The sequence below is a fragment of the Rhinatrema bivittatum genome, chromosome 6 (assembly GCF_901001135.1).
Source record: "Rhinatrema bivittatum chromosome 6, aRhiBiv1.1, whole genome shotgun sequence".
In the NCBI taxonomy this organism is placed as follows: Eukaryota; Metazoa; Chordata; class Amphibia; order Gymnophiona; family Rhinatrematidae; genus Rhinatrema; species Rhinatrema bivittatum.
This window is the reverse complement of record NC_042620.1, coordinates 267255873-267400051: the sequence shown is the minus strand read 5'-3', so window position 1 is coordinate 267400051 and position 144179 is coordinate 267255873. Positions and strand designations below refer to the sequence as shown.

Sequence of the window (144179 nt, the reverse complement as noted above, 5' to 3'; positions counted from 1 at the left end):
AGTCCTAACCTATAACAGATTGCTGACCCTAGCAGAGTCGCTAACAGATTGCTAGCTCCTCCCCTCTGGGGGAGCAAAGCTCAACAGGATTGCTAACTCCTCCCCTTGGGAGGAGCAAACCCTAACAGACCGCCAACTCCTAGCAGTAAAGATAACAATCTTCACCACTGGAAGCCTGCGGTTCCCCCGGGAGGAGCCTGTAGGGACTCGGACCGCTGGGACTTAGGTGGACCCTTGAAGATAGAAGATCCGTTGAAGTTCAGTCTGAAGTCAAACACCAGAGAATCGCCGCTTGCCAGTCCAAAGTCAAACACCAGAGGTTTATTCAGGAACGGAGACAGGAATCAAGATACCTGAGGCCCCAGAAGACTTCACCGAAGTGAGCAGACTTGTTGCCAAGTCAATGAGTGGGAAAAGGAAGTCTCCTTATGTACTTCCCTGAGCCTGGCCCATCTGGAGCAGGTGAAACCAATTTAGAGGATGAGGCTCTTTTAAATGGCTTCAGGAGGCGCGGCCTCGCGCCTAAGAGCACGGCGGCCTGAGGACGTTCCCGGAAGTGCTGCAGTGCGGCCTGACGCTGTGAAGGGAAGGCTGGGGGGCGTCCCCTCCGCTGGAAGGCATCGCAGGGACTCGGCACACGGAGCGTGGTTCAGAGTCAGCGGCCGGTGCCACAAAGAAGGAGAAGGCCAGGGGCTTGCGCTGGGAATGTCTCCCGGCCACGTGCTGACACCAACAGCAGTCCGGGAGCCGTGCAAGGGAAGGTAGGAGGGGCCAGCTGTGGCCGCCGGCGGCTGGAAGTTATAACAGTACCCCCCCTTTTAGGGCACCTCCCAGGAGGTTTGGGTTTGGACGGATGGTCAGTATGGAACTGAGCAAGAATATTCTGATCCAGAATATTGGCAAGAGGTTCCCACATATTTTCTTTGGGGCCGAACCCTTCCCAGGCCAGCAAATATTCCCATCTTTTCCTATGTTTCCGGACATCCAGTACTTCTCGGACCTGGTAGGTGGCGTCTTCCCCAGAGGAGAGAGGTTGAGGTGTTGGTGTCATATTGGAAGGCCAGGTCAACACCAGAGGTTTCAAAAGGGAGACATGAAAGGTATTGTGGATGTTGAGTGAAGGAGGTAGCTGAAGTTGATAAGCTACCGCGCCAATGTGGTGGAGTATGGGAAATGGCCCGATGAATCGCGGAGCAAGTTGCATCGAAGGTAGCTTCAAACGTATATATCACATGCTCAACTATACTTTCTGACCAGGTTGAAGGGGAGGACAAGGTCTCTGCCGGCGATCGGAATATTTTTTGGCCATTTGGTTGGCTTTAAACAAGGCATGCCTAGTGGAGATCCAAAGTTGATGTAGTTTATCAGCGGAGAGCTGGGCCATGGGAGATGGAATGGTCAGTGGAATAGGCAGTGGCGGGCGAGGTTGCTTTCCAGAGACTAGCTGAAATGGAGATGAGCTGGTAGCAGCGGAGGGTGTGAGTTGAGGGCAAACTCAGCCCACGAAAGCAAGTTCATCCAGTTGTCTTGTTTACTGTTGATATAGATACGTAGGAATTATTTGAGGGTTCTATTAGTTCTTTCCGCCAGACCATTAGTTTGTGGGTGATATCCGGAAGTGTACTCCAGCGTGACGTCAAATTTCTGGCAGAGCGATCTCCAAAACCTAGCAGTGAATTGAGGTCCTCGGTCAGACAGGATACTTATGAGTAGACCGTGCAGTTTGAAGACATGATGGACAAATAACTGAGCCAGTTGAGATGCAGAAGTTAACCCTGGGAGGGGCACGAAATGAGCCATTTTACTGAATCGATCAACGATCACCCAGATGACAGTGTTGCCGCTAGATGGAGGCAGATCCACAACGAAATCCATAGAGATGTGTGTCTACGGTTCCATGAGCACAGGCAAGGTTTGGAGCAGGCCCCGAGGTAGTCCTGTAGAATTCTTGTGATGAGCGCATATGTGGCACGATTCCACACAGGATCGAACATCCTTGGTCATTCCTGGCCACCAGTAGTACCAATGGAGAGCGAGCAGCGTCCGGTGTTGTCCTGGGTGTCCCGAGCTGCGGGAATCATGAGCACAAGTCAATACCTGCCTCCGGAGGCGAGGCGGCACGAAGGACTTTTCCAGAGGAATGGGTGTATTAGCAGTTAGAAGTACTCACGAAGGTTCGATGATGAACTTGGGAGGTTCAGTGGTATCTGTAGTGTCAAAAGCTCTGACGATATCGCAGGATGAAGTTGAACCTAGTGAAGAATAGTGCCCACTGGGCCTGTCGAGGGTTGAGATGTTGTGCCCGGTGCAAGTGCTCCAAATTCTTATGGTCAGTATAGACTGTGATCTGATGTTGGGCATCTTCTAACCAGGGTCGCCATTCCTCGAAGACAATCTTGATGGCGAGAAGCTCTTTATCTCCAATGGCATAGTTACGTTCTGCCGGGGTGAATTGATGAGAGAGAAAAGAGCAAGGGTGGAGTGTATGATTGGCTGATATCTGTCTGAGAACGGCTCCTACACCCTCGGAGGAGGCATCCACCTCAATGATAAACGGGCATTGAGGGTCTGGGTGATGAAGGCACGGCTGGCTCAGGAATTCTTCTTTGAAATGTAGAAAGGCGGATGTAGCTTCTGGGGCCCAATGCTTGGTGTCAGCGCCCTTCCAGGTTAAGGCCGTTAGAGGCGCCACAATGGAGGCGTAATTGGAGATGAAGGAGCGATAGTAGTTGGCAAAGCCTAGAACTCGCTGGAGCAGCTTCAGTGCAGATGGTTGGGGCCATTCTTGAATGGCTCTCAGTTTCTGAGGGTCCATGATGAACCCCCGGCTGGAGACAATATACCCTAAAAATGGGACAGCTTCCCGCTCAAAAAGGCATTTGTGAAGTTTGGCATAGAGCTTGTTTTCTCTCAGCCATTGCAGCATCTGGGAGACATGTTGTCGGTGAGCCGAGAGGGATTTTGAGAATATTTATTTATTTTATTTATTTAAAAGCTTTTATATACCGAAGATCATGTACTAGTACATATCGCTTCGGTTTACAGATAACCAGAATTGGAAATACCATGGGCATGGTGTACATGGAACAATAAACAATAAACAAATTATAATAATAATAGTAATAATAATAATAATAAACAATAAACCGTGAGCAAGCAAAAAACAGGGTATACATTGAATATGTAGTACATTGAAGTATTATGCATGGAGAACATTAAATATGTGTGGTACAATTAAGGTAGTATAGGACTTTATTATTAGCATGGGACTTTAGGTGAAGGCTTCCGTGAATAGCCAGGTCTTCAGTTTTTTCTTGAAAGTCCGCAGGCATGGTTCTAGGCGAAGGTCCGATGGTAGATTGTTCCAGTGAATAGGGCCCTCTATTGAGAAGGTGCGTTTCTTCATTGAGGCCTTGGTCGGGGGTACATAAAGGGTACCTTGATACATTGTTCTAATGGGTCTGGACGCTGAGTGATATCGGAGAGGGCAATTTAATTCGAGTGCGGTTTGTGAGTGGATGTTTTTGTGTATTATAGTTAACACTTTGTATAGAATTCTAAACTTAATGGGGAGCCAGTGTAGGCTCTTAAGTATAGGAGTGATGTGTTCACCTCTGCTGGTCTTGGTTAGGATCCTGGCTGCTGAGTTCTGTAGCATTTGTAATGGCTTTGTGGTGACAGCTGGAAGACCGATTAGCATGGAGTTGCAGTAGTCAATTTTTGAAAATAGGATAGCTTGGAGAACTGTACGGAAGTCATGGAGATGGAGAAGAGGTTTCAAGTTTTTTAATATATGTAGTTTGTGAAAACATTCTTTTGTTGTGTTATTGATGAATTTTTTTAAGTTCAGCCGGTTGTCTATGGTTACTCCAAGATCTCTTACATGTGTGGTCAAAGTCATTTGAGTTGATGGGGAGTTTTCATCCTGAGTGATGAGCAAAAGTTCAGTTTTTGAAGTGTTGAGAACTAAATTAAGACTGGTGAGGAGTGTGTTTATGGATTGTAGGCAGTTGTTCCAAAAATTCAATGTTTTTGCTATTGATTCTGAGACTGGTATCAGGATCTGGACGTCGTCGGCGTAAATAAAATGCATAACCTTTAGGTTAGTGAGAAGTTGACAGAGGGGTAGAAGATAGATGTTAAATAGAGTGGGGGATAAAGAGGAACCCTGAGGGACTCCAAGAGTGGCTTTGACTGGGTGCGACTCTTTATTATTTATTCTAACCTTGAATATTCTATTGTCGAGGAATGACTTGAACCAGTCCAGGGCCGTTCCTGATATACCGATATCTGATAGACGATTGATAAGTATGGAGTGCTTCACCGTGTCAAAGGCCGCAGATATGTCAAGTAGAGCCAGCAAGTAGGGGGTCTTTTTATCAAGGCCTGTGTAGATTCTGTCCGTCAGTGATATCAGAAGGGATTCCGTGTTGAGGGATTTACGGAAGCCAAATTGTGCTGGGGCTAGAATCTTATTTTCTTCTAGGTATTCCGAAAGTTGTCTGTTCACTACTTTCTCCATGAGTTTGGCCACAAATGGTAAGTTAGCAATGGGGCGAAAATTTGCTGGGTCTATTGGGTTCAGGTTGGGTTTCTTGAGAAGTGGTTTGAGGGTGGATAGTTTCAGTGAGTCTGGTACAGATCCTTGATTTAGCGAACAGTTGATAATCTCCGCTAGAGGTTTGGAGATAATTTCGGGAATGGTGAGCAATAGTTTAGAGGGAATAGAGTCAGTGGGATGAGAGGAGGGTTTCATCTTTTTGAGCATGGCCAAAAGTTCCTGGGGGTCCAGCGGGGGCCCTGGAGCGATCTCCTGCCGCGAATCGTTTCTGTACGGAAAATGGCGCCGGCAGGAGATCGACTGCAGGAGGTCGTTCAGCGGGGTTGGAACCACCAGGGGAGGCCTGAGGATGGAGCTGGCGGCCCACCGCCGCCAGGGACGAGGAACCAGGAGCTGGAGTTACTGCAGAGAGGTGAGAAGGCCATGCTGCGGGTCTGCCGCGGATGGCACATGTAACAGTACCCCCCTTTTACGCCCTCCCTTGGTCAGGTTTGCCTTCATGGGCACAAAGAAAGTGCAGGAGGAGGGCTTTGTCCAGGATGTTTCTAGCTGGTTCCCACGAGTTTTCTTTAGGACCGTAACCCTCCCAAGAAAGGAGGTATTCCCATCGGCGGCCCCTACGGCAAACGTCGTGGACTTCATGTACCTTATAGGTCGTATCAGTCTCAGCCACCAATGGAGGTGGTTCAGGAGCCTTTCAGGAAGGCCAGGACAAGACCACTGGTTTAGAAGAGATATGTGAAATGTATTGTGTATTCCCAGCGTAGGTGGCAGCTGAAGCTGGTATGTAACTGGTCCAGTGCGTCGGGTGACCGAAAAAGGTCCAATGTACCTTAAAGTGAACCTTTGAGAAGGTATCTTGGCCGGGAAGGAATTCAGGGGCCGAGCGTCGGTGACTGTCAGCAGATCTCTTGGCCCGGGAAGTGGCTTGACGTAAGCGAAGGTTCGTCTGTTCCCATAAAGCCTTGAGGGCATCAGCTGTAGACTGCGCAGCAGGGGAAGGTACTGATAATGGATTGGGCAATGGTGGTCGTGGCTGCTTCCCATAGACGATAGAAAACGGTGACGTGCCTACAGCAGTGGCGTTGTGGGAGTTGTGAGAAAACTCCGCCCAAGGAAGAAGTTCAGACCAATTGTCTTGATGGTCATTTATGTTGGCGCGGAGAAAAGCCTTTAAAGAGCGGTTCATACGCTCAGCTTGTCCATTGGCTTGAGGGTGGTAGGCAGTTGTTAGACTGAAGTTAATGCCGAATTTTCGGCAAAGGGCGTGCCAGTATCTAGCAACAAATTGTGGACCCCTATCAGAGACAATGTCTTTGGGTAGGCCATGTAATCTGAAGTTGTGATGAAAGAATAGGCGTGCCAACTCAGGAGCAGATGGTAGGCCCGGTAGAGGGACAAAATGGGCCATCTTTGAAAATCGATCAATGGTTACCCATATATGGCCCTTAGATGGAGGCAAGTCCATGATGAAATCCGTAGACAGGTGGGTCCATGGTTCCTTGAGAGCTGGAAGTGGTTGAAGCAAACCCCAGGGTCGACCGACTGGGGTTTTTTGTTGTGTACAAGTGTATTGGATTTGACGTATGCTTTAGCATCAGAGACCATAGTGGGCCACCAGAAGAACTCCTGGAGCAGCGCCAAGGTTCGTGCTCGCCCTGGGTGACCAGCAAACTTCAAGTCATGTGCCCACTGGAGGACTCTTTCTCAGAGTTGTCAGGGCACCTCAGTCTTCCCAGTAGGGTGAGTAGTGGATAAGCAAATACAAGCTAGATCTATTATATGGCTGGGTTCTTCCGGAGTGTCTTCAAGCTTGAAAGAGCGTGATAGGGCATCTGCCCGGTGGTTTTTCTCAGCTGGATGGTAACGTTCAAAGTTGAACCTGGAAAAGAATAATGCCCATCAGGCCTGACGGGCATTGAGATGTTGGGCATGGCTCAAATGTTCCAGGTTCTTGTGGTCAGTGAATACAATGAATTTGTGTTGAGTGCCCTCTAACGACGGGCGCCATTCTTCAATGGCCAGTTTGATGGCAAGTAACTCGTGATCTCCGATACTATAATTTTGTTCTGCAGACAAGAACTTGCGAAAGTAGAACAAACATGGGACTGTGGATCCCGAAGTGGCCAGCTTGGGGGGCCTCCTGACCCCCACAAGACTTGCCAAAAGTCCAGCGGGGGTCCGGAACGACCTCCTGCGTCGAATCGTATTGGTCTATGGCCGCCGCCATTTTGCGGCGGCCATTTTGCAAAATGGCGCCGGCTGAAGACACCACGATTTAGTGTGCCGGATTTCCTGCTCTCCCCCTTCCCCCGATTTAGCTACGGACCCGGGGGTAATTTAAGCTACGGACCGCCGCTACGGACCCCCAGGTAATTTAAGGCATTTGGGGTGGGGGATTTAATTTAAAGGGTCGGGGTGGGTTTTAGGGGGTTTTAGTGTGCCGGGGGTGGGTTTTAGGGGGTTTTAGTGTGCCGCTGGACCCCCAGGTAATTTAAGGCATTTGGGGGGGGGGGTTCGGGAGGGTGGGGGATTTAATTTAAAGGGTCGGGGGTGGGTTTTAGGGGGTTTTAGTGTGCCGGTTTTCCTGCCCTCCCCCTTCCCCCTTCCCCCGATTTACGATTTTTTGACGATAAATCGGGGGAATTGGTATTGTATCGTGGCCCTAACGATTTTTGACGATTTAAAATATATCGGACGATATTTTAAATCGTCAAAAAACGATTCACATCCCTATTAAAAAATACCATCCTAGAAGCACAGACCAGATGTATTCCATGCATTAAGAAAGGTGGAAGGAAGGCAAAACGATTACTGGCATGGTTAAAAGGTGAGGTGAAAGAGGCTATTTTAGCCAAAAGATCTTCATTCAAAAATTGGAAGAAGGATCCTTCAGAAAAAAATAGGATAAAGCATAAGCTTTGGCAAGTTAAATGTAAGACATTGATAAGAAAGGCTAGGAGAAAAGTTGAAAAGAAGTTGGCCATAGAGGCAAAAACTCACAATAAAAACTTTTAGAAATATATCTGAAGCAGAAAGCCTGCAAAGGAGTTGGTTGGACTGTTGGTTGATCAAGGGGTTAAAGGGGCACTTAGAGAAGATAAGGCCACTGAAGAGGATGTTGTAGAGATACCCTTTCCAGAGAAGGTTTTAATGGGTGATGATTCTGATCAACTAAATCAAATCATGGTGAAACTGGAAGATGTGGTAGGCCTGATTGACAAACTGAAGAGTAGTAAATCACCTGGACCAGATAGTATACACCCCTGTGTTCTGAAAGAACTAAAAAATGAAATTTCAGAACTATTAGTAAAAATTTGTAACCTATCATTAAAATCATCCAATGTACCTGAAGATTAGAAGATGGCCAATGTAACCTCTATATTTAAAAAGGGATCCAGGGGTGATCCAGGAAACTATAGACTGGTGAGCCTGACTTCAGTGCTGGGAAAAATTGTGGAAACTGTTATAAAGAATAAAATCACAAAACATTTAGATAGACCTGGTTTGATGGGACACAACCAACATGGATTTACCCAAGGGAAACCTTGCCTCACAAATCTCCTACATTTTTTGAAGGGATGAATAAACATGTGGACAAAGGTGAACCAGTAGACGTGGTGTATTTGGATTTCCAGAAGGCATTCGACATGAGAGGCTTCTAAGAAAACAAAAAAGTCATGCGATAGGAGTCGATGTCCTTTTGTGGATTGCAAGTTGGTTAAAAGACAGGAAACAGAGTGTAGGATTAAATGGTCTGTTTTCAAAGTAGAAAAAGATAAACAGTGGAGTGCCTTAAGGACCGGTGTTTTTTAATATATTTATAAATGATCTGGAAAGGGGTACGACGAGTGAGGTGATCAAATTTGCGGATGACACAAATTTAATCAGGGTAGTTAAATCTCAAGTGGATTGTGATGACTTGCAGGAGGACTTGTGAGACTGGAAGATTGGGCCTTCCAAATAGCAGATGAAATTTAATGTGGACAAGTGCAAAATGATGCATAAGGGGAAAAATAACCCTTGCTGTAGTTACACAATGTTAGGTTCTATCTGAGGAGTTACCACCCAGGAAAGAGACCTAGATGTCATAATGGATAATACATTGAAATCGTTGGCCCACTGTGCTGTGGCAATCAAAAAAACAAACAGAGTGATAGGGATTATTAGGACGGGAATGGAAAATAAAACGGAGGATGACATAATACCTCTGTATTTCTCAATGGTGAGACCAATTCTGGTCACCGCATCTCCAAAAGGATATCGCTGCAGAGAAGAAAGTGCTGAGAAGGGCGACCAAAATGATAAGGGGCATGGAACGGCTTCCCTATGAGGAAAGGCTAAAGAAGTTAGGGCTGTTCAGTTTGGAGAAGAGACGACTGTGGAGAGATATGATAGAAATCTACAAAATCATGAAAGGACTGAACAAGTTAATGTAAATTCATTATTTACTCTCTCAGGGGGCACCTCTTGAAGTTAGCAAGTAGCTCATTTAAAACAAATCAAAGAAAATTCTTTTTCTCTCAGCACATAATTAAACTCTGGAAATCATTGCCAGAGGATGTGATTTCAGCAGTTAGTGTAACTGGGTTTAAAAAAGGTTTGGATGAATTCTTAGAGGGTAAATCCATAAACTGATATTATGGTAATTAATAAGCAATAGTAGCTTGTGAGCTATCTAATGTTTGGATACTTACCAGGTACTTGTGACCTGGATTGACCACTGTTGGAAACAGGATACTGGGCTTGATGGACCCTTGGGTCTGACCCAGGATGGCATTTCTTATGTTCTTATGTCCAAACTTAGACCCGCAAAGGACATGCCACCTCTAATAAGGGTCAACACAGGAAAATCAAACTAAGAATCCATGCTGTAAGATGGTGGCAGTGGTTTATACGCTGTCAGAGCATGCCATCTGAATATCACCCATGGGAGAGCCAAAACCCCAAATACTGCAAACTAATCACTCTGCACCCCTCCCAAAAAATTGGTATAGACTTTCTGGTAGAGAATCCTTTAGGTTCTCTGTTTAAGGTTTTTATATGCTATTTTTCTCCCCCTGCATATAAGGCCAATAGAAAAATATCATGATATATTTTGCTACAATTTTTTTGCAAAAACATTTTGAAGAATACATTTTGCATGTAATTTTACTATGTATTAGTTATTAATGAGCTACTTTGAATTATTTTGCATCACAGCAGGTCATTAACTACTGATTTAAATGCAATTTTGCATAATACAATTATGCACCAAAATGTATTACTGGCAAAGGAGATAGACTTTGCAAATGGCCTGTTGTGGGCTAAAATGGCCAATAATGTAAAAATATATATAATAAAAAAAAAGGGACAAAATATCCAATCACTATAATTATCTTAGAAACAAGAATAACTTTTATTTGAATGATATGATCAAAATTTGCCTCTGAAATACCACTGTCAGTGATCATATTTTTCTACATTAAAAAAACATTTTTTTTCATCACATTAAAACAATTTTTTGGGGGGTTGGTTGAAAGTTTCATATATTTCTGTAGGTGTCCCTGCACCTTTATCTGGATTTTAATCATTAACTTCCAACCACCTCCATTAAAGTGATTTTATCCTGTGCCTTTAACCAAGTGAAAAAGTCCCAAAAATAATTTTGTGTTCTAAAATCTTTAAATGTATATCAAACCTTTTTACTTTCACTTTTTTACTATCAATTCTTTGTAATCTTAATATCGGTGAGAAACCTGCTATTCAAACTGGCTAAAATGCCTTCAGTAAATCGCCATTAAGCACAATGCAGTTTTTCTTTTTTCATATAAAAAATAATGATTATTACTTTCCTTCTGTTGAAGATCGTTCATTCTGGATGTTCCGATATGTACATGGTTCAAACAGATAGTCCTTCTTCAGGGGATGTAAACACTAGTAGACAAACTCCAGAAGGCAAAGTATATCACCAATATTTTAACGCATTTGCTGCATAGTTCTGCCAGTTTCCTGTCCCAAGGTGAGAGACCTGGGAGTCAGACTAAGGCACATCCCCATTATTTCCTGCAGAAGATCTGGGCTAGATTCTGCAGCAAGAGCTAGAAAGTTCTGAGGCGCACTGGCAAACAGTTCCATCTTTTACCTTACATTATAAAAATGAAGCAGCTTTCCAACATTGCTTGTTTCTGTATTATTTATTTTGTTTTTATTGGGTGAGAAAAAGGGATACGGAGAGGAAAATGAGAGAATGAGGAGAACAGGGACGGAGTGAGGAGAGGTAGGAGCACCAAGAATTGGGGGAAAAGAAGATGAGAGGACTAGGGATGTGGGGTGGAGAGTGAGGGCTGGGGAGATCAAGAAGGGAGAATCATGAATTTGGGATGGGGAAAGAGGAGGCAGCAGGAGGGAGGTTCTGGGATTGAGAAAAGGCAAGAAGGAGTAGGAGGGGATCAAAGGAAGGAGGTTCCTGAACTGAGGGATAAACCCCAAGATAAAGGGAGGGAGGATCTAAATTGTAGTGGGGGAAAGGAGGTGTCCTTACCCTGCTCCAGTTCAGTTCCTCCTTGCGTCCTCACCTCTCTATAACCTCCTACCCAATCTGATACACACACACCTGGGCCAATCCCTTCTCTGTCAGACACTCAAACACCGCCCTTCATTCCTCCCACCCTGTTCCCCTCTCTCTTATTCACAGCAGAAGCCTTCCAGCCCATTCCCTCTCATCCCACAGCCCTTCTTCTCACCCCCCGGGATCCTTTTCTTAGTCCCTTCTAATCTCAATAAATAGATCCCCCTTTGCTACGCCAGTCCCACCCTACCCTCTCAGCCATTCCTCCCCTACCACAATAATCCCTCTCATTCTCTTCTTTTCATCTCACCCCTAATCTCATGATCCTCTTCTCATGTCCAGTTCAAGCCTTCTTTACTGCTGCTGATCCAGGCCAGCAGGAGGAGGAAGGCAACAGTGACAGGATAGGAAGGGAGGGGCTGGATTAGGGAGAAAACCAGATTTTCTTTGCTTTGCTCTGTCCTCTCCAACCTCACATGTCCCCTCCTGTTCCCTTCACACTGCCGGAAAGGGGAGGAGGAGAGCAGAGGCTGCAGCAGGAGACATTGGGCTTTTTCTGCTGCATGAGGATCAGCACAAAAATCTCTTGATGATCCCTAGATTTTTGCTTCCGAGTCTTTGGACAGGAATATCCAGCTAACATAACCGAAATGCTCCTAAGTTATTTTCCTAAATTTTAGCCAGACAATAAAGTATCCGGTTAAAGCTTAGACACATAAGTTCCCAAATATTCATTTAGCCAGATTAGTTTTGAGTTATCCGGCTAAACACCTCTGAATATGGACCTCTGAATGCCTTCAGATATGTTAGTGATAGAAGGAAGTGCAAAAGTGGCATTGTGAGTCTCAAAGGTGAAGGGAATGTAGAGGTGAATGTAGAAGGTGAAGGGGATGTAGAGGTTGATTAGGAAAAAGCAAAACTGTTTAACAAATATTTCTGTTCGGTGTTTACCCTGGAAGGGCCTGGAGCAGGCCCACATAATACAAAGGCAAGATTTGAAGTGAGGAAAACCTCAATCAATTCTCAGAACAGTGTGTTTGTGAGGAGCTAACTAAACTTGAAAGTAGATAAGGTGATGGGGCGCGCGGCTTTGTCCAGAAAAAAACGCCAGAAAATACAACTTTTTGGCAAGTCTTCGTGGAATATATAGACAAAAGTGAGTACTACATAGAGCTACCCTCCCCTCTATCCCTCCAGTTCATGAAGTTATAAATTTTCTTGAGTATTGGGTAGGAAGGTATATAAGGGGAATTAATTGTTATTGGACTAATGCCTCACACCAAACGTAAGGCCAAGATCAGGGAGAAGCAGACATCATCCCCTGTATCTCTGGTCTCACAATCCCGGATACCTTCCTTTTTTACCCCTTCAGCAGGAATGGAACCGGAGAGACAGGTCGCTGGAAGTGACATAGAGCAAGTGTCACCTTCCCTGGCCAAAACATCCTTAAGTCCCGGAGCCCCCACTATTCCTCCTCCTCCAGCACAAATTCCTTTTCAAGCTGTGAGAGTTCTAGATTCTATTCAGCTAAATGGAGAAGGAACCCCTGCCACAACGAGGGAAATTGAATCAAGGGAACCCGAGATTCATTTGCAGTTGGATAAACCAGCAACAATCACCATGGATACACTTTGGGACGCTATCAAAGCGTTAGAACTTGCAGTTATTAATCTCTCTAGGATAACATCTGATTCAAATCAGAGATTTAAAAATATTGAAATACCTATGTCCAACTCTGAAGCTAAGAATCAACAACTAGAAAAACGTCTCGATAAATTGGAAACTTGGCAACAGAAGTTTGCCAGAGCTGAAATAATTTATGATAAAAAATTGGAAGCTTTGGAAAACTCTTTTAAATATTTGAATTTACGTATAATAAATTTTCCCAAGTTGGAAATAATATCTCCACATGAAATGCTAAAAGAATATTTGGTAGAGATTTTAAAGATACCTGTATCTATTCTTCCTACTTTCTCGAAGGTTTATTATGTAAATTCAAAGAATGCTTCTGTACAGAATACTGGAGAAAGACAGGCATCTTTGAATTTAACAGATGTATTGGAATCTAATATAGATACAGTAATATCTAGTAGAGCTGTGCTACATGTAGCATTTGCTTTTTCTATAGATAGAGACCTAATATTTAAAGCATATATGAGAAATAGGATGGCCTTTTTTCATGGTGGGAAGATATGGATATATCCCGATTTATCGAAGCAATCTCAAGAAAGGAGAAAACATTTTTTAGCATTAAGATCAGAATTAGAGAAAAAAGGAGGTAGAATGTTGCTGAAATATCCCTGTAAATGTGAAGTCCAATTTCAGCAACAGAAGTATATCTTCTTTGAGGTTTCACAGTTAAAGGTTTTTCTTGATTCACACCCTCAAGAGGCTGTGTCAGGGGTTGTAGAGGCCAGTTAGAGAGATTCCTGCTATAATACTCAGTATCAGTTGTTCACCTGGAAGAAGAGTTTCTTTCTTTCTTTCTTTCTTTCTTTCATTCAGGTATTGTCTTCTAAGATGACTCTATTAGTATTAACTTCATGATTTATTACCTTCTTCTCTTCTTTAGTGAGTACAGTATAGGAGTATTGTTTGAAGATAGAACTTAATTGTTTAAAATAGTATGTATCCTTGACTCTGTATTCACGTTTGATGGGTTATGTTTGTAAATCGAAATGCATAAATAAAAAAAAAAATAAAAAAAAAGAAGGAAGTGCAAAAGTGGCATTGTGAGTCTCAAAGGTGAAGGGAATGTAGAGGTGAATGTAGAAGGTGAAGGGGATGTAGAGGTTGATGAGGAAAAAGCAAAACTGTTTAACAAATATTTCTGTTCGGTGTTCACCCTGGAAGAGCCTGGAGCAGGCCCACATAATAGAAAGGCAAGATTGGAAGTGAGGTAAACCTCAATCAATTCTCAGAACAGTGTGTTTGTGAGGAGCTAACTAAACTTGAAAGTAGATAAGGTGATGGGGCCAGATGGGATACATCTGAGGTAATAAAGGAACAGAGATGTCCTAGCAGCTCCTCTGGTTGACCATTTCTATGCTTCCTTAGAATCTGGAATAGTTTCGCAGGACTGGAAAGGTTGGATGTAGTTCCTATTCATAAAAGTGGAAGTAAGGAGGAGACTGGGAAATACAGTCAATAGTCTGAGTTCTGTGGTGAACAAACTAATGGAATCGCTGCTAAAACAGAGGATAGTGCAATTTTTGGAATCCAATGGATTACAAGATCCAAGGCAGCATGGTTTTCCCAGAGGTAAATCATATCAGATGAATCTCATCAATTTCTTTGATGGAGTGACCAGAGAGTTGAAACAAAGAAGAGTGCTAGACATAGTGCTAGACACAGTTGGATTTCAGCAAGGCCTTTGATACGGTTCCATACAGAAGCCATAAATAAATTGTGCATCCTTGGTATGAATCCCAGAGTGACTGACTGAGTTAGAAACTGGCTGAGTAGGAGGCAACAAATGGTAGTGGTAAATGGAGTTTTCTCTGAGGAGGGGGTTGTTACTAGTGGTTTTCTTTAGGAATTGGTCCTTGGACTGGTTCTTTTTGACATTTTGTGAGTGACATAACAGAAGGGTTGTTGGGAAAGGTCTGTCCTTTTGCCAATGATACCAAAATCTGTAACAGGGTGGACAGCCAGGAAAAGAAAACATGAAGAGTTTTCTACTGAAGTTCAAGGAATGACCTAAGATTTAATGCTCAACATGTACTTTAAAGTGGATTATTTAGGTATTTCCCTCTCCCCAGGGGGCTACATTCATCAAACTATGGCATGTGATAGTGTTTAGGGTAATGGCCTATTTATTACAATGTGTGTTATCGTAGTACTTCAGAGGGGTATTACTGCATTAACTTTTCACACTTTGCAGTAATACCATAATTATTGCTTTTCTTTACTGCAACAATGGGGGGCAGGGGAAAGAGGGAGAGAGAGACAGAGAGAAAGAGAGACTATCTATAAGAGTCTTGTAGTAGTTAGTTATATCTCTATAGGAGGCCCACCTAGTAACTTGAGGTGAGGTTTAGGTATTTGTGTAGGGGTTAGGGGCCACTTTGACATGCAGAGCATAATAAGAAGTTGCCATACTGGGTCAGACCAAGGGTCCATCAAGCCCAGCATCCTGTTTCCAACAGTGGTCAATCCAGGCCACAAGTACCTGGCAAGTACCCAAACACTAAGTAGATCCCGTGCTACTGATGCCAGTAATAGCCCCAGAGGACTTTCAATCTAACAGGCCGATACAGTAGAGCGCACCGTTTAACACCCATTTGGATGTGCGTTTCTGACGCACGCCTATTACCCCTTATACTGTAAGAGGTACTAGTACTAGCACGTGTAAAACGCAAATGCATGTTGATGAGCCTATTAGTTATTCGCCCAGAATACTGAAAGTAAAATGTGCGGCCAAGCCGCACATTTTACTCTCAGAAATTAACACCTGCCCAAGGGCAGGAATTAACTTTGAAAGCACCAGGAAAAGTGTACAGAAAAGCAGAAAAAACTGCTTTTCTGTACACCTTCCAACTTAATATCCTTCCCTTCCTGTCAATGCCATGTATTCTTGAAATCTGTCACTGTTTTGACTCCTGTAACTGCTGGAAGTCTGTAACAGGTTTCCTCCACCCTCTTGGTCAAAAAGTTTTTTTCACACGCTTTTCCAGTTTCCCTGCCTTTTGCTTTAGATGACGACCTTCTTGTCCTTGGCCTTTTCATTCTTTAGAAAATGCTTCTTCTGGTGCTTTATTTATATACTGCCTGAATTTACAAAAATCGCTTGTCCACCAAGGGCTCTAGTCTATGTGAAAGATGGGGCGCACAGCATTCAATATCAAGAATTTCCATACACCAAACCTAGCAGACTGACATCAACAACCAAGATAAAATCTATTACACTGAAAACCAGACAATGTATGAAAGCTTGATAGCTTTGAATGGTTCTTACTCCCAGTAACCTGACTCAAAAGCTGATTTGAATTCCTGATGAAATTTTAAGCAGGCGAGTTTGATAACACCTACAGAATCTCTTTGGGGGAGAGACCATGAACCCTCAGGATAAGGCCCTGCCACGCTATTCACTTACATCTGTTATCCACCTCCTCACCAGCACTGAAGTTCCTGATTTTAAATTCCATGCTACATGCAAAAAGAATCTATCTATCTATCTCTCTATCTATCTATCTCTGCCTAGCCAGCCCAGGCTGTCATCGTAGCCCCTTCTCACAGCAAGTCTCATTTTACAGTGCACTATTTTTCATAAGAATCAAATTTTATTTTGTAACATTCTTATAAAGATTCACATCACAAGACTATTTCCTTATATCTTAACCAAAGTACCTGGCTCACTTGCAGGGAGGTGCCTATTTAAGAAATACAAACAGTTCAGCAGTCCTGGGATTACAAAGGGGAATAGGAGGGCACACTTATCGAGGAGGCAGCAAATCCTCCAGGCATTTAAAAACACATCTAATAAAAAATAAAACGAATTTGTTTTAACAAAATAATAGACAGTAAAGCTTACACGTGCAATATGCCATTTTTAATAGTCATAGGATGGTATCTCCTTATTTAAATTTGCTCAGTTTTAACATGAGTCGACTCATAATATCAAACCAGAATAGGTCAAGGAGTCAGAGTTTTCTTTTGCATTGCTAAGAGGCCACACACACTTTCAGGGTCAGAGTTACCTCCTCACTGCCCCTCTGGGTGGAGCTCCCCTCCCGAGGTCGAAGTGGGTGGTAGGGGTCCTTCCACTGAGGTGGTGGCATCTTCCTCTACCCCATTAAAGTGGAGGTAGATGTACGAACAGAACAGTACACTCTTATGAAAATTTGATGTCCTTCGGAGTGAGGAAATTCACACAACGATGAGATTTGTACAATGTTCTCTCAACCTAGATTGATGTTACCCAGGGAGAGAGTCCATCAAGCTAGGTTAAGAGAACATTGTACAAATCTCATCGTTGTGTGAGTTTCCTCACTCGCCCTGAATGACTGCTTCTGAATTACCTTGCACTTTCCTAGAATATTCCATACTTTATCTAAGTAAGGATCTTTCTTTAAGCTGCTGGAATTAAGTGTTTATTTTGATAACCCACCACACCACCAATATATCATGGTCTGCTGTACTGGGGATGGTGAATAGGTACACTAGCTTGGCAGGGAAATATCTTGGAGAGGTTGGGTGGTCTGGAGTTGCCTACTCCTTCCTGAAGCAGCCACTGTTGCCTGTGGGTTGAACCCTTGTGTGCAGGTGGCTGGCGGGACTTCCCAGAAAGAAACAGGTACTTGGAAGGACCAAAGACCAGGACCGGAGCAGGAAGCAGGAGTGTAGCCGAGGACCAATACTATAGAAGAGACCAGGACCCAGGTCCCAGGAGCATGGCCAGGCAGCAGTTTAACGCAGAGCAAACTCTGTATGGACTTTTGGATCATCAAAGGTATGTCAAGCTAGAGCTCCTTATTATACAGCCCTCTATTTGGGATACATCTGGTACTGGTCCAATAGGGATCCTCTGGAGGTGAGGCGCCTTAACTTTACTTTGCTTAGTATTATCTGCAGAGGTCTTGGTGCTTCAGAGTCCCTGTAGCTTTACTGCAAGGTCCTCTGGACTTAAACACCTGGGCCACATGTTCAATCTCTGCTGCACCTCACATACTGTTAGTCTTCTGGGGTGGAAAACCAGGGGCCTTGACTTATGTATTTAAATAATTATTTTTAACACAAGCTTGACACAAAATGAAAAATAGCTCATAAAACCCGTCAATTGCAAAATATGAAAAAATATTCACTAAAACTTTATCACTGTGTATGCATTCTTCATGTAGCAACAGTGGAATACTAAGTGGTGGGTGAGGGGATGGTTTGTCCCAGGTGAAAGACAGGAGAGAGGTGCCATTGTGTGGTTTCCAGTGGACCTGATCCCTCCAGAGGCAGAAGATGGGAGAGGCTCATGTGGCCGCCGGTGGATCCTAGCATACTGGCAGCCGAAGAAAAGAGAGGTCTGTGCAGCCACTGCTGTACCCTATCTCACCGGCCCACGCCCAGAACAGAAAAAAAGGAAGCCCGTCTATGGCTTCTCCTGGTGTGCCAGATCCACGGTATTCAAAACGCACAGGACTGGCGCTTCCTCTGTGCTGATCTCCTGAATTATGAATTTTATATAATGATGGGCTGGCGTACCAGAAGAAGCTGCAGAATGGGCTCTTACAGCTGTGGAAGGACTCCTGCCCTCCTGCCCCAATGAACGATGCATGCAGCAGCAGTGGAGGAATTAACAAGACCCTAGGAATCCTCTCTCCACAAGAAAAGAGAGGGCAGCCTGAATGGGCAGGTGATCAGGGATTTATTTAAACACTTATTTTTGACACAAAATGAAAAATACTTCATAAAACGCATCACACACAACACATCAAAAAATGGAAAAAAGACCTCTCTACAGAATCTAATATTCTTCATGTAGCAAGGTTACATGACAGCTTTCTTGTTGAAAATAAATCAAAATATGAAATATAGAAAGAGAAATATGAGTCTTAGAAGCCTAAACAAAAATACCCAAATTGTATGCCTTAGTACTGCAGATTACAAAACCCTCATCTTTCTACGCAGTCTGGTTATTGATTTAATGGAAGGAAGTGGCACTTTTTCCAAACCCCACATAAATATATTATAGGGAGTGCTACTGGCACTGCGTATGATAAGAGATCTCCAAAAGAAATCTTTCGATGTACTAATAGTGCATTCTGAGGCATAAAATACATTTTCTTGCAGTCCTGTACCCCATGGACCACCACTCTTTCCTCCAGGTCCTGGCCGAGATGCGGCAGACTGCCGCCAACAATTCGAGGCCGTGCCAACCATCACTTCTCAACACGCCGAAACACCAATGACAAATTCTGTGAGGCTTGCCCTCCCTATACGCATGCGTCCCTGCCGCACATTTAAAGGGACCGTGGTGGGAAAGACCCCGTGGCCCCTATAGAAGGGCAGTGCTCTAGATCCTACTCGCCTCAGCAACAGGTCCTACTACTCTGGGTAGTGCGCGTTGCTTCCTGCGTCTGTTCCAGAGTCTTTGTCTTCTTTATTCAGTTCCAGCATCCTTGTCTTCAGTTCTTCAGCCTCTCCTCCATTGCCTGCCTGTTTTTCTCCTTGTACTCCTGCCCTGCCTCTGCGTCCTGCCTTTCCTTCGGATGGATACCTCTTTTGACCTCAGCCTGAACTCAGACACATTTGGCCACTGACCGCCACTGAATACACCTGACCTTTGTCTACGTCGACCCAGCTTTCCTTCAACGAACCTCTCCACCGTCGGCAGAGGCCCCCTCCAAAGACCTGCTGGCCCCGGCACCCAAAGGCTCAGTCCGAGGGGAACGAGGGTTGGTAAAGTTGAAGCTCCAGCTGGGCCTCTGCTTCGTCCGGATCCGCCTGACGAAGGTGAGGACCTGCAGAGCTCCTCCCTGTAGGTTGCATCAACCCTGCCTCAGCCCAAGGTTCCACGAATGCAACACCCAACAATGAAATATGATATTGTGCATATTGTATATTCTTTATTCTTCTTGATATTTTTATTATTAGTTTCAAATTTTCATTACAAGAAAACAAAGGACAGCACATTATATTTTGCCAAATAATCAGTATTTAGGAAACAAATATTAACATTGTGTATGTGCAGTTGTAAACTGCCAAGATTTATGGAATGTGCAGATAAGAAAAGATTTTAAATAAATTAACATTAGAGAAAAAAAGGCTGATACAGTCTATAATCCATTAGATGAAAAGGAGAGCCAATCATTAAGGAAAGGAAATACAATGGAGTAAACAAGATTACAGCCCGATCCAGTAAAGTCCGTGGGAGAGCGGACTAACGCCCGCTCTCCCGGCGCGCGCACCGGCCCCTCGCCAGTGCGCGCAATCCAGTATTTAAATTAGGCGACGCGGTGCAAACGAGGAAAAGGAGGCGCTAGGGACACTAGCGCGTCCCTAGCGCCTCCTTTTGGCCTGGAGCGGCGGCTGTCAGCGGGTTTGACAGCCGACGCTCAATTTTGCCGGCGTCGATTCTCGAGCCCGCTGACAGCCACGGGCTCGGAAACCGGACGCCGGCAAAATTGAGCGTCCGGTTTTCGGCCCGACAGCCGCGGGCCGAATTCAAAATTTTTTTTTTTTTTTTTTTACTTTTTTATACTTTTGGGGACCTCCGACTTAATATCGCTATGATATTAAGTCGGAGGGTGCACAGAAAAGCAGTTTTTACTGCTTTTCTGTGCACTTCCCTGGCGCCGGAAGAAATTAGCGCCGACCTTTGGGCGGCGCTAATTTCTTAGAGTAAAATGTGCGGCTTGGCTGCACATTTTACTTACTGGATCGCTCGGGAATACCTAATAGGGCCATCAACATGCATTTGCATGTTGAGGGCGCTATTAGGTGCCGCGGGTGGGCCGCGTGTTTTCCTCCCCTTACTGAATAAGGGGTAAGGGAAAACACGCGTCCAGAGCAGGGTGACAGTGCGCTCCAACGGAGCACACTTTACTGGATCGACCTGTTAGTAAGTTAGTTCCACTTATAGTGCAGCAGTACACACCAATTGCCCCAGCTTCTTGAGTTTTTAATGTACAAATGTAAAACTGAAGGTTTTATGATTCTGTGCTTCTTGCACATCTGAAGCCTGGAAATTCTTCTGAGATTTATTTTCTCAAAGGTCCCAGGAATCTCAATAAATACATCTGCCTGTTCTAAGCCTTTGCTAACATGAAGAAGGTTCTTTTCCCTAAAATTAGAGCGTATTCCTTTCTGTCTGTATTTTCAACACAAATTCATAAAAAGCACCACACAGCAGCTACAGAGCGGTGAGACTTCCTGCTGTGTGCTGTTGTATGAGATGAATGTAGAGAACTAACAGGGTAACGCAAACTGCTTCACACCTCTGAAATGAGCCAGTGCATCCCAAACAGAAGGAGCATTCAGATTACAAAGTTAAGGTAATCCTGACAGCAATCTTGAAGTGAATTGAGAAGAGAATTTATGAAGCTGCTGAATCCGTGCTCTTCATTGGCAGGAAAGGTAAGAAGGAACTGGATTAATATCCTCCTGAAGGTGAATCTAGTACTGAAATTGGGTTGTGAAGAATGTTGTAACGTTTATTGACTGTGACACACATTTGCATTTCCTGTAACACCTCAGCGGAAACAAAATCTGATTTTAGTTTTAATCTGAGATTAATAAAACTAAGGAAGGCATGAAAAATTAATGTTTTAAGAACAAAAATACATATTTTAAAAAATTCAGATATCTGGGTAGCTAGTTTTATAACATACGCGTGCATTGGCGTCTGCATGCTATAAAACTGGCGCGTCCATGTGCCCACGCGCAAGTATGAAAATTCACCTTGAACTGAGGTGTTTAGTTTGTATCCATAGTATAGTAATTTGGGAGTCATTGGGTTAAAGTATCTTTAGTATCACAATGAATGTATTCCGAAAAGATATTATAAGGCACACTACATGAGCAATATTGATTATTAAAAGTGAAAAAATTAATTCTTTTAGAATAAAAAACTTCAGATGCCTAATCTTAACAATAAATGCCCGTGATTAGGTAAAACAAGGCACCATCATTAGTTGAAAAACCTCTTAATCTCAGTGGCATCTTCCTAATTTTTTATTTTTTTATTTTTAAATAAATTTTCTTGCTTTAAGAAATTAAAACTTTTCCTTTTTTTTTTAGAATTTTTAACTTTTTTTCTGTAAAATGTCACATAAGTGTTACACGCAGACAAATCTGAAAAGTCTCAAAACTGCTGGAAGCACAAAGTACTTTGCTTGCCATTACTCTTCCGAAGTGAAACTCTCACCAGACCTTCCTTCCTTTCTCCCAGCTCATTGAGCTTCCAAATTCAAAACTTCCAAACTCCTTCAAAGCTCCGACGCTGTCAGCGTTTCACCTGTTACGGGCTGTGTCAGGGAGACAAACGCTGGTGACACTTCATCACAGGTTGTGCACACTATCTCAAACCAAAAACTTCCAGATCTGGGATGTCTATAAACTTTTGAAAAAATGACTGAAACTGGTGAATTTGTAGTCCATACATTCCTAACTCTGAAAACCAGACTGTGATACGGTGCTGGAGGACTGGATTTGCACGCCCCTGCTCTTATGAAATGCTTTGCATTGTAAGCATCTGCTCACATCTTATTCTCTCTGTGAAGCAGAATTATAAAAAAACCCCATAGCTTTCCTTGTGAAGGTTAGCAGGGAAGTAATTCCAGAATTAATTAATGAGACTTATGTAAAGGCCTTTCATCTGTAACTCTAATGTGTGATCCTATTTCAGGAACTAAGCTTCTCCTATGTAATGACACAGGCAGAGCCGATTTTATGTCTCCACAGACACTGCGACTTCTTCATTTCATTCTGGGTCTATCTACTAGAAATATCGTATAAAAATTTAGGAGGTAATTTTCAAAAGTATTACATTCATAAATGTAACATACTATCATAGCAATTTTCAATAGCCATTTACACATGTAAAAGGCACTTTCACGTGAATATCCTATGGTCAATTCAATGGCATACATTGTACATAAATTGGTTCGTCTATAAGGTGCCACCCGACTCCTGTCAGATATTGTAGAAATTTTCAAAAGCCCACTTACACAGGTAAAGTTCATGTATACGGGTAAAACCCCCTTTTAGCATGTATATACTTTTTTAATTTACCCCATGGGGCAATTTTCAAAGAGTTACACTGGGTTGCATGTGTAAAATTAGCAAATATGCAAGTAAGTGGCATATATGCACGTCTGTTACTTTATAAACCATGAGAATACGCGTGTACTTCAGTGTCACGTGTAAATGTGAACAGGGAATAAAAAGGGGCAGTTTAGGATTGTTCCAGAGCTAGGATCCGAAGTACACACACAAGTTTTATACTTCATACATTTTTTAACTTGTCCATACACTTTATATCTGTTATTTGACTTGCAGAATTGAAATTTCACTTGTCTTTTGTTTGCAGTTTTTGGATGGAAGCTCTGGGTCATCCTAATGTATCAGGAGTTAAAAAGTGTGCATTCTGAGTTAAAATGTGCACTCAGCACAGACTGAATTCACATTTTACCTAGGGGAGAGAGAGCTGCCACTGACAATGAATAGGATCAAGGCGAAGGGATATGATGGGTGTGCTGCAGGAGACACTGAGCGGCGTGCGTGCTCTGCTCAGAGAGGGGCGGATTTTAAAAAGCATTTACATGCGTAAATCTGGGTTTTACGCATGTAAATGCACTTTACTCGAGTAAGTGGGCTTTTGAAAATTGCTACAATATATGCCATTGAATCGTCCATAGGATTTATTCGCATAAGTGCACTTTACGTGAGTAAATGGCTTTTGAAAATTGCTACAATAGTAGTTACATTTATGCGCGTAACTCCTTTGAAAATTACCCCCATAGGGCGGAAGTGGAGTAAATGTAGAAGTGCCTGGAAAGGAGCAGCCATCTTATCTAGAAGCAAGGGAAGCTTGCAAGTCATAAGATTAAGACATTCCCATGGATTCATGACATGTCTTACAATAGGAAGCAGAAACAACAGCAAAATAGAGTCAACATGCTGTAGCTAAAAGTGACTCTCCACAAGAGTATTCCATAGGTTTGCCAACTTTCTGTCCAGAAACCCATTTGGTGTAGATGAGAAGTAGCAGATATGTCCATCGGAAGTGTCAGCAACCCCTGACTCTAGATCTCATTAAAGGAGACAGAGCATATCCTGGATGTACAGATTCGACTAATTTATGCATGACATATTACTCATTATCTCTGGCCATGCTATTGTGCAATCACGGCTCATTGCAGTCGTTTTCTCTCCTTCAGATAGGATCAGCGCCGGAAACTTAATTCCATCTCTGACCAGGATTAATGAGCTCCCTACATATTTAAATGGATCACTTGATGCATTCTACCTCAGAGTGTGGGATCTGCCCCAGATCCCTTTTTGGACACTCATTAATGACCTTTTCAGGCTTTTTAAAGCTTTCAAGGAGCCTCTTTTCAACTCCAGGAGTGCATATAAGTTTTACTTAAATATCTTAAATAGTTTTACTTCCCCATCACTTTACATGATAAGTATTATTTAGCACATGATGGACATAGAAGTTATGGATACTTCTGATTTTTTTCTTTCCTCCTTCACTTGAAATATGTTGGATGGGGGATATATTTTGGGGATTACTTCAAGTATTATTATTATTGTACTCATTATTCAGATTGGACATTTCAATAAAGATATTTAAAAAAAATAGCTTTACTGCAATAGGGGGTAATTTTAAAAGGTATTTCTGTGGTAAAACAGTGTTTTATGCGCTGAAATAGCTTTTTGAAAAGTTGCGTGCCTGATATGCAGATAAACGTACAAACCTTTGTCATGGTCACACATACGTTTACCTGGACTGAGTGGAGGCACTCCAGGTGGTAAAGATGGGGAGGGGGCATTGATCTTACGTGCATGCTTTTGGATTTTAAAAAGTATGCACATACATTTTCAAGGAAAATATGCACAGACATTTTAGCAGGTGTAACTTGTGCAGGTAGGTTTGGAGGGATAATATGCAAAGCAGACATAAGTGCATATGTTTGCTTTGAAAATTGGTCTAAGTGTTGTATGCATTTGCCTACATTTTTTAAATGATGTTACAAAAGTTATCCCCTAAATGGATGAAAGAACACTATTGTGTTTATATAAAGCATATCAATTCTAGTAATATGGTTACATAGTAGATGATATGAGATCAAAAAACCCAAAAAGTGTAAGAATGAAACAAATCAGCACAAACAAACATTAATTTCAGTCATCAGTCATTCTAGGAATAAAGTGCACAGATTTAAGATCCACCAATGTGCAGTCCAATATTCTCCCTTTTTTAAAATAAAAATTTGCAGTGTATAAATAACTCAAAAACCACTTATCTGTAGAGTTATTTTAAGAAGCCAAAGGGATGCTGTATGTAATGTCAAGGCGCTCATTATTAATCTTCCTGCATCCCTAAATGATGTGTTTCTTATTGTGCAACATGATGGTCATTCTCTTTATTTAAAAAATATTTCTCCACACATCTTAATTTGATTAAGTGACATAGTAGATGATGGCAGAAAAGACGAGTTGGCCCATCCAGTCTTCCTAGTTATTACTGTCCATCATACTAAGGATATAACTTAGCTGCCAGTCCCTCCTTATCCATGACAGTTCTGAGCAGTAAAGTTTAGCTGTTAAAGTTATCAAAATGAAATGTGTGTATTAAGATAGTTTTGCTTTTATTTTAATTTTTTTCTGTTTTATCTTTTCTTCCAGTAGCCAATCAAAATGGGAAAAATGAATGAGGCAAATCTCACAGAAGTGACAGAATTCATCATTCTGGGATTCTCTGACCTTCCTGAGATGCAGCTCCTCCTTTTTCATGTGTTTTTGATTATTTTTCTGATGTCCATAATGGGGAACCTTCTTATTATTTCTGCAGTATGCTCTGAACCTCGTTTGCAAACTCCCATGTTCTTCTTTCTCATCAACTTGTCCTTCCTAGAAATCTGTTATGTGACTGTCACAGTGCCTAAATTGTTAGCAATGCTCATAACACAATATAAGATCATCTCTTTCACACAGTGTATGACCCAGATGTATTTCTTCCTGTCCTGCACAGGTACAGAGTTCTACCTTCTCACCTCCATGGCCTATGATCGTTATGTTGCCATCTGCAATCCCTTGCGTTACACTATCATCATGAACAGGAAAATCTGCATAGTTCTAGCCATTGTTTCATGGATGATTGGCTTTCTAAATCCAGTTCCCCACACTCTTATTCTTTTACAATCGTCTTTCTGTAGCTCCAATGAAATTAACCATTTCTTCTGTGACATCACAGCACTGATAGCCCTGTCATGTTCAGGGACGTCTGTCTTTGAAATTATAAGCTATATTGAAGGTCCAATATTGGCCTTTACTCCTTTCATGTTATTAGTTACATCGTATATGTACATTATTTCTGCCATCCTGAAAATCCGCTCCACTAAGGGTAGACAAAAGGCCTTTTCCACCTGCTCCTCCCACCTCACAGTCGTCCTTTTATTTTATGGAACCTCTTTTTGTGTGTACATGAGACCCAAGTCTACCTCCTCCATGGATGTTAATAAACTGCTTACTGTAGTGTATATAACTGCAATTCCACTGCTCAATCCTTTGATTTATAGCCTCAGAAACAAGGAGCTGAAAGGAGCCCTCTGGAAAGCAAGCAGAATAGTGGAGAATTATTTTTCTTCCAGATTTAATAAAATGTTGCATGCAATATTTGGGATAAGATCTTAGCAATGAGTAGAAAATTTGTGTAGAGATCTATGGGACATCAGAATCTGGATGATAACAATCAGAGTATATCCAAAGAAATAAAAGTACAGTATACTTGCACATATGGTAATCTTGTAATAAGAACAAGGGCTTGGGAACCTGGACTTGCGTTGGCTCTGTCATATATACGATGGTATTCTCCTCCTGCATGGCATCAAAATTTACATAAATTCATGCCCAGGAGTAAATTTCCTCAGGCTGGAGCCAAGAACAATCTATTCAGTCCATATTCTTTTCTGTTATAATATTCCAGAAATTACTTGATCCCTGGCTTTATCTGCATTTCCTGTCCACTATGATTAGAGAATGCTTTGTTGAATGCTATTACTTTTCCCCTCCACTGCCATCACTGGGAGGAAATGCAATGCATCCAGCATTGTTTTTCTTTTTGAGGAACTATTTCCTTTATATTACTAAAAGATTTTCCACTATTGTGCGCATTATATCATGAGGAATTTGAAAGAGTCTATCACATTCTCCCTTCCCCCCTCTCCTTTAGGTCATATATAATTACATCATTGGGACTAATTTCATGCTGCTTATGGTAGCCCTTCACTGAATCTCCTCTATCTTTTCTCTTTTGGAGATGAATTTCCCAGAATAGACCACAATGCTCCAAATGAAATGTCACTAATGAATTGTTTAGAGTCCTTATCACCTTTTTTTCTATATTGATACTTCATATGCATCTTAGTATTGTATTTCACTACTGCCTTGTTGTGCTGTTTTACAACTTTGAGATCATCAGACAGCAGCGCTCTGAGATCTCTCTCCTGCTTGGTACAGATCAGTGTCTCATCCCTATCACATACTGCTACTCAAAATATATGATCCTATCCTTTTTTCTGCAATAAATGTAATCTGCCAGACTCTCAACTATCGCTCAAGCTTCTATAGATCACTCCTCATTTTTCTATTCCATCTGGAGTGTCCACCCTGTTTTAGTGCATAGTATCATCTGCAAAAAACTTCCAAATCTTTTCAGAAAAACACTCTGTGTGCTCACTTATGAAAATATTGAACATAACTAAATCCAGGACCGATCCCTGAGGCACTTCTCTGACAAACTCTCATTCTCTGCCTTCTTGGTCTGCTGCTGGTTCCTTTGTCATAGTGTGACTAAAAAAAGAAAAAAACATAAGATAAGAAGTAAACTCAATATATTCACCTAATGGTAAGCTTGAAATACCTTTTATTGGCCCAAATCCCAAATCCCCACCCAGAAGCTAATGTAGCACTTGTTGTGGAGTAACCTAGTGCTCCAGATGGTTTTGTTTATTCAGTGGCTTTTTTTTTTTTAAGTTAAATGTATGCAATATTCTTATTCTAAATTAGCATTTGGGTATTGATATTCTATATCTTAGTCTATTATTTATATAACCCTTGCAAGCTCATTTAGGATGCCTCAAGGCATATGCTCCAGCTCTGTAGGTGCCTGATCATTCCCAGTATTGTCTCCTGCACTCACGTAGATTGTAGCGTGCATGTAGAGGTCCATGCTGCAGAGCTGTGGAGATGGCAGTAAGGACGTCCTCTGCTCCCGCCTCCCCCTGCAGTCTGGCTGTGGAATGTCTGATCAATGGGCTGCAGAGTCACCAACAAGACATCACTGAAGTATTACACTGAAGTATTACACTGAAGTATTACAGTATTTTCTGTTAGTGCGCACTAACAATGGGTAGTGCGCACTAACTCCCGTTAGTGCACACAAAGACGATTAACGATTTTTTTAATGATAAATCGGGGGAATTTCTATTGTTTCGCACTCTTTAATGATTAATGACGCTATTAAAAATATCGGACGATAATTTAAATCGTTAAAAAACGATTCACATCCCTATGAGAGAGTGGCTGTGGGATAGGGAAGGGAAAAGACAGGCTGTGAGGTGAGAGGGAATGGCCTGGGATGGTAGCAAGGAAGGCTGAGAGAGGGGACATGGGCTGTGATAAGGGGAATGGGTGAGTGGTTAGGTGAAGGAATCAAGAGGAAGAAGCTGGTAAAGGAGGTGTGTGAACAGAGAGAATAGGATTTAATAGAGGAGATTAATCAAGAAAAGGGTTGTGAAAAGAGAGGGAATCGTGGTGAAGAGAAGAGGCAAAAAAAGGTGAGAGTTGTGAACTTGGGTGATGTGAACCCTGGGCAGAGGCGAGAGCTGACTCCACCCACAGGGAGGAGCCCTGTGGGCCTCACCATTGGCAGGCTTGGTCTGGTTACACAGATATATTTATGGAGATAAAGGTGAAGCCCACAGAGTGGGGGAGAGTAGATAGACAGTTCTGAGCAGTATATGATACCCCAAGGAGGTTGCTGCTGCTAATGGTATCCTGGAGGTGACCGCAGAGCGGATATGCCAGATGGTCCCACAGGCAAGGTAGAGTCTCAGGTTGCAGGTCCGGTAGTGGTCTGCAGCGCGGGGTACGCCAAGAACCTGCACTGGTAGAATGCTGAGGCTAAGCATCCCGAGGACGCTGTAGCGGATGAGGCAGATACTGCAATGCAGAGAGCTGTATACAGCTTGGCTGTAGAGACGCGGTAGTGGCCCGAGGAACGGGGGTACACCGCAGCAGAGACCAGCCAGCAAAGAAGTAGTACTCACGGATGGAATCCCAGAAGCTCCGAGATGGTGGGTAGAAGGAGACGCGAGCAGAAAGGCCCTCCGAGAAGCGGATAGCCAGGAGTGCAGATGAGCCCCCAAGAAGCGGATACTCAGCGTCTACACCCACATAGGAACAGGAAGTCCAAGCAGAGCGGAATTAGGCAAGTAGGAAACTCCTTGCTAACTCGTCTTAGCCAAGGGCCCATTGGTTTAAGTACGGAAGGAGTCTGACATCATCAGGAGGGGACGCCCCCGAGATTCCCACCATGATGTATGCTTAGGAGGCCCTTGCACGTGCGCGACTTAGGTAATCCTTGATTCAAGATGGTGGTCGGCAGTGCCCACGCTGCTCAGGAGATGCTGCGAAAGTTGGCGTTGACTGGATGATACTGCTACTTGTCCCAATGTAGGAGAAACAGGGAGAAAAGAGGTAAGCATCAAAGGTCGCAGCCGTCTGCGACCAGGCGCAACAGTACCCCCCCCCTTCTTAGGGACCCTCCCCGGGGGTTTCGGTTTTCTAGTGTGAGCCAAGTGAAATTTCTTAATGAGATCCTTGTCAAGGATGTTACTTACTGGCTCCCAGCTGTTTTCCTCCGGTCCAAATCCCTCCCAGGACAGGAGGTATTCCCAGTGTTTACCATGTTTCTGTACATCAAGGATGTCCTCCACTTGGTAGGTTATATCTTCCTCTGTGGAGAGGGGATGTGGATCAGGTGTTATTTTTAGAGAATTCTGATAAGATGAGTGGCTTCAACAGAGATATGTGGAATGCATTGTGGATCCGGAGTGAAGAAGGCAATTGTGGATCCGGAGTGAAGAAGGCAATTTCCTGAGGGTCTGAGGGACCACTGTTCTCCCAGTGGGAACCATGTGAGTAGCCGAGATCATCACCTTAGCTGGGTCAATTATATGACGCGGTTCATCTGGGGTATCTTCCGTGGCAAAGGAACGTGAAAGTGTGTCCGCTCGGGTATTCTTGTCTGCAGGCTGGTATTTTAACAAAAAATCAAAATGATTAAAGAATAGGGACCATCGGGTCTGTCGGTGGTTTAGGCGCTGTGCATGGCTTAAGTATTCCAAGTTTTTGTGGTCCGTGAAGACTGTTATCTGAATTTGTGCCCCCTCGAGCCAAGGGCACCACTTTTCAAAAGCTAGCTTGATGGCAAGTAGCTCCTTGTCCCCATACCATAATTCCTCTCGGCCAGGGTGAAGCGCCGGGAATAAAATGAGCATGGGTGCAGCGTATGGTGTCTCTGTTTTGGCTCAAAACATCCCCCATTCCAATGTCGGAGGCATCCACCTCAACTATGAATGGTTGCCGGGGATCTGGGTGGCGAAGGCACGGTTCCTGGAGGAACGTTTTTTTTTAACTCTTGGAAGGCTTCAACTGCTTCTGAAGACTACTGAGAGTGTCAGAAAATATCTTAATATTTTGTGCTTTATTGATAATTACTTATATTTAGTGAAGTCAGTAATCAATTAGCCATAAAAAAAAAACATGTTAGCATTTAATACCCATAAGCCTTTACTTTTAAAAGCCATGACATCGGTCATGGCTGTGCTGAAAAAGCTCCAGCACATAGCTTTCACCTTTCCCCTACTTAAAACCTCAAGATTTCACCTTTGTCCCACTTTCAGACTTTGAGAGTACAGTTGTTTACCACTTTCTCTTATCTCAAGTAAGAAAGCACCTGCATTTTATGACATTGAGCATCCTAACGCAGGTGTCATGATTGACCACCCTAAAAACAGATGGCCAGCCAATTAAGTGTGACAGAAGGGAGTGAAAAAGATTTTCTCTTAGAACTACAAAAGAAATCCAATTAAAAATCAAAAATGGGCGAAGCTATAAACAGAATAAAAAATAGATGTGTTGATGGAAGTGTAACAGCGACCCTGGATCAAAGGGTCTTAAGTGTATAAAACAGTGGCAGTTTGAGGGAGAGGGAGAGGTGCTACTTAGACTTTCTTCGCACGTGATTGAGAGAGACACAGAGCGGGGTGCTTCAGAAAATTGGTAAATATAATTTTTTTATTCAAGTATATGAGAACCTTTAAATTGCTATTGTTTCTACATTGGCAGATGTATTAGAAATGTATTAATTTCTAAAAAGATGACATTAATAGACATTTATCTGATATTAATAATTTCAATCACTTTTTTAATGGTTCTTGCATTGATTGTAGGATATACTCTGGTAAAGTTAAGATTTGAACATAAAAGTGATTCTTAGTCATTTAGAGATATTTATTCATGCCTTTCTGTATCTGTGAAATAAAGAAAATATTTTTACAATAAACTGACTGGTTTATTTATGCATGATGTGCTGCAAGAATTAAAGGTTAATAAAAAATTTCTGTGGTAGATTCGAACACACCTCTGAAAGTAAACTTTTTGTCTCAAGGCAGAAAGGGTAGGGAAATAGAAGTGGAAGTGGGATATTTTATCAAGGCAGGATTCCCTGGTTTTAAATTCTGCTAAGGGTAAAAGCCTCAATACTTCCATTCAAAATTTACCACATGGCGCCCAACGTGGTTTAAATCTCCTGTAGAATTAAATATTATTTTCCAGTCATGTAATTTTGCCTTTTGCAGCAGTTTTTATAATTGGTTGCAATGGCTGACCCTTATAGAATTAGAGCTTCTCAAGAAGCAACGTTCCGTAAGTGGGTTGAAGCCAATCATATCAGGGAAGATCAGTCCTTTGTCCTGCATTTACAAGTGGCCAGTGACTCGTCACCGTGCTTTCATGTTGACATTTGTCGTTTAAAAGCTCTTACTGCACAGGGCAGACACCAGGGGCTAAATAGAAGAGCAGAAGAGGATTTTGTTCCTTTTGCTCTCCCTGATTGTCAGATGTCTTTTTCACTTGGTAAATGCTTATTTGTAGAGAATCCGGTAATTCCGGTTTCTGAAAAAAGAGGGGGCTTGGCGTTCACTGAACCGCGTCCGCCTCTTGATGCTATTTTGTCCTTTGATGCCCCGCCTGTGGATCAAATTCCGGCAGGGAAAAAGAATGCGTTTTACAATGCCCTATTGCACTGCTTTCAAACGCTCAGAGATCATTACGGACAAACCTCGTTTTCTTTGGGGACGCCTGGAGAATTCGGGACCCGTAGTGAGATTGATCGAAAAGCAGATAGAGTAAGGCGGGCTTTGGGGACGCTTCCAGCTGATGTTAATCTGATACCTGAACATCTGGCCACTAGACTAGTCGCGCTTGAAGCTGTCACTGGTGCCTGTAATTCTCGTACCAGACATTATATTATTTCTACTCTGATGCCACAGAATTTGGTTCCTCCCCCCTCATTCTGCGATAGCTGGGGCAGTTATTACGGGTGGACTTATCGTTCGATATTTGGGAAACCGTTAATCACAAATCTCGGTGATGTGCTGCGTCATATTTTGCAAAAGTTTGGTATTTCAGCTGCATATTCTCTTGGCATGCTGGTTACTATGAGTAATTTTGATCAAGTATGGGAGATTTTAAAAGACGTCATGCCTGATACCTCTATTCGTATTGATCTTAGTAATCGTTTAAGTGCATTGGCCCCGGCAGATCGACATGAGCAGTTCCCATTCATTATCCAGCAAGTCTTCGAGGCGGCTGGTCGTCCATTAATCCCTTCTAAGCCACTTAAACAGGCTCAGCCAGGGTCTGACAGACCCAGGGAAAGGGGCAGAGAGATCCAGCGCACTCAGCCTGAGAAAACTTCAAGACGGGTGAGTTTTCATTTCAGGGATCCTTCTTCCCAGGATAGAAATCAGAGGGACAATAGGGGGTTTGGGAATTCTAGGCAGGATTATACACCCCCCCCTCCACGAAATCCCTCTAATACTGGGTGGGTTCCCCGCTATCCTGTGAGGGATAATCGTGGGACCCCTCCTGCCCGCTTTCCAGCTCCTGAGAAACCTCCAGCGGTGTCCGGAGCTGTAACTAAGGCGGACCGCCCTCCCCCTTCTTCTCACAAAAAGCCTGTGAAGCGAGCCACTTTCCATGGCAATGCTGGCTCCGCGTCTAAACCCCCTGTGGATCCAGAATAAGGAGCAGGGTGATCTATTTGTGGGCATGATGGACTCAGGTACTACAATTAATATCCTGACTAGAGAATGGGATACAATTCAATATTTAAATGAAAATGTCACAATTACTATGTTTGCAGGGAAGCATTCTCAAGCTCCCTTAGCGACTGTAGAAATCTTTTCCCCTTACTTCAAAGGGTCCCGTACCATAAAAGTGGCATGTTTATTTGATGAGGAGGATCCTTTTGCAATTTATTTCACACAGGCTGCTGTGCCTGTTTTGCCTTCTATGATGTTGGAGGACCCCCTTTATGGCTTTGAGGCTGTAAAAGCTTCATTTTCTCCTCAGCTCAAATCCATCATTGGAGAGGCTGAGCTGCAGAATTTGTTTACTGAATGGCTTAAGTTAGGAGTCGTTCAGCTCTATCATACCCACACTGGTTTAGTGCAGACCCCTAAGCCGATAGAGATAGTTTTAAATAAGCCTTTCAGTCCTCAAAAACAGTATCCTGTCCATAAGAAATTCTACAATGATTTAAATATTATTATTTCTCAGAAACTTACTCAGGGTGTTTTAATTGAGGAATATTCTGAATTTAATTCACCCCTCCTTCCTGTGCCCAAACCAAATGGGAGTACTCGTATGGTCATTGACTATAGAGTACTTAACGCCTCTTCTGAGACAGTTGCGGCTCAGACGTTGAATCCTGAATCTACAATTGATAATTTGCCACGTCCTAGGTGGAAAGCCACCTTGGATCTAGCTAATGGTTTTTGGAGTATTCCGATTAGCACTTCCCCTGTCACTGCATTCACATTCAGGGGTAAGCAGTATCAGTATACCAGGCTCCCTCAGGGTTTTAAAAATTCCCCTGTTTTATTTTCTGCTGCCGTTGAGGAACTCCTTCAACGACATAACATTGATAATGCTGTTCCTTATGTTGATGATATATATCTGGCTTCTGATAAGCTGGATGTGCTTTGGGATTCTGTAGTTCAACTAATACAGGTACTGGGTGAGGAAGGCTTTGTAGTTAATTTTGCCAAAGCCAGAATTGGTTTTGAGGAAGTTAAGTTTCTGGGATTTTTAATCGGGGTGGCAGGTGCTAGCCTTGCCCCCACCCTCCAAGAAAAGATTATATCCTTCCCGGTGCCTAAGACATCTCGCCAATTGCAAGTAATCATGGGGACACTTAATTTTGCACGTAAAACTGTGCCTAGTTTTGCCTCATTAGCAGCCCCCTTGTATGATTTGCTTAAAGGAGATGCCGTTGTGGCACGTGATTGGACTGCTGTTCATTCTGAATGTTTGAGAGCGCTGCAAGAGGCTGTCAAAGTTTCAGCCCCTTTGGCGCACCGTAAATCATCTAAAGATTTAGATGTCACGTTGCAGGTTTCTGACTCTCATTTCTTGGCTACAATCAGTAACCATGCTGAATCTCAGCCCATATGTTATATTACACATACTTTCTCTCAGCCTGAGAGGAAATTTAATGTTGTGGAGCGTACACTGACGGCTGTCAGATATTGCCTGTCTAAAGTCTCTGCTCTTGCTCAGGGTAAGATTATTCATTGTTATACTGGGATTCCCCAGTTACAGGCTGTCACTCGCCATTCCCTCCCAGAGAGTAGGGCTCTCTCCACACGCTGGGTGCAATGGCGTGCTGATCAATATAGAGACGATGTGCAATTCCATTATCAGAATGGTTTGGCTGATTCTGACATTATTTTAACTTGTGAGGATCTTTGCTTAACTACTGAGACGGATAGGCTCCTTCCTCCTATTTATCAGAAGGTTCAATTGGTAATTTTTACTGATGGTTCTGCCACACCCTCGGGTGACTATCTTACTGCATTTTTTGCTGGTGCAGCTAATGTTATTTTAACTCCTAATAAAAGGGGTCAGTGGAAAGTCTTTGCCACACATACTTGGCGATTAGGTGATATGAGTTCACAGCAGGCGGAGCTGATTGCCTTTCAAAAGGCTTTGACACATATTGAGCAAACGCCCAATTTGGATCCTGATAGATCCGTTATGGTTTGTTCTGATTCTACATATGTGGTGTCTGGGTTTAATTCACATATGAAAGTGTGGGAAAACAGTGACTTTTTAGATGTTACAGGCAAGCCTATTGCACACAGAGCTCACTGGAGATTAATTTTTTCTATTTCACAGAAACTTACTGTGCAGGTGCTTGTCTTGCATGTGCCTGCTCACCAGACCGTGGGCTGGTACTCTCGTTACAATTCTTTGGCAGATGAAGCAGCTAAATTGGCTGCCTCTCAGCAAGAGATAACTGTAAGGGCACGTCTTGCTAGGCATGGCTCCTTACATTTGAATGCGGCTACTTTGTGCCAGCATTCAGATGGGGTTTTGACTAGAAGTCAGGCAAAGAAAATGGTCAGTGACTGTTTGGATTGTCAGCGCACAAATCCCAAACGGACTGGACACCCTTATGTTGAAGGGACACTTCCACGGGGAATTAGACCAGGGCAGGTGGTCTATATGGATCATGTTGGTCCCCTTACTTCTTCCCGTGGTTACAGACATATTTTGGTTGTACTTGATTCCTTTACTGGCTTTGTGTTTCTATTTGCACAGAAACGCATTACTGCTATTGTAACTGTTAACCGTCTGGCTATTGTATTTGGTATTTTGCCTTTTCAGTTTCTTTGCACAGACGGCGGTCCAGCCTTTAAAAATGCTGAGGTTGAGACCTTTTGTGCTGATCATAGCGTTACTCATCGATTCTCCTACCCACATCGTCCAGAATCTAATGGAATGGTTGAAAGGATTAATGGTGAGGTTAAGCGTAGTCTGCAAATTTTTGCATTGCAATCTAACCCCAGTAATTGGTACTTTCATCTTCCGGAGATCCAAATCCGGATTAATAGTACCATCACTGCCAATCATGAAGCTCCCGCTATGTCTCTCTTTGGGTTCTCTATGCTTGAAAATATGGCCTCCTCAGAAGCTATGGTTACTTCTGACAAGGCCTCTCGGAGTCCAAATCCTTTTCAGATTGGTTCCGTAGTTTTGAGCAAAACGCATGTTCGTGGCTCTTTAGAACCATACTGGTCTAATCCCTTTATTGTTACAGAATTTCTAGGTGACTCGGGACTGTTGCTTTCTGACTCTGAGGATCCAAAGAATAGGAAAGTTGTGTCCATTAGAGATGTCAAGTTGGTATCCGAGACATTGGGGTTTTCCGGTACCAGAGCCTCGGTTCAACCCCCAGCCTCTGCTGCATCCGCAGTTTCCGCTGATGCCAATGGGTCAGGAGGATCTACCGCTGCCCAGCGCTCCCACTGCTCCAGCAATTGATGTCATTCTCAGCGGTGACATGGCTGTGCCTACCCCGGAGCAGGAAGATCAGGTCGTTCTCAGTGTAGCTTGTCCCGCATCTGAGCGTCCTCCATGTTTCACTCGCTTTCAGCAGAAGCTTTTGCTTGCATGCTGTATGGTTTGTTCCCCAATCAGTACCTTTTTGCATGCTGTGTTTCTTTTTTACAGACCTTATTGTAAGTATGTTATTGCTTGCTGGGTGCTTTTAATTATTGCATCTCCTATCTCACTATTTTATCTCTTATCTAATACCCAGCTGCATTCCACCTTTTCTCCCGCAGCTTCACAGGAGCTCCGTTATTCACACTCACATGTCAGTAAGCGCTCACCTTCTGAGCCTTTGTCTCTTCTGGCAGTGCCTTTGCCTTCTGGTGTTATTCTTGTTCCATACCATGGCTGGCTGGTGCAAGATCCTGTTTTATTGCATATTGATGTTCCTTTCAGGTTTTACACTCACCAGGTTTGGCAAGGCATCTCTCCGGAGTCCCTGCCTGCGGGTCTAGAGTCCAGACTTGTTGCTCTGTTTCTGCAGCTGGAGCGTTCCTCCCTGCAGCTTTCTTCCATCACTTCGGAATCTCCTCTTGATGGCTTCCGTGCAGAGTTCTGTTCGATTAGATATCAGAACTTGTTCCTGGGTTTCAGAGCAGTGAGTGTCAATCTTACTGGGATCCTTGAAACTCCATCCTGGAAACTGCAGCACTGCTCTCAACCACATATTGGTGCTTCTGAACAGTTCCAGCGGCTGTTTGCCCTTCGTCCTTGTTTTCATAATGGATCTTGTGCCTGCATCAATCCCCTTTCGAAGGTGCCTCTGGAGGACTCCTTGTCTGGCTCTAATTATGAATTTTCAGGTTTGATTAAAGGTCTCATTTTCTCCTGGATGGACATCTTTCCTGAGGTAACACTTTCTTACGCTAATTATTCCACATGGGGGGGAGAGGATACAGGATTCCCCCTTCCAATGATTAAGGACTCTCTGTCTTATGTTTGTAGACTACCTTATGAAATTCTGTTTTTAAATAGTACACATTATCATGTCTTTTGTGATGAATTGCCTGTCTCTTTTACACATTGGCGTGGAATTTCTTTTTATAATTTATCTTTGTGGAATAATGCGTGTGGGAATAATCCATTCTTTTGTACCCGTTCCTCGTCCACCCAGAAGAATTGCTTTTGTTGCCCTAGTTGGCAATATCAGGTTAATCTTTGTAATAAAAGGTTTTCTAATAGGGTATGGGGACCCTTCTTTACTCAGGAGGCTAATTTTTTTCAAAATGCACCTTTGCTAGGCCGGTCTTTGACCGCTGCCTGTATCAGGGGTTTAGCTGAGGGGTTAAATGACACTGAGGTTACTTCTGTGTTAGATTTAATTGTACAGACAAAATGGCTGAATGACTCATTTCCCTTGCCCGCTTGGGTGATGAGAACAGCCAACAGAAAGCGCAGGAATGCTTTGAAACAGGAGGTTCAAAATACATTCCTTAATCTTAATGATAGAATTAAAACTGCTATAAAAGGTATTCAATCCAATGAATATCAGCTAAGAGCAGGTATTTTTCAATTAAGGGATTACTTAGCTCAAACCTTACAGTTAGGGATTGATGCCATATCCACAACTGATGAGAAAATACAGGTTCTAGCAAGAATAGAACAGCTTACTCACTTTATTGATGGTCTTACTTCCCCAAAACCCAAATGGGGAGACCTTCAATTGGGAAAAATATTAGAGGAAATAAACCTCACAGCTGAGCAAATTCAGTATGCCCATGTTGAGGCTTCACAAGTTATTTTGCAGGTCAGCAAACATGAAATGGGAAAAGAACCATGGGCAACCTTAGGTTCAACCCTAGTACAAGGGGTCAGACGTATCTTTCTCCCAATCACTACTCAGGTCTATAAACGTTGCTGGGAAATCCAGAACTTTGGTCAGTTCTTGGAAAGCTCAAATGGAAGCAACACCTGGATTAAAACAATTAAAATCTTTGAACCAACCCACTTGTGTATTAATAATGCTGGTTATCACTGGATCATAGCACAAGGTTGTCACAAAGTTCCTGTAACTGTGTGTAATTCCCTGGTGCAGGTCTCTAATACTTGCCTCACACTAGAGGGAGAAGCTGATTGTCCTCTAGAACCGAATCCCGGTCCTCTAGTAGAAGTTTTTTTGAAATTACCCAATGGATCTTATATCCTTCGGTCAAACAAAGCACAGTGTGGGTTTCAACCGGGAATATTGTATTTAGTTACTGCACTATCTGTCATTAAGTGTGGACCGTGGGAGTTTTATCCTACACTTAGTGCCCGGTTAACTGAAACAATAAAGTACATGGAATTTAAACCAGTACAATTCACGGAGTTAAAAATGTTATTGACTCATGTTTTAAATGTAAATGTATTATTGAGAAATTTGTCTTCACTTTGGTTAATGTCAGAGGATGAGTTTTTACAGCATCTGAGAATGATAGAACTAACAGCTAGTGAATGGGAGCTGATCCTAGACGAGCTACTGAAGCCAGAGGTATTTTCAAATGCCCTGGGTCGTGCTTTTTCTGGATTAGTGGGTGGAATAGCTAAAACAGCTGTTGGTGTAGTTAAAACCATAATGGAAGGGGCAGGTGGACTCCTTCATGACTTAGGGATCAATTTATTCCCATTAATCCTGGGAATCATAGTAATAATTGGTGTTCTTTTCTTCTGTCTTAAGAGAAATTAGAACGAAGAGCAGCGAACCAGAAATGGCAGGTGTAAACTCAAAGATACATATTCCAGCTAATCCTAGGAAGAATGCGATGATTGTCTGCCTGGGACCTGATCTCATAAATGAGTATGCTGATTATGGAAGCTGGATGTATTCAGAAAACAATCCTGATACATGTGCACCTTATTATCTGCATAAAAACTGTGATATTTTATTTAAGTTCCCACAATATTCCTATTGCTGGACTTGGCCAAGAAGACTGGCATCTGTTCGTGAAGCACTACGAAGAACCTTGAGTGCTCACATTTGTCAGTGTGCTCCCTGGGAACTTGTGCCCTGCTACTTCAATATCTACTCTTTGGCAGAATATCAATTAGGATATGGACATGGCCTATCAAATGCCAATCCTGTTGCTTCAGATGGAAATTCAAGAGCCTCCAGCCCGGGGTTAAGCTCGAATTGGTTTCCAGTATCTAGTCCACCGTCTTTTGTGACGGATGAAGAATTAGATCCAATACACCTTGCTCCGGCTAATTCTCTAACAGACGAAGGACAAGACTTTATGCTTTGGCTGAATGCAGCTCTCTCCTCTGAGGATGATCAATCAGTCATTCTCCAACATCAGCAACCAAATCCTACTCAAGATTCTGCTCCGACTAGACCAGCAGTGGAAGGCGAGCAAACAGATTCCAATATCTATAATTAGTCAGACTGACTTCACAGATATCTGAAACGTCTGATCTGGCTGATCTACTGAGAACTGTGAATAACTGTCTATTATTGACTGGACTGGTATGTGTCTTATTCAAAATGCACCTTGCCATTTCAGGATCGTTGCTCGTCAATTGGTAAGTATAATAGGCATTTAATGCCCACAGATCCCTACACATGATGGAATCAGTGATGACACTTCACAGATTTCTGACCCATAAAGATTATTTTAATTATGAACCCTCATCTTATTTGACTGGATGAGTAGCTTCAAATTTAAAATTTACATTCCCTGGGTATGAATGTTCTCTATTTCCCATAAGGAAATATTGAGAAACTCTTTATATCTGGTTATTATTAGAAACTAACTCAGATTTGTCAACTCATATCTCTTTATATTCAATTTGGTAATGTAACCAATTTTTATTACACTTGTATTATTACATTTGATTTTCACTTGTATCTATGCAATGTTGAGCACTGACACAACTTATTATATGTAGTTTATTGTGTGATTATTTTCCCCCAGGCTTATTAGTGCCTTACTGATTTATATGTATCTAGCTATGTCTAGTATTTGTTTTACTGACTCCATGGGGGGGGTGTCAGAAAATATCTTAATATTTTGTGCTTTATTGATAATTACTTATATTTAGTGAAGTCAGTAATCAATTAGCCATAAAAAAAAAACATGTTAGCATTTAATACCCATAAGCCTTTACTTTTAAAAGCCATGACATCGGTCATGGCTGTGCTGAAAAAGCTCCAGCACATAGCTTTCACCTTTCCCCTACTTAAAACCTCAAGATTTCACCTTTGTCCCACTTTCAGACTTTGAGAGTACAGTTGTTTACCACTTTCTCTTATCTCAAGTAAGAAAGCACCTGCATTTTATGACATTGAGCATCCTAACGCAGGTGTCATGATTGACCACCCTAAAAACAGATGGCCAGCCAATTAAGTGTGACAGAAGGGAGTGAAAAAGATTTTCTCTTAGAACTACAAAAGAAATCCAATTAAAAATAAAAAATGGGCGAAGCTATAAACAGAATAAAAAATAGATGTGTTGATGGAAGTGTAACAGCGACCCTGGATCAAAGGGTCTTAAGTGTATAAAACAGTGGCAGTTTGAGGGAGAGGGAGAGGTGCTACTTAGACTTTCTTCGCACGTGATTGAGAGAGACACAGAGCGGGGTGCTTCAGAAAATTGGTAAATATAATTTTTTTATTCAAGTATATGAGAACCTTTAAATTGCTATTGTTTCTACATTGGCAGATGTATTAGAAATGTATTAATTTCTAAAAAGATGACATTAATAGACATTTATCTGATATTAATAATTTCAATCACTTTTTTAATGGTTCTTGCATTGATTGTAGGATATACTCTGGTAAAGTTAAGATTTGAACATAAAAGTGATTCTTAGTCATTTAGAGATATTTATTCATGCCTTTCTGTATCTGTGAAATAAAGAAAATATTTTTACAATAAACTGACTGGTTTATTTATGCATGATGTGCTGCAAGAATTAAAGGTTAATAAAAAATTTCTGTGGTAGATTCGAACACACCTCTGAAAGTAAACTTTTTGTCTCAAGGCAGAAAGGGTAGGGAAATAGAAGTGGAAGTGGGATATTTTATCAAGGCAGGATTCCCTGGTTTTAAATTCTGCTAAGGGTAAAAGCCTCAATACTTCCATTCAAAATTTACCACAAGAGGGGTTGGCTCCCTTTCGCATCATGGCTGTCAGTGGTGTGGTCAAGGTGGAGTAGTGACAGATGAATGAGCAATAATAATTGGTAAATCCGAGAAAACGTCGTAAGGCTTTGAGACCAGTAGGTTGGGGCCAGTCCTGTACGCTCTTAGTCTTCTGTGGGTCCATTTTGAACCCCTGGCTGGACACCAAGTAGCCCAGGAAAGGCATAGATTCCTGATGGAAGGAGCACTTTTTTTTTTGTTTTTAATTTTATTTTTATCGTATTTAACAATAAACAGCAAGATACATCTCACTTAATGAAAACGGAAAAGCAGTACAATACATTGGAAAAAATCACATATACATTCTAACATACTTCCAGAACCATGCAATTCCCCTTAGAGAAACCAATAACAAGTGGTGAAAACAAGGGAAGACTTTTGAGGAAAAAACAGTATTGCATGTAAAAGGCAATTAATGTATCTAGTAAGGCAGTCATTATACATTTAATGATCCTCTACACTAGGGTTATTAACAGAGGTAATAACAACCCTCCTAGCATTAAGGAAAGATTTTAACTGCTCAGGATAAAAAAAGATAAAGCATTCTGTTGGAGATTTAACAACACACTTGCAGGGATATTTTAAAACAAAAGAGACTCCCAAAGCTACTACCTGAACTCTTAGTGCTAGAAAATCTCATCTCCTGTCCTGTGTGACAGGATCAAAATTGGGATATTAACGAATCTGATTGCCCTGAAAGGGCATTTCCATATTCCTAAAATAGCTTTTCATTATTTCACTAACATCCCTCTCCGTAATAAATGAAACCATTAATGTAGCACATTCATAGAATTCAGAAGTAGAGTCCTCCAAGAATTTGGTCAAATTCCCTTTATCTACACTATTTTGAAGGATATCTCTATTCTTTGCCATAACAGGTAAATAAAAAAAGCTTATTTACAGAAGGGATTTCTCCCTCCTTATATTTCAAGATTTCCAAGAAATATTTTTTCAACATATGGGAGTTTGCCCACAATCTTGGGGAAATTTAAAAAAACGTAAGTTCAGATGACTTGAATGGTTCTCCAAATGTTCCAGCCTGCGAGAAACAGTATTGAAATCTTTTACCATCTTAGCGTTACAGTCCTGAGACTTCAACAAATCAATTTCCACTTTCTCCAAACGCGGTTTTATCTCTCTTATCTGGGCATCATGGGAGTCCATTTTTTGATCAAAAGAGTCCAATTTATCTTTAAATTCTCCCATTGAGATCCCTAATGCTGCCACTAGGTCCCAGATTGCGTCCAGCATGACTGTAGCTGGCTTTAAGGGCATCTGGAAATGGGGGCGCTGGAAAGACTCACCCATTTTTGCCACAGGTGAAATTCCAGCCAGCGGATCTTTCCTCGCACTGGTCGATGCTCCTTCCAAAAACTCCATCTCCCTCTCCCATGTCGGAGTTGACAAGGGAGGTGCTGAGGTCAAACCTTCCGCTCCAGATGTCTCCAGGAATTCAGGAGGCTGTACTGGTGCAGCGGCTTTGACTAATCTCTGACCCCCTCCCGTTGATGTTGCCAGAGCCACGTCATAGCTCTGCGACCCAACTGTCTGAGTGTAGTCGGGGAAAGCTGCATTCGCGAGCAAACGAGGATCCGAGGATTTCCCCCAGCGAGACCGAATCTCCCTCACTGGTACTCGCAACGGGGTCTTCTCCTCCTGATTCCACCATGTTTGGAGGTACGAAAGAAGTTATTAATCGTTGGATTACAGGAGGCTCCGAGTCTGAGGGGAAAACTCAAAGTTTCCCTTGCCTTTTTGCTGGCGTCTGACAATATTTCTTAAATGGTAGGAGCTCAGTGTTTCCGTAACCTGCTCAGGCTGCCATCTTGTCCACGAGCACTTTTCTAACTTGGTGTATAACTGGTTTTCACGTATACTATGTTGGCGTTCAAGGGGAGTGCTGGTCAGTTAGTGGACCCTTGGACCGGGCTGCCAGGATAGACAGACTGGCAGGCCGGGTGGCGGAGACTGAGGCCAGGTAGGACTTCACCCGGGACCCAGAATCCCCCCGGGAGGAGCCCGTAGGGACCCAGGCCCTTGGGACTTAGGCTGCGAGGAGGAAGTTCTGATAGTGAGCAGGGACAAGGCCAAAGGTCCGTGGACAAGGTCAGGGCAGGAGTCCAAGGAGAGAGTCCAGAAGCAAGGCGAGGTCTAGGCCGGCAGCTGGCAGACAAGCCGGGAACAGAGGCAACCCGTAATCGGGGCTGGCGGCCGAGAGGCGGGCAGAGTACTGAAGCAACCCCAGATCAAGGCAGGCTGCAGGTAAGCAGGCAGAGTACTGAAGAAGACCCGGATCAAGGCAGGCTGCAGGTAAGCAGGCAGAGTACTGAAGCAACCCGGATCAAGGCAGGCAGCAGGCAGGCAGGTAGAGTGCTGAAGCAAACCGGAATCGAGGCAGGCGGCAGGCAGGTAGAGTGCTGAAGCAAACCAGGATCGAGGCAGGCAGGCAGGCAGAGTGCTGAAGCAAACCGGGATCGAGGCAGGCGGCAGGCAGGCAGGCAGAGTGCTGAAGCAAACCGGAATCGGAAACCAGGAAGACAAACGAGAACGTCACTGAAGCAGGTACAGGAACGGAAGGCAACTAGTATTCGGAGAACCTCGTTGCAAGGCGTTTAGTCGGAGACTGGACGCCGGTTAAATGCGGTCCAGGGCGTGACGTCAGAGAAAGGGGCCGACCTGAACTTCCGGGTGCTGGACACACATAAGGGCCCTCCTCGCGCGCGCGAGAGGCAACCAGGGGATGGAGCTTCTGGCGGCCTGGATGGCGTTCTCCACGTGGCGAGGCAGTGGCCTGGTGGCCTACGGGACCGGAGCCCCGGCGCGGTCCTCCGTGGACAAAGGTAAGCGGACCCGACCCCGAACATGGGGGAGGTGGTCGGGACCGCAATATACTACCACGCTTCGGTACAGCATGTCTCAAAGTATGTTATTCATCATATTTTGGAATACAGCAGGGGCGTTACAAAGGCCAAAGTGCATGACCAAATACTCAAAATGGCCATTGCGGGTGTTAAAAGAGGCCCCAGTCAGTAAACAATTAAATGCATCAGTCAGGGTTCTTACTAATTGTGTGGCATATTTACGGTAGTATGCACCAGTGTAGCCATCCAGTCCTGGGGCCTTGCCTGGTTTCAGTTTTTTAATGGCTAATAATACCTCATCAGGCTCTATGGGCTTATCTAGAAATTCTTTCTGATCAGGCAGTAAAGTTGGCAATTGTACTGTCTGCAGGTATCCGTCAATAGCCTCCCCTGATCATAGAAGTATCCAGTGCATACAACTGGGAGTAAAATTCAGTGAAAGAATCACAAATGCCCTCTGATGTGGTAACTATCTGTCCCTGAGTATTATGAATTTTGGCTACCACCGTTTGAGCTTGAACAGCACGCAACTGTCTGGCCAAATACTTGCCCGCCTTATTGCCCCCCTCGAAAAATTGCTGCCTCAGTAACATATCCTCCAATGAGCAGAGTTATCCTTAACCTTCAAAATTTTCAGGTAGGTCACTTCCAAATTGGTGGTGCTATGAGATTGTGTTAAGAGAGCCAATTCCGCTAGCCACGAGATACGCTGACCCTCCCTCTCTTTATTACAGTGTGCTGCCCGAGCAATGCACGTACCCTGGATCACCGCTTTAGAGCATTCCCAAATTTTCAATGGGGACATGCCTTCCGTCTGGTTCTCCTTAAAATAAGCCTTCAGTTGTGATTCTACCTGACTAGCAAAAATAGGATCTTTAAGTAAATTATCGTTAAGTCGCCACGGGCGATACCCCTTACCTGAGTCCCTAAGGAGACACTCCACCCAAATCAAAGCGTGGTCAGACCACGTTATGTTGTCAATGTCCACTTTCTGGACCTTGTTCTGTAAAGAAGTGGATATAAAAAAGCAATCAATCCGTGTAAGTGCCATGCGGCCTAGAATAGAATGTGTAGGAGCGAGAGTGTGGGTGTCGGTCCCTCCAAATGTAGACAAGGCACCAGTCTGTCATAAAGATGCGCCACTGTCAACGTGCCATTGACTTGGAGATTTTGCCGGAGCTAGAGTCTACAGAACGATCCATCACAAAATTGAAGTCTCCGCCTAAAATAAGATCCCCCTCGAGATGTTGTTGTAACAAACTATTTAGTGTGTTAATAAATATGGTTTGATGTGAATTTGGAAAATATACATTAAGTAGTGTTATAATATATTTGCTTACTCTAATTTTCACCAGAACATATCTGCCTTGCGGGTCAAGTACATGAGAGAGTTCTTCATGCACAAAGGCAGATGCGAATACCCACTCCAGCATACCTATTAGTCTTTGTACTGGCAGACCAGTGAGTAGTGGGCTAATTAGGGAATGTCAGGAGATGTTCGTGGTGTCTACACACATGCCTTTCCTGGACAAATGTGATTCTGGCCTTCTGCCTTTGGAGTTCTCACTTGAGAATCAACCGCTTTCTAGGGATGTTTAGCTCTTTGACGTTTAACAAAATTAATTTAGTCACCATCATTCTTCATCTAATCTCCATAAGTTACTGCATCATTCCAGTGTCTTCTAGTCCTAACAAAGATCTTCCTGCGCGCCCTACTTATTGTGCTCCTATATCTGCTCCCTCTGACTCTAATGTCCCTCTGTCATCCCTAAAGATAAAAATAAAAAAAAAGGAAAAGTAGCCCATGATTTCCGGTATGTCCCCTGCTAGTCCTAGGTATCCCTGTGACCTCCAATGGGATACATCACACCTGAGGGACTGTATCAGCCCATGTAAGATGGACATCCTGCACCCCCCCCCCCCCCCCCCCGATTCCTTGCATTCGAAACAGAATAACTACAGTGTGAACTAGAAACCCACCAACATACTAACATTTGGTGTCTCACAAACCACAATAATCCTGAGAAAAAGACAGCATTCCTTAGATATTATATCAGTTTCTTACCAGGTACATAAGAACATAAGAACATAAGAAAATGCCATACTGGGTCAGACCAAGGGTCCATCAAGCCCAGCATCCTGTTTCCAACAGTGGCCAATCCAGGTCATAGGAACCTGGCAAGTACCAAAAACTAAGTCTATTCCATGTAACCATTGCTAATGGCAGTGGCTATTCTCTATTGAGTCTGGATAGTCATGTTGTCTTGTGTAACAGAATTCAGACCTCTTGTATAAAGTAAGAAATCCCGCTTTGGACGAGCTGCGCCTCAGCCTTTGTCTGGCGTCGGGGAGCGGCGGGTATATGGTTGCCTACGGAGTCTCTTACCGCCCTTTTCTGCTCTTTGCCAGCGAGGTGCCGTGTCAATCTGCTGATGAGTCGGTGCCATTTTGGAAGCCTGAAATGAGACTGGTAGCCGCCTTGGTGAAGGCCTCAGCGGCCTCCTCGAGATTGGTGATCCGATCAGTAACGCCTTGTACTTGGAAGGTTAATCCGAATGGATAGGTCCATCTGTATTTAATGTCCTTCTCACGCAAAGTAGCAGTCACTGCCCTTAGATCGAACTGCTTGTGGAGTGTAACCGGGGAGAGGTCTTGATATATAGCCAGTTTGTGATTACACCATATTACATCGTTCATCTGTCTGGCAATAGAATAAATGCATTCTTTGAGAGGAAAACTGGTAAAGCATAATACAATATCCCGTGAGTGTTGATCCCTTCTGGGGCCGATGGCTCAATGCGCTCGTTCAAATCTGACCTCCAGGACAGTGGAAGCAGGCTCAGAGGGTTGTTTGCTGTCCTGCGATAGTAGGAAATTACATATCTGAGTAGCTACCTCGTTTACCTTCGCAAACTCGGGTGTCTCAGGAACCCCCCATATACGGAGGTTGTTCCTTCTGCTCCTGTTTTCAAGGTCTTTTACTTTAGACAGCAGAGCTTGAGTTTCGGAAGAGGTAGTCTCTTGCTGGGTGTTCAAAGCATTATGCGCGTCCCCGTGCCCATCGATTCGAGTCTCGTTATCATCAACTCTGGTCCCGAGCACAGCGAGATCGTCTTTAAGGTCGGCGACCGTCGCCATAATCTCCATCTTATGCTGTTTCAGATCAGCCCGCAACTCGATGAACCACTGCTGAGCTTCTTCTCTAGTAAGTAAAGATGTGATAGCCAGTTGGTTTGAGGCTTCCAGTGGGCCCACAGAGTCCGCTGAAGCCACAGCCTCTTCCACGTCTGAGCCCAGGGAGTCGGCGTCATTTTGACCTGTCTCTGGCTGGGCTTTCCCATACGAAAATTGTCGGAGATCCGCGGTTTTTCTCTTCGAGGCCATCGAGCATGTGAGGGAGACAGATCCTCTTAATGTATTGGTTTGTGAGATCAATTTTCAAGTTTATATCATCAATTCGGTGGGTTGTAGAGCTCGAGGGGGCCAGAGCTCAGTCGCTACACATCCGTTCGCATCGGCTGCTGACAGCTACATCGGCTGCTACAGAATGAAAACCACTGACCTTTTTAGTAGCCACCCTCTGGACCAACTCCAACTGGTTTATATCTTTTTGAAGGTGCGGTCTCCAGAACTGTACACAGTATTCCAAGTGAGGTCTCACCAGGGACCTATAGAGAGACACTATTACCTCTCTTTTTCTGCTGGCCATGCCTCTCCCTATGCAGCCAAGCATCTTTCTGGCTTTTACAGTCAATGTATCCACTTGTTTGGCCACCTTAAGATCATCAGATACGGATCTCACTCTTCTTTCGTGGTTAGAAAAATTTCACCTCCAATACCGTATCTCTTCCTCTGGCTTTTGCAGCCTAAATGCATAAATCTGTTTTTCTTAGCATTAAATCTTATCTTCCAGAACATAGGCCAATCCTCGAGATTCAGTAAATCCCCTTTCATGTTTTCCACATTCTCCTGGGTGTCTATTCTGTTGCAGATTTTGGTATCATCAGCAAAAAGACAAACCTTTCCCGACAATTCTTTTGTAATATTGCTCCTGAAAATATTGAAAAGAAGCAGTCCAAGGACCAATCCCTGAGGCACACCACTAGTACTGCCCCCTCTCCTTGGAGTGAACTCCATTTACCACTAACCAATTGTCATATCCGACTAAACCAGTTTCTAACCCTGTCAGCCAATCTTGGGCCCATACCATGGACACACTCAAAGGCCTTAGTGAATTTCAAGTGCACTATATCTAGTGCTCTCCTTTGATCTAACTCTCTGGTCACCCAATTACAGAAATAAAAGTTGAGGAATCAACCATGGCGGGATCCCACAGCCAGGCTCTCACCTTCCTCCCAGTGTACTCCGGACCCCTTGCCGCATTTTCCCGCTCTATTCTGGGCCATGGCTAGGCCTCTGTGCAGCGGTGTCTCCACGAGGGAGACGCCGCGGAGCTCCGCTCCAAATCCTGCCTCCTAGGCACATGTGCGCAGGAGATCCAAATTTAATGGTCCTGCGGTGGGAAACTGGAGTCCGGCCCCCCGAGTGACGTCAGATGCCGGCAGATATAAGTAGTCAGCACCAGCTCCCAGTTCTTTGCCTTGCAACGAGGTTCACTCTTCTGAGTCTCTAGTTGCTGCGTTCCTGATCCTGCTGTTCTTGATCCTGCTCCAGTTCCTGCTTTCGAGTCCTTGCTCCTGTTCCAGATTCCTTTCGGTTGGTCTTCCTGGTTCCTGACTTCGGCTTGCTCCTGGTACTCTGTGTCTGCTGCCTGTCCTGATCTTTGGTTCGTCTTTGGTGGGAACCTGTGGGGCACCTCCCCAAAGGCAGTGCCAATTCCCTCTCGGTCCAAGGGTCCACCTCCATTACAGGTTGCCAAGGCCATGGACCTAGTGGAGGCTTCTGCCTGCAGGCTATTCCAGACTTGGCCCAGAAAATTCTAGAGCAGCAATAGAGTCTTGAAACTCTAGTGCCTCTATGGAGCGTCTTAGCGCTCGCTTCGACTCCGTCGTCCCAGTGGGCAGGATGAGTGCATCCACACTAGCGTAGTCCAATCCTGTGCCCCTGATGCACTCTGTCATACCGCTTCCAACTCGACCCCACTATTCTGGGTATCTGTAGCTCTGTGGGGAGTTTCTCAATCAGTACAACATGCACTTTAGTTTCCAAGCTGCACTATTCCCAGATGATGTCATCAAGACAACTTACATTCTGTCTCTACTGGTCGGCAAGGCTCTCGCTTGGGCCTCACCTTTCTGGGAACAGTCTGACCCCATCCTCTGGGACCTTCCCCGATTTCTGACGCTCTTCAAGACCATCTTTGATGATCCTGGTTGGCAGGCTGCCTGAGGCTTAGAGCTCCTTCTCATCCACCAGAGCAACTATAGAATTTCAGACCTTGGCCATGGAGTTCCAGTGGGCAGAGGACTGTCTGCGCCCCATTTTCCTCACTGGTTTATCCTCCAGGATTAAGGATGAATTAGCAGCACGGGAACTCCCCACATCACTAGATGCCCTCATAGAATTAGCCGGGAGGATTGACCCGCAGCCACAAGAATGGTCTCGGGAGCTCCAATGTTCCAAGAAACATTCAACCGTTGCTTTCCGTCCGAGGTGACCCTTTCCTTCCACAGAATGACCCTCAACTTCCACTCAGGGGATATTTAAGGCAAGCCCCTGCATGCAGGCAGCGTCTTGGCAATATGTTTTCTCGCTCCAGTGAAGTGCATTGCCTCTGAGTTCCTGAGTTGGACCTGCCACTTCATTTCTCCTGTCTTCAGCTTTGACCTTGGATCACTTACCAACTACGAGATATGCTGCCCACCAAGATCCTTGCTTGGATAACAACTATGAGATATGCCACCTGCCACGACCGTTGCCTGGATAGTGTCAGTGTGTCCGCCACCATCTCGATCTTTGTGTGGATCACTGCGGGTTTCCTTCCCAACTTCAGACTTGGCCTGTGCTGCTGCTTCATGCACCTCTTCTGGATGTCCATCTTCTCAGAGGCCCCATGTAAGTCCAGTTGGCCCTGGCACCCGAGGGCTCAATCTAAGGGGAATGTGGGCTGGTAGTGGTGAAGCCCCAGCAGGGCCTCTGCTCCTCGTCCTCCTCGCCTACCGATGGTGGGGGCCTGTGGGGCACCTCTCAACAGGAAGCACCAACTCCCCTTTGGTCAAGAATCCACCTCCAAAATACAAAGAGAAACCCCCATCCTAGCCCACCCCTCCCTTGCTCAAAAAATCATGTCAGGACAATGAAAATACAAGGCATAGGTTCCCTACATAGGAACATATGGGGGACATACAGAACAAATCAGCAGAATGTGAGTGTACATTAAGGCTATGGATATTAATCCCCTCACTTCTCACCCTTGGGAACAAGCTTTGTAAATAAGGATTCCACACTGGAATGAACTGCAATTTGCTCTTAAGAGAACATGCCGTATTATGGTTTTCCATCTGCATTAGACCTTGTATTTTGTTCCTCCAGTATCGAAAGAAGGATGGAGACTGTTCATACCACACAACAAGAATGGAGTTTTTCCTTATCAAGCAGGCTTTTCTAATCAATAGGCAATTTCCCCTTCCCCAAATTTGAAAGATGGCAGAGGCATCAAAAATAATTCCCTCAGGTACGAAACACACCCTCTGACCCAAGAAGAAGAAAGATAGTTGCAAATCTTCTCCCAAAAAGATTGTATTACAGGGCAAAACAAAAAACAGAGGCCCAACGTACCCCGACTCTGATTCTAGGACTCCAATTTTATGCAACCAGAAAGGAGGCAGATATGCCCTATGTATCTGCCTCTAACATTTGCTTCCTCCGTCTCTCTAACATTTGCTTCCTCCGTCAGTCCAGGGATGCACTTGAAGGAAAGGGAGAGGCTTAAATTGTCCAAATTTGCTGGAAATTCCATTCTCCATTTGATCAGCAACAAATCTCCTGAGAACAGAGGTCTGATCCACAAAGCCATCCTGCAAATTAAGACCCTTCAAAGAAGAAATGTAGTGGTGCAGCTCAAGAAACTTTCCCCTGTGAGTCCACCACTTGCGAAATAAAATGTATTCTCTGCTTGTTCCAGTACATAAAGGCACTTGACTGTAGGCCCTGTACAAAGTCTAGATTACCCCTAATAGATGAATACACAGCATCTCTCAGGTCATGGTCCAATCTAGCACAAAGATAGGGCCACGCCTTTCTCAAAGAGACAATCAACAAGTTTTTGCATATATCCCATGATAATTGAGTATGTTTTGCATGCAATATGTAAGCAATTTGTAAAGGTGCTACCAATTCTCGCTCTAGAGCTAAAGCAATAAAATAAGTAGTATTAAATAACCAGTCTTTGACATTCTGTAGTAAGCCTGCCATATTAAAACGGAACTACTCCTCATATCCCAACATCTCCCCATCAAACCCGCCATTGCTAACGACATGGCCTATAACCCCATTCCATCACTGCACTACGCCAGAAACCTTGGGGTTCAGATCGACCAGCAACTGAACCTTAAGAATCGCATCAACACAATCCTCAAGGAGGGTTTTTACAAACTCAATGTTATGAAAAAACTAAAACCCTTACTGCACCCCAGTGACTTCTGCACCATCATCCAAGCCACATTCTCTTCCAAACTGGACTACTGTAATTCCCTCTTCCTTGGCCTACCCTACTTTTCCATAAAACCCCTCCAAATGCTGCAAAATGCAGTAGCCAGAACCATCTCCAATGCACATAAATATGACCATATCAGCCCTATCCTCATAGACCTTCACTGGCTCCCAGTACGATCCTGTATACTCTTCAAAACCCTAACCATTACACACAAAGCAATTTTCACACACAACTCAGACTGGCTTGACGAACCTCTCCGTCTCTCATGCCCTAATCGGCCTACCAGAACCACTAACAAAGGGACCCTCCATGTGCCCTCCCTAAAGAAGGCACACCAATCATCCACGAGAGAGCGGGCCTTCTCCATTGCTGGGCTTATGCTCTGGAACGCACTCCTGACCAACCTCAGGCTAAAGTCATGCCCCTTGAAATTCAGATCCCAACTAAAGACTTGGTTATTCAAACAAGCCTACCCTCAGAACCATTAAGAGCTCCTCTGCCTAATTGCACCCCTATGCCTCCAGACATTACCCAATCCTTGTACATAGTTATGTTATAATTGCGATGCATTTGTTTCCAAGTTGCTTTGTGCTTGTTTTTGCTCTTTCCATGCTACTACTTTCGGTTCTTTGTTACCCCTCCCCTTTCCCCTGTTCATTGTATTTTCCATTCTTTTGTTCTGTAAACCGATATGATGTTTTGACTAATACCGGTATAAAAAATTCTTAAATAAAATAAATAAATAAATTATACTCCTCTATGTCAGGGATGCCCAAACCTTCTTGTTGCCATGCACCTAATATTCTAACTACTGATGTGCTTGCTCTTTTGCCCCACCACACAAAAGGAGATAACCAATTTGATATCAAGTTCGTTCAATAACAACGGCACCATTTGCAAAACATTTAAACAAGTTTACCCTTGCATTTACTGAAAGAGGCAGATCTTTTCTTGCCATGACTTTTTTTTCAATGTTCTCAGTAAAGGTATAACATTTAGATCATAGAGCATATTAAGATCCATTGTTAACTGAACCCCCAGATAATGAAAAGCATCGCTGGCCCACTTACAGGAATATTTTAAAAGCATTGCTCACACAAAAATGGCCCCATACACACATATGTAGGCTGCGTGTGAGCAATGCAAATTATAAGAAGCCACTACAAGTCCTGATGAGGCGCAAGTCTGGGCCAGAGGGATCCTGAAGACCGGGGGGGGGGGATGATAGGGAGAACGTAAGAGAGTGAGAGAATCTCACACTCTATATATCTCCCACTGTAAGATGGGCACTTTCAACTCAGGGTGGATTTTTTGGGGTGGGCAGTTTTACATTGGTCTGCCTAGGGTGCTAGGGTCTATAGACCCTTGTAACACCGCTCCCTACAAAGCCCACTCTGAGTTGAAAGTGACCCTCTTACAGTGGGAGAAATATAGAGTGTCAGATTGTCTCTCTAACAGAGTCTCTTTCTCTTCTCCCCCCATGATCACTTTGAGTACGCGTGGTAGGGATATTTTAAATGATTTGCGTGTACTTGCATGCACGATATAAAATTAAGCATATTTTTGCTTGTGCATTTTATGGGTGCATGTGTACTCCTTTTAAAATTTACCTGTTAAGAGGGAACTCAGCACCCCACAGTGTCTTAGACTGGACAGGAAATGCCATGGCCTCTGACATTTAAATTTAGTTTCAAACCTAAAAAGGAACCAAAAATAGAGAATTCATCCAAAAGGAAAGCCAGCAACACACAGGATTGCTAAGGTGCACTATCAAATCATCTGCAAAAGCTGCTCTCAAACTCAGTAATGCCCAACTAAGTGCCTGAAGTAGAGATATTTTGCTGAATAGATCACAATAATGGCTCTTGAGATAAAATAAATAAAAGAGGTCAGAGGGCAACCTTGACGTGTGCTATGCTGTAGGGCAAACTCTCTGCTAGGTGAATCATTAATCAAACTCTGTGCCACAGGGTTAGATTATAACAAACAAATCACTTTCAACCAATTATCACGAAAGCCAAATTGACCGAGGACATACAAGAGATAATCCTATGCTACATGGTCAAAAGCTTCTTCGGCATTGAAACTAACCAGTAGTGAAGGGATTACCTGCACCATGCTCCATGCTATAGAGGCCAGTACCTTCCTCATATTTAATACTGAATGCTGCTCCCACACAAATCTCACCTGATGGTCTGCCACTAAATCCAGAACCATTATTGGCAGCCAGTCTGCAAACATTTTTACCAACAGTTTCAAATCAAAATTAAACAAAGAAATGGGTCTATATTATTCTGGTAACAAAGGATCTTTATCCTTCTTGGGTATAAGGGTGATCAGGGCCTTGTTAGTGGAGAAGGGAAAATGTTGTGTCGCAGTAAGTTGTGTATACAAGAGAAGCAAAAGCGGAGACACCTTCTCAATTAAAATCCTGTAAAATTCAGCTCCGTACCATCCAGCCCCGGGGCCATGTTATAAGGAATGTCCATAATGCCATATTGCACTTTCCCTAAGCGAAGGGGGTCATTCAATCTACACAGTTGTGCATTAGTGAGCTGAGGGAGTTGAAGCTTCTGTAAAAAAAATATCTCTTGTGCCTATATCCCCTGGTTAACTGGAGTAAAGTTGTAGAAAATATTCTAAAAAAAAAATATTACACAAGGCCTCCTGAGAATTAACTATGTTGCGCCTTTTATCCCTCACTGCAGTAATATATTTAGCCCCTAGCTTGCGCTTGACCAGAGCAGCTAATAGTTTCCTGGCTTTGTTCTCATGTTGAAAAAGCAGATATTTATAATAAAGCATAGATTTTACCACTTGTTGATGTATCAGCGAGTTCAAAGTGGCCAGGGATGACACACAGGCAAGCCTGGACCACTCCGACCGTTGCTTGGCCAGCTGCATTCTATCCTTATGCACCTGCTTTTCCAGAGACCACTTAGAATCTACGGGCCGGATTTTTAAACCTATGTGCGCGGGGTACATTTGTACGCACTATCCGGCGTGCACAAATGTATGCCCGATTTTATAACATGCACACACAGCCGCGTGCGTGTTATAAAATCCGCGGTCGGTGTGCGCATGGGGGTGCACACTAGTGCACCTTGCGCACGCCGAGCCCTAGGGGAGCCCCGATGGCTTTCCTCATTCCTTCCGAGGCCGCTCCGAAAATGGAGCGGCCTCGGAGGGAACTTTCCTTCAGCCCCCCCCACCTTCCCCTCCATTCCCCTATTTAACCCGCCCCTCAGCCTTACCTAAATCCCCCCCACCTTTATTTTATAAGTTGCACCTGCCTCTGGGCAGGTGTAGGTTGTGCGCACCGGCCCACGGCCGGTCAAGCACTGTGCCTGGAGGCTCCGGCCATGCCATGTCCCGCCCGCACTCTGCCCCTTTTTTCAAGCCCCAGGACTTACATGTTTCCTGGGGCTTTATGTGTGCCGCTGGGCTTTTTGAAAATAGGCCCGGCACACGTAACTCCCCCTACGTGCATAAATCCACCTGGATTTACACGCCTAGGCTTTTTTTTTTTAATTTATATTTAATTGAATTTTAAACATTATTATAAGAAATATAACAATGTGATTACGGATATCCAGACAAAAAAGAAAATTAAGTAAACTGCATACGGGAGTAGATTTTCAAAGGGGTACGCGCGTAATATACGCGCGTACCCCCCGAAAACCTACCCCAAACCCCCCCTGCGTGCGCCGAGCCTATTTTGCATAGGCTCGGCGGCGCACGCAAGCCCCGGGACGCGCGTAAGTCCCGGGGCTTGCATGGAGGGGCGTGTCGGGGGGCGTGCCAGGAGTGACGCAGCGTTTCAGGGGCGTGTCGCGAGTGACGCGGCGTTTTGGGGGCGGTACTGTGGGCGTGGTTTTGGCCCGGGGGCGTTCCGGGGGCCTCCGGAGCAGCCCCCGGACCGGAACATGGAGCACGGCAGCCGGCCTGGCCTGCCTCCATTCCCTCCGAGGCCGCTCCGATTTCGGAGCGGCCTCGGAGGGAACGAAGGCAGGCTGCGCGGCTCGGCGCACGCAGGCTGCCGATTTTGGGCAGCCTTGCGTGCGCCGACCCCGGATATTAATGGATACGCGCGGCTACGCACGTATCTATTAAAATCCCACGTACTCTTGTTCGCGCCTGGTGCGCGAACAAGAGTACGCGTGTGCGCAGATTTATAAAATCTGCCCCATAGGTTTTATGAAAAATTTCCACTTTCTGGTCAAATCCACATTGAACAAACAATATAGGAAATTGAGGGAGACCAAGAAAAAAAAACAGAGCAGATTTATAAAAGAAATTCACTATTTATCATAAACCATGCCGATAACTGTAGGTTCCACCTGATCTTTACTTTTACCAGCTTCCTTATGGAGTATCTTAGGGATGTGAATCAGCATCTAAATAGGTACGGAGTTGGTCAGGATCATTAAACACATATTTTGAATCTCCACAAAGTAAATACACCTACAAAGGAATCGCAATATAAATTTTATACCTCTATCCGTTACCTCCCCCCGATTGCAATAAACTTTATTCTTTTTAATTGTGTTGTTCTCGCAATGTCCGGGAAAATTTGAATTGGCTGTCCATAGAATTTTAATTTCTGAAATCTAAAATAATGTCTCAAAACATTATCTCTTTCAGTTGAAAATGAAAACTGCACCAGCAAAGTTGATCTTGAACTTATATCCATTTCAAAAGATTTCTCAAGAAAATCAGTTAAAGTTAAATTTATATCCTCTTGTTTTTCCTGTTGTGTATTAGTTTCAGCCGTAAAAGATCGCTGTGGCAAATAATACATTCTCAATATCGCTGGTATTGCCTCTGGAGAATATTTCAAAATATTTAGAAGATAACTTTTAAATAGGTCCATTGGCGTCAGCAATTTAGTCTTGGGGAAATTTAAGATTCTTAAATTTGCTCTCTTCGTTTGGTTCTCAAGAATCTCCATTTTATTTTCAAATATTTTTTCAGACAATCAAATTTACTTGAATTTTTTCAATTTATTTTACTCTCCCTTCCATTGTATTCATTTGTTTTTCCATATTTATCATTTTCTCTTCTGCAACTTGTGTTTTAATAATCGCTTCTTGAACCGTAACTGTCAATGTGTTGATAGACTTCTGCATAGATATCAATATATTTCTTATTTCTTCCAAAGAAGGTACAAGAGCGGGGGTGGAACAGACTAAGGATAGATTGTTATTCACTGTTCCTACCTCCATAAGGCCTTTACCACACCTTCCACGCTGTTCCTGGCAGTGTTGTGCCTTGTCCTCCTGGTTCCTGAAACCCGGTTTCCCTGGGTTCTTTGAAGAGTCAGAGATTTCCTCCTCTCTTCTCTAGACTTCAGGAGTTGCTGGGAGAGTGCTTGTAGAAATTTGTTTTTAATGAAACAGAGTTTCCAGACCATCCCATCGATGGATCTGGAATTGTTGGAGCACCCGGGCTCAATGATGTTTCGGGAGTCAAGGGGCTCGGCAGCTGCTCCTTACTGGCCCTAGCGACTACAGCTTCCCAGTGATTCATCGGCGTCTTTGCAAATGTTGCTTCAATCCTCAGTTGTCGGCTGTCCATTTCTGGAGTAGATGTGAGATCTTTTACACGAGCTTTCCTCTTTGTATGAGGCATATTCTTAGTCATGAAGGAAATAATGAACAAGGTAAAGCTCTAGGAAATCGCCAATGGCCGGGAGCTGCAGCATTCACGTCCTTACAGGTCGGCAGTCAACTTGGCCTAGGTTTTTAAAATCTGCCCCTAAGGCTCTGTGCCTGTGTGCCACATAAATAACAATCTCCCCTCGGAGCACAATCTTGCCCATTTGTCAGAAAAGAGCTGGGTCTACAACATGTGCCTTATTATGTCCCTGAAACTCCTGCCATTTTTGAAGTAGAAAAGCGTGAAATTTTTGATCCTTGACAACATATGTTGAGAAACGCTATTGGTTTAATGGAACACAGTCAACCTGGATTTACCCAAGTGAAGTCTTGTCTAACAAATCCACTTCATTTTTTTGAAGGGGTTAATAAACATGTGGATAAAGATGAACCAGTGTTGTGCTGTAGTTAGCAAACTGATGTATCCTCTCTATCTGGTGGGATGAGTAATCAGATAGAAGTAGCAATCTGTTATGCTTGAGGTTAGCAATCTGTTATGTTCTGCAAACGGAGTTAGTAGTCTGTTGTATTCCGTAGGCGGAGATAGTAGTGGGTGGATCCTTGGGCCGGTGGCAGATGACCATGCCCCCAGGGGAAGATCCTGAGAGGGACCACTGGCTAGGCTTAGAGTATCGAGACAGAAACACACTAGTTCTTTTATTAAACAAGTTTTGAAACCACCAGAGGTGGCAGTAGTGAGCTGAAGTGCCCGGCAGGGCTGAAGTCCCTCAGATACTGGAACAGCGATCCCTGGATGGCTGAGCTGTTGAGAAACTGTAGACAGTGAGTAGGCAGGGTATGCAGAGTTCATGAACAGAACTTAGATGATAACACTCACATATTGGTCTCAGGGAGCTCAGGAGTTGGAAAGGATAGGCCCTTGAGGAGTGAGTACCTGGTTCCAGGGTCCATCAGACCTGGAGGGAATCGCCACAGAGGTAAAGAGGGCGGAGTAAAGATGTTGGGCAGCGATGGTCGCAACAACCAGTAGATGTAGTGTATTTTGATTTTCAGAAGGCATTTGACAAAGTCCCTCATGAGAAGCTTTTAAGAAAACTAAAAAGTAATGGGGTAGGAGGCGATGTCCTTTCATGGATTACAAACTGGTTAAAAGACAGGAAACAGAGAGTAGGATTAAATGGTCAATTTTCTCAGTGGAAAAGGGTAAAAAGTGGAGTGCCTCAGAGATCTGTACTTGGACCGGTGCTTTTCAATATATTTATAAATGATCTGGAAAGGAATACGACGAGTGAGATTATCAAATTTGCGGATGATACAAAATTATTCAGAGTAGTTAAATCACAAGCGGATTGAGATACATTACAGGAGAACCTTGCAAGACTGGAAGATTGGGCATCCAAATGGCAGATGAAATTTAATGTGGACAAGTGCAAGGTGCTGCATATAGGGATACTGGGAATCCTGGTCGCGGGTTGCCACAGCTGGGCCCCCTTACCTGCCTCGGCAGGCACCCTCTCTGGGCTCCCTTTCCTACGGCATGGGGCCGTCTTGTCCCAAATCATGCCGCGGTGTCCTCTCCATGCGGCTTCAAACGCGCTGACTTCCCCTCAGCACGCGCGGAACTTGCCGCTACTTATAGGGGCCGCGGCGGGAAACTTTGGCCCAGCCCCCGAAGATGACATCATCACATCGGGCTATTCTGCTTTTCTGCTGCCCATCCTGACCTTTGGCTTGCCTCCTTGTCTCTGTGTGTCTGCCGCCTGCCCTGATCTCCGGTCTGGTTCATTGTGCTGCCTGTTCGCTGCCTGCCCCAACTTCTGGACTATCCACGGTCACTCTTGATCTCCGCCAGCCTCAACCCGGACTCCCTGACACTGCTGCTTCTCCCTGGACTCCTCTTCGCCAGGAGACCTGCACCTAAGTCCTGCCGGCCCCGGCACCCAAGGGCTCAACCTGAGGAGAATGAGGGCTGGTATAGGTGAAGCTCCAGCCGTATCTCCTCCTCCAGTATCGCCTCCCGATGATGACCCTTGCAGATATCTGATCATGCCTTAATCTGGAGGGTAGATGACATCACCACATAAGAACATAAGAAATTGCCATGCTGGGCTTGATTATGAGACCTAAATTGTTACAAATGAGAGCTACATTTATATAGAAACATAGATATGACGGCAGAAAAAGACCAATGGACCCATCCAGTCTGCCCAGCAAGCTTCCACACTTGTTTTCCCATACTTATCTGTATCAACCACGACCAAGTTCAGGGCCCTTGTTAGTAATTGTTTGATTCAAATTTCCTGCCATCCCCTGTCATTGATGTAGAGAGTAATGTTGGCATTGCATCAAAGGTGAGCATAAGGCTTAATGATTAAGGATAGTATGTTAATATTTCCCTGCAAATGTTATATAAACTATCGCAATGTTAATTATATTTTCCATGATCCATCACAACTTACTAAGTTTATCAATGATAGAGCTCCTTCTATTACTAAAGAAGCTAAATAGTTAGTTGTATCACCTCAATAAAACTGAACTGTTCTCTAAATAATGATACTATTTATTTATTTATTTATTTATTTATTTATTTATTTAACATTTTTATATACCAAGGTTCTGGTAACAATGTTACTAATCACTTCGGTTTACATATAACATTAGGATGACTAAACATATGAGTCTTACATAGAACAAGCGAGTGAACTTGGACAAAATTGAATTAAAAATAAGGCATAAAAAGACAACAAATAAATAACAATCTTATGGACAGGCAATAAGAAAGAGTAAATTGAGTATCTAGTATTTGAAACTTGTCTAGATGGATATGCAGTTGGTTCTAGTATTATTGAATAAAGTAGTATGAAATTAACTTGTCCAGGAAGGGGGATATTGTGAAGATCAGCTCAGGCGTATGCTTGAGAGAAAAGCCAAGTTTTAAGTCTTTTTTTGAAAGTGATGGGGCATTGTTGAAGCCTAAGATCTGATGGTAGAGAGTTCCAGTGGAAAGGACCTGCTGTGGACAGGGCTCTTTTGTTTGACAAAACTTTGAGTGGAGGGGTTTTTAGAGAGCCTTTTTGCGCTGATCTCAATGGGCGGGAGGATAAATGTAGCTGGAATGGGATCCTGAGGTCGAGGTGTGAGACTTTGTAAATGGATTTATGGATGGATGAGAGGGTTTTGTAGAGGATCCTATATTTTATAGGGAGCCAGTGAAGATTCTTCAAGATTGGAGTGATGTGGTCCCTTTTTTTTGCTTTGGTTAAAATCCTAGCAGTGGCATTTTGGAGCATTTGCAGAGGTTTTAGGGAGATAGCTGGGAGCCCAAGTAACAGAGAGTTGCAGTAATCAATTTTGGAAAATATGATTGCTTGCAAGACCGATCTGAAATCCTGGGGGTGTAGTAAAGGTCTGAGTCTTTTTAGAACCTGGAGTTTGAAGAAGCATTCTTTTACGGTGTTACTGATAAAACTTTTGAAATTCAGATGGTTATCCATAGTGACTCCTAGGTTTCTGACCTGGGGAGATAGAGTAAGTGATGCCAAAGGAAGAGTGTTAGCGAGTTGGTAGTTGCCTTTTTGGGTGATTAGGAGGAATTCAGTTTTATTGGAATTGAGAATTAGGCAGAGATCAGCGAGGAGATTTGATATGGAGAGGAAGCATGAATTCCAAAAGTGAAGAGTTTCTTGCAAGGATTTGGTGATAGGGATGAGAATTTAGACATCGTCGGCGTAAAGGTAATGGATTAGGTTTAGCTTGGAAAGTAGGTTGCAGAGAGGGAGTAAGTATATGTTAAATAAGGTTGGAGACAATGAGGATCCTTGAGGGACGCCAAGGTTAGAACTGATTGGTTGAGATTCATAGTTGTTGATCTTAACTTTATAGAACCTGTCTTGTAAGAAGGATTTAAACCAATTGAATGCGGTGTTTTTGATACCAATCTCTGCTAGTCGGTCTAAGAGGATCTTGTGGTTTACAGTGTCAAATGCCGCTGATAGATCAAGGAGGATCAGAAGGCACGGTTGTTTTTTCTCTAGGTTGAAAAGAATGTTGTCGGATAGAGAGCAGAGAAGGGATTCAGTGCTTCGGGATTTGTGGAAGCCAAATTGTGCTGTGGCGAGAATGTTGTTGTCGTCTAAGAATTAGCAAAGTTGATGGTTGACTAATCTTTCCAAGATTTTAGCTATAAAAGAGAGATTAGCTATTGGCCGAAAGTTGGCTGGATTTTCTGGAGAGAGATTTGGCTTTTTTAGAAGGGGTTTTAGGATAGCGAGTTTGAGTGGAGATGGCACTAAGCCCTGTGTAAGGGAGGCATTGATGATTTGAGCAATAGGCTTTACAATAGCTTTGGCACAAGCTATGAGCAGATTAGCAGGAATCGAATCAAGTGGGTGGGATGCAGGTTTAAGTTTTTTTTAGAATATTTTCAATCTCTAGAGAGGATGCTGGATCGAAGGCTTCCAGGCTTGAAGTCTGAAGATCCCAGCATAGTATTGATTACTTATAAGATGTTTAATTTCCTTAAAATTGCCTTCATAAGACTTGGATATCCTCATCTGAGGACTGAGTTTTCAATGACATGTTAATAATATAGATTTATACTTTGGATGTAAACTTGTATACTATTGAAATTTCTTTCATTTTTGTTGATATTTTCTGTTTGTCAAGGAATATTCTTGATTGCATAAATGAAAATTTGCAATAAATAAAAATAAAAAAAAAGAAGGAAGTGCAAAAGTGGCATTGTGAGACTCAAAGGTAAAGGGAAGGAATATGCAGAGGCTGATGAGGAAAAAGCAAAATTCTTTAACAAATATTTCTGTTCGGTGTTCACCCTGGAAGGGCCTGGAGTAGGCCCACATATTACAAAGGCAAGATTGGAAGTGAGGTAAACCTCAATCAACTTTTAGAACAGAGAACAATGTGTTCATGAGGAGCTAACTAAACTTGAAAGTAGATAAGGTGATGGGGCCAGATGGGATACATCCGAGGGTACTAAGAGATGACCCAGCAGCTCCTCTGGCTGACCATTTCTATGTTTCCTTAGAGTCTGGAATAGTTCCGCAGGACTGGAAAGGGTGGATGTGGTTCCTATTCATAAAAGTGGAAGTAAGGAGGAGGCTGGGAACTACAGGCCAATTAGTCTGACTTCTGTGGTGAGCAAACTAATGGAATCACTCTAAAACAGAGGATAGCGCAGTTTGTAGAATCCAATGCATTGCAAGATCTGAGGTAAATCTGGTCAGAAAATCTCATCAATTTCTTTGATTGGGTGACCAGAGAGTTGGATCAAAGGAGAGCTATAGACGATTTCAACAAGGCCTTTGACACGGTTCCGCACAGAAAACTTATAAATAAATTGTGCACCTGTGGTATGGATCCTAGAATGACTTGTTGCGCTGGAGGTGGATTCTTGGGCTGAGGTGGGGTTGACGCAACCCACAGGCAAGAGCCTATGGGTCCCCACGTCAGCAGCTGGAGTGGCTTGAAGCTAGAGGCCACTGGAGCTTCACCTATACCAGCCCACGTTCCCCTCGGGTTGAGCCTTTGGGTGCCGGGGCCGGCAGGCGGGCCTCGGATTGAATATCAAAGGCAGGTAGTTCAGCCCAGAGACAGTAGCCAGCAGGTGGTGTAATCCTATCCTGGACTGGTCCCAGTACAGGAACCCAAGCACCAAGAAACGAGGATTGACTGAACAAAGAAAGGCCGGAGCCTTAGGAGTCCATGTCCAGAGGTTAGGGACAGAGGCGTCACTGTCGAACTTGAATGAGAGCTGGCGGCAATTGGAGGGTGTAGCAAACAATGTAGAACTCTGGACACAAAGGAGTCTATAGCGTGGTCATTCTTAGCAATGGTCAGGGCATGAAGAAGGCAGGCATGGTCAGGCGTAGCAATAGTCAAGGCATGAAGAAGGCAGACATGGTCAGGCGTAGCAATGGTCAAGGCATGGAGAAGGCAGGCAAGGTAGGACGTAGCAGAGGTCAGGCTTGGAGAAGGCAGGCAAGTTCGGACATAGCAGAAGTCGGCACCAAGAGGTCAATCAGAGTACAGACAAGACGAACGAGGAATCAGGAACTTGGAGACAATCAGGAACATGGATCAAAGAAGCACAGAGGCAAGGAGTGCTTAGAACTAAACAGGGAACCGAGGAGACCTGTTGCAAAAGGCAACGCTTTGGTGCGAGGCCTGAGCATTTATACGCTGAGGGATATGACGTCAGCATCCAGGTCCGCGGCCAGGTTCCCACTGCGGGCCCTTTAAAAGGTTTACTGATGCGTGCACGCGCCTTGGTAGAGGCACAGTGCGACTGGTGGCGTCTCTCCGCAAACCCAGCAGAGTGGCCCGACGGATCCTGGCTGGAAGTCCCGGGAAGTGAAGAAGGGCCGGAGGTGCTGGCGGGAGCCTGAGTTCGAAGCCGGCGGTCAACTGCCACAAGTGATGGGGAGCTGGAGCCTGGAAGTTGCTTAGAAAGGTGAGAGGGCCACACCGCAAAGCTGCTGCGGGTGGCGAGCGTAACAGTACCCCCCCCCTTTGCCCCCCTCCTGGAAGTCGGGGTTTGCCCGGATGGGCATGATAGAAGTTCAAGAGGAGGGTCTTGTCCAAGATGTTCCGAGCAGGCTCCCAAGACTTTTTCTCGAGTCCATAACCCTCCCAGGAGAGGAGGAAGGAATTCAGAGTCTAATATACTTGGTACTTAACCAGACTTTCTGGCCAGGAAGAAATTCAGGAGCTGCGCAGCGTCGATTGTCAGCAGTTTTCTTGGCCCGGGAAGCGGTCTGGTGTAGGCAGAGGTTTGTCTGTTCCTGTAGTGTCTTAAGGGTATCCGCAGTAGCCTGTGCTGCGGGGGACGGCACGGAGAGATGTATGGGTAATGGTGGTCGAGGTTGTTTTCCATAGACTATTGAGAATGGAGATGTTCCAGTAGCTGCTGTGGCAATGTGAGAGTTGTGGGAGAACTCTGCCCAGGATAAGAGGTCTGACCAATTGTCTTGTCGGTCATTAATATAAGCACATAAGAATGCCTTCAAGGAGCGGTTCATCCATTCAGCTCGATAGGTGATAGGCGGTAATAGGTGGTCATGAGGCTGATGTTAATACCGAACTTTCAGCAAAGCGAGCACCAATACCTGGCGACAAATTGAGGACCTCATTCATAGACAATATCTACTGGTAAACTATGCAGTCTGAAAATGTGATGAAAACACAATCGTGCCAGCTCGGGTGCAGATGGTAGGCCCGGAAGTGGCATAAAATGAGCCATTTTCGAAAAACGTCTATGGTAACCCATATCACGGTATTACCCTTAGATGGAGGCAGATCCACAATGAAGTCCGTCGACAAGTGGGTCCACGGTCCTTCGGGTGCTGGAAGCGGCTGTAAGAGTCCCAATGGTTGCCCGGCCGGGGTTTTTTGTTGTGCGCAAACATTACAGGATTCGAAATGCCTTTGCGTCGGAGACCAAAGTAGGCCACCAGAAAAACCTCTGGAGCAGTGCCACGATCCGCACTTGTCCTGGGTGACCGGCAACCTTGGAATCGTGTGCCCAATGGTGAACCCTTTCTCGGAGTCATCGGGGCACCACAGTTTTTCCCGTAGGAACTGAATGGGTGGCAGACAAGGAAATACAAGCTGGGTTGATGATGTGAGTTGGCTCTTCTGGGATATCTTCAGGTTCAAACGTCCAGGGTAGAGCATCTGCTCGGAGGTTCTTATCTGTAACACTCTATAACAGGGTACTATCAAGCTAGGGTGAGAGAACATAGTAGAAATTTCAACTTTGTGAGACTTTTCTCACTCCAAATGATGTCAAATCTTCACCAAAGTGTACTGTGCTGTTCGTATATCTCACTCTGCATGTAAAACTGGCCACTACACACAAAACCACTACCAGCACCTCACCTTGAGCTATTAGCTGGCCCTCGTATAGTGATATATATAGTTGAATACTGTAAAGGCCTCCCCAGAGGCTCAGGCTCCCTCACTCTCTCCCTCTCCCAAGCCCAATATATTATGTAAATATATATATAAATATTGCCAATATTGGCAATATTGGACATATTGCACAGCTTAATACCGCCCAAATCCCTCCCCTTCAAAAGATTTGCATTTGCGCCATGTGGTAACATGATTATGACCCGCCCCCCCGTCTGATGTCACTGAGGACTGTGAAGGACGTTAAACGGCGCCATAACACCAGGCGTCACGCGCTGAAGGGGCACTCCCCTTTGTGCTTCCCTTCGTGTATCCCGTAGTGTTAGCCATTCCCCATGTTCTTTTATATCCCTTGTTAACAATCCCCATATTTAAATGTTTAATGTATTTGACAAAGGTAACGCATAAGTTCCTGCAAATTTTGTTTAAATGTAAACCGATGTGATATGTAAAATCGAACACCGGTATATAAAAAGTAAATAAAAAAAAAAAAAAAAAATTATTGCATGCGTTAAGGCATTAACACTAGGGATGTGAATCGTTTTTTGACGATTTAAAATATCGTCCGATATATTTTAAATCGTCAAAAATCGTTAGAGCCGCGATACAATAACAATTACCCCGATTTATCGTCAAAAAATCGTAAATCGGGGGAAGGGGGAGGGGAAGGGGGAGGGCGGGAAAACCGGCACACTAAAACAACCCTAAAACCCACCCCGACCCTTTAAAATAAATCCCCTACCCTCCCGAACCCCCCCAAAATGCCTTAAATTACCTGGGGTCCAGAGGAAGGGTCCCGGTGTGATCTTTCACTCTCGGACCTCCTAGCATTGTAGAAATGGCGCCGGCACTACCTTTGACCTGTCATATGACAGGTCAAAGGTAGTGCCGGCGCATTTTGTTTTTTGTCCCCCGACGTCAGGAGATTAGGAGATCACTCCCGGACCCCCGCTGGACCCCCAGGGACTTTTGGCCAGCTTGGGGGGGCCTCCTGACCCCCACAAGACTTGCCAAAAGTCCAGCGGGGGTCCGGAACGATCTCCTACCGTGAATCATTTTTCCGTACGGAAAATGGCGCCGGCCGTACGGCAACACGATTCGACTGCAGGAGGTCGTTCCAGACGCCCGCTGGACTTTTGGCAAGTCTTGTGGGGGTCAGGAGGCCCCCCCAAGCTGGCCAAAAGTCCCTGGGGGTCCAGCGGGGGTCCGGAACGACCTCCTGCAGTCGAATCGTTTTTCCATACGGAAAAACGATTCGCGGTAGGAGATCGTTCCGGACCCCCGCTGGACTTTTGGCAAGTCTTGTGGGGGTCAGGAGCTTGGGGGGGCCAAGCTGGCCAAAAGTCCCTGGGGGTCCAGCGGGGGTCCGGGAGCGATCTCCTAATCTCCTGACGTCGGGGGACAAAAAAACCTTTGACCTGTCATATGACAGGTCAAAGGTAGCGCCGGCGCCATTTCTACAACACACGGAGGTCCGAGAGTGAAAGATCACACCGGGACCCTTCCTCTGGACCCCAGGTAATTTAAGGCATTTTGGGGGGGGTTCGGGAGGGTGGGGGATTTATTTTAAAGGGTCGGGGTGGGTTTTAGGGTTGTTTTAGTGTGCCGGTTTTCCCGCCCTCCCCCTTCCCCTCCCCCCCCCCCACTGGACCCCAGGTAATTTAAGGCATTTTGGGGGGGTTCGGGAGGGTGGGGGATTTATTTTAAAGGGTTGGGGTGGGTTTTAGGGATGTTTTAGTGTGCCGGTTTTCGATTTACACGATTTACACGATTTACATGATATTTAAAAAACCCAAACTGCGACGATCCGATTCCCTCTCCCTCCCAGCCAAAATCGATCGTTAAGACGATCGATCACACGATTCACATCTCTAGTTAACACCATAACGTATTTTGATGAATGACCCTATATGAACTGAAAATGTTACAAATGTATTCGTATTTCTAATTTTGTTTACATTTCACTTTATATTATTATGTTTCAATGTTTTATTAACAGCAAGGTAATCATTAACAAAGAAATCCTCCGGGTACAGTGTTTCTTATGTACTCTGAAGGTAATTGCAAAAAATACATATAACACATTTTTCCAGTGTTACCCCCCCCCCCCCACCCTTCTACCCCTCTACCTCCCTGCACAAGAAACACAAAAGGACATTAAATTAAATTCTCATTCAGCAACATGTACACCCCTTGCCCTCCATTCAAAAAGATACATGAAAAATTCCATTGCAGTAGAGAACATAGTTGAAATCACAAGTCATACTACCCTCACCCCCTCCAACACCCCATCCCCAATAAACAATTAGATTTTCTGAACACGTTGACAATTTCCCCTCAACTATTCATATAATATCAGGAAATGTGGCTCTGTGATATAAATTCTTTAACCTAACTTAAAGGCCATTATTTAAAATCAAAGTTCTGGCTTTGGGTGCAGGATCTGAATATACTTCTCCCAGACACATTACGCCATGTTCTCTCCTCTCCAGTTTAGAAGGATAGTTCTTTTCCTTATAACACATGCTTTCTGGCAAAACAATCTATCACCCATAGGCTTGAAAAAAAAGGGGGAAAACGCTCAAACAGAGCTTCATGGGTTTTTGGGATGTCATAACCTATAATTGCTGAGACATAGAAATGAAATGAAACATAGAAATGACGGCAGACAAGGCCAATCGGCCCATCCAGTCTGCTCAGCAAGCTCCCACACTTATTTTCCCGTACTTAGCTGTTTCACCGACCACTGAATTCAGGGCCCTTGTTGGTAACTGTTTGATTCGAATTTCCTGCCACCCCATGCCATTGATGCAGAGAGTAATGCTCGAGCTGCATCAAAAGTGAGCATAAGGCTTAATGGTTAAAGGTAGTAACCTCCGCATCAAGCAAGTTACCCTGATGCTTGTTTACCCAGACTGCACAGATCAACGCCTTGTTGGATGTTGTCTGAATGTAAATCCTCTTTTCCACATTTCTCCCTGCCATTGAAGCAGAAAGCAACGCTTTATATGCATTCAAAGTGATGTATCAGGCTTAATTGGTTTACGGCAATAACAGCCACAATAAGCAAGCTACCCCCACGCTTATCTGTTTACCCAGATTGTGAAGTTCAGTCCTTGTTGGTTGTTAACTGAATGCAAATCTTCTTTTCCACATTTCCCCTTGCCGTTGAAGCAGAGAGCAATGTTGGAGTTGTATTAACCGTGTAAAGGCTTATTGAGTAAGGGTAGTAATCACCAGATAGTAGCCTCCATTCCAGCAAGCCACCCCCATGGCTCTTCTCTTCATTCCCATCCTCTAATCTTTATGGATCCACAGTGTTTATCCCATGCCCCTTTGAAAACCTTCACAGTTTTAGTCTTCACCACTTCCCCCGGAAGGGCGTTCCAGGCATCCACCACCCTTTCCGTGAAGAAATACTTCCTGACATTGATTCTGAGTCTTCCTCTCTGGAGTTTCAAATCATGACCCCTAGTTCTACTGATTTTTTTTCCAATGGAAAAGGTTTGTTGTTGACCATGGATCATTAAAACCTTTCAAGTACCTGAAAGTCTGTATCAAATTACCCCTGCTCCTCCCTCTCCTACAGGGTATACATATTTAGGTTATTCAATCTCTCCTCATGAGTCATTTTATGAAGACCATCCACCTTTTTGGTCACCCATCTCTGAACCGCCTCCATCCTAACAGGATATATTCGGCCAGAAAGGTTGGACCTTTGAACAGAATCAAAATGCATGTGAAAGCGAGCCTGCATGATCACCACAATGCACACACTGATCTGTGCTAGAAATGCCCACCTGAAATGGTAAAGCTTGGGAAATAGAAGCGCTCCTCACAAATGTATATTGTAGCTCCCTAACACACACCTTAGAGGAGATCTCTTTAATGTGTTTGAAATCAGATCTCACAGTGCGTTCTGATATTATATATCCACCTTCTCCCTGCCAGCAAACTGATATTATTAAATGATTCCATCATAAAAAGAAAAAATGGTTAAAACAAATACTTCATGTCACTTGTATGTAAATACTTCACATGTTCACTTGTATGTAACTCTCCTTCTAAGGTAGTCTCAGTCACCCAATGCCAAGAAAGAGAAAGTCACCACAGAAGAAATAATTTTATTAAGCGTGCAGATTCACCAACCTGGGGAGGGGGTGAGATAGCATCCCCAGCTCCCCCCCTCAAATACCACACCCAGGTTACCCCCACCCTGTGACTTCCTGAACATTAATACCCCTTCTCTCCCTCCAGAGGCCTAAATTCACTTTTCAAACTAAGTAACCGGTTAAGATTTTCTTTTATTGGGAAATGGTTAAGAAACTATAGGTGGGGAGTGAGAAAGGGGAAAGGGCAAGGTAAGATGATATTTGGCCTGAGATAGTGCAACCCACTGGATCGCAATATTCAGGCACATGTGTGGTGCAATAAACTCAGAAATATTCAAAGTTACCTGAATAACTGTTTTAACCAATTATGCTGCAAAACTATAACTTGCAAACCCAAGGTACCCCCAAACATAATCTGAAGACACTGCGTCTGTGCACACTACCAAAATATGGGTGGGGCCTTTGATGATTTCTAGGCAAGTTGCAAGTTACCAACTGGTAAATACAGGGTACAAGCAGGAGCTTCTTTAATTCTTTTATACACAGTTCCCCCCAATCTTTACTCTGGCTTGGAGACCTTCCTATCTAATGCAACTGCCTCTGAAATACACTAGAGGCAGCAGTGCAAGTAGGCAGCTGTCAAATTAGTAGGGTTTCTTTTTTCTGAGCTGCTGTCTCCCAACCAAACAGGAGGAGAAAACCCCAAACCTTCTAAACTCCCAGTTCACTTGTCTCAGTTTCCCATGGTGCACATTTCTAGCCAGTGCTGATGCAGTCTCAAGCCAGGCAGAAAACCATTCTCTGGTTCCTTCGAAGAAAGTTTGCACTGCTCCTAATGCTGCTCCAAGGTAGGAAAGCTGTGTCTATCTGTTCCACAGTGCAACAGATCCTCTCTTCTTACCCCCAGGGAATTCTAAAACCAAGCCAGCATCTTTTTGTCTTTGTTCCTAGTTGGTTCAGAGGTTCCTCCGGCCCCATTGGCTCCCAGAGTCAGGTGACTTTCTGGTTCATTGCCAAAACCATGACATGCAACACAGAGACCAGTGTACTTGCTAACCCCTTCAGCTGTTGGCTCAGCAGGACAGCAGCCCAGGTTGTAAAAGCAAGCTGTTTTGACACACAGCAGTTCCTTGGGTCCACTTTCCCTTCCAGCCAGAGGCCGATAGCAGACTGAAGGCTACAATGCTCCACGAATAAGACTGCAAGACCAGTTTAAGAGCATCCATTTGAATTACTTATCCAGACTCATACCACACTCAAATAAGCTCATGGGGCAATGAGGAAACTTTGGGAAACTGGTCACATGTTTGTTTATATTTCACATCAGTTATGATGTACATTTTCATGTGATCAGTCTTTACATTCATCCTTATGTTTAATAATATCAGACATTTTTATCTGAGACTAGATAAAGACAATGTAAAGTCAATATTTACACAATAACAGAATATGAAATTTAAAAAACTCTTCATTAAGAATCACTGCATATGATGAACCGCATCTCTTTCACCAGTTCACTCAATCCCCCTCCCCATGGTTCTTCCCTCCCCCCTTGCAATCCTCATTTTGCTTGTTTACTCCTCTCCCACCACAAACCCACCATTCACCTGGTTCTCCCTCACAAATCCCTCACTTTCCCTAGTTCATAGGGGTGTGCATTTGTTTCCTATGTATTTATAATGTATACGGCCATATTGGTTGTATTTGTGGGGAAGCGAAACGTATCACGATTCCCCACGAATACAACAAAACTTCGCCAAATTATTCGGCCATCTAAAGGAGCCAATTTAAACAAAACCCCCACCTTCCTGACCCCCCCAAGACTTACCAAAACTCCCTGGTGGTCCAGCGGGGGGGTTCGGGAGCCATCTCCTGCACTCACACCCTCGGCTGCCAATATTCAAAATGATGCCGATAGCCTTTGACCTACTATGTCACAGAGGCTACCGGTGCCATTGGTCAGCCCCTGTCACATGGTAGGAGCAATGGATGGCCAGCGCCGGGTTGCGCGAACAAACCTACTCCCGCGCGCACCTTTTAAAATCTACCCCTATATTTTGCCAAATAATCAGTATTTAGGAAATAAATATTGAGCCAGATTTTCAAAGGGGTACGTGCGTAAGATACGCGCATACCCCCTGAAAACCTGGCCCAAACTCCCCCTGCGCACGCTGAGCCTATATTGAGTAGGCTCAGCAGTGCGTGCAAGCCCCGGGACGTGCATAAGTCCTGGGGCTTTCCTGGGGGGCGTGTTGGGGGGCGTGTCGTGGCCAGCGTGTCATCGGGGGCGTTCCGGGGGGGGGCGTGTTGGGGGGGCGTGTCACGGCCGGCGTGTCATTGGGGGCGTTCCGGGGACATGGCCGCGGCCTCCGGATCAGCCCCCAGACCGGACCATGACGTGCCGGCGGCCGGCCCAATGAGCACAGGTTATGCCTGCTTTGAGCAGGCGTAACTTGTACAACAAAGGTAGGCGGGGTTTAGATAGGGCCGGGGGGGGTGGGGGTGGGGTGGGTTAGGTAGGGGAAGGGAGGGGAAGGTGGGGGGAGGCCGAAGGAAAATTCCCTCTGAGGCCGCTCCGATTTCGGAGCGGCCTCAGAGGGAACGGAGGCAGGCTGTGCGCCGACCCCGGATTTTAATGGATACGCGAGGCTGGCGTATCCATTGAAATCCCGCGACCTCTTGTTCGCGCCTAGTGCACGAACAAAAGTACGCTTGTGCGCAAATTTATAAAATCTACCCCATTGTGTATGTGCAATTGTAAACTGCCATGATTTATGGAATGTGCAGATAAGAAAAGATTTTAAATAAGTTAACATTAGAGAAAAAAAGGCTGATAAAATCTACAATCCATTAGATGAAAAGGAGAACCAATCATTAAGAAAAAGGAAAGGAAATACAATGGAGTAAACAAGATTAGTAAGTTAGTTCCACTTATAGTGGCAGCAGTAACACACTAATTGTCCCAGCTTCTTGAGTTTTTAAGATTCTGTTCTTGTTGTACATCTGAAGCCAGGAAATTCTTCTGAGGTTTTTTTCTCAAAGGTCCCAGGAATCTCAATAAATAGATCTGCCTGATCTAAGCCTTTGCTAACACGAAGAAGGTTCTTTTCCCTAATATTAGAGCGTATTCCTTTCTGTCTGTATTTTCAACACAAATTCATAAAAAGCACCACACAGCAGCTACAGAGCGGAAAGACTTCCTGCTGTGTGCTGTTGTATGAGATGAATGTAGAGAACTAACAGGGTAACAAACTGCTTCACACCTCTGAAATGAGCCAGTGCATCCCAAACAGAAGGAGCATTCAGATTACAAAGTTAAGGTAATCCTGACAGCAATCTTGAAGTGAACTGAGAAGAGAATTTATGAAGCTGCTGAATCCGTGCTCTTCATTGGCAGGAAAGGTAAGAAGAAACGGGATTAATATCCTCCTGAAGGTGAATCTAGTACTGAAATTGGGTTGTGAAGAATGTTGTAACTTTTACTGACTGTGACACACATTTGCATTTCCTGAAACACCTCAGTGGAAACAAAAATCTGATTTTAGTTTTAATCTGAGGTTAATAAAACTAAGGAAGGCATGAAAAATTAATTTTTAAGAACAAAAATACATATTTTTAAAAATTCAGATATACTCTTTAGAATAGGAATATAAAAAACTCTGCTGGAAAGTTTTAGAACTAATAATGGTCAAAAAATTGCTTGTGCACGATTAGCCAGTTTTATAGCATGTATGCATTGGCACGTGCATGTTATAAAACTGGCGCGTCCATGTGCCCACGCGCAAGTATGAAAATTCTCCTTCAGCTGAGCTGTTTAGTTTGTATCCATAGTATAGTAATTTGGGAGTCATTGGGTTAAAGTATTTTTAGTATCACAATGAATGTATTCCAAAAAGATATTATAAGGCACACATGAGAAATGTTGATTATTAAAAGTGGAAAAATTAATTCTTTTAGAATAAAAAATTTCAGATGCCTAATCTTAGCAATAACTGCCTGTGATTAGGTAAAACAAGGCACCATCATTAGTTGAAAAACCTCCTCTTAATCTCAGTGGCGCCTTCTTAATTTTTTATATTTTAGTTTTAAATACATTTTCTTGCTTTAAGAACTTAAAATATTTCCGTTTTTTAGAATTTTTAATTTTTTTTGTGACAATGTCCAATGCGCCGGCTGCCTTCTATACTTCGCATTAAATGTAATCAAACAGCTGGAACTTTATTACATCGATTGATTACATGTTCCAGTTTGAGGGTGTATTGGGATGCAGTGCTGGAGTTTATTTCTCGCTGTTTAGCAGTCCAGCTTCTACTGTCTGGCACTCTTCTGCTCTCTGGATTGAAAGGTTCACTACAGAGGTACTCCCTCTCGAAAGACCAGTTTGGACGAATTGCAATCCTACTTGCGTGTTGTACAATTTTGGACACTTGGGACTGGATTTATCAAAATGCACTAAATATCGCCTGTGAAAGAAAAAGGGGTGTGTTTTATGGTAATAGGCAGTTGATTGCAATAATACCTTTGTGAAGAGCTAAGTTATTGCAAATTGTGATAACTTTTTTGAACTTTGAGATAAGTGGGATGAGAGAAAGAGAGCAAGAGAGAGAGAGAGCACCTAGCTATAGAGCCCTAACACTAGATAGGTATTTATATCTCTATGGGAGGCCCACCTAGTAACTCAAGGTGAGGTTTAGGTAGTAGTGTAGGGGTTAGGAGCCACTTTGTCATTCAAAGTGAGACGTATGAACAGAACAGTGCTCTCTAGTGAAGATTTGTTGTCCAGCAAGCAAGGTTGAGAGAACATTGCACAAATCTCATCTTTGGGTGAGTTTCCTCACTCCGAGGGTCGTCAAATCTTCACTAGAGAGCACTGTTCTGTTCGTACATCTCACTTTGAATGACAAAGTGGCCCTTAACCCCTACACTAATATCTAAACCTCACCTCGAGTTACTAGGTGGGCCTCCCATAGAGATATAAATACCTATCTAGTGTGCAGACATTATGGCTAGTCTCTCTCTCTAAAAAATATGACAACAGGTGATATAGCCATAACATAAGCTATCACATGGATTAACAGTCCTGAAAATGTTGTAGCTAAAATCAGCATTAAAGCCATGCAATAGGGCTTCACAAAACACTAAGCCCATTCCCACCCCTATCTTCTCCTCCTTTTCAGATTTGCATCACACCATACGATATGGTGCTATCACATGCGCTAAAGGCATTTTCGCATGCAAAAATGTCTTAGTGCATTTTGATAAATGAGGGGGTTGGATTGACCCTTTAACCACACCGTTGTTAGCTGCCTGGCACCATTGGCTAGCTACTGCTTTGCAGATGGAGTGGTTGGACTTTAAGGACGGGCGTCAAAAGATGAGTAAGGAATATTGTGCTATCTGGGCTGTTTGCTACACCTTACTGCCTATAGACATTCAAAGTCATCAGACAGTTCTTGGTTCCACACCATCATGGATATAATACTGTGTTCTTCTGTTATAGTCTGCATATCTGACTTGTGTCACAAAGGAGAGGGTGGGCGGGGGATGGATGATTGGTGATGTGAATGGGATGTATGGGTAGTGAGTCTGATGGTCAAGCTGGTTGGAGTGTGTTCAGCATGGGGAGCGGGGAGGGTGGGCTATATAGAAGAAAATAGAAAAGGAGGGAAGCACCAGTGTAATATTTTGCTCTGCAGCTTTGCACTTTAACTGTTGTGTTTCAATGGACTGCTGTGTCCGCATCTGATAGTGTTCTTGTTGCCTATGTCCGCAATAAAAAAAAGTATTTTGAAAAAAAAAAAAACAAAACTTAAAACATTTCCTTTTTTTTAGAATTTTTAACTTTTTTTGTGCAAAATGTCACATAAGTGTCACATCCAGAAAAATCTGAAAAGTCTCAAAACCACTGGAAGCACAAAAGTACTTAGTTTGCCGTTACTCTTCCGAAGTGAAACTCTCACCTTCCTTCTTTTCTCCCAGCTCATTGAGCTTCCAAATTCGAAACTTCCAAACTCCTTCAAACTCTGATGGTGTCAGCATTTTGCCCGTTACAAACGCCGGGGACACTTCATCACAGGTTGTGCACACTTGTTACGGTGGGCGAAATCCGGAAGTGGATCCTTAGGCCGACTGACCCGAGAGTACAGTCGGGAGGCAGAACTCCCACTGGGCAAACGGAGCTTCACCTGGAAACCCGTGACTCCCCCAGAGGAGCTGTGAGAGCCCGGGTCGCTAGGACTTAGGAGTCTTCACCCTGGAAGTCCGAGGTCCCCCCAGGAGGAGCCCGTAGGAACCCGGACCGCTGGGACTTAGGCGAAGACGAAGACACCCAGGAGTAGAGTACAAACCGGAGTCGAAGGCAGGCAGCAGGCAAACAGTGGACGGAGTCACGGACCGGAGTCAAGGCAGGCAGCAGGCAAACAGGAGTCGGAGTCACGGACCGGAGTCAAGGCAGGCAGCAGGCAAACAGGAGTCGGAGTCACGGACCGGAGTCAAGGCAGGCAGCTGGCAAACAGGAGTCGGAGTCACTAACCAGAGTCAAGGCAGGCAGCTGGCAAACAGGAGTTGGAGTCACTAACCAGAGTCAAGGCAGATAAGTGTCAGGCGAAGGCAGAAACACAAGGCAAACGGAAGTCCAGGAACCAGGCAGGGATCAAGTCAGGCAGGCAAGCAGAACCGAAACCGGCAGGAACGAAGACAACGGCACTCCACAAAGGAACCTCGTTGCAAGGCACTTTGGAAGGAGAAGTGCCTTGCTTAAATCTCCCGGTCGGCGTCTGACATCATGGGGGGCGTGTCAGCACATCCGGGTGCTGACAGCTGAAAACGCCGTTCCCCGCGCGCGCGCGTTGCCCCGCTGAGGGGAGGAGTCTTCGGCGGCGTCTCCCTCGTGGAGACGCCGCTGCCACGCGGACCGGAGGGCCCTGGACCCGGCGTTTAGCAGCGCGGGGACGAGAGGTAAGCGCCCGGTCACTGATCTAGTGACCGGGATCGTAACAGTACCCCCCTTCTTACGCCCCCTCCGAAGAGGACCGGGCTTTCCAGGATTATCCAGGTGGAACTGAGTCAACAAGGATTTGTCCAAAATATTTCGTGCAGGTTCCCACGAGTCCTCCTCGGATCCACAACCCTCCCAAGACAGCAAATACTCCCAACGGCGGTTAGCGAAGCGTACATCACATACTTTATGTACTTGATAGACAGGTTCTCCGGGAGAAGAGGCAGAGATGTCATCTGGAGTAGGCCGATGAAAGCGAGAGTATACTACTGGTTTCAGCAGGGATACATGAAAGACGTTGTGTATCCGCAAAGACGAGGGAAGACGTAACCTGTAGGATACCATGCCAATCCGTTCCGCCACAGGAAAAGGACCACAGAATCTAGGTCTTAACTTGCGAGTGCGGCCTGGGAAATGCAAGTTTTTGGTACTCAACCAAACCTTAGTACCCGGCACCAAAGTTGGTGCAGGTCGTCGGTGGCGATTCACCACATTACGTGTCCTCTGAGCTGCCGCGGAGAGACGCTGTTGAAGAGTCTCCCAAAGTCGGTGAAGCTGAGAAGCCGCAGACTGGGCTGCTGGTGAAGGAACTTCCAAAGGGAGTGGAATCGGAGGCTGGAGATGTCGTCCATAGACGACCTGAAACGGTGTCTGACCTGTAATGGAATGCTGATGATTATTATATGCAAATTCGGCCCAAGGCAATAGAGAGACCCAATTGTCCTTCTTTTCGGAAATGAAACTGCGAAGGAACTATTTGAGAGACCGGTTCATACGTTCCGTTTGTCCATTGCTTTGAGGATGAAATGCGGTGGACAAATTTAACTGAATTCCAAACTTCTTGCAAATAGCACGCCAATAGCGGGCGGTGAACTGTGATCCACGATCCGACACAATACTCAGTGGGAGTCCATGTGCTCGGAAGATGTGTTGAGTAAATAGATGTGCTAACTCTGGAGCTGAAGGAAGTTTGGGTAGAGGTACTAGGTGAACCATCTTTGAGAACCGGTCCACGGTAACCCAAATCGCTGTGTGACCTTCAGACGGAGGCAAATCTACCACGAAGTCCGTGGCAATATGGGTCCAAGGTTCCGTAGGAATAGGCAGAGGCTGCAGCAGACCCCATGGTCGTCCGACCAGCGGTTTCTGTCTGGCACACACGGGGCAAGAAGCCACATACTCGCGCACATCCTGTCGCACCTGAGGCCACCAGTAGTACCGATTCAGGAGACTTAAAGTCCTCTCCTGGCCGGCATGGCCCCCCATAAGGGAGTCGTGGGCCCATTCCAGGACTCTCCTCCGATCTCGTCGAGGAACCACCACTCTGTTGATTGAAGATATACAGGTGCTAGCAATAACGATTTTAGCCGGGTCGATGATATATTGCGGAGGTTCATCCTCCTCCTCGAAAATGGTATTCCGAGATAATGCGTCGGCCCGAAGATTCTTCGATGCCGGCCGGTATTTGAGGATGAAATCGAACCGGCTGAAAAACAATGACCAGCGAGCCTGTCTAGGGTTGAGGCGTTGAGCCTGTGATAAGAACTCCAAATTCTTGTGATCGGTATATACCGTAATCTGATGTTGGGCTCCCTCCAGCCACTGCCTCCATTCTTCGAAAGCCAACTTGATGGCCAAGAGTTCTTTATCGCCTATCCCGTAGTTGTTTTCGGTCGACGTAAATTTCTTGGAAAAATAGTAGCAGGGTAACAACTTCCCAGAACTGGAGTACTGAGACAGGACAGCTCCTACCGCCACACTAGAAGCGTCTACTTCCACTATGAAAGGGCGTAGGGGATCAGGATGGCGGAGGCAGGTCTCCAAGAGAAATGCATCCTTTAAATCCTGAAAAGCTTTACAGGCTTCTGGAGTCCAGTGTTGTGTGTCTGAACCCTTCTTAGTCAGCGCGGTCAATGGTGCTACCAGCCGAGAGTATCCGGAGATGAAGTGTCTATAAAAATTTGCAAAACCTAGAAAGCGTTGCAGTGCCTTTAGACCAACCGGTTGAGGCCACTTCTTAATGGCGGATACTTTTTCAGGGTCCATGCTGAATCCTGTAGCGGACACTATATACCCTAAAAAAGGCAACGAGTCCTGCTCGAACAAACATTTTTCCAGCTTAGCGTAAAGATGGTGCTCTCTCAGGATCTGGAGTACCTGTCGAACCTGCTGACGATGGGTGTTCAAATCTTGTGAAAAAATAAGGACGTCATCCAAATATACAATGACGCAAGAGTTGAGCAAATCTCTGAGTATCTCGTTCATGAGATGTTGGAATACCGCTGGCGCATTACATAGGCCAAACGGCATCACCAAGTACTCGTAGTGTCCGTCCCGGGTGTTGAACGCGGTCTTCCACTCGTCCCCGGGACGGATGCGCACCAGGTTATAGGCTCCTCTTAAGTCTAACTTCGTGAACACCTTAGCCCCCTGAAGTTTATCAAGTAACTCAGGAATCAGGGGTAAAGGATACCGGTCCTTCTTGGTGATGGCATTTAAACCCCTGTAATCGATGCAGGGTCGCAAAGATCCATCCTTTTTAGCGACAAAAAAGAATCCGGCTCCCGCAGGCGATTTGGAGGTGCGGATAAATCCCTTGGCAAGGTTCTCCTTAATGTATTCGGACATAGCTTTTGTCTCGGGTAGCGAGAGAGGATACACCCTACCCCGTGGTGGAGTCATACCAGGAAGAAGTTCAATAGTACAATCGAAGGGACGGTGTTGTGGTAATAACTCTGCTTTTTCTTTGGAGAAAACATCAGAAAAGTCATTGTACTGATCTGGAAGGAATATTCCAGCATGAGCCAAAGAGATAGGCGGGACCACCGTGGTTTTGATGCAATGTTGAAGGCAATGGGAACTCCATTGGGTGATCTGTAGATTATCCCAGCGAATTACTGGAGAGTGTAGTTGCAACCATGGCAGACCCAGAACAATAGGGTATACTGATCTCTCCAAAACAAGAAACGAGATCTCCTCTTCGTGTAAAAGACCAGTCTGGAGTGTAAGCGGGACGGTGACCACAGAGATACTACCAGGCAAAGGTGTTCCCTGAATGGAGGTGACCCGGATCGGAGGATCACGGGGTAGCGTAGCCAAATGAAGTTGCTGTACCAGCTCACGGGTGATAAAGTTACCTCCAGCCCCGGAGTCAATCAGTGCCTGTGTTGAAAAAGAATCCTCTGAGACCCTCAGAGTTACTGGTACCGTACATTGAGGAGCAGCATTAAAACAGCCCAGGAGGTACTCCTCTTTCCTTCCTAGGCGTGGGCGTTTCCCGGCCGTTCTTTACAATGGGAAAGGAAGTGCCCCTTTCCACCGCAATACAGGCATAACCCCAATGTGCGCCGGCGGCGTTTCTCTTCTTCAGTTAGGGAAGTTCGTCCTAACTGCATAGGTTCTTCGGGAGAGGAACCGGCCGAAGCCCCGGAAGGTCTAGGGGCCGGCGTGAGCGGTCTCGAGAACGCCGGGGCTAATGGAGACAGGCGTCGTGGAGGACGCACCTCCCTGGCTCTTTGCTGTAGGCGTTGGTCAATACGTCCAGCCAGCTCAACAAGCGCGTCCAAGTCCTCGGGAAGATCCCTGGCGGCCAAAACATCCTTAATCCGGCCCGCCAAACCCTCGAGGAAAATCCCACGAAGAGCATCGTCTCGCCAGCCTACTTCAAGAGCGAGAGTGCGGAACTCTAGGGCGTACTCGGCCAGAGTACGGCCTCCCTGTCGGAGCTGTAGCAATTCTGACGTGGCAGAGGTTTGACGAGCGGGTTCATCGAAGGCTGCTCGAAACCCAGCCACAAAGAGATCCAAATTAGTGAGAGTGACGTCACTCTTTTCCCACATAGGGGAGGCCCAATTCAGGGCTTTCCCATCCAGCAAGGAAAAGATATAAGCGACCTTGACTGAGTCCGTTGGAAACTGATTGGGGAGCAAGGTGAATCGCACGAAGCACTGGTTCAAGAAACCGCGACACCCCTTAGCATCTCCTGCATAACGGGACGGAGCGGGAAGCTGTGTGGGCGTCTGAATCGTAACCACTGGAGCTGGTGCAACCACTGGGACTGGTACCGGAGGTTCTGCGTCCATACGAGTAGCCATCCGCTCCACTGTGGCTACCAAAGAATCTAGTACTTGTTGTTGTTGTACCAAGCGCTGAGCCAATCCTGGGATGGCCTGGAGACCAGCGAGATCTGCCGGATCCATGGCCTTGCAAACTGTTACGGTGGGCGAAATCCGGAAGTGGATCCTTAGGCCGACTGACCCGAGAGTACAGTCGGGAGGCAGAACTCCCACTGGGCAAACGGAGCTTCACCTGGAAACCCGTGACTCCCCCAGAGGAGCTGTGAGAGCCCGGGTCGCTAGGACTTAGGAGTCTTCACCCTGGAAGTCCGAGGTCCCCCCAGGAGGAGCCCGTAGGAACCCGGACCGCTGGGACTTAGGCGAAGACGAAGACACCCAGGAGTAGAGTACAAACCGGAGTCGAAGGCAGGCAGCAGGCAAACAGTGGACGGAGTCACGGACCGGAGTCAAGGCAGGCAGCAGGCAAACAGGAGTCGGAGTCACGGACCGGAGTCAAGGCAGGCGGCTGGCAAACAGGAGTTGGAGTCACTAACCAGAGTCAAGGCAGGCAGCTGGCAAACAGGAGTTGGAGTCACTAACCAGAGTCAAGGCAGATAAGTGTCAGGCGAAGGCAGAAACACAAGGCAAACGGAAGTCCAGGAACCAGGCAGGGATCAAGTCAGGCAGGCAAGCAGAACCGAAACCGGCAGGAACGAAGACAACGGCACTCCACAAAGGAACCTCGTTGCAAGGCACTTTGGAAGGAGAAGTGCCTTGCTTAAATCTCCCGGTCGGCGTCTGACATCATGGGGGGCGTGTCAGCACATCCGGGTGCTGACAGCTGAAACGCCGTTCCCCGCGCGCGCAGCGCGTTGCCCCGCTGAGGGGAGGAGTCTTCAGCGGCGTCTCCCTCGTGGAGACGCCGCTGCCACGCGGACCGGAGGGCCCTGGACCCGGCGTTTAGCAGCGCGGGGACGAGAGGTAAGCGCCCGGTCACTGATCTAGTGACCGGGATCGTAACAACACTGTTTCAAACCACAAACTTCCAGATCTGGGATGTCTACAAACTTTTGAAAAAATGACTGAAACTGGTGAATTTGGATACCATTTACGCACGTAAAGGGCACTTTCACGTGAATATCCTAAGGTCAATTCAATGGCACACATTGTACATAAATTGGTGCCACCCGACTCCTGTCAGATATTGTAGAAATTTTCAAAAGCCCACTTACACTGGTAAAGTTCATGTATACGGGTAAAACCCACTTTTAGCCTGTAAATACTTTTTAAATTTACCCCATAGGGGGCAATTTTCAAAGAGTTACACTGGGCTGCATGTGTAAAATTAGCAAATATGCAAGTAAGTGGCATATCTGCACGTCTGCTATTTTATAAACCGTGAGAATATGCGTGTACTTCAGATCATGTGTAAATGTGAACAGGGAATAAAAAGGGGTGGTTCAGGATTGTTCCAGGGCTAGGATCCGAAGTACGCACACAAGTTTTATACGTCATACATTTCTGAACTTATCCACACACTTTATACCTGTTATTTGACTTACAGGATTGAAATTTCACTTGTCTTTTGTTTGCAGTTTTTGGATGGAAGCTCTGGGTCATCCTAATGTATCAGGAGTTAAAAAGTGTGCATACTGAGTTAAAATGTGCACTCAGCACAGACTGAATTCACATTTTACCTAGGGGAGAGAGAGCTGCCACTGACAATGAATAGGATCAAGGCGAAGGGAAATGATGAGTGTGCTGCAGGAGACACTGAGTGGCATGTGGGGGACTGGTAGCTCGGCTCAGACAGGGCGGAAGTGGAGTAAATGTAGAAGTGCCTGGGAGGGGCAACCATCTTATCTAGAAGCAAGGGAAGCTTGCAAGTTATAAGATCAAGACATTCCCATGGATTCATGACATGTCTTACAATAGGAAGCAGAAACAGCAGCAAAATAGAGTCATAACATGCTGTAGCTAAAAGTGACTCTCCACAAGAGTATTCCACAGGTTTGCCAACTTTCTGTCCAGAAACCCATTTGCTGTTGATGAGAAGTAGTAGATATGTCCATCGGAAGTGTCAGCAACCTCTGACTCTAGATCTCATTAAAGGAGACAGAGCATATCCTGAATGTACAGATTTGACTAATTTATGCATGACACATTACTCATTATCTCTGGCCATGCTATTGTGCAATCACGGCTCATTGCAGTCATTTGCTCTCCTTCAGATAGGATGAGCACCAGAAACTTAATGAGCTCATTTGATGCATTCTACCTCAGAGTGTGGGATCTGCCCCAGATCCCTTTTTGTACACTCATTAATGACCTTTTCAGGCTTTTTAAAGCTTTCAAGGAGCCTCTTTTCAACCCTAGGACTGCATATAAGTTTTACCTAAATATCTTGAATAGTTTTATTTCCCCTTCACTTATTATTATTTAGCACATGATGGACATAGAAGTTATGGATACCTCTGATTTTGTTTTCTCCTCTTACGCTTGAAATATGTTGGATGGGGGATATATTTTGGGATTACTTCAAGTATTATTATTATTGTAATCGTTATTCAGATTGGACATTTCAATAAAGATATTTATGAAAAATAGCTTTATTGGAACTGTTATGTTAGTGGACCCTTGTTTCGAAGTAGATGGCTACCGTCGAAGGGCGAGGCCTCTTGGACTGTAGAAGCTTGCTAGAAAACTTCACCCTGGAAGCACGTGACCCCCCCAGGTGGAGCCTGTAGGGGTCCAGCTGCTGGAACTTAGGCGACTCCTCTGAAGACTGTAGAAGGTCTGGATGCAGGCGCCTCCTGCAGGTCGTGGGTTCCAGATGGCTGGTGCCTCCAGCAGGTCACGACAGTCTGAGAACGGAGTGGAGGAAGAGTCCAAAGCCGGTCCGAGAGTCAATATACCAGCGGGGTCCGAGTCCAGTCCAGGGTCAAAGCCAAAGAAGGGTCCAGAGCTGTACCGGGGTCAAGACAGAAGAAGGGTCCAACGCCGTACCAGGATCAAGCCAGAAGAAGGGTCCAACGCCGTACCAGGATCAAGCCAGGAGAAAGGTCCAACGCCGTACCAGGATCAAGCCAGGAGAAGACACGTCCACCAGTCCAGAGGTCAGGAGCCAAGAATCAATCCACGGAGCAGGGGAAGAAGAGCGGGAAGAAGAACCAAGAGCCAGGAACACACGCAGGCAGGAACCTCGATACCAAGGCAAGGTCTGAGAGGCAGACCTTGCCTTTAAACCCCTGGAAGAGGAAGCAGCATCAGAAGGGAGCCATGACATTTCCTGTCATGGCCCCTTTAAATTTATTCTTCAGCCGCGCGCGTGGCTCTAAGAAGCCAGGAAGGGGGAGGAATCATCGCAGTCCCGCTGGGCTCCACAGCTGGCCAGGACAGTGGCCCAGGCCGCGAGAAGATCGTCGGAGGAGGCTCCCCCGATGTCTCCGGTGAGTAGCTGCTCCTGGCCGCGGTCCGCCGCGGCTGGCGGCCATATCGGTTGGCCCCGGTCGTGGCTTGCTGCGGCCGGCGGCCATAACAGTACCCCCTCCTTTAGGCCTCCCTCTAGAAGGCTTGGGCTTATCTGGATGCTCATTGTGAAAGTTCTGGAGAAGTGTTTTATCCAGGATGTTCTTTGCCGGTTCCCAGGAATTCTCTTCTGGTCCGAATCCTTCCCACGACAGCAAGTACTCCCATGTGCGACCTCGTTTACGGACATCAAGTACCTCATGCACCTGATAAATCGTCTCATCTTCTGCCCTAGGCGGTAAGGCTTCAGGAATCTTGCGAGTGGGCCAAGTGAGGACCAATGGCTTCAACAGAGACGTGTGAAAGGAATTGTGGATCCGTAACGTTGCTGGCAGACGAAGTTGATAGGTCACGGGCCCCAGCTGTCGAAGCACTGGAAAGGGCCCGATATAACGGGGAGCTAGTCACATAGACGGAACCCTCAGACGGATGTGTCGGGTGCTCAGCCATACTTTTTCACCTGGGCGGAACCGAGGACCAGGTTGAAGATGTCGATCGGCAAATTTCTTGGCGGAGAGTGCTGCTTTATGCAACATCTGTTGAGTATGAATCCAAAGTCTTTTTAATTGTGCAGCCGTGAGATGGGCTGCTGGGGACGGAACTGGTAACGGTAAAGGCAGTGCTGGTCTGGGTTGACGTCCAAATATGATCTGAAAAGTTGAAGCCCCCGTAGCAGTACAGGCATGAGAATTATGAGAAAATTCAGCCCAAGAAAGAAGAGTTGCCCAATCATCTTGGCGAGAATTGACATATATTCGCAGAAATTGTTTTAATGTACGATTTGTACGTTCAGCCTGTCCATTGGCTTAGGGTGAAATGCCGTTGTGAAGTCCAAAGAAATGTGAAATTTTTTACAGAGATTGTGCCAATAACGTGCTGTGAACTGGGGACCACAGTCAGAAACAATGTGCTGTGGCAGGCCATGAAGTCGGAAGATATGGCGCATAAATAATTGAGCCAACTGAAGAGCAGACGGGAGGGAGGGTAAGGGAATAAAGTGGGCCATTTTTGAAAACCGGTCCACTACCACCCATATAACAGTATTACCCTCTGAGGGCGGACGTTCCACGATGAAATCTGTGGAAATGTGTGTCCTCGGTTTGGAGGGTGCTGGTAATGGTTGTAACAGCCCTTGTATTCTCCCTGTAGGAATCTTATGTTGGGCACAGGTTGGACAAGAGGCCACATAAGCTTTTATGTCCTTACACATTCCAGGCCACCAATAGTATTGCTGTAAGAGTGTCTGAGTCCGGGCTCGTCCAGGGTGTCCTGCTAGTTGTGAATCATGTCCCCAGGCCAATACTTTATTCCACAATCTTTTGGGAACCACCGTTTTACCAGGTGGAACAGTAAAAGTAGCAGCTAGGGTGATACAGGCCGGATCTATAATATGCTGAATAGGTTCCTCTATGTTAAAAATGATCGGGACAAGGCGTCAGCTTTGATATTTTTGCTAGCTGGGCGATACCTTTCAAAATGGAAGCATGTAAAAAAGAGTGCCCAACGAGCTTGGCGCGGGTTCAACCGTTGAGCCTGTTGAAGGTATACCAAATTCTTATGATCCGTGTATACCGTTAACCGGTGTGGCGCTCCCTCCAGCCATTGCCGCCACTCCTCAAACGCCGGTTTTATGGCCAGCAATTCCTTGTCCCCGATGGAGTAGTTACGTTCCGCTGGAGAAAACTTCTTTGAAAAATAGGAGCAAGGATGGGAGGTCCCCGAAATGTCATTCTGGCTTAAAACAGCTCCTACTCCTTCAGCAGAAGCGTCCACCTCCACAATAAATGGCCGTTTAGGGTCGGGATGTCAAAGACATGGTTGTTGTAGGAAGGCGTTCTTAAGAGCCTGGAAAGCCTCTTCAGCCTCGACTGACCAAGCTTTGATGTTAGCTCCCTTACACGTCAAAGCCGTGAGAGGAGCTGTTAATTTAGAAAAGTTCTGAATAAAACTTCGATAATAATTCGCAAATCCAAGAAAGCGTTGAAGCGCGCATAATCCATTAGGCTGGGGCCATTCATTAATGCATTTCAGCTTGGCGGGATCCATTTGAAACCCCTGTTTCGAAATAATGTACCCCAGGAAGGGTAAAGATTCTCTTTCAAAAATGCATTTCTCAATCTTGGCATACAGTCTGTTCTCTCTTAGACGTTGTAAGACTTGGATGACATGTTGCCGGTGAGACTGTAGACTGGAAGAAAAAATAAGAATATCGTCCAAGTAGTCCACTACGCAAACGTAAAGTAAATCTCGAAATACTTCATTGATGAAGTGTTGAAACACAGCAGGAGCATTAGTCAGTCCGAATGGCATAACAAGATACTCGTAGTGACCATCTCTTGTATTAAATGCTGTTTTCCATTCATCACCTTCACGAATCCTGATTAAGTTATAGGCTCCTCTGAGATCCAATTTAGAAAATATCCGGGCTCCTTGTAAACGATCAAAAAGTTCAGCAATTAAGGGTAGTGGGTAGCGGTCCTTTATGGTGATGGCATTGAGTCCGCGGAAATCAATACATGGCCTCAGGGTTCCGTCCTTTTTCCCTACAAAGAAGAAACCAGCTCCGGCTGGCGAGGTAGAGCTTCGAATGAACCCTTTTTGTAGATTTTCCTGAATATAGCTGGTATTCGCCTGAGTCTCTTAAGCGGAAAATGCATAGACCTTCCCTCGGGGAGGCGAGGCTCCTGGAACTAGGTTAATGGCACAGTCGAACTCTCGATGCGGAGGCAAGATATCAGCAGCCTTTTTAGAGAAGACATCTGCAAATTGACTATACTGTGCGGGCATACCTTCTAGCCGTACGATGCAGACGTAGCTGTTGGTTGGTATGGATTCCCGTAGACAGGTTTCTTGACAGGTAGATCCCCATTGCAGAAGCTTCAATGTTGTCCAATCAAACTGAGGGTTATGCCGTTGTAACCAGGGGATACCCAATACCACGGGATGTATGGCTTTCTGGATGACATAAAATGAAATTTGTTCGTAATGTTTGGGGGCGATGTGACACGCCAGAGGAACAGTTTGGTGGGTTATTCTTCTGGCAGAGGATCTCCATGAATAGAGGATACGATCAACGGCATAGGACAAAGTTGAAGAGGAATATGGAGTTTCTCCACGATATCTTGAAGGATGAAACTCCCGCCGGCACCGGAGTCTACTAAGGCCAAGGTAGAAAATTGGAGGTCCTTCAGTGCCAAAGAGATCCGAAGAGTGAGTGGGGAAGCTGGAGAGGTAATGCCTAGGGTTACTCCCCCGCCAGAGCCTAGGCTTTGAGGTTTCCCGGACGGATCGGGCAACGGGCTATGAGGTGACCCGTTCCTCCACAGTACAGACAGAGGCCAGCACGACGGCATCTTTGCCGTTCTTCCGGGGAAAGAAGACCACGCCCCAGTTGCATAGGTTCTTCTATATTTCCTCTGGAAGCCGGAGTAGTTTGAGAGACAGTCGGTACTGGACGAGGGGAGTTCCAGGAGGTGGTTCTTCTGGAGTTAGCTCCTTCCCGGGCTCTTTCTTACAGGCGACAGTCAATCCGAGTTACTAATTCAATAATAGAGTCCAAGGACCTTGGTAGATCATGAGCTGCCATCTCATCCTTGATCTTCGACGACAGACCCTCCAGGTATATGGAACGCAAACAGTTCTCCTCCCAGTGAAGTTCTGAAGCCAGTGTTCTGAACTCGATGGTATAATCTGCGAGAGCTCGGTTCCCTTGTTGAAGTTGCAAAAGTTTAGAACCGGCTACTACCTGCTTCCCAGGGTCATCAAAAACTGCAAGGAAAAGTTCCAAAAACTTTTGAAGATCTTGTAGAATTGGGTCTGATTGTCGCCAATAGGGAGAAGCCCATGCCAGGGCCTTCCTCTCCAGGAGCGACAGAATGTAGGTAGTCTTGGTGAGGTCGTCTGGGAACAAAGAGGCTTGGAGTTGAAAATGCATGCTGCACTGGTCGATTAATCCTTGACACAACTGAGGATCCCCTGCATAGTGTGGAGGTATGGGTAGTGGAATAGTAGTTCGAGCGGGGTTTGACGTCAACGCGGGCATGGCGGCAGAGGCAGCTTGAGCCGCTGCCATGGAATCCAGGCGTGCATTAAGTCGTTCTAGGGATGAAGCCATGGATTATAGAATATGTAGTTGTTTCATGAACTTCTGGGCCAGTCCTGGAATGGCTTGCCAGGCCGAGGCCGCTGCCGGGTCCATGGCCTTGGTATTCTGTTATGTTAGTGGACCCTTGTTTCGAGGTAGATGGCTACCGTCGAAGGGCGAGGCCTCTTGGACTGTAGAAGCTTGCTAGAAGACTTCACCCTAAAAGCACGTGACCCCCCCAGGTGGAGCCTGTAGGGATCCGGCCGCTGGGACTTAGGCGACTCCTCTGAAGACTGTAGAAGGTCTGGATGCAGGCGCCTCCTGCAGGTCGCGGGTTCCAGATGGCTGGCGCTTCCAGCAGGTCGCGACAGTCTGAGAACGGAGTCGAAGAGTCCAAAGCCGGTCCGAGAGTCAATATACCAGTGGGGTCCGAGTCCAGTCCAGGGTCAAAGCTGAAGAAGGGTCCAGAGCCATACCGGGGTCAAGCCAGAAGAAGGGTCCAATGCCGTACCAGGATCAAGCCAGGAGAAAGGTCCAACGCCGTACCAGGATCAAGCCAGGAGAAGACACGTCCACCAGTCCAGAAGTCAGGAGCCAAGAATCAATCCACGGAGCAGGGGAAGAAGAGCGGGACGAAGAACCAAGAGCCAGGAACACACGCAGGCAGGAACCTCGATACCAAGGCAAGGTCTGAGAGGCAGACCTTGTCTTTAAACCCCTGGAAGAGGAAGCAGCATCAGAAGGGAGCCACGACATTTCCTGTCGTGGCCCCTTTAAATTTAGTCTTCAGCCGCGCGCGCGGCTCTAAGAAGCCAGGAAGGGGGACGAGTCATCGCAGCCCCGCTGGGCTCCACGGCTGGCCAGGACAGTGGCCCAGGCTGCGAGAAGATCGTCGGAGGAGGCTCCCTGCTCCTGCAGGAGCCTCCGGGTTCCCCCGATGTCTCCGGTGAGTAGCTGCTCCTGGCGGCGGTCCGCCACGGCCGGCAGCCATGACGGTCGGCCCCGGTCGTGGCTTGCTGCGGCCGGTGGCCATAACAGGAACCTTGTTATCCTCTTCAGAGGGGTAATTTTAAAAGGTATTTCTGTGGGTAAAACAGTGTTTTATGCACTGAACGAGCTTTTGGAAAAGTTGCCTGCCTGATATGCAGATAAACATACAAACCTTTGTCATGGTCACACATACGTTTACCTGGACTGAGTGGAGGCATTCCAGGTGGGAGAGATGGGGAGGGGGCATTGATCTTATGTGCATGCTTTTGGATATTAAAAAGTATGCACATACATTTTCAAGGAAACTATGCGCAGACATTTTAGCAGGTGTAACTTGTGCAGGTTGGTTTGGTGGGATAACATGCAAAGCGGACTTAAGTGCATACGTTAGCTTTGAAAATTGGTCTAACTGTTGTATGCATTTGCCTACATTTTTTTTCATGATGTTACAAAAGTTATCCCCTAAATGGGTGAAAGAACACTATTGTGTTTATGTATAGCTTATCAGTTCTAGTAATATAGTCTCATAGTAGATGATGGCAAAAAAGATGAGTTGGCCCATCCAATCTTCCTAGTTATTACTGTCCATCCTACTAAGCTGCCAGTCAGAGGGCATGTAAGCTATCACTCCTTATCCATGACAGTTCTGAGCAGTAAAGTGTAGCTGTTAAAGTTATTAAAATGAAATATGGGTGTTAAGATTTATTTATTTATTTAGTTAGTTAGTTAGTTAGTTAGTTAGTTAGTGCTTTTCTATACCGACATTCATGATACAGATCATATCATATCGGTTTACATGGAACAGGGGGAAAATAACATTAACATAAACAAGGAGAAAGCGAAAGTTACAATGAAACAGGGGTACTCAAACTGGGAAGAAGAGGAGCCAGTAGCAGAGGAAAATCGGAACTATAACAATATCAATAAAAAAGATACTTTTGCTTTCATTTTTTTCTTTTATTTATATAATATAATATAATATAATATATATATATATATATATTTATATATTATATATACATTTATTATATATATTTATATATATATAAATTCATATATATAAATATATATAATAAATATATATTTTTATTTATATATCTTTATATATATATATATATATATATATATATATATATATATATATATATATAAGATACAATAAATAACAATATCGATAAATAAGATTCTTTTGCTTTCATTTTTCTGTTTTATCTTTTCTGTTTTATCTTTTCTTATTCCAGTGGCCAATCAAAATGGAAAAAATGAAAGAGGCAAATCACACTGAAGCGACGGAATTCATCATTCTGGGGTTCTCTGATCTTCCTGAGATGCAGTTCCTTCTTTTTCATGTGTTTCTAATTATTTATCTGATGTCCATGATGGGGAACCTTCTTATTATTTCTATAGTATGCTCTGAACCTCGTTTGCAAACTCCCATGTTCTTCTTTCTCATCAACTTGTCCTTCCTAGAAATCTGTTATGTGACTGTCACAGTGCCTAAATTGTTAGCAATGCTCATAACACAATATAAGATCATCTCTTTCACACAGTGTATGACCCAGATGCATCTCTTCCTGTCCTGCACAGGTACAGAGTTCTACCTTCTCACAGCCATGGCCTATGATCGCTATGTTGCCATCTGCAATCCCTTGCGTTACACTATCATCATGAACAGGAAAGTCTGCATAGTTCTCGCCATTGTTTCATGGATGGTTGGCTTTCTAAATCCAGTTCCCCACACTCTTATTCTTTCACAATCCTCTTTCTGTATCTCCATTGAAATTAACCATTTCTTATGTGACCTCACAGCACTGATGGCCCTGTCATGTTCAGGGATTGCTGTCATTGAAATTATAATCTATATTCAAGGTTCAGTTTTAGCTTTTACCCCTTTCATGTTAACAGTTACATCGTATGTTTACATTATTTTTGCCATCCTGAAAATCCGCTCTGCTAAGGGTAGACAAAAGGCCTTCTCCACCTGCTCCTCCCACCTCACAGTCGTCATTTTATTTTATGGAACCTCTTTTGGTGTGTACATGAGAACCAAGTCTGCCTCCTCCATGGATGTTAACAAAATACTTGCTGTGGTGTATACAACTGCAGTTCCACTGCTCAATCCCTTAATTTATAGCCTGAGAAACAAGGAACTGAATCAAACTCTCTTTAGAGCAACCAATAGAGTGAAGAACTATTTTTCCTCCAGAATTAATAAAATGTTGCATGCAGTATTTGGGACAAGATCTTAGGAATGAGTGGAAAATTTGTGTAGAGATCTATGGGAAATCAGAATCTGGATTATACCAATCAGAGTACATCCAAAGAAATAAAAGTACAGTATCCTTGCACATATGGTAATCTTGTAGTAAGAACAAGGGCTTGGTAACCTGGACTTGCGCTGGCTCTGTCATATATACGATGGTATTCTCCTCCTGCATGGCATCAAAATTTACATAAATTCATGCCCAGGAATAATACGGGCTGGAGCCAAGGACAATCTATTCAGTCCATATTCTTTTCTTTTATAATATTCCAGAAATTACTTGATCCTTGGCTTTATCTGCATTTCCTGTCCACTAAGGATCCTCTGTGATTAGAGAATGCTTTGTTGAATGCTATTACTTTCCCCCTCCACTGGCAGCAGTGGGAGGAAATTCAATGCATCCAGAAGTTTTTTTCTTTTTGAGGAAGTATTTCCTTTGTATTACTAAAAGATTTTCCACTTTTGTGCGCATTATATCATGAGGAATTTGAAAGAGTCTATCATATTCTCCCTCCCCCCTCTCCTTTAGGTCATATATAATTACGTCATTGGGACTAATTTCATGCTGCTTATGGTAGCCCTTCACTGAATCTCCTCTGTCTTTTCTCTTTTGGAAATGAATTTCCCAGAATAGACCACAATACTCCAAATGAAGTGTCACTAGTGAATTATTTAGAGTCCTTATCACCTTTCTTTCCATAGTCATACTTCCTTTTCATCTTAATATTGTATTTTACCTCTGCCTGGTCGTGCTGTTGTTAAGGTTGTGGACCCTTGAGTTGGCGTGAGTGGCGGTGGCCACCGAGGGATTGCCCCCAATGGAACTCGTCTCCAGGACGTGGCGCTGGTGAGGACAACCTGGCAGGACCTTCACCTATACCAGCCCTGGTTCCCCACAGGTTGAGCCCTTGGGTGCCGGGGCCGGTAGGACTTAGGTGCAGGTGCCTCAGTGAAGCAGGTGAAGACAACGGAGACAGGTTCAGCAGTCCAGGTCTGGGCAGGAAGCAAAGAGATGAATGGAGTACAGGCAGCAGGTCCGGGGCAGGCAGCAGACAGTCAAGAATGGAGAACCAGGTCAGGGGTCGAGATGGGCAGCAGACAAGCAGAGACGAGTAGACGAGTCGAGGTGAAACCTGGAGATCAAGCTGAGGACTGGATAGCTGGGACTGTGAAGCAAGGACGAGGCTAGAAGCAGGATCACCAGGACTGGAATGAAGGCAGGAACTGGATCAAGGCAGGTTTTGGATCAAGGCAGGACATCAGGATCAGCAACTAGCACTCCGAAGAGAAGACCTGAGCTCTGCTGTGGGGTTTAAATACCCCTCCAGAGTGATGTCATCTTCTGGACCTAAGATGAGTTTTCCCGCCGTAGCCCCATTAAAGGGTGGGGCCTCCTGCGCGCATGCCTAGGGAGAGCCCCCCCTGCTGAACGGAAGAGGATGCTGTTGCAGCCATGCGGCAAGCCATGGCCGGCCTGCTGCGGAGTGGACCGCGCCACGCCGGGCCGCGGTGAGAAGAGAAGCTAGGGGGGCTGGCCAAGGGTTTTTGTGGCCTGGCACCGCAAGAGTACCCCCCCTCTTACACCCCTCACAGAAGGGCCGGGCTTGCCAGGATGCACGCGATGGAAATGCTGGAGTAAGGATTTGTCTAAGATATTAGATGAAGGCTCCTAGGAATTTTCCTCAGCACCAAAACCTTCCCAAGCAATTAAATATTCCCAGTGTCTGTGATGCCGACGAACATTCAAGATATCCTAGACCTGGTAGATGGGATCATCTTCGGATGCCACTGCTGGAGGTTTAGGTGGAACTGCATGAAAAGGGGACAGTCTTAATGGCTTCAGTAGTGCTACATGAAAGGAATTATGTATCCAGAGACTTGCGGGAAGCCGTAAGCGGTAGGTTACCGGCCCCATGCGTTCCCTGACAGAAAAAGATCCGATATACCTGGGAGCGAGTCTCATGGAAGGGACCCTCAGGCAGATGTGGCAGGTACTAAGCCAAGCCCGGTCTCCTGGGTTGAACAGTGGAGCGGGTTGACGGTGTTTATCCGCCATCCATTTGTCAGAGTTGGCAGCTTTCAGTAGGTTGGAGTTCGTAGATTCCCATAGGCCGTGCAGCTGCTCGGCCGTGAGCTGAGCCACCGGAGAGGCTACCGGGAGCGGCAATGCTAGCGGAGGTCTCAGAAGCTTGCCATATACGATTTGGAAAGGAGAATTCCCAGTTGCAGAATGCACATGGGAATTGTACGAGAACTATGCCCATGGCAAAAGCATGGCTCAGTTGTCTTGACAGCTACCCACAAATGAGAAGAGGAATGTCTTCAAGCCCTGTTGACACGTTCTGCTTGTCCATTCCCCTGGGGATGGAAGGCTGTGGTGAATAGGGATGTGAATCGTGTGCCCGATCGTCTTAATGATCGGGTTCGGCTGGAGGGATAAAAAAATCTGATCGGTGGAGAATTGAATCGGAATCGGTTCTGATTCACATCATTAATTTTTTTTTAGTGAGGTCCGACCCTTTAAAATTGACCCCTTACCTTCCACCACCCTCCCGAACCCCCCCAAAACCTTTTACGAGTACCTGGTGGTCCAGTGGGGGCACGGGGACCGATCTCCCGCTCTTGGGCCATCGGCGCCATTTTGGCTGCCACTCAAAAATGGCGCCGATGGCCCGATAAAAAAAAAAACCCACCCGACCCTTTAAAAATGACCCTTTAGCTTCCCCCACCCTCCCGATCCCCCCAAAACATTTTAAAATTAACTGGTGGTCCAGTGGTGGTCCCGGGAACGATCTCCCGTTCTCGGGCCGTCGGCTGCCACTCATAAAGATGGCGCCGATGGCCCTTTGCCCTTACCATGTGACAGGGTATCCGTGTCATTGGCCGACCCCTGTCACATGGTAGGAGCACTGGATGGCTGGCGCTGGCAAAGGGCCATCGGCGCCATCTTTATGAGTGGCAGCCGACGGCCCGAGAACGGGAGATCGTTCCCGGGACCACCACTGGACCACCAGGTAATTTTAAAATGTTTTGAGGGGATCAGGAGGGTGGGGGAAGCTAAGGGGTCATTTTTAAAGGGTTGGGTGTTTTGTTTTTTTTATCGGGCCATCGGCACCATTTTTGAGTGGCAGCCAAAATGGCGCTGATGGCCCGAGAGCGGGAGATCGGTCCCTGCGCCCCCACTGGACCACCAGGTACTCGTAAAACATTTTGGGGGGGTTTGGGAGGTGGGGGAAGGTAAGGGATTAGTTTTATAGGGTCGGGGTGGGTTTAGGGGTTGTTTTGGTGTGCTGGTTTTCCCGCCCTCCCCCAAATCTCTATTGTATCGTGCACTCTAATGATTTTTGACGATTTAAAAAATATCGGACGATTTTTTAAATCGTCAAAAAATGATTCACATCCCTAGTGGTGAATTCCAACTGCACTCCAAACTTTTTGCACAATGCACCACAATATTTGGCTGCGAATTGAGGGCCTCGCTCTGACGTTATGTGCAACAGAAGACCATGTAGCCGGAAAACATGCAGAGTGAAAAATCACGCCAGCTCAGGGGCTGATGGCAGCTTGGGTAACGGAATGAAGTGCGCCATCTTGGATAACCTGACAACTATGACCCATATTAACTGGTTTCCGGAAGGGCAGGTCTACCACATAATCTGTGGATATGTGAGCCAATGGTTCTCGTGGCGGTGAAAGAGGTTGAAGGAGGCCCCATGGCCGGCCGGGTAGCGGCTTCTGCTGAGTGCAAGTCGGGCAGGAGCTGACATAGGCATGAACATCTTGAGTCATGCAAGGCCACCAGTAATAGTGGGACAACAGTTCCAGGGTTCGTGCCCTTCCTGGGTGCCCAGCGGTGAGGGAATCATGTGCCCAAGATAGTACCTTGGGTCAAAGATGGAGTGGAACCACCGTCTTCCCTGGCGGCACGGTATCCGTGATGGCTAGTAGAATCTTAGCAGGGTCCAGAATGTAACAGGGTGAATCTTGAGTGTCCTCAGCCTCATGAAGCCTTGAAAGGGCATCTGCACGGGCATTTTTTGTTGCAGTATAAAGTTATAGTATAAAGTTAAAGCGATTGAATAACAAGGACAAGTGGGCCTGGTGTGGGTTCAGAGACTGTACCTTGCTGAGATACTCTAGATTTTTGTGGTCAGTGTAGATCGTAAAATGGTGTTGCGCCCCCTCCAGCCACTGTCTCCATTCTTCAAAGGCCATTTTTATGGCCAACAGCTCCTTGTCTCCAATCCCATAGTTTTTCTCTGCCAGAGAAAACTTGTGAGAGAAATAGGAGCAGGGGAGTAGAGTCCCTTGGCTGGAGTGCTGACTAAGAACCGCCCCTATGGTGACTTCGGAGGTGTCTACCTCCACAATGAATGGCCAAGTTGGATTGGGATGATGGAGACATGGCTCTTGCAGGAATGACGGTTTGAGTTCCTCGAAAGCTCGAACAGCTTCCATGGGCCAATGCCTAGTGTCAGAACCTTTCTTAGTCTGAGCTGTGAATGGTGCCACTATGTGGCAGACCTGGACCTGGAAGCAGATTCCATGTGATTTGCTAAATACTCCACTGTAGCGGAAGGACCTCAAGGCATTGCTGCTGCTGCTGCTGTAGACATTGAGCCAAGCCCGGAATAGCCTGAAGGCCAGACAAGTCCACCGGGTCCATGGCCTTTGCAAACTATTATGGTTGCGGACCCATGAGCCGGAGCGAGTGGTGGTGGCCACTGAGGGATTGCCCCCTATGGAACTCTTCTCTGGGAGGTGGCACTGGTGAGGACAACCCGGCAGGACCTTCACCTATACCAGCCCTCGTTCCCCGCAGGTTGAGCCCTTGGGTGCTGGGGCCAGCAGAACTTAGGTGTGGGTGCCTCAGTGAAGCAGGTGAAGAGGACAACGGAGACAGGGTCAACAGTCCGGGTCTGGGCAGGAAGCAAAGAGGTGAATGGAGTACAGGCAGAAGGTCCAGGGCAGGCAGTAGACAGTCAAGAATGGAAAACCAGGCCAGGGATTGAGATGGGCAGCAGAGATGAGTAGACGAGCCGAGGTCAAACCTGGAGATCAAGCTGAAGACTGGATAGCTGGGACTGAGGAACAAGGACGAGGCTGGAAGCAGGATCACCGGGACTGGAATGAAGGCAGGAACTGGGTCAAGACAGGTTCTGGATCAAGGTAGGAACTGGATCAAGGCAGGAACTGGATCAAGGCAGGATGACAGGATCAGCAACTAGCACTCCGAAGAGAAGACCTGTTGAAAAGGCAACTTCTGAGCTCTGCTGTGGGGTTTAAATACTCCTCCAGAGTGATGTCATCTTCCGAGCCTAGGCTAAGTTTTCATGCCGTGGCCCCTTTAAAAGGCGGGGTCTCCCACGCGCGTGTACCTAGGGAGAGCCCCTTTGCTGAATGGAGGTGGACGCTGTTGCCATGTGGCAGGCTGCCTGACGCAGAGCAGACCGCGCCGCACCGGGCCATGGCAAGAAGAGAAGGTAGAGGGGGCCGGCCGAGGTTTGCTGCGGCCGGGCACCGCAACAGCTGTTTTGCAACTTTGAGATCTTCAGACATGAGATCTCTCTCCTGTTTGGTACAAATCAGTGTCTCACCCCTATCACAAAGACCTAGAATCATCAAATCACTATAAATATAGCGAAAATAGTGCCCACGATAAAAAAAAAAAGGTGAGGTTAGGAAAATTTGCAGCTTGCAACATGGCATAGGTAAATAATACATATGGTGTTGAGTCAGCACATGCCATTATGCGGCTAGCATAAAATAGTGCATGGTGCATTTTTTTTTTCAGTTAATAAATATTAGAGATGTGAATCAGAACCGGAATCGGTTCGGATTCCAGTTCCGATTTACAAGTGGGTTTTTTCCATCGGGCCCGATCATGGTTTTGTTTATCGGCTGCGCCCCAGCCGATAAACAAAAAACCCACCCCGACCATTTAAAACTAACCCCTTAGCTTCCCCCACCCTCTCGACCCCCCCCCAAACACTTTTTACAGGTACCTGGTGGTCCAGTGGGGGTCCCGGGAGCGATCTCCCGCTCCGGGCCATCCTCCCGCTCCCGGGCCGTCGGCTGCCACTAATCAAAATGGCGCCGATGGCCCTTTGCCCTTAACATGTGACAGGGTATCCGTGCCATTGGCCGGATCCTGTCACATGGTAGGAGCACTGGATGGCCGGTGCCATCTTGTGCTCCTACCATGTGACAGGGGCTGATCAATGGCACCGGTAGCCCCTGTGACATAGTAAGGGCAAAGGCTATCGGCGCCATTTTGAATACTGGCAGCCGACGGTCCGAGTGCAGGAGGTCGCTCCCGGACCCCCGCTGGACTTTTGGCAAGTCTTGTGGGGGTCAGGAGCATCCCCCAAGACTTGTCAAAAGCCCCTGGTAGCCCCTGTGACATAGTAAGGGCAAAGGCTATCGGCGCCATTTTGATTACTGGCAGCCGACGGTCCGAGTGCAGGAGGTCGCTCCCGGACCCCGCTGGACTTTTGGCAAGTCTTGTGGGGGTCAGGAGCATCCCCCAAGACTTGCCAAAAGCCCCTGGTGGTCCAGCGGGGGTCCGGGAGCAACCTCCTGCACGCGGACCGTCGGCTGCCAGTATTCAAAATGGCGCCGATAGCCTTTGCCCTTACTATGTCACAGGGCCATTGGTCAGCCCCTGTCACATGGTAGGAGCACAAGATGGCGCCAGCCATCCAGTGCTCCTACATGTGACAGGATCCAGCCAATGGCACAGATACCCTGTCACATGGTAAGGGCAAAGGGCCATCTGTGCCAATTTGATTAGTGGCAGCCGACTGCCCGGGAGCGGGAGGACGGCCCGGAGCGGGCGATCACTCCCGGGACCCCCACTGGACCACCAGGTACCTGTAAAAAGTTTTGGGGGGCTTTCACTTGAAGTTTTCTGCCTTGGCCTTTAGGCTGTCTGCTTGAGTGCACTATTTCAAAATGGACTGTCTAGAGCCTTCACTTGAACTCTGCTGCTTTGGCCCTTAGGCTGTCCCCTTGAGTACACACTTAAAACATGTACTGTCTGGGGGCCTTCATTTGAATTTTTCTGCCTTGGACTTTAGGCTGTTTCGGAGGTCACAAACCACGTGTAATTCCGACCATGTTGTATATACGATCATTTTCACCTGCCCTAAGGTGTATATTGGTAGAACTACCCGAAAAATCAGGATCCGGCTGAATGAGCATAAGTCAAAATTGAATACTGAAACATTGACGACTCCCATTGTTACACATTGTGTTCAACAGGGTCACATATTCACTGATTTAAAATGGACTGTTTTGGATCATGTACAGGTATCCTTGCGAGGAGGGGATCTTGGTGGGTTATTGAATAAACGTGAAGTGTATTGGATTTTCACATTACAAACACAAGCGCCACAAGGGTTGAATGAATTGCTGGATCGGGGTTCATTATTATAACCTTGTTACCTACTAGAGCATCAGGGACGTTATGATTGGACACTTCAACTCAACGCAGTGACATCACAGTAGCCCAATGACTGATTGGTCATTCGGCTATCTTTTCACCAGGTTGAAAAGCGCAACCAGTAGTTCTGAGTGTTTCAGAATTTGGTAGAGTCTCTTTCGACTCACATTGAAGAAAATGCATTAAACTCATCAGGCAAGATTTCAACACCCACTGACGGAGGATTTGATGAGGACGAATTCCCTGATGAAAGGTCCCTGGATGGACTTGAAACGTGGCTGCGTCGGTTATTGGTTCATTACATCAGATAAGTCGGGATGTTGACTGAGCTTGTTTTCAAGCCTTTTTCCAACTATACATAATGCCTGAGAGGTCGATATAGCTTGTCAAAGTACTATAAGCGTTTGATTGAATGAATGTTTTTTTGTCATAACAAATAAGTCCAACATATTGATAGAGCTCAGTCCAGCTTTTTTGTTATATCACATAATACCGGGTCTGTGACATCATTTGATCAAGTTCTCATAAGCATGGAATTTACAGACAAGCAAAGATTTAAAAAAATAAAATAAAATAAAAATATGAATGAGTTGTTCACTTGGTGTTTTCACACGTAATGTTTAAAAAAATGTGGATGGAGGAGGTCCGTTTATGATTATAATATACTGTATCACCTGGTGGGGTTCACGATACCAATATATGAAACATTCCTCTTTTCACCATAAAAATGTTTTTGGATTACACAAAAAATTGTTTTCAATGCTACATTAAATGTTGCACCCGAGATTGGGGTAATCAATATCATACAATTTACACAAAAATTTTTTTTGCAAGGGGGATTTGTGATTTGTTGACTGATATTATAATATTTACACAGCTTCTAATAAATAAGCCATGCTATCTTATTGGGCTTTTCTGTATACAGGCCTTCTGACATCAGCATATCCCATTCAATAAGGAGATATGTAACAGTTTCCAGGTCTGTTCTGCAAAAGCTCTCTACTGTATAATCTTAGTTGTGGTATTGCAGCCACGATGTTGACATCTAAAAGCTATCCCTGTGATTGTAGCTTTACTTTACATGCAACTCTGGCACATACAGGATGTAAGTTCTAGTGATACATAGCTCTGTACTATTATGGTGATTATAGGAAGGATATTCAAGCAAACGTTGATTAGGCTTAACACCCTTTTATTCTGGAGCTGAACTGAGGCTGCTGATAAGGTAGGAGAGAGGAGGATAGCGGTTATTGGAATGAGCAGGATGCAGGTTATTGGAATGAGCAGGATGCAGGTTATTGGAATGAGCAGGATGCATGGCAATATGCAAGCCACTGTGTGAGTGAGTGCAATTGCAGGGGTGCAGGGGTGGATTAGAATGCAAAAGAATCAGCCAGACACAAAGCTAGCAGTTATAAAATGGCATTCAATAATTTAAAAAACAAGTAAATATAAAATAATAGCAAAAGAAGGGGAAGGAAAGTAAAATCTAGGGACATGACTATTTAACAAAAGAGAAATGACCAAAGAAACCCTAGGAGGCTAATCTTGATAGGTTTGGGGACTGGGGGTTCTGGTGTTCAGTGCATTCCAACCAAGTCAAGAGCAGCAGAGAAGCCCTCCTGAGCATGGGCAAGGCATTTCACCACCGCCACCAGCCTAATGAGGTTTCCATGTAGTCAGCAGCTCCCTCCGCCCTCAGAACAGCCCTTAGCCATGACAGACTGGGCTTTCTGGGCTAGGAGCAGGTGATACTGCAGCAGATCCAGCCTTCACAGCATGGGGTGCTACCTTAATTCAGCAGCAAGCTCTCCCCCATCGTGCTTACTTCCCTCCCTCGACAGTGGCAGGGCACCATCAGGACTTTCCGAGGGGGTCAGGAATGGTAGGCTGGATGTCTGGGCTGATAGTGGGGGAACAGCCTGGGGAGGCATTTCCCCAAGAGGCTCAGGGTCACCTTGTGGGGGAGGGGATTTGACTGGGCTGCCACTGCAGGTGGTGGTGGTGGTGGTGGTAGTGGCAGGTGGCCACGAGTGACACAACTGCATCAGCAAGAGGGGACTTTTCCATCTCCTCCTCCTCGTCCTCCTCCTCAATAGAGGAGTTGATGTTGTCTGTGAAAAGAGAAAAAGCATGTGGCAAGACATTAGCTTATGGGAAGGGTGATGGGACTTCCATCTGCTATAAGGGGATCTACATAAAGAGAGGCTTCTGTACAACTGACCTATACAGCATGGGGCCCTCATTGTGTTTCTGGCTCATACACAAAGGAGGGTTTTTATGGAGTCTGTCTTGGGTTTCAAAGCCTCTACAATCATGATGATGGCACCAGAAAAAGGAACCTTGTTGGAAGGGAGGCGTAGAGATTCCTTGGTTAAGGTCTTTAGAGCTCTCATTAACACCCCAGTAACATATATAGTAGGACTGTGACTGTTGTTAGAGCAGTGCCTCATGGCAAGATGCACCGTGACTCAGGGCTTGTGCATTGTCACTATTCAACTGGATAAATACCTATGGGGTCTGCGTGGATGGCAGGAGGGTTACCTCAAGCTGCTGGCTGTGAGAGAGACTGGTTTGCAGGGCTATAGTGGGTTATGTAATGAAAGCTGAAATTAGAAAGATGTTGAAAATCAGGAAGGATGCTTGCTCTTAGGTTTCCATACCTTCATTAAAGGTTGTCACAGCAAATGATACTTTTCTGCTAACAGCTGTAAGCTTGGCTGCCTTTACCCAGCATCACCACCCCTGGAGTTTTCCTAATGCCCTACGGGAATTGGTGCTGTCCTCTGAAGCTCCTTGTAGGGCTGTGCTGCTCCCATAGCATAAGAACATAAGAACATGCCATACTGGGTCAGACCAAGGGTCCATCAAGCCCAGCATTTTGTTTCCAACAGTGGCCAATCCAGGCCATAAGAACCTGGCAAGTACCCAAAAACTAAGTCTATTCCATGTTACCGTTGCTAGTAATAGCGGTGGTTATTATCTAAGTCAACTTAATTAATAGCAGGTAATGGACTTCTCCTCCAAGAACTTATCCAATCCTTTTTTAAACACAGCTATACTAACTGCACTAACCACATCCTCTGGCAACAAATTCCAGAGTTTAATTGTGCGTTGAGTGAAAAAGAACTAGCTCTGGATATGGGACTGCACACAGTCTCAGTGTGTCCATGTGTGAGGAAGCTCCCTAAAACTTGAAACCTTTCCCTCTGCTTCTGTGCAAAACAGCATGCTGAGTGCAAGGGCCTCCACCTAGCTCATGTTGCTTTGCACATGCACCCAGGTTCCCCTTTATTTGATTCTTTATCTGTTTCCCTATAGGCACTTACCTCCTGGATGTAGAAGGTTCTGCAATTAAATTCAAGTTGCCAGGCCTGGCTGATGCAGTGAGCATTTCTTCTGACCCCTCTAATGGGGAAGAACAGATCCTCAATGGCCACAATTAAATTTGCCAGACTGGTCATGTCCCATGCATTGATATTACGTTTTCTCACCTGAACTGCAGTTTTGGAATGAGATTCCCCCTGTTTTTCGGAAGTGTGCACGCATGCACCAAATAGTATGCATAAAATAGTCCATATACAGAAACTAACTGTTGCGCTTCCTGGCCACGTCCGCTCCGTGGCCGGTACTGCTCACCTCTTCCTTCCATCTACTAGTTCCGGGCTTACCTCCTCTGCTGCCGCAGCCAGTGCGCAGTGACCCCGGCTCCCCTGCTCACCGTCTCCGATGCCGACCTCACAACGGAGCTCCTGTTGGCGTTCCGTGTCTTCCTGCTCCTCGGGCCCGCTCCATTGAGTTCCCTTACAATTCCCCAGACCGCCCTTCCCCTTCCTCCACCTCCCATTTCTCCTCTCCCCCACCCCCCTCCCTTCCGTTCCTGCCCCTCTCGCTCCCCTCCTCTCTCCCATCCCCTCCCTCCCTCCTCTCTTTAGTTCACCCTCCCCATCCCTCTTTCCCTGCCCCAGGTGGCCCGGCACCCGCCAGTGCAGGCCAGTGCCCTGCGGGGGATGGGAGGGAGGGTGTCAGCGGTCGTTCATCCTCCTCCTCCTGGAGGAACCGCCGGAGGAGCTCTCATTCCTGGAGGGCTCACTCCGAAGTTCACGGGAACAGGTCCCGGTCTCCTCCGGGGTCAGGACCTGGGGGACCTGACGACACAAGGGGGAGGGGGAGAGGGGTGAGTGTGAGTGGGCACGTGGCCGAGGAAAGAGGGCCGCGTGTCGACACGGGACGTGCTGGCCTCTCGACCCCCGCTCTCCCCCGCAGAAGCTCTGACCCCTTCCGTGATGGAGATGCGTCCTGACTCGCGGCTCAGTCGGGGAGGGGGACATGGAGAGGGCTGCTGTACCGCTCCCTGGCCGTCCCCCGCCCCGGAGAGGAGAGACCTTTCGTCGGTCACGACAGACCGTGCGCGCTCCGGCCGGCTCTGTGACGGGGCTGGTCGTGCGCGTAATGTCTGAAACCCACTCTTGACAGAGAATGGCTTTCACGTTCTACACCTTTAATACCAAAGGCTGCCAGACCGGGTTCTGCAGGCACTGGGTACTTTCCGCCCTCAAGCACGGCAGGTACTCGGTGACCTTTTTACAGGAAACCCATTCCACTCCGGATGCCAATGCGGCCTGGCGACTGGAGTGGGACAGCGAGATGGCCTTCAGTCACAACTCGGGAGTGGCTGGCGGGGTGGACATCCTGATTTTGCGAGTCTCGCAGACGGAGGTGCTGAGCGTCGAGGCTGTCGTGCCGGGCAGGATGCTGCACGTGAGGCTGCGGATCGAGGGGAGCTGCACGGTGAGTTGCGTCAATGTGTACTCCCCTAGCGTCCCGGCCGAACAGCCGGTATTCTTTGCCAGTTGTCCGACCTCTTGGACTCGCTGGACCCCGATGAGGAATTGGTTCTCGGGGGGGGGGGGGGGGGCTTCAACGTCACTCTCGGCCCGCTCGATCGGGGGGGGTACCTGTGAGCCCTGCGATTTGGCGGACGTCTGGCATCAGCAGCACCCAGACGCCTGCTCCGGCTTCACCTTTCTACGGGTGGTCGGGGAGCGTGTGTGTCGCTCCCGCATCAACCGTTGGAATCTGTCCCGTTGACTGATGCACCAGGCCACGGAGTGTGCGGTGGAGCCGTCCGCCCTCTCGGATCACCACCTGGTGGTCCTGAGGGTTGTGCTCAGCCCCATGCAGCCCAGGTCGACCCACTGGCACTTCAACAACTCGCTCCTGCAGGACGACGAGTTGGTGGTGGCAGTGCGGGAGTTCTGGGTGGACTGGCGCCACCGGGAGGCGGACTTTGCTTCTCTTGCTCAGTGGTGGGACGTGGGCAAGGTCCGTCTCCGGGTTCTCTGTCAAGAACACCCCAGGGGCGTGAACGCCGAAGAGCGCCTTGCCATCCGTTACCTCTCGGGGGAGGTGATGGAGCTGGACGAGCGCCTCGGCGACTCTTGGGGCCGGGTGGTGAGCCGGTTGTGCTCCTCGAGTACAAAGAGAAGAAGTTGGCCCTGCGCCACCTCGAAGAGCGGCGAGGTCACGGGACCTACGTGAGGTCGCACGTCCAGATCCTGCGGGAGATGGACCACGGCACACCCTTCTTCTACAGACTGGAGAGGCAGAGGGGCAACCAGAAGCAGATAGTGTGCCTGCTGGCTGCCGACGGGACCCCCTTCGACGAACCGAGTAAGATCAGGGTGGAGGTCCACGATTTCTACGAGGCTCTCTTCTCCCCGGACCCGATCGATCCGAACGCCTGTCAAACCCTATGGGAGGGGCTGCCGGCAGTGAGCGAGGTCAGCCGAGCCTGGCTCGACCTACCCCTGGGCCTGGAAGACCTCGTCGAGGCTCTGGGCTGGTTGCCTAGAGGGATGTCCCCAGGCATCGACGGGCTCACTGCTGAGTTCGTCTCTTTCTTTTTTGACGTCTTAGGGCCCGACCTCCTGCGGGTCCTAAACGAAGCCCTCGAGATGGGGTGCCTGACCCTCTCTTGCAGCCGCGCGGTGCTCACCCTCCTGCCCAAGGCAGGTGACCTGCGCTGCCTCAAGAACTGGCGCCCCGGCTCTCTGCTCTGCACAGATTATAAGATTCTGGCCAAGGCGTTCTCCCTACAGCTAGCTTCCATGCTGGCAGAGGTGATTCACCCTGACCAGACCTACACGATCCCCGGACGTACCATTTTTGATAACATCTTTTTGGTCCGGGATCTCATCCATCACGCCCGTAGGTCCTGTCTGTCGGCGGCCTTTTTGTCCCTCGATCAGGAGAAGGCCTTCGACAGGGTGAATCACGACTATCTCATGGGCACTTTGCAAGTGTTCGGCTTCGGACCCAGGTTCGTGGGGCACCTCCGCCTCTTGTACGCGAGGGCAGAGTGCCTTGTCAAAGTCAACTGGTCCCTGGCGGCGCCTCTGGCGTTTGGGCGGGGAGTGCATCAGGGGTGCCCCCTCTCGGGTCAGCTCTACGCACTGGCCATCGAGCCGTTCCTGTGCCTCTTGCGCAGGCAGCTCTTTGGTCTGGTGCTGCAAGAGCCCGAGTTGCAGGTCACCCTTTCGGCTTACGCTGACGACGTGCTCCTGGCGGTTCAGGACCCACTTGACCTGCAGAAGGTGCACAACTGCCAGCAGGTTATTCCGCCGCCTCTTCTGCTAAGGTCAACTGGGACAAAAGCTCCGGCCTCTTGGTAGGGCTGCAAAGGGTGGACACCCATCTCCCTGCCCTGTCGTGGGGCAGGGAGACCCTTACGTATCTCGGCATCCACCTGCCCATCGCGGATGCCACCGCCTCCGTCAACTGGAGCAAGTTCGGAGAGAAGCTTGAAGCTCGCCTTGGGGCGTGAAGGGGTCTGCTACATCTGGTGTCCCTCCAGGGTCGGGCCTTGGTGGTGAATCAGCTGCTGGCGAGCATGCTGTTCCACTGCCTCACTGCCTTGAGTCCGCCTCCGGAATTCCTCGCCCGCACTCAGAAGAAGTTGCTGGACTTCTTTTGGGGCGGCAGGAAGCACTGGGTCTCCGAGGGGGTCCTGGCTCTCCCATCGGGAGAGGGCGGTCACGGGCTCGTGTGCCTGAGGAGTCAGGTGTACACCTTCCATCTACAGGCCCTGCAGAGACATCTGTACGCGGACCCCGCTCTGCGATGGCAGCCGCTGGCGATGCATGTTTTGAGCCAGACGGGCAACCTGCGGTACGACTGGCAGCTGTTGGTCCTCGACCTGAGCGGCTTCACCCCCAAGAGGCTCTCGCGGCTGCCAGGATTCTACCAAGAGATGATGAAAGGCGTGGATGCTGCTGGGACTGACCAGGGGGTTGCCGAGCAGACCGGGTGCCTTCCTGGGGGAGCCCCTCCTGCATAACCACACTCTCGGTTTGGTGGGGCTGGAGGAGAAAGTCAGCCTGCAACGCTACCTGATCGGTGCCCAGGTGACCAAGATCGGGGACATGCTAGATGCCCCGCCTCAAGTTGTCGGCCACATCCTGAAGTTTGTGCCCAACGCTCTCCGTATTCTAGCGAGAGTCGTGAGTGAGGCGGGCCCGCTGCTGCCCAGGGCTCCCCGCCCGACCGCACCCCCCCGGCCCCCCGGTGCTGATTATAGGGCCCAGGTTTACCAAGGAGGGCGGGCCCCCTTGAAGAGCTGACGTTCCTCCTTGCGCCCACAGCCTTAGCAGGCTGTGAGAGCTGCCCATAGCAGACTTCCAGACTGTGTCCCGGAGAGTCCTGGGCTGGCTGGTGCGGCATACCGTGCATCGCCTCGCCCCGAGGCCCGACACTCCCTGGCGGGAGATGTTGCTGCGAGGGGCGGGGATGGGAGCGGGTCCCGCTGGGGATCGTTCTATTCAGAGCTACGAAGGGGACCGCTCCTGGAGGTTGGTGCACGGGGACGTGGCCACCGGCCGGTTCAAGGCACGGGTTTTCTGGGAGGATCCCTCCTGTCCGTTCGGCTGCGGGCAGGAGGAGGACCTTTTCCACCTGGGTCTTCAGTGCCCCAGGCTCACCCCATTCCTGTCCTTTTTAAAAGGTTTGTTTTTGGGCTTTTGGTTAAATTTTACCCCTCACCACCTCATTTACGGGCTCGCACTTAGGAGGGGACCTCTGCGTCAGAGGGATGCCTTGGTCAACTATCTCCTGTCTACCGCCAGATCCTCAGTCTGGCAGTCACGGCAGGAGATGTTGGCCGAGGGCCGGTCCCTCGGGTGCGAGATCCTTTTCCGTTCGATGGTGTGCGCCCAGCTGAAAGCGGAGCACTTTTGTGCGCTGTCCGCCGAGCGGGTGGAGGAGTTTACCCACCGGTGAGCAGTGGAAGGGGTGCTCTGCTCCCCTCCCCTCCCTCCCCTTTTTGAGTTAATCCCTTTAATTTGAGTTTTTTATGTTGTAGTTTTGTTTAAATTTTGTGCACTTTTTGGGTGTCCCCTTTCCTTTTTCTTTTTTTTTTCCTTTCCTCCCCTCACCCCCTGCTAAGGATCAAAGTGTGGGGGTGAAGGGGCCCCTTTCCCCTCCCCTCCTTGGTCCTGGTATGGATCCCTCCCCTTCCCCATTTTATCGGCGACCCCCCCCCTTCCATGCCCCATCCCCACCCTCATACCCATTGTGGCGGTTTTTTTGCGGGCCCCCTACCCTTGAGGTTGTTGAACCCCCCCTCCCCCCCCATACATGGGGTATGGCGGCCCTTTGCTGAGAAGTGGTGTTGGCATGGGCTGCTGCCCTGTGTCCCCCCCCCCCCCCCCCTTTGTGCAATAGTGGAGCGGCCAAGAGAGGCCTGCCCGATAGGCCTTGCTGGCGGGAGCTCGTAAGGGCCCCTGGCGCTGGTGAGTATAAGAACGATATATAGCGGAGGTAGGTGGTTCTAGTTTCTTAGGCCACAGGTTTTCCTGTGGTCCTTTGTTAAGGCTCCCCCTTCCCTCCCTTACTATTAGTCCCAGGCGCCCTCTCTAGGGGGCACCTGGGAATCATTGTCTTCCCCCTTTTTGTTTTGGACTCCCCTCCCTTTGTTTTGTTTTCTTTTTCAGGGGCGGAGCGGTCTTTGGCCGCTCCCGCTTCCTCCTCCCCAGGCCTTCAGTGGTTCCCCCTTCCCTCCCTTGCTGTTTTTATTGGTCCCAGGCGCCCTCTCTGGGGGGCGCTTGGGAGTTGTTGTTGTCTTCCCCCTTTTTTGTTTTGGGCTCCCCTTCCTTTGTTTGCTTTCTTTTTCAGGGACGGAGCGGTCTTTGGCCACTCCGCTCCCTCCCTTGCTGTTTCTATTGGTCCCGGGTGCCCTCTCTATGGGGCGCCTGGGAGTTGTTATCTTCCCCTTTTTGTTTTGAACTCCCGTTCCTTTGTTTGTTTTCTTTTTTCGGGGGCGGAGCGGTCTTTGGCCACTCCCGCTTCCTCTTCCCCCATGCCTTAAATAGTTCAAACCAGGAAGTTCATGCAAACACAAGCAGCCTCGGGCAGGCCCCAAGGACATCAAGGCCTCCCAGGCCCTGGAGCAAATCCTAGATAGTTCGCAGGTGAGACCCTGGCTTCAGAGCGGCCTCCAGGAAGAGGTAAATAGCCTCCCATAGCACCGCTACAGGAGGGTTCATAACAAGCAGGCAGCAGCTCCACAGGAGATGGAGTAAGAGGGCACAGGTGGGCTTTGTGCACACTCACCTGGCAGACGGTGCCCCTACCACTGCCAATATTTTAGGAGCCATTAGAGGAATGCTAGAGGGCTGGCAGCTGGATCAGAGAGTATGAAGCCTGAATGCAGAGTTTTGTTTTAGCAATGACAATGGCTCTAATATGGTCAAGGTAGTATTCAATGGGGAATATCAAGGTGTATAGTGTTTTGCTCACACCTTGCACTTAGGAGTGAAGGAGGCCCTGGGGTATGGGTCCAGGGAACTACAGAATGTCTACCTTCATGGTTTAATAGAGAAGTGTAGGAAAATAGCTGGGCACTTCTACTGAAGTGTGAAGGCAGGGGTCATTCTCCATGAAAAGCAGAAGGAGTTAGAGATGCCTCACAAGCATCCCAACCAAGATGTAGGCACATGCTGGAATTCAACCCACATGATGCTGCAAAACTGGTGGAGCAGAAGACATCCCTGCATGGTCTGTCTTGGGAAATGGAGATAGGTGTGCACGCTTTCATAGGACATCATGATTGGTCAGTCATGCACAACTTGTGACAATCCTGAGAGTAGGATTAAATGGTCTTTTTTTTTTGTGGAAAAGGGTAAACAGTGGAGTGCCTCAGGGATCTGTACTTGGACTGGTTCATTTCAATACATTTATAAATGATCTGGAAAAGAATATGACGAGTGAAGTTATCAAATTTTCCCATGATACAAAATTATTCAGAGTAGTTAAATCACAAGCGGATTGTGATACATTACAGGAGGACCTTGCAAGACTGGAAGATTGGACATCCAAATGGCAGGTGAAATTTAATGTGGACAAGTGCAAGGTGTTGCATATAGGGAAAAATAACCCTTGCTGTAGTTACACGATGTTAGGTTCCATATTAGGAGCTACCACCCAGGAAAAAGTTCTAGGCATCATAGTGGATAATACTTTGAAATCGTCAGCTTAGTGTGCTGCAGCAGACAAAAAAAGCAAACAGAATGTTAGGAATTATTAGGAAGGGAATGGTTAATAAACAGAAAATGTCATAATGCCTCTGTATCGCTCCAGGGTCAGAACGCACCTTGAATACTGTGTACAATTCTGGTTGCCGCATCACAAAAAGATATAGTTGCGATGGAGAAGGTACAGAGAAGGGCACCCAAAATGATAAAGGAGATGGAACAGCTCCCCTATGAAGAAAGGCTGAAGAGGTTAGGGCTGTTCAGCTTGGAGAAGACACAGCGGGGGATATGATAGAGGTCTTTAAAATAATGAGAGGTCTTGAACAAGTTGATATGAATCTGTTATTTAGACTTTTGGATAATAGAAGGACTAGGGGGCATTCCATGAAGCTAGCAAGTAGCACATTTAAGGCTAATTGGAGAAAATTCCTTTTCACTCAATGCACAATTAAGCTCTGTAAGTTGTTGCCAGAGGATGTAGTTAATGCAGTTAGAGTAGCTGGGTTTAAAAATGGTTAGGATAAGTTCTTGGAGGAGAAGTCCATTAACTGCTATTAATCAAGTTTACTTCGGGAATGGCCTCTACTATTACTGGCATCCGTAGCATGGGATCTTCTTGGTGTTTGGGTACTTGCCAGGTTCTTGTGGCCTGGTTTGGCCTCTGTTGGAAACAGGATGCTGGGCTTGATGGACCCAGGTCTGATCCAGTTTGGCATGTTCTTATGTTCTTAACAAATCCAGGTACAGTGCTTCTTATGAACTTTGAAGGTAATTGCAAAAAATACATATAACAAATTTTCCAGTGTTACCCTCCACCCTTCTACCCCCGCACATCCCTGCACAAGATACACAAAAGGACATTAAATTAAATTCTCATTCAGTAACATGTACACCCCTTGCTCCCCATTCAAAAAGATACATGAAAAATTCCTTTGCAGTAGAGAACATAGTTGAAATCACAAGTCCTACTACCCCCACCCCGACCAACACCCCATCCCCAATAAACAATTAAATCTTCTGAACACCTTGAGAATTTCCCCTCAACTATTCATACAATATCAGGAAATGTGGATCTGTGATATAAATTCTTTAACCTAACTTAAAGGCCATTATTTAAAATCAAAGTTCTGGCTTTGGGCGCAGGATCTGAATAGACTTCTCCCAGACACCTGGGAAGAAGTGTCTACGTTTAAAAGGACAATTAGAAGCCAGGTTTTCCATTTGCATCATATTATGCAACACATTACGCCACGTTCTCTCCTCTCCAGTTTAGAAGGATAGTTCTTTCCCTTATAACACCTGCTTTCCAGATAAACAATCTATCGCCCATAGGCTTGAAGAGAAAAGGTAGAAAACGCTCAAACAACAGAGCTTCAGGGGTTTTTGGGATGTCATAACTATAAGTGCTGAGACATAACGGGATATGTTCAGCCAGAAATGTTGGACCTTCGAGCAGAATCAAAATGCATGTGAAAGCGAGCCTGCATGATCACCACAATGCACACACTGATCTGTGCTAGAAATGCCCACCTGAAATGGTAAAGCTTGGGAAATAGAAGCGCTCCTCACAAATGTATATTGTAGCTCCCTAACACACACCTTAGAGGAGATCTCTTTAATGTGTTTGAAATCAGATCTCACAGTGGGTTCTGATATTATAAATCCACCTTCACCCTGTGAGCAAATTGATATTATTAAATGATTTCATCATAAAAAGAAAAAATGGTTAAAACAAATACTTCATGTCTAAATGTTCACTTGTATGTAATTCCCTTTCTAAGGTAGTCTGAGTCACCCAATGCTAAGAAAGAGAAAGTCACCACAGAGGAAATAATGAGACAGATTTTAAAAGCCCTACTTGCATAAATCCAGCTGGATTTATGCGCACAGGGAGGTTGGATGCGCCGAGCCTATTTTGCATAGGCCCGGCAATGCGCGCAAACCCCGGGAGAGCAGGCAGGCAAAACTTGAAAAATAAAGGTCAGGGAGATGGTTTAGGTAGGGCTGGGTGGCGGGTTAGGGAGGGGAAAGGAGGGGAAGGTGGGGGGAGGGGAGGTGGGGGGAGTTCCCTCTGAGGCCGCTCCAATTTCGGTATGGCTTGCAGGGAACAGGGAAAGCCGTCGGAGCTCCCCTAGGGCTCGGCGCGCGCAAGGTGCACAAATGTGCACCTTCTTGTGTGTGCCGACCCAGGATTTTATAACATGCGCGCTGCTGCGCGTACATGTTATAAAATTGGGCTTAGATTTTTGCACACAGGGATGCCTGCCACTGACCGCCACTGAATACACCTGACCTTTGTCTACGTCGACCCAGCTTTCCTTCAACGAACCTCTCCACCGTCGGCAGAGGCCCCCTCCAAAGACCTGCTGGCCCCGGCACCCAAAGGCTCAGTCCGAGGGGAACGAGGGTTGGTAAAGTTGAAGCTCCAGCTGGGCCTCTGCTTCGTCCGGATCCGCCTGACGAAGGTGAGGACCTGCAGAGCTCCTCCCTGTAGGTTGCATCAACCCTGCCTCAGCCCAAAGTTCCACGAATGCAACACCCAACAATGAAATATGATATTGTGCATATTGTATATTCTTTATTCTTCTTGATATTTTTATTATTAGTTTCAAATTTTCATTACAAGAAAACAAAGGACAACACATTATATTTTGCCAAATAATCAGTATTTAGGAAACAAATATTAACATTGTGTATGTGCAGTTGTAAACTGCCAAGATTTATGGAATGTGCAGATAAGAAAAGATTTTAAATAAGTTAACATTAGAGAAAAAAAGGCTGATACAGTCTATAATCCATTAGATGAAAAAGATTAATAAGTTAGTTCCACTTATAGTGGCAGCAGTAACACACAAATTGCCCCAGCTTCTTGAGTTTTTAATGTACAAATGTAAAACTGAAGGTTTTATGATTCTGTTCTTCTTGCACATCTGAAGCCTGGAAATACTTCTGAGGTTTTTTTCTCAAAGGTCCCAGGAATCCCAATAAATAGATCTGCCTGTTCTAAGCCTTTGCTAACACGAAGAAGGTTCTTTTCCCTAAAATTAGAGCGCATTCCTTTCTGTCTATATTTTCAACACAAATTCATAAAAAGCACCACACAGCAGTTACAGAGCAGTGAGACTTCCTGCTGTGTGCTGTTGTATGAGATGAATGTAGAGAACTAACAGGGTAACATAAACTGCTTCACACCTCTGAAATGAGCCACTGCATCCCAAACAGAAGGAGCATTCAGATTACAAAGTTAAGGTAATCCTGACAGCAATCTTGAAGTGAATGAGAAGAGAATTTATGAAGCTGCTGAATCCGTGCTCTTCATTGGCAGGAAAGGTAAGAAGAAACGGGATTAATATCCTCCTGAAGGTGAATCTAGTACTGAAATTGGGTTGTGAAGAATGTTGTAACGTTTACTGACTGTGACACACATTTGTATTTCCTATAACACCTCAGAGGAAAGAAAAATCTGATTTTAGTTTTAATCTGAGGTTAATAAAACTAAGGACGGCATGAAAAATTATTTTTTTTCAGAACAAAAATACATATTTAAAAAAAATTCAAATATCCTCTTTAGAATAGGAATATAAAAAACGTAGCTGGAAAGTTTTAGAACTAATAATGGTCAAAAAATTGCTTGTGAAGGATTTTGATCAATATTTATTTATATGTTTATAGGGAGTAACACATTTACTGGTGCTTTATGAAATATACAATTTATTGGAAATACTGTGGAATGGAATCAGACTAACATGCAGGGTCAGTGACTCTTGTATGATAGCAGACAAATCTTCAGTTTGTTTATTCTTTGTGCCTTTCATAAACACTGTAACTGGGTAACACCAATATATGTTTCCTTCGCAGGTTAAAGAACACAAGTGGTTCTGCAATATTAAAACTTTATATGAAAAAGGACAGATACAAATGTACCTCTATTTTAATAATTATCATCGATATGAACTTTGGCAGAATAAATGAGCACTGGGCTAATCTGTTGATGCAACGTGTAACTCTGGGATGGTAAGGCAGGGAGTTTCAGTCTGAGTGCCAGGATATAATAATAGGATTACCAAAGGCTGCAATGGCAGTGTTACAAAATGAAGCCCTTTCTGTACAATCAGTAGTAAAGTACAGGATAGCTTCAGTTTTCTCCTCTCATTCAATCATCTGCAAATCTGAAGGGTTTCAGTTTTGTAACATTTTTAATTTATAAGTGTGGGAAAAATTTTAAAAGTATTGATCTGATTTGGTAATGGGTCCTGTGCACTATCAGGTCCATTTTTTAATGCTCGTGCGTGTAAAAAAACTGGAGATACATGCGTGGCCGGGCTGCAGGGACTTTTAAAAGCCCGCAGCCATGCACTTATCTCCCGGTACGCGCCGAAGAGCCAGCAAAAAAATGGGTGAGGGCAGCGGCCGGCCCGTGACAGCACCAATAGGCATTGTCCCAGTGAAGCACGTGCCGACAGCAGGCCGGTGTGCTAAACTTACTACTGCTCCAGAGAGCAGGTAAGTAGAGAAACAAAACAAAACAAATAGCTCGAAGGGTTTTAGGTCTCGGGGAGGATAGAGGAAAAGGCAGGTGAGGGTAGATAGGGGCTTTCAGAAGTTCCCTCCCAGTCCCCTCCTTTATTGGAGCAGACTGGGAGTAAACTGGGAAAAGCCCAGTACTTCGTCGCACGCTTGTCCTAAAATCTCCTTTTGCACAAGCAAGTCGGCACTCTTGCGCACGTGCATGCACCAATATAAATTCAGGTGCGCATATGCGCATGGGTAGCCAGTTTTATAGCATGCATGCATTGGTGTGTGAATGTTATTAAATCGGCGCGTCCATGTGCCCACGCATGAGAATGAAAATTCACTTTCAGCTGAGCTGTTTAGTTTGTATCCATACTACAATAATTTGGGAGTCATTGGGTTAAAGCATCTTTAGTATCACAATGAATGTATTCTGAAAAGATATTATGAGGTTCACAACATGAGAAATATTGATTATTAAAAGTGGAAAAATTAATTCTTTTAGGTTGAAAAATTTCAGATGCCTAATCTTAGCAATAAATATCCGTGATTAGGTAAAACAAGGCACCATCGTTAGTTGAAAAACCTCCTCTTTATCTCTGTGGCGTCTTCTTAATTTTTTTTTTTAATTTTTAAATAAATATTTTTGTTTTAAGAACGTAAAACTTTCCATTGATAACTTCCTTTTTTTAGAATTTTTCACTTTTTTTTGTGTAAAATGTCACATAAGTGTCAGACCCAGACAAATCTGAAAAGCCTTAAAACTGCTGGAAGCACAAAATTACTTTGCTTTCCGTTACTCTTTCGAAGTGAAACTCCCACCGGACCTTCCTTCCTTTCTCCCAGCTCATTGAGCTTCCAAATTTGAAACTTCCAAACCCCTTCAAAGCTCCGACGCTGTCAGCGTTTCACCCGTTACGGGTTGCGTCAGGGAGACAAACGCCGGTGACACTTCATCACAGGTTGTGCAAACTATTTCAAACCACAAACTTTCAGATCTGGGATGTCTACAAACTTTTGAAAAAATGAGTGAAACTGGTGAATTTGGAGTCCATACATTTCTTAATCTGAAAACCAGAGTGCTATACGGTGCTGGAGGACTGGATTTGCACACCCCTGCTCTTATGAATTGCTTCGCATTGTAAGCATCTGCTCACATCTTATTCTCTCTGGGCCGGATTTCAGTAGCTACGTGCTAAATTGAAATTTCACTTGTCTTTTGTTTGTAGTTTTTGGATGGAGTCTCTGGGTCATGCTAATGTATCAGGAGTTAAAAAGTGTGCATACTGAATTAACATGGAAACACAGAAACATAGACATGATGGCAGAAAAAGACCAATCGGCCCATCCAGTCTTCCCAGCAAACTCCCACACATATTCTCATACTTATCTGTTTCACCGACCACCAAGTTCAGGGCCCTTGTTGGTATCTGATTTGAATTTCCTGCCCCCCCCTACCCCCAGACTGAATGCACATTTTAACTAGGGGAGAGAGAGCTGCCATTGACAATGAATAGGATCAAGGCGAAGGGATATGATGGGTGTGCTGCAGGAGACACTGAGCAGCGTGTGTGCTCTGCTCAGATAGGGCGGAAGTGGAGTAAATGTAGAAGTGCCTGGGAGGGGCAGCCATCTTATCTAGAAGCAAGGGAAGCTTGCAAGTCATATGATCAAGACATTCCCATGGATTCATGACATGTCTTACAATAGGGAGCAGAAACTGCAGCAAAATAGAGTCATAACATGCTGTGGCTAAAAGTGACTCTTCACAAGAGTATTCCACAGGTTTGCCAAATTTCTGTCCAGAAACCCATTTGGTGTTGATGAGAAGTAGTAGATATGTCCATCGGAAGTGTCAGCAACCCCTGACTCTAGATCTCATTAAAGGAGACAGAGCATATCCTGGATGTACAGATTTGACTAATTTATGCATGACATATTACTCATTATCTCTGGCCATGCTATTGTGAAATCACCGCTCATTGCAGTTGTTTTCTCTCCTTCAGATAGGATCAGCGCCGGAAACTTAATTCCATCTCTGACCAGGATTAATGAGCTCCCTACATATTTAAATGGATCACTTGATGCATTCTACCTCAGAGTGTGGGATCTGCCCCAGATCCCTTTTTGTACACTCATTACTGACCTTTTCAGGCTTTTTAAAGTTTTCAAGGAGCCTCTTTTCCACCCCAGGACTGCATATAAGTTTTACCTACATATCTTGAATAATTTTACTTCCCCATCACTTTACATGATAAGTATTTAGCACATGATGGACATAGAAGTTATGGATACCTCTGATTTTGTTTTCTCTTCTTATGCTTGAAATATTTTGGATGGGGGATATATTTTGGGGATTACTTCAAGTATTATAATTATTGTACTCGTTATTCAGATTGGACATTTCAATAAAGATATTTATGAAAAATAGCTTTACTGCAACCTTGTTGTCCTCTTCAGAGGGGGTAATTTTGAAAGGTATTTCTGTGGGTAAAGCTGTGTTTTATGAGCTGAAAGAGTTTTTGGAAAAGTTGCCTGCCTGATATGCAGATAAACGTACAAACCTTTGTCATGGTCACACATACGTTTACCTGGACTGAGTGGAGGCACTCCAGGTGGTAGAGATAGGGAGGGGGGACTGATCTTACGTGCATGCTTTGGATTTTAAAAAGTATGCACATACATTTTCAAGGAAAATATGTGCAGACATTTTAGTAGGTGGGATAATATGCAAAGTGACTTAAGTGCATATGTTATCTTTGAAAATTGGTCTAACTGTTGTATGCATTTGCCTACATTTTTTTTTATGATGTTACAAATTTTCAACAGCCCTAAATGGGTGAAAGAACACTATTGTGTTTATATAAAGCATATCAGTTCTAGTAATATTGTTTCATAGTAGATGATATAAGAACAAAAAACCCCAAAAGTGTAAGAATAAAACAAATCAGCACAAACAAAAAATCTCACTTAATCAAATAAGATGTGTGGAGAAATAATAAAGAGAATGGCCATAATATTGCACAATAAGAAACACATCATTTAGGGCTCAAAATATTGCCCTTTTAAGTGCATCAATTTCAGTCATCAGTCACTCTAAGAGGTAGATCTTAAAAAAATACGCGATCGCGTACTTTTGTTCACGCACCAGGCGCGAACAAGAGTACACGGGATTTCAATAGATACGCGTGTAGCCGCGCATATCCATTAAAATTCTGGATCGGCGCGCGCAAGGCTGCCGATTTTGTGCAGCCTGCGTGCGCCGAGCCGCGCAGCCTGCCTCCATTCCCTCCGAGGCCGCTCTGAAATCGAAGCGGCCTCAGAGGGAACTTTCTTTCACCCTCCCCTCACCTTCCCCTACCTAACCCCCCCTACCTTTATCCATGGATTTACGCCTGCCGGAGGCAGACGTAAATCCGCGCGCGCCAGCAGGCTGCTGGCGCGCCAAGACCCGACCAGGGGGCTGTTCCGGAGGGCGCAGCCACGCCCCCGGAATGCCCCCGGGCCAAATCCACGCCCCGGGCCCGCCCCCCAAACGTCGCATCACGCCCCCGAAACGCCGTGTCATTTGGCAACGCCACCCAACACGCCCCCGACACACCCCCTTAAATAAGCCCCGGGACTTACACGCGTCCTGGGGCTCTGCGCGTGCCGGCGGCCTATGCAAAATAGGCGCGCCGGCACGCGAGGGCCCTGCTTGCATAAATCCGGCCGGATTTACGCGAGCAGGGCATTTAAAATCTGCTCCTAAGTGCACAGATTTAAGTGCACAGATTTAAGATCCACCAATGTGCAGTCCAAAATTCTCCCTTTTTTAAAAATAAAAATCTGCAGTGTATAAATAACTCAAAAACCACTTATCTGTAGAGTTATTTTTAGGAAACCAAAGGGATGCTGTATGTAATTAGTTTCACAACATTGTAGTTAAAGTGCCCGACATTGCAATGTTTCAGAAGATAATATTTCTTCCTTCTTCAGGGGAACATAATCAAAAAAGGAATCAGTAGAGCCCCAATATAGTCATAGGAGGTACATGAAAAGCTCAATGTAGATACTGCTTGAGATGTTGCAGGAAAAGAGTGCTGTCAAGGCACTCATTTTAAATCTTCCTGCATTCCTAAATGATGTGTTTCCTATTGTGCAACATGATGGTCATTCTCTTTATTTAAAAATTATTTCTCCACAGATATTAATTTGATTAAGTGACATAGTAGATGATGGCACAAAAGACGAGTTGGCCCATCCAATCTTCCTAGTTATTACTGTCCATCCTACTAAGGATATAACTTAGTTGCCAGTCAGAGAACATGTAAGCTATCACTCCTTATCCATACAATTCTGAACAGTAAAGTTTAGCTGTTAAAATTATTAAAAAGAAATGTGTGTATTAAGATAGTTTTGCTTTTATTTTAATTTTTTTCTGTTTTATCTTTTCTTATTCCAGTAGCCAATCAAAATGGGAAAAATGAATGAGACAAATCTCACAGAAGTGACGGAATTCACCATTCTGGGGTTCTCTGACCTTCCTGAGATGCAGCTTCTCCTTTTTCTTGTGTTTCTAATTATTTATCTGATGTCCATGATGGGGAACCTTCTTATTATTTCTACAGTATGCTCTGAACCTCGTTTGCAAACTCCCATGTTCTTCTTTCTCATCAACTTGTCCTTCCTAGAAATCTGTTATGTGACTATCACAGTGCCTAAATTGTTAGCGATGCTCATAACACAATATAAGATCATCTCTTTCACACAGTGTATAACCCAGATGTATCTCTTCCTGTCCTGCACATGTATAGACTTCTACCTTCTCACCTCCATGGCCTATGATCGCTATGTTGCCATCTGCAATCCCTTGTGTTACACTATCATCATGAACAGGAAAGTCTGCATAGCTCTAGCCATTGTTTCATGGATGATTGGCTTTCTAAATCCAGTTCCCCACACTCTTATTCTTTCACAGTCGTCTTTCTGTAGCTCCAGTGAAATTAATCATTTCTTTTGTGACATCACAGCACTGATGGCCCTGTCATGTTCAGGGACTTCTGTCATTGAAATTATAAACTATATTGCAGGTTCACTTTTAGCTTTTATTCCTTTCACATTAACAGTTACATCGTATGTGTACATTATTTCTGCCATCCTGAAAATCCGCTCCGCTAAGGGTAGACAAAAGGCCTTCTCCACCTGCTCCTCCCACCTCACAGTCGTCCTTTTATTTTATGGAACCTCTTTTGGTGTGTACATGAGACCCAAGTCTGCCTCCTCCATGGATGTTAACAAACTGCTTACTGTAGTGTATATAACTGCAATTCCACTGCTCAATCCTTTGATTTACAGCCTCAGAAACAAGGAGCTGAAAGGAGCCCTCTGGAAAGCAAGCAGAATAGTGGAGAGCTATGTTTCTTCCAGATTTAATAAAATGTTGCATGCAATATTTGGGACAAGATCTTAGCAATGAGTGGAAAATTTGTGTAGAGATCTATGGGAAATCAGAATCTGGATTATAACAATCAGAGTATATCCAAAGAAATAAAAGTACAAGTATCCTTGCACATATGGTAATCTTGTAGTAAGAACAAGGGCTTGGGAACCTGGACTTGCACTGGCTCTGTCATATATACGATGGTATTCTCCTCCTGCATGGCATCAAAATTTACATAAATTCATGCCCAGGAGTAATACGGGCTGGAGCCAAGGACAATCTATTCAGTCCATATTCTTTTCTGTTATAATATTCCAGAAATTACTTGATCCCTGGCTTTATCTGCATTTCCTGTCCACTAAGGATCCTCTGTGATTAGAGAATGCTTTGTCGAATGCTATTACTTTCTCCCCTCCACTGCAGCCCTGGGAGGAAATTCAATGCATCAATAAGTTTTTTCTTTTTAAGGAAGTATTTCCTTTATATTACTAAAAGATTTTCCACTTTTGTGCGCATTATGTCATGAGGAATTTGAAAGAGTCTTATCACATTCTCCCTCCCCCCTCTCCTTTAGGTCATGTATAATTACGTCATTGGGACTAATTTCATGCTGCTTATAGTAGCCCTTCACCGAATCTCCTCTATCTTTTCTCTTTTGGAGATGAATTTCCCAGAATAGACCTCAATGCTCCAAATGAGGAGTCACTAATGAATTGTTTAGAGTCCTTATCATCTGTTTTTCTATATTGACACTTCCTATACATCTTAGTATTGTATTTCACTACTGTCTTGTCCTGCTGTTTTGCAACTTTGAGATCATCAGACAGCAGCGCTCTGAGATCTCGCTCCTGCTTCCTTCAGATCGGTGTCTCACCCTTATCACATACTGCTTTCTTGAACTGTTGTACTCAAAATATATGATTCTAGCTTTTTTCTGCAATAAATGTTATCTGCCAGACTCTCAACTATCGCTCAAGCATCTTTAGATCACTCCTTATTTTTCTATTCCATCTGGAGTGCCCACCCTGTTTTAGTGCATAGTATCATCTGCATAAAACTCCCAAATCTTTTCAAAAAACCTCTCTGTATGCTCAGTTATGAAAATATTGAACATAACTGAATCCAGGACTGATCTCTGAGGCACTTCTCTGATAAACTCTCATTCTCTACCTTTTAGGCCTGCTTAGTTTCCTTTGTCATAGTGTGACTAAAAAAAGAAAAAAACATTAGATAAGAAATAAACTCCTCAATAAATTCACCTAATGGTAATCCTGTAATACCTTTTATTGGCCAAAATGCCAAATCCCCACCCAGAAGCTAATGTAGCACTTGTCATGGTGTAACCTAGTGCTCCAGGTTTTGTTTATTCAGTGGCCTTTATTTGTTTTTTTTAAGTTAAATGTATGCAATGGTCCTATTCTAAATTAGCATTTGGGTATTGATATTCTATATCTTAGTCTATTATTGGTATAACATTTGCAAGATTATTTAGGTTGCCTCTAGGCATAGGCTCCAACTCTGTAGGTGCCTGATCATTTCCAGTATTGTCTCCTGCACTCATGTAGATTGGGAGCCGAGAGGTCCACACTGCAGAGCTGTGGAGATGGCAGTAAGGAAGTCCTCTGCTCCCGCCTTCCCCTGCAGGGGGCACCAGAGAGCAGCAGCATTGTAGGACAGACAGGCTACCTGAGGTGCAGTGGAGATGGGAAGGGCTGCTGATAGTGGGGCAGAGGAGATATAAGGAAGGTGAAAGAGGGCTGAGAGACATGCTGGGAGATGGTTTAAAATGGGATACTGGCTGGGAGAGCAAATACTGCTGTGGGGGTCTGGGAGAGGAACTGAAAGAAGGAGTTCTGGCTGGGAGAGAAGGAGGTGAGGAATTGGGAAGGGAAAAAGGATTGAGAGAGTGGCTGAGGGATAGGGAAGGGAAAAGACAGGCTGTGAGGTGAGAGGGGCTGGGATGGTAACAAGGAAGGCTGAGAGAGGGGGCATGGGCTGTGATAAGGGGAATGGATGAGTGGTTAGGTGAAGGAATCAAGAGGAAGATGCTGGGAAAGGAGCTGTGTGAACAGAGAGGATAGGATTTAATAGAGGAGATTAATCAAGAAAAGGGTTGTGAGAAGAGAGGGAATCATGGTGAAGAGAAGAGGCAAGAAAAGGTGAGGAGAGGAAATGGCAGGAGTAAGAAAGATTAGGAGGAGATGAGAAAAGAGAATGAGCTGTGGAGAGACAGCTGATGCATAGAAAGAGATAAGCACATGGAGGTAAAACAACAAATGACAAAGGAGTGGAAGACAAGAAAAAAAATCTTTAACAGCAAAAGGAATGAGGGATAGAGAGGAAAATAAGAGATAGTCCAAAGCAGGCATAGACCCAGGGCAGATTCAAATTGGAGACACAAAGGTTGGAAAATTGTTTCTTCAAAGTTTGATGAAGATTTCTGTGCCAGCCAGGCAGGGTCCAGAGTGGAGGGCCGCTGGTATCTCCTTTCCTTTTCAGACCTGCAGTCACCAAGGTTAATAAATTAAATTCTGGAAGGATGGAGAAAGAGAGGAGGCTACGGTGGCATGTAGTAGGGATGTGCATCATTTTTCTGATGGATGAAAATATCGTATGATGGCGCCAGCCGTCCATTGCTCCAACCATGTGACAGGGGCCGGCCCATGGCACCGATAGCTAGAGATGTGAATCGTGTCCTCGATCGTCTTAACGATCGATTTCGGCTGGGAGGGGGAGGGAATCGTATTGTTGCCGTTTGGGTGTGTAAACTATCGTGAAAAATCGTTAAAATCGTGAGCCGGCACACTAAACCCCCCTAAAACCCACCCCGACCCTTTAAATTAAATCCCCCACCCTCCCGAACCCCCCCCAAATGCTTTAAATTACCTGGGGATCCGGCGGTGGTCCAGAACGGCGGCGGTCCAGAACGGCCCCCTCAATAGAATTGTGTTGTCTTCAGCCGGCGCCATTTTTCAAAATGGCCGCCGCAAAATGGTGGCGGCCATAGACAAAAACGATTCGACGGAGGAGGTCGTTCCGGACCCCCGCTGGACTTTTGGCAAGTCTTGTGGGGGTCAGGAGGCCCCCCCAAGCTGGCCAAAAGTTTCCTGGGAGTCCAGCGGGGTTCCGGGAGCGATTTCTTGCCGCAAATCGTTTTCGTATGGAAAATGGCGCCGGCAGGAGATCGAGTGCAGGAGGTCGTTCAGCGGCGGTCCGGAACCCCCGCTGAACGACCTCCTGCAGTCGATCTCCTGCCGGCGCCATTTTCCGTACGAAAACGATTCGTGGCAAGAAATCGCTCCCGGAACCCCGCTGGACTCCCAGGAAACTTTTGGCCAGCTTGGGGGGGCCTCCTGACCCCCACAAGACTTGCCAAAAGTCCAGTGGGGGTCCGGAACGACCTCCTCCGTCGAATCGTTTTTGTCTATGGCCGCCGCCATTTTGCGGCGGCCATTTTGAAAAATGGCGCCGGCTGAAGACAACACGATTCTATTGAGGGGGCCGTTCCGGACCGCCGCCGTTCTGGACCACCGCCGGATCCCCAGGTAATTTAAAGCATTGGGGGGGGGTTCGGGAGGGTGGGGGATTTAATTTAAAGGGTTGGGGGTGGGTTTTAGGGGGTTTTAGTGTGCCGGTTTTCCTGCCCTCCCCCTTCCCCCGATTTACGATTTTTTAACGATAAATCGGGGGAATTGGTATTGTATCGTGGCCCTAACGATTTTTTGACGATTTAAAATATATCGGACGATATTTTAAATCGTCAAAAAACGATTCACATCCCTACCGATAGCCCCTGCAACATGGTATGGGCAAAGGGCCATCGGCGCCATTTTGTTTACTGGCAGCCGATGGCCCGAGAGCGGGAGATTGCTCCCGGAACCTCCGCTGGACCACCAGGTACCTTAGGAAAGTTTTGGGGGGGTCGGGAGGATGTGGGATTCTAAATAATTAGATTGAAATGGTCGGGGTGGGTTTAGGGTTTTTTTTTCTGTTTCCTCCCCCAAAATGATAAGAAAACCACATGAAAATTTCATGAGGTTTTCCTATTGCTTTCAGGGCCCCCCCCGATTCTTGACGGATACCGGAACCGATTCCGGAACCGATTCACATATCTATCATGTAATATCATAGGCTCTAAAACTCTCTTAAAAGTTGGCAGCTCCAGTATTGAGAGGGGCTGAGGGAGAACTGAGCTGAACATTTTCCCCTTATTCACAAAAATAAATCAAACATTCGGCAGTTGTTCTCCCATAGGAGAAAGTAGTTGTCGCTGGGGGTTTCCAAATTTAGGGCAGGAAGCACCAAATGCAGCAGTGGCCCTGTGGCCGGGGAGATACTCACCACTGAGCTGCCTGGGTTCAGGACATACAGGTGGTGGAGCGTATTATGTGGACTCTGCAAGGACGGGATGTGCTTTGGTCTAGAATCTGAGCGTGCCAGAATTGCTTCCAGGGGTGGGGAGGCAGGAGCAGTCAGAAAAAAAGTGTAAAAAATGAGCAGTATAAGAAACCAAATAATGGATAAACATATATAAAAAAGTAATAAATACATAATAAATATGAAATTATGTTGGAAGGGTGCAGAGAAAGGTGGGACTGCGCTGATGCTCCCTGGGGCTGCACTGCTGGTTCCTGGGCTACACAGGTGAGACCAGTAATTTCCTGGGCAAGAGCTATGGAAACAAAGAAGAAGACATAAGTATGAAACACAGAAACATAGAAACATAGAAATGATGAGAGAAAAGGACCAAATGGTCCATCCAATCTGCTCATCAAGCTTATGGTAGTATCTGTTGCACCATGTAGGTTACCCCCATGCTTATCAGTTTCCCAGACCATAAAAGTCAGGACCCTTGTTGGTTGCTGTTTGAATCCATTTCCTGTAATGCCTTGCCATTGAAGCAGAGAATACCAGCACTACAACCACTACTCCATACCACCACTAGTCTTCCTCCTCATCACCACCATCAAAGTATCAAACTTATTGGTTAAGGGTAGTAACAGTCGCATCAGCAGGTTACCCCCATACTGGTTTCCCTAGACCGTAAAAGTCAGGGCCCTCTTTGGTTGCTATTCAAATCCAATTCCTCTTTTCCCCTGCCATTGAATCAGAGAGCCATGAAGGCTTATTGGTTAAAGTAGTAACCACATACCAGCAAGTTACCCTCATGCATTCTTTCTTCATTTCCATCCTCTACCTTTTAGGGATCCACAGTGTTTTGTCTTCACCACCTCCTCTGGAAGGGCATTACAAGCATCCACTATCATCTCTGTGAAGAAATATTTTCTGATGCTGGTTCTGAGTCATTCTCCTTGGAGTTTCATTCATGATCCCTAATTCTACTGATTTCTTTCTAACGGAAATGGTTTGTCAAATGTGCATCACTAAAACATTTCAGATATGATACAGCCTTTTCAGGCTGTATCATATCTCTCCTGCACATACTCTCTTCTATGGTATATATATTCAGATCATTTAACTTCTCCTCATAGGTCTTCTCACACCATTTTGGTCACTCTTCTCTTGACCGCCTCCATCCTTCTTTGTCCCTTTTGAGATATGGACTCCAGAATTGAGCACAGTACTCCAAGTGAGGCCTCACCAAGGACCATGTCAAGGGCATTATCACCTCCTTTTTCTTACTGGTTATTCCTCTTTCTATGCAGCCCAGAATTCTTCTGGCTTTAGCTAGCTCCTTGTCACATTGCTTCGCCATCTTCAGATCTCCAGACACTATTATCCCAAGATCCTTCTCTTGGTCTGTGCACATCAATTTTTCAGTCCCATCAGATACAGCTCTTTTGGATTACCACATCCCAGATAAATGACTCTGCAGTTCATGGAATTGAATCCCAGTTGCCAAATCTTCTACCAGTCTTCCAGCTTTTTAAAATCCCTTTTCATAGGTGAGGTGAATTTAATGACTCCACTCTATTGCAGATCTTAGTATCATCTGCAAATAGTCAAATTTTACCTTTTAACCCTTCTGCAATATGCTCAGAACCGGACCCAAAATCAAATCCTGTGGCACTCCACTTATCACGGTTTTCTCTTCAGAGTAGGTTCCATTTACCATTGCACTCTGTCTCCTATCCATCAACTAGTTTGTAATCCATGTTACCACCTTGACAGTCACTCCCAACCTTCTCATTTTATTCACAAGCCTCTTGTGTGGAACCGTATCAAAAGCTTTGCTGAAATTCAAGTAGATCACATTGAGCGCTCTTCCTTGACCCAATTCTTTAGTTACCCAATCAAAAAAATAAATCATATATGTCTGACAGGACCTTCCCTAGTGACTCTATGCTGCCTCGGGTTCAGCAACCCATCAGAATACAAAGAAGTATACATATACTGTTTGATATAAGATGCACACTTTGCATCAGTCAATACATCTTATGACAAAATATGTGGACATCTGTAGCAGCCTTGACATTTACAGGTAAGGTGAATTTAATGGCTCTGGCCCGCGTGGTGTCCAGTTGCTCGTCCATCTCCTCAAATACATCCAGTCCCAGCTGTTGAATCAGGTGATCCTCCATGGGGGTCAATCCAGTGGGGCAAGGGACTCCTCCAGTCTGCTGCAGATATTTATTTTGGCTCACCATCTTGTTCTTAAGCTGGGCCTTTATGTTGCGGTAACAGTGGGCTACCTGCTTTCCAGTCCTCTTTACTCCACTGCAGTGGGATATGGCCTGGCCGATAGTGTGCCAGATTTGGTCCTTGGCTGCCCTGGATGTCTTGGCTACATGATTCCCAAACAGCAGGCCATAGATTTTGAGAACCCCGGCAATGATTATGTCATTGTCCTCAATGCTGAAATTTAAAACACAAACACGAGTCCACCCTGCTACCTGACTGCCAGAGGATGGAGTGCCTCTTCTGCTTCCAGAGAGGTATCATTTCCCTTGCTCTTGCTCTCACTTCCCACTCCCTTCCCTTCCTCCCCCCTCCTGCACCTGCCCTGCCAACTCCCCTCTTCAGGGCCCTCTCTGTCTATTTCTATTTTTCCATCCTCCTCCCGCCACTCTTGCCTGCCTATCTCCTTCCTCCTCCTGCCTCCTCATATCCCTTCCCTCCTCCCTATCTCTACTTCTGTGTCTGTCCCTACTCCTCCTTCTTCTACCACTCCTGCCCTCCTCCTCCTTCCTCTACTCCTCTCTATACCCCTTCCTTTCCTCTCACCTCTCATCTCCTCTCTCCCCTCACGCTCCATCCTCTTCAGATCTTTACTCCTCATCATCACCATTCTTCCTCCTCATCACCACCACTGATCCACACCATCACCACTCTTCTGCCTTCTCACCATCACCACCATCACTACTTCTCCACACCACCTCCACTTCTCATCTTCACCACACCCATGTCACCTCCACACCACCACCAGTCCTCCTCCTTACCACCACCACTCCTCTACCACCACACAAAGGGTGTCATTTATCAAAATGGGATAAGGCGTTTTCGCATGTGTTAAGGGCTTATCGCATGCGAAAAGCCCCGTTAACGCATGCGATAGGCCCTTACCACATGCAAAAATGTGTTTAATGCATGCGATCGTATGGTGCTATGCAAATTCAGAAAATAGAGGTGGACTGGGTTAGCCTGACTGTGAAGAGCTATTGCACAGCTGATTTTAACTACACCTCTTTGGATTGTGTTAGGCTGTGTGATGTAAGGTTTCATTGCAAGTCCTATTTCAGGTGAATTGAAGGGGAGAGAGAGGGGGAGAGGGAGAGAGAGAGAGAGAGGCCATAATGTCATTCCCATAGGTAGGTATTTGTATCTCTATGGTAGGCCCACCTAGTAACTCGAGGTGGGATTTAGGTAAGAGTGTAGGGGGTTAGGGGCCACGTTGACATTCTACGTGACACCTACGAACAGAACAGTGGTCTCATGAAGATTTGATGACCTTTGGAGTGAGGAAACTCACTCCAAGATGAGATTTGGGCAAGGTTCTCTCAACCAGTCCATCAAGCTAGGTTGAGAGAACCTTGCCCAAATCTCATCTTGGAGTGAGTTTCCTCACTCTGAAGGCCATCAATTCTTCACAAGAGACCACTGTTCTGTTCGTAGGTGTCACGTAGAATGTCAAAGTGGCCCCTAACCCCCTACACTCTTACCTAAACCCCACCTCGAGTTACTAGGTGGGCCTACCATAGGGATACAAATACCTACCTATGGGAATGACATTATGGCCAGACAGTCTCTCTCTCTCTCTCTCTCTCTCACACCATTAACAATGGTCCCCCAGTGGTTAAATGCAGGAAATACAACAGGTCTGGCACTTATCACAGAATCTGAAAAGGGTATCACAATAAATGCCAAAGACAGATAAATTGGACAAACTTATGAAAACTTCCACACCCTGATAAAGACAAGATACAAAGGTAAAGTTAAACAGATGATAACAAAGAACAGGACAATGCACTCAGAAATCACTATGAAACTCCTCTAAACTCCTACCAAAAACTAACCTCCTATCCTCTCTTCTCTCTCCCATGCTTGATACACCCTCAAAAAGGCAGCTACAGGCAACTGGTATATATAAACCAAGACAATGATTCACCATGCATAAAATAATTTGACATGTTAAATGATGTGCAGCACATTGAATTATTGCAAGTTGTGCAAATTAGCTGATCAATACAGTAGATTGGAAATTTCCCTAACCTCACTCCTTTTTTTATCACAGATGTTAATGCACTATATTTCTGCTTTTTTTTTTTTATAGCAATTTGATTAATCTAGGCCTAAGTTAGCTGGATAATTTTAGCCCTGGGTCTAAAGTTATCCAACCCTGTGTGCCAGATAACTTTAGCCTTAACTGGCAATATTGAAAAGAATATAGCTGATTAAAAGGAGTTGCATTTAAAAAACTTTTTTAAAAAGGTTGCAAGTCTAGTGGTCCTAGTACTGCCACCTCACATACATGCAAGCACTAAATCCAGAGCACCTGCTGGGCTGAGTTCAGTACTCTACCCCTCCCCAAACACCACAAACATCTATATAAAGTTAATTTCAAAGGGCTGGTATGACCTACCGTTTCTACCCTGTCCACTCCCTTATCAATTAAAATATGAGCCATAAATTGCCCTCCTCATCTATTCTTGCCCCCTCATCTATTCTTGCTTCCAGTGTAGCTCCCTAGCAATGCTAGAAGCACCAGGCCCAGTTCACGATAGGCTGTTACCATGATCTGGGATGATGATCTTTCAAATCTAAGGTAATGGGAGAGTGGGCATGTTAGGTTTGAGACTGCTGCTGCAAACACAGACCTCATTAAAAGGCGCCTACAGACGCTGATACTGACGTGTCATCAGAAGAGGCCCGCTGCTGCTGCTGCGGCAAATGCAGATATCATGAAAGTGATGGCAGGCTTATGATAATCACGTTGCATTTAGTATCGGCAGGCAGAATATAATGACAAATTTAAAGAGATATGGGGGCTGACAAAATGATGATTTTGGCCGGTTCTGTCCTGTGGGCTTTAATTTGCCCACCCCTGACATAAAAGGTAATGGCAACATTTACCCAGCTGCGCATGGTTATAAAATTACCTTCTATTCACTTCATTTCAAAATGACTTATGAACATAAATCCTCGTGTGTCGTTTTGAAAATCAAGCAGGACCAAGTGCACATAAAAGTATCTGCATAAGTCAGTTTTACATTTACTTCTATGTGACCTGAGAAGAGGCATTCTGGAGAGCGGATTTGGGTCAGGGTTATGATGTATGTTCATACTTTATTATTTTAAAAAGTATGAGTGTAAGTTCAACCACACAAGTTACTCTCTCAGAAGAACAGGTGTAACTTTGTACGGGTGTGTTTTGCTTGTACTTGAGAACTTAGCATGAATTTTCAAAATGAAATTATGTTGCTAAGCTCACTTTGAAAATTTGGCTTAAAGTGTACATCTTAAATGTAAGCACAGACTTCATCCATCCTCATAGAATTATAAAATTATGTAAAGCTGAAAGCTGTTCAAATGTTGTTCACATTGCACATCTGAAGCCCGGAAGTTCTTCAGAGGTTTGCTCTCAAAGGTCCCTGAAATCTACATAAATACGTCTGCCTGAGCCACGTTTTTTCTAACAGGAAGAAAAGATTCTTTGACACAAAACAGAGAAAAGTGAGTATACCTTTCTCTGTCTATATTTTAAACCCAAATTGCTGCAAACCAGCACACAGGTATAGAACAGTATGACTTAGTGCATTCTGCTGTTGTAGAGTTCTGATACTCTGGAGTGTAATCTGCTTCATCACTCTGCCATGATCCACTGCATCCCAAACAGAAGAAGTCTTCAGATTAAGCATTTAAGTTAAAGCTATCCACAATCTTGAAGTGAATTTGGAACAGAATTTATGAATCTGTTGAATCTTGTTCTTGTTTGGCAGGAAAGGTAAGAAGAAATTAAATCTAATCTAATTTTATAATTGGGTTCTGCAGCATGTTGTAGTTTTCTCTGACTCTGACACATTCTTTTTCCTGCAATACCTGGGTGGAAACAAATATCAGATTAAGGTTTCATCTGATGTAAATAACACTAAGGACAGTTTGATAAATGAATATTGTAAGCACATAATAAAATATATATTTTTTAAATTCAAATATTGTCAGCAGAATAAGGTGTCATGAAAAAAAAAACCCAACAAATATTAGCAAAGTACTGAACAATTATCGCCAGAAAATAGGCGTGGTTATGTCGACCAACATTTATATGTTTATAAGTAGCTACACTTTCCAATGGCGGGTCATAAAATGTGCATTTTATTGGAAACACTGTGAAATGGATCCAAACTGACATTCAGGATCAGTGGCTTCTTGAATGACACTGGACATATCTTTATTTGTGCCTCTCATATCCAACTCTCACTGGGTAACATCAATACATTTATCCATCTCGGTCCTCCTCCTGGTGCTGATCATTTTGCAGTGCCCTGGAGTACAAGCAGTTCTACAATAGTTCAAGTGGCTATAAACTTTATCAAGGCTTTGTTTGAAAAAGGACAGATACAAATACATTGTAATTATAATAATTAGTGTTGATATGACTGATGGTAGCATAAATTGAGCACTGGGCTTATCCGTTGATACAATGTATAAAAATATAAGATATGTCATCCTGGGTCAGAACAAGGTCCATCAAGCCCAGCATCCTGTCTCCGACAGTGGCCAGTTTGGGTCATAAATACCAAAGAAAAAGTAAGAACATAAGAAAGGTCATGCTGGAATGTTAGGGCAGGGCGTTTCGAGGGTGTGTCAGGATATAAATGTGGGTTACCAAAGGCTGCAATGGGGATCTGGCAAGTTGAGGCCCCTTTTCCAATATCAATAGAAAAGCACAGGAGAGCTGCAAAGGATGATATGGAAGCTTCAGTTGTCTCCTCTTGTTGAATCACCTGCAAATCTGAAGTGTTTCAGTTTTGCAGCATTTATAATTTTATAAGTGTGAGAAGAAAATGCTAAAATTGTTGCTTTGATTTGTTAATGGGTTCTCTGGCAATTTTTGAACTGTTTAGTTTTGTTTCCAGACTGCAATAGTTTGGGAGTCACTGGATTAAGGTATTTTCAGTCCATTAATGCTGAGAACTTCCTAATGCAGGGGTATACAAATCCAATCTTTGGGAACTGCAAATCAGTCTGCTTTTATAAATATCTGCAAAGCATATAGATATATTTGCATACACATGGTCTAAATAACTAATTTATTTGCATATTCAGGGTACCCTGAAAACCAAACTGGTGTGTGGCTCTTCAGGACTGGATTTGCACACTCTTCTTTTATGAATTGTTTCAAGTTGTAAAGCATCTGCTCACATCTTATTCTCTCTGAAAAGCAGAAATAGAAATTTTTTTTACCTCTACTTGTGAAAGGTTACATTATCTAGAAAGCAGGGAAATGATTCCAAATGAAATAATGACATTATTTGTGAAGGTCCTGATTTTGTATCTGTAACATGTGGTCCTACTGCAGGGACGGCATTGAATTTTTTCTATGTAATGACAAAGGCAGAGCTGAATTTCTCTCTCCACTGTGATTTCCTAATCTCATTGCAGATCCATCGGTCAGAGCAACAGTTGATCAAAAATAATATTTTTATTTCCTTTTTAATCATTCACTGTGCAACTTGATATCATTTATTGTTTCATGGACTGTCATGTGTGACAGGATGGATGGAAAGTCTAGTCATTTCTAAGACTTGATATTAGAAGGAATTGTTATATAAAGGTCTCTCGGTCTATAAGGCTTATAGCAGGGCCGCTTTTACCTATGGGCAAAAGGGGAAGTTGTCCCCTTTTGCCCTGTACAGGAAGGGCCCATTGCAGGGCTCTTCTCTGATGATTCTCTTGGCCAGCACCCCTAATCTCAAGCAGCAAAGAACAGCCCTCTGCATGGAAGAGGTGAGTTTAGAGCAGACACAACAAAACCGGGAACAGCTCCTCTACTCCCTAATCCAGCCCCTCTCTTCCTGTTAGTGAGGGACAGGAGGAGAAAAGGTGATCCTGGAGAAAACACTACAGATGGGCTTTCCGAACTGTGGGTTGGGACCACAAAAGGGGTCAGAAAACCATCATTTGGGGTCACGAGTGTCTCAAATGGCAATACTTTTCAGGCACCAGCAATTACAGCAGCATCATTAGTAGTAAAAGTCAGCAAGGAGCCTGTGAGCCAGCAAACATTCATAGACCCTGCAGCGACACTGCCCCTGCATGAGTTTCTGTGGGGACAGGGGCCACTGTAACACCTATGAGTTTGCACTACCTCACAGGCCCCATTCTGACTTTCATTACTATTGTTGCTGCCACTTGCAGATCTCTGTCAGGATTGGATAAGTCCCGATTGCCACGTCCCCATAGAAATTTGATGGCTCTGAGCTCTTTACAAGCTTTACCTTCTGCATTCTTTAAAGCCTCTGCTTTCTTATCCTGACTCATGAGCTGTCACACAATCCCTGGCCTTGTCTTCTCTAGACTATGTTCATGTACTGATTTTGGGTCTCCAAAATTCCCATCTAAGAGCCTTACAATTGATGCAAAATTCTGCTGATTGTTTAATACCTGGTTCTCCATTATGTAAACATATCTCACCCATTCTGGCTGCTTTACATTGGTTACCGGTTGCTTGGTGGGTGAAATTCAGAACCCTCACCCTGATCTTCAAGGTGCTATATGATCTTTCTCCACCATGTATTATTTTTGCAATATGGAGGTACCAGGCTGCCCATCCACGCAGAATTTAATAGAGGTTCCATTGCTGAAGTACGCTTGTCTAGAGGAATCCAGAGAGCAGATTTTTAGAATAGCAGGAACTACTTTATGGAACAGTTTACCTGAGATCCAAACTGAGCATGATCTGCTTCCTTTTAGAAAAATACTTAAATCCCTCCTCTTTGCATTGGCATTTTCTGTATGATTTAGGTGCTGATGATTTGTCATGGGAAGGAGGTGATTTCAGTTATTTTGTGGTTTTATTTTCCATTTGTCATTGTATGCTGTTATAATTCTGTTGTTTCCTGTGTGGTGACCCTCCCCCGCCCCGTTCAGCGAGTAGAATGGCCCTAGTACCCCAACAGTATCCCTGTTCAGCATCTCCTCCAGAGGCTGCCTGTAGTGGGTGGACCTTTTGCATATAAGAAGGGGCTAAGAGAAGGAGAGATGTGGCTTTTTAGTTCAGGTTTTGGAGAGTGAGGAGCTCACGTACTATTTTTCTTTAGAGTGAGGCCTATTCCTCTTAATGAGTATATTTTGGGGCTATTTCACTCCTAGGTAATCCCTGCCTGTCAGGAGGTTAGTCTCAGTTTAGAAAAGAGATTTTGGTTAGTGTTTTGCTAATTTTTGAGAAGTTCACTGGAGTGGAAGCCTGGTCATTTTGATGATGTACTGATTTTGGGTCTGACATTATGCATACTTTGGTGATGGCAGTTCCCCAGATCCAGATCCCAGGACACTGAAGACCTGACAGAGACCTGTCTAGGAGAGAACCAGATCTGCAGTGACAGTGATTCCCCTTCAGAGAGGATTTTTGCCTGCTAGAGACTGATACTATTTTGTTTGGCAGACGTTTTCTTGTCCACACCTCCTTCCTGGAGCTGGGCTATGACAGCACAGTTCTGAACTTTACCATCAGACCCCTCCTTCAGACATGTCACAACTATAAAGAAAACGGTGAAACAATTTGGAGACCCTCCACAGGATATTCATCCCAGGACACAAGCATAGACTGGCTGAAGGACAAACCAGTTTGGACTTAGGTAGGACTGTTTCATGTTTTAAAGGGGCCTCTCACAGAGTAGGATTTTCCCCATTCTCCAGTCAGGAGTGGTAGCAATTACCAGAGGAGCCTAAGACATAGACACTTATACAGAGTGCTGAGGATAATCAGCTGCAACTTCTCTTTATTGATGATTGAACATTGATTAAACTTAAACAACAATCTGTAAAATATTTCTTGAATACCCAGTCTTCTGTCCTTCTCATCTGTCCCAGTTTGTGCATTACCACAGAACATCAACTGATTTACATACCACATTGTGGAGAGACTTCACACCACTGCTTGGGTCTTAAGCATCATTTCCCCCCATACACACAGAAAGGACTCACCCCTGAAGTTAAAACAAACAGGAGGGGAGAAGCATCAGTGAAGGAAGTCCAGTATAAATTACTTATGTGTACCCTTGAAGAAAATGCCACTTCCAAGAAGAGGGTTACACCTGTCTTGGTTCATTCTTTATTATACATATAGAGGTAGATTTAAAAAAAATAAAATAAGCATGCGCGTCCATGTGCGCTACCCGACACCCACACATGGACGCGTGCTTTTATAACATGCGCGCGCCGGTGTGCACATGTTATAAAATCGGGGACAGTGCACACAAGGGGGGTTGAATTTGGCAATTTTCACTCAGCGATGCATCGCAGCCTTCCCCAGTTCCCTCCCAGTCTGCTGCAATTAAGGAGAAGACTGGGAGGGAACTTCCCTACCCCCAACCCTAGCCTACCTTCCCCTTCCCCTTCCACTTGTTGCGTGTGCCAGCCGTGGCAGGCCCACAGTTGGGCCCACTTACCCCCATTTGCCTGCTACAGCGCCTGGTTCCTCCTCTTTTACGGCCATGGGCAGCCACCTCCATGCTCGGGCAGCCCCTGTTGCTCCCAGTTCCTCCTCAGATGTCCCAGCTCCTCAGCAGGCCTCCCCACGGGGACCGCGGGGAGATGCTGACATCTCGCACCACACCTCTTCCTAGGCATGTGCGTGCGCAACCTGGCTACCTTTAAAGGGGCCGCGGTGGGAGACCATTCCGCAACCCCGCATGATGACATCACTGGTTCCCGGTATATAAGGCCGGGCCTAACCAGTGCTCCTTTGCCTTGGCAAAAGGTCTCCATGCTTGTCGTGTGCTTAGTTGCTGTTCCTGCGTTTCTCTGTGTTCCTGGTTCCCGGTTGGTTCCTGCTTCATCTGTGTTCCTGACTCCTGATCCTGCCTTGCTCCTGGTATCTGTTCCTGCTCCTGAGTTCCGCGTCTTCCCTGTCTGTCTACGCTACTGATTGATACCTGACTTGACCCCTGCTTCGTCTGACCATGCTACTGATTGATACCTGGCTTGACCTCTGCTTCATCTGACTATGCTACTGATTGTTATCTGGCTTGATGTCTGCTTTGTCTGACTACCCTACTGATTGATACTTGGCTTGATCTCCACTCCATCTGACTATATTCCTGCTTGACTCCTGGATTGACCTTTGCCTTGCTTGACCATCCTCTGCTTGACTATGGTTTGACCCGTGTCCATTGCCACTCCTTCTTGCCTGCCGCCTGCCCTGATCCCAGCCTGTGCTACCACACCTCTGTGAAACTACTCTGGACTTGGCCTGTCATGTTCTGGCCTGTTCTTGCTTGGGCGCCCCCTGTCTACTCCGAGTTCCCATTGGCACCCGGGTCTCCTGGACTCGGCTTCATCTGAACTTGTTCTCTGATCTCAGTCACCGCTGCTGGCCCCTGGCTGACCCGCTCATCGCTTCCAGGAAGACCTAAGATGGAGGCCCACCTAAGACCAGCTGGCCCCAGTACCCATGGGCTCAACCTGTGGGGAATGAGGGCTGGTATTGGCGAAGCTCCAGCTGGCCTCTGTCAATCAGCCAGCTCTGCCTACTGACGGTGGTGACCCTTAGGGCTTGCCCTGTGGGTAGCGTCAACACCACCTCAGCCTAAGGATCCACCTCTGGTGCAACACCCCTCTCCTCCCCACCCCCTAAACCTAATCTGCCGGCATGTACTCCCCAGCTCAGCGGCAAATGGCCGCTGTATCGGCGCCTTCAGCCCTGCCCTTCCCCTCCCTGCCCCCCAGACCATCCCTCTCTGCCCCCGGACCGCCCTCTTTTCAGGCCCTGGCAATTACTCATGAACTGGGGTTTATGCGCATGGCCAGGCCTGTTTGAAAATTAGCCTGGTGCGCGTAAGGCCTGGCCACACGTGTAAACCCTGGGATTTACACGTGCCGGGGTTTTAAATTCCAGCCGATATGTTGTTATCCACTGAGGTTTGTGGATTAGTGGAATATACATTATTTAAATAAATAAATAAATAAATAAATAAATAAATAAATAAATAGGGTAGAGCTGAGTGCACATGGCCATTGGAGATTGTCATGGCTGCTCTCTCTTCACCCACTATTGAACCTACCCAAGAGAAAAATGTTGCCCCTGTCATCAGCTTTCCCTCTCTTCCCACCGGTTGTCATCCACCTTTAGCCTAGGGCCCAAAGAAATGTGTTGCAGTTGACCCTGGCCAAGGGGATGTTTGAAGGTGGGGTTGTTAGAAGGGAGGGATCAATTACAAGAGGGTTTGAAGCTTGGATCAGGAGAAGAGGGATTGGTTCTGCAGGGTGAGAGAGAGAGAGGAAATGACAGAAGATCGACTGAGGAATGTAAGAGAGGAACTGGAGATGAGAGGGATTCAGTTGGAGGGATGTAAGTGTGGGGTTGATGGGGAGGCAGTAAGGCAGTTAGTATAGCTGTGTTTAAAGACAGTTTAAAGACAGTTAGTATAGCTGTGTTTAAAAAAGGATAGGATAAGTTCTTGGAGGAGAAGTCCATTACCTGCTATTAAGTTCACTTAGAGAATAGCCACTGCCATTAGTAATGGTTACATGGAATAGACTTAGTTTTTGGGTACTTGCCAGGTTCTTATGGCCTGGATTGGCCACTGTTGGAAACAGGATGCTGGGCTTGATGGACCCTTGGTCTGACCCAGTATGGCATTTTCTTATGTTCTTATGTTCTTAGAAGTTGAGAGAGAGGGGATGATGATGAGATTGAGGAGGGCATGGGGATGGGGTGAAAAAGAGGGGATGACAGTGGATTAGTTGGATTTATAAGAAGGGCTTAGAAGTGAGAGAGGATCAACTGGGTGAATGCAAAAAGGGCTGGACAGGATATGAGCGAGGGGATGGGTGATACAAGTCTGCATCAGCTTGCTAGGCAGAGGTAGAGAGAGGGGAGTCTGTTGAAGAAGAGTAAATTAAGAAAGGAGAACCTTTGGAGGAATTGGAGAGTGAGAGGACGGATAGGCTGGTGAGGGTGGAGGTTGCGAGAGAGGATATTTGGAGTGTAGAGAGGGTGAACGTGAAGTGATTGTTGGAGGGGACTGTATCCCTGCTAATTTATTTTGATCATCCTCTGGGGTCATGTAAATATTCAAGTGCTAAAATTGGGTCCCAATGACTAAAAGCTTGGGAAGTCCTGCACTACAGAGCAAAGAATAGCCTCTGTTTTCCCTAAATAAGCACCTCCTCTTTTAAACCCACTCCTGCTAGCAGGAGGGGAGGAGAGGGTTGAGGCTGAAGAAGACAGCAAAGCAAAGAAGAGTTTAGATTTTGTCTGCATAGTTTTATTTCTAATTTGTGGTCACTTATTCTATATTTGTTTAGGATCTGTGTTTTGCAAGTGTGTAGTTTCTGTGTAGGGTTCTGCAGTAATCCAGCTTGTTCTGTTTTCCCAATAGGCAGTGTATTGGTATTCTAGCATCAGGTGGATTATTTGCAGTTTTGGATTGTTTTAGGAGGTATGGTGGTGGTGAGGTTCATAATAATTTTTAGGGTACCCTCTGAGATTTTGATAATTTGACTTATGTGCCTGAAAGTTAATTATGGGGGTAGGTGGGGGCACAGATGACTAAAGGTTCACCTAGAGTGCCTAATACTCTTGTTATGGTCTTGCCCATAGCACAAGACTCTTCTTAACACCGTGGTCGTGCCAACCCATATAGGCTGGAAGGAGGAGGATGCCTCATGCTGCATTTTCATGGCCTCGTGCAGCTGGAAGATGGTAGAGGCGGCTGCCCTTACATCAGTCACTGTAGAGAAGGAAAGCTGCAGCATTGGGCTAGCAGCATCAGATTAACAGGGAGAGGGAAAGAGGAGAGTGCTGGGGTAGGGGAGACGTAGGAGTGTGGTGGTCAATATGGAAAAGTAAAGGGGCACCCATTCATAGAAATATGCCCAGGCTTTCTTAAGTGGTTCAAACTGCCATGCCTATGGGGGGGGGGGGGGGGGGGTGTTGGTGTTTGGAGGGGATCAATTTTCAGCATGTTTATCTAGCTAAGACCTGGACAAATGCTGGAATTTAAAAATCCTGCAGGGCTGACAAAGCTTGACATAATTATTTCACAGGCAGTCCAATGGTGTTGTGGGGGCGGTCTTGCACTACCTGAATAAGTCAGACAGATAATTTTAGGACTGCATGAAAGAAGTCCTAAAAGTGGCTGGATAAACTTTTTTGGCTAGCTTTCCAATACACAGCTATATTCAGTGGCATAATCACAAAACATGCAGTATAGGACAGCTGGATACATTTATCCAGCTAATTCATACAGCCACCCTATCACTGAAAACTGACCACATGATTATTATTATTCACTAATCAGTGGCAATTATCTGGATATGTTTTGATTTATCCAGCTAAGAGGCATTGGCCGAATATCTGCCCAGGATCAGGGGCAGCCACTTAGCCAGATAACTACTTATCCAGCTAAATAGTTAGCCAGCTAATCAATGTGCGGGGTGGGAGTTAACTTGGAGGAGTTGCGTTATCCAGATGACGGAGGCCTGTCCTAAAGTTAGCCAGATAAACTTATCCAGCTAAATTTTAGATATCTGGGTATATTCAGTGGTGTGGCCGCATTGCTGAATATCCCAGCGAAATAAGCCAGATATAAATGAGCTCAGCTGGAGAGTGGCTGAATATGGACTTCTCTGCTGTCACTTCTTGAATCCCTTCTCATCTGAAGCTCTTTCTACACTCACTTCGTGCCATTAAAATACACACAGAATTATCCTGATAACAATCCTGTTGTGAGTTATATTGATGCAAACCATCCTGTTGTGCCTGAATGATATTGGTTCAAAACCTCCAAACGTATCCTTTCAACTCCCTGTTAACATGTGTATGCTACGTAAAGCAAGAGAAGACCCTATACACATTCCTGATAATATTAACTTAACTGTTATGTGGCTTTTTTATCCCCCTTCAGCATCATAACTCAATTTCCAATCTTCCAAAGATATTTATATATTTTTGAAGTGTTTGGCAGGGAAGGATATTTGGAGTTAGCGAATACGTTTTTTGGCTGTGTCAGCACATGAGCAGGAGGAGGTTTTAAAGTTATCTGGGAATGCGGTAGGACTGAGAGAAGAGGGGAAAGGATACTCTATTGCTGCAGTCCTTACATTATTTCTTATTTCAACTTTGGGGGGAGGGTAGAGTAAGGATTTTTGGGGCCTAGAGGCACAGATATTTAATAATCATTTTGAGGGGTTAGATGAACTTGGGGAACATTATCTGAGATAGGTGGCAGGGGCCTGCTTCGGATGTTTTTCCCCCCTTAATCACTGCTTAACAGACAATATTCAAATATAGTTGGTTAGGTTTCAAAGTTATTTGAGTAGTTTTGCCCAGATTACTTTATTCAGGGATATTCAGCAGGACTTTTATTCTACTGAATATCTGAGATTGGTTATCCATCTAATTTTAGCCAGATAAGTTTACCGTTGGAAGCTTTTTTGAATATTGGCCTCTCTGTATCTAGTTGCAGCTGCCAAAATACTAAAATATGGTTTTCCAGCAAGTAGTGACTTATCTGATAAACATCTTGCATGAATGTTATTTCAGGGCCCATTGTGTTCTATTGAGGCACAGATTGCTCTACTGAGACACACACACACTTGAGGGCCTGATTTACTAAGGCTTTTCTGTCATTCTTTGTCTAAGGGAAAATTGCGTGGTACATGAGGCCCTAACTTTGTTGCTCAGATAAGACTGAAGTTTAATTTTATTTTAAATTAGCCATAATATAGAGTGCTTTTTCTTGATGGCAATTTTCTGCTTAATCTATGTTTGTTTGCTTTGAAATCTCTTTATATTTTTCCATGTTATAGAGAATTTTGCTAGTCTTTATTTAAGCTACTGTGTTTATTAAATGGAAAAAAATAGGCTGGTATCTACAAGAGTAGTTTATTCCCTCTAATCCTGCCCCACCCGCACTTACTCCTAGGATGTTTTCTTCTTAAATAGTTCTCCCAAGAACTTGGTTAATTGAATAATATAAGACTCAAGTACCAATCTAACAACTTGTGTATTAGTTACTATTAGCGGAATGTCTCTTATTCAGTGTAACAACTGTGATGCTTATGTCCCAAGGCCTACCATTTGGAGAATTAGGTATTGTCCAATTTGCCTTCTTCAAAGGAACTGGCTCATCTGAAAAAGGAATTGTTCAGTTATAAAGAACCTCCCCTACTTTTCAGCATCCAGAATATCTTCCTAATTCCCAAAGAGGATTCAGAAACCCAGGAATAAATGGTTTTTAGTGGGCTCTGTTATAAAAGATCTGTGTCTCTGAGATACCCAATTTCTCCAACTGTGCAGCATTCTGGATCTCCATCCCCACTCTCATAGAGAAGTCAGGCATCCAGGATTCATAAACTCAAGGAAATAATTTATTTATTTATTTATTTATTATTTATTTTATTTAAAAAAATTTCTATACCATCTTAGCAATATGTGATTGATCAAAACGGTTCACAATTTGGTAACAATAAAAGTAAAAAATACAAAATAAAAATAAAATAAAAATAAAACTAACTAACACAAACCTAGCTAGATTACAATTCAATCTTGGGATCAACATAAAAACATAAACAAAAATACTTCTCAAGAGATAGAAGCAAAAAGAAAAAGACACAACAACAATCAATGAAAGAAATTAAAATTGAAGAAAAATACAATCAGATTTTAATATTATGTTCTAAACTAAAATAACAAAATAAAATAAAAGCCTGGCTCATCTATTTTTACAAAACTCAGAAAAGAAAGAAAAACGAAGAATCGATAATATAGACAAAGAGTTGCTTGAAAAGGTAAGTGTACTCATAAGTGTCTTTCTGCCTATACAATTTGTCTTCTTTAGCCATCTGTAACTGGAAATGCTTCATTAAAGAGGTAGGCTCTGGAAGAATAAGGCCTATGATGAAGAAACACCCACTCTCCCTGCTGTTATCCTTACATAATTGTTTTTTGGCATTAGAAAATGAAGAAGCTGCAGGATAATTTAACTTATGGGCCTGAAAGTTAAATATGGGGGTAGGTGGGGGCATAGAAGGCTGAAGGTTCACCTAGAGTGCCTAATACTCTTGTTATGGTCTTGTTATGGTCTTGTTATGATGTCTGAAAAAGATGAAGTCACCCAATGTACTCATTTAACAGAATCAAAGATCATAAAAGAAAGCTTCTTCTGCTAAAAGACTCAGTGATCAGAGGAACCAATTTGGAAACTCATTTTGATGGGGATTCAACAGTTCAGTGCCTTCTTGGATCCTTAGCAATCCTGGTAGTAAAACCAGGTAATCAATGCAGTTATAGAAGAAAGTAGGGACTCATGTTAGTATTATTCATTTGAGGATCAATGATCCCACTAGAAATGCTATCCATGCAGTACAGAAAGATTTCCAAAGTGTAGGGAAGAAGATTAGACACATGGCAAAGACTACGGTATTAGCTTTTCTGAAGTATTATCTTTTCATGTAAAGAGACAGGAAAGGCTATACCATAGATAATTTCAATTCATGCTTCAAAACATGGTGTAAAGAAAATGGTTTTGGACACATTGGAGGCTGGGGACATGTATGGAGCCGTAAAAGGTTATATGGTAAGGATGGCCTACATTTGTTTCTGACAAGAAAGAGGATCCTAAGTGAGAAATTCAGATCATATATTAACAAGTATTTAAACTAGAGGACGGTGGTGGCTGGAGATACCAATGAAATTAGCATGTCACCCCAAGCAATGCAGGAAATGGAAAGAGAAAGTAACAAAATCAATCTGTTAGACCCCACCTGCTCCCTGTGTTAAGCCTCTCACCACTGATTCGAAGCAGCTCAACATTGCCTCCAGCAGCAAGCTTTTCCAAAGACCTGGGATAGACCTGGATGGCCTTTATAGGTCCACTAGTGAGAGCTTCTTATGGCGCTGGCTGATGATGTCTCATCCTTCAGGGCTATATAAGGAAGTCTCTTGCAAGCAGCGGGTGCCTTGGCAACAAGTCTCCTGAATAGCCTGCTCCTCGGTGTGTGTTGATAATTTATGTCCTCCTCTGACGTGTCTGTGTTGAGTGCTTCATCCTGAGGAATACTAGTATATAAAGCTGTAATGTCTAATGTTACCAAGAATATTGAATCTCCTGTTGGTTGATATTCCCTTGTACATACGAGATTCTGCACACTTTATTAAGAACATAAGAACATAAGAACATAAGAAATTGCCATGCTGGGTCAGACCAAGGGTCCATCAAGCCCAGCATCCCGTTTCCAACAGAGGCCAAAACCAGGCCACAAGAACCTGGCAATCACCCAAACACCAAGAAGAACCCATGCCACTGATGCAATTAATAGCAGTGGCTATTCCCTAAGTATAATTGATTAATAGCCATTAATGGACTTCTCCTCCAAGAACTTATCCAAACCTTTTTTGAACCCAGCTACACTAACTGCACTAACCACCTCCTCTGGCAACAAATTCCAGAGCTTTATTGTGCGTTGAGTGAAAAAGAATTTTCTCCGATTAGTCTTAAATGTGTTACTTGCTAACTTCATGGAATGCCCCCTAGTCCTTCTATTATTCGAAAGTGTAAATAACCGAGTCACATCTACTCATTCAAGACCTCTCATGATCTTAAAGACCTCTATCATATCCCCTCTCAGCCGTCTCTTCTCCAAGCTGAACAGCCCTAACCTCTTCAGCCTTTCCTCATAGGGGAGCTGTTCCATCCCCTTTATCATTTTGGTTGCCCTTACAAGAATATCAACCAACAGGAGATTCAGTATTCTTGGTAACAATAGATTTTACAGCTTTATATACTAGTATTCCTCAGGATGAAGCACTCATCACCATAACCAAAGCATTGACAGGAACACAGACATGTCAGAGGATACCACATGCACTCATCATATTGCTGGCTGGTATAACATTACAACAGAACTATTTCACCTTTTTGGGCCAATACTAAAAACAAATACAGGGAACAGCAATGGGAGCCACAATGGCTCCCGATCTTGCCAATTTGTATGTGTCAACTCCAAATGTCAAGGAAACCCCTTCATATGTGGTTTGTGTGCGGTCGCTATTAATGGTCCAACCACTCTGTGGCTGGCCTGTTTTAATAGCTCCCCTGTTTTATTCTTTTTTCCTTATTCAACAATTTTTCTTTACAATTTTAATTCATTTGTCTGTGCTTTTATTTTCCCAGTGTGCGGTCTGACCCACCAATAACTTGTCATTATCCTTTATTGAGTACTTATCTTGCTGGCAAGATGCTGATTCCTACTGCTGCTTATGGGTTCAGCTCCGCCTGCCCAATAATGGCCATGTTTCGGCAACACAAATTGAAAAGAAAAATTGTTGAATAGGGAAATTAAAGAATAAAACATGGGAGCTATTAAAACAGGCCAGCCACAGAGTGGTTGGTCCATTAATAGCAACCACACACAAACCACATATCAAGGGGCTTCCTTGACATTTGGAGTTGTAGAATTGTTGCACAAAGGAAACGAGGTTGGTTGGTGAATAGAAAACTTGTATGTGTCAGCATTTGAGAAGAAATGGATACAAGATAACCCATCTAGCAAACATGTTCATCTGTGGAAGAGGATTTTAGATTACATTTTTATGATCTGGCATGGGGAGGAGGAGGGGTTGACACAGTTCATACAATGGCTTAATGGATGCAATCCTCACTTAAGATTCACTAGTCAATATGACAAGCAACAAATAGCATTTTTGGACATTCAAATTACACTGAATCAGGGAGGATTCAGTTTTTCTATCTTTTGGAAACCCACGGACAGAAACATGTTGCTACACAACTCATCTTTTCATTCGAACCATTTAAGAGATAACCTACCGGTGGGACAGTTTCTCCGACTCAGAAGATTATGTTCCACAGTGACAGAATTTAAAATTCAAGCAGAAGACATGAGGAACAGATTCCTCCAATGGGGCTACCCCATCTTGGTCATAAAAAAGGCCTATAAA

General features: G+C 45.2%; 1 protein-coding gene across 1 annotated transcript; it reads left to right on the top strand.

Annotated features, from left to right (window-relative positions):
• The first annotated feature begins 36034 nt into the window (after positions 1-36034).
• On the top strand, positions 36035-40085 carry LOC115094261. Its single transcript, XM_029607123.1, has 2 exons — positions 36035-37368; positions 39175-40085. Exons 1-2 carry the CDS (start codon positions 36301-36303, stop codon positions 39181-39183), a joined length of 1077 nt encoding a protein of 358 aa, XP_029462983.1. The 5' UTR covers positions 36035-36300; the 3' UTR covers positions 39184-40085.
• Positions 40086-144179: the final 104094 nt, after the last annotated feature.

What these genes read in the sequence shown, in the direction of transcription:
- LOC115094261 (XM_029607123.1), top strand. Translation starts at nt 36,301, where the DNA reads ATGTCAAGTTGGTATCCGAGACATTGGGGTTTTCCGGTACCAGAGCCT.